Genomic DNA, 144,179 nt, shown 5'->3' with positions numbered 1-144,179 from the left:
CACTTCCATGAATTCCCTGATGCTCCATTTAAATTGAAAAGAACAAACAGCCCGAGTTAGGAAATACGCATTGAGCGCTACAAGCTGTGTAGTTGTGCAAGTCTGCTGTGGTAGCACCGCTGCCCGCCAGCTTCCAAAATTAAACAGCAGGAAAAAGCAGTCCCTGTAACGTCGCATGAGTGGCACTGATGCATCCTGTACTTTCTACCAAAGGCTTTCTCATCATACATTTAGAGCAGGGACCTCCGAAGGTGAAATCTTTTCTCCTTGCCTGCATCATCTGGTCAGGAAGCTGTGAGGTTATTTCTGGCAGAGCGCGGTTTTCCTTGAGAGCTCTCCTGTCACTTCTAAGTGACCTCAAGTCCTACTGCAAAAATTGTGGAATAATCCAAGTCTTGAGCAGGCTTTAATCTTGCTCAGTTCTGTCTTAAACAAGTGTGACATTTTGAGGGCATACGGTATTTTTCTGATGCGGCTACATGCGCTACTACATTTGGTTTCTAGAGCGTGTGCTATGGAGAAAGCTTAAAACCTTTAGCAGAAAGAGAACGTTCTATTCTAAGAAAATTCCTCGTGTTCTGCTGCCGAACCAGGTCTGCACCACACAAGCGTCTGCTCTTACGCGCAATGAAACCCAGTGCAAGAAGCCGAATCGGTTGCCCGGCGAAGGCAACGCGCGACGTCCTCCTTCGCAATCTCTCGCAAACGATTTTCTGCGTGCGATCGGCAGCGGTGCCTCCGCGGGCAGCGCAGCCGGGGACTTCAGTCCCTTGCCAAAGTCTGTGGATGTGATCCAAGATGCCATTTAAAAGGGAGATCTGTTGTCTTGATTCTAAAAATGGCCTGTGTTATCTGCCCTGCCAGAGGGATTTAGGGAGGGATTTTTCTTGCTTGGGTTCAGATCTGAAGACAATAACCAAGCCCCCTACCCCACCATCTGATTTTTAGCACGTAGGAAAGAAGGATCTTTGGGTTTTTACCGGTCAGACTAAAAGATTTCTGTGCCAAGCGACTGATGTTTCTGATGTTCTCTTAAAGCCTGGATTCCACCGTAAATCAAATCTAGCCAACCCTAAAGCACAAACCAGCCCGTTTGTTACTATTTCCTCCTCTCACCATTTCTATCCTGAAGCGTTAGCTCTCAGGTGAGCCTCTTCCTGCGGAGGCAGTCGAACAGGGCTACAGCCGTCTCGCTCTGGATCAATGGATGGGCAGCTGCTGCATCTGCCAAGAACACCGATGTGTGTATCGGCTCATGGCCATTATTTGCCTAAAACAGTTAGAAATGGCAAGTGTAGGTGTAAAAGTTATGAAACTTTTTTTTTTACCAGAATATACTCTGTGCACTGGTTTCTTCCCTTCCTCTTTTGGTCTCTCTTCCCCGGTCGGTCCGGCTGCTGACCACGTGGAGGGGTTGTGTGTGTATGTTTGAGCAGACGTGAACGGGGAACAGACCCGGCGTTCGTCAGGAGAGGGTTTCTGTCATAGCAGGGAAGGGAGCAGCTGCCCGCCTCCTTGCAGACGCCGCTCTTCCCTTATGGGGGTTTATACAAAAAAAATGATGTAGTAAAGGTAGGTCTGGTACTTACACTTCCTTCATCAAGTCTCGATGCTGGTGCACCGCTGTTTGGAAACTCCAGGATAATAATAAATAAGATCACAGGGTTTAAAATAGCATAACTTTCATTTGGCTTGGCTCGAAGCTTGTTGCTATGACGCTGCAAGTATTTCAGTATTTTGTGGTTTGGGGAAACCATGAAGACTGTCTTTTATTCCCTGCTTTTTGTTCAGGTGACGATACTGTATTAACTGATTTCTGGCTCTCTGTTGACCTCTGAAGTTGTCTGTGAGAACCTTAAAAACAAAAATAAAAACCCCACGGTCAGTGGAAGGCGTAACTCCTCTGAGAAGCTGCATCTCCTACAGGAGCTGATACGGGTGTGCCCAGGCTGTTCTCTGGGGGCTTTACCGGCCGGATTCTGTGTGTGGCGCAATTCCACAAATACGTTGTCACCAGAGATCTACAGGAACACCAGGCTGCTCATGGTGGCTCGTCACCCAGGCGCTCAAGCAACCAGCAATCCCAAACCCCTGCTACGTTCGTTACGTTTCGGTTGCACTAATTTTTAGTGTTTCGTGCGCTTTGTGTCTCTGGGGCATTTATCTACGTAGGAATTGGTTGGGTGATATTTTCCCCATTCTTAGAGGGGAGCAGACAGGCGGAGGAGGATTGCCAGGAGCCGCGCAGCCGGCAGGTTAGCGTGGGACTCCTACTCAGCCTCCCGGATCACGCTGTCTAGCTAGCTCTTGTTTTTTGACTTTTAGTTTATCAATTTGGATTTTAAGTGCTCCCTCAGAGCTGTTACATACCAGATTGGACTTTTTTAGAGGTAAACAGAGAGACTGGGGAGAAAAGAGATGAAAAGCAAGATGGTTATGAGTGCATGAGAACTCCCACAGGACATGTGATTGCATTTTAGCAGCTTGAAAATAGGCTTATGTGGGACAAATCCTCCTTCCGCAGGCAGCCTATGGCACCTGTTTGTGGCAAAGCCGATCTCAGCAGCGATTGCTTCTGATGTCCCTTTTTCGTTCCTCCTTCGGGGTTTGCTTATGTCAGAGTTCTGGCTGGAGTAAACAGGCTGCCGGTGACTCTGGCCAGCAAACACGCCTGCTACAGGTTGGTCTGCATTTTTGCTCCAGAAGACGAGTGCGTGCGGCTTTGCTCGGGTGGGCCCAAAGGCAAACCACAAGTATGTTTTGAGCGTCCAGATTGCTATGTAAATACACGCTAATTAATGCCAACTGACGTGGGCCGACAAAGGGATATCTTCTCCTTCCTTACTACTGCCTTATGCTACAGTGGCTTCTCTTGCGGCTGTTTCTCCGACACCCATGTCTTTTCTGAGACGGCGGTTCCGCCCGCCCAACTCCTCTAGCTCTACCACTGATCGCGCCTTCACCTGCTGATCCTTTTGCAACAACGCCAAGTGTAGATGTCTCTACTTGAGCAGGAAAATGCTTTTCCTGCTCAGTGCCGATACGACACCTGCGATGCGAGTACCTCTCATCTGTCATTCTCGCTGCTGGGCGGTGATTTTGCGGGTGTGTCGGTGGTGTCTCTTTGACCCGGGTGTTCCTGCAGGTCCCTTGTACCTCTGCGGAGACCCCAACTGATGTAAAGCTGCTTCAGTTTCTTTTCTTTGTAGTCCTGGAACTGCATCTGGGTTTTCTGAAGGACAGCATAATTGCTTTAAAGAACAAAAAACAAAACAAAACAAAACAAAAAAACATTTATATGAGCAAACACCACACTGACTCATGCTTGGGCAATAACTCTTGCTTAACCGTGGCCCTGTTGGGTGGCAGCAGCAACGAGCTGTGAAAAGCCTGTATCGTCTGCGCAAATCCTGCCCTGCGAAGCGCTTGTTCCTCGCAGCTGAGCTCCGAGGCTCCATCCCACCCAGCAGCGAGTCCTGCTGACCTGCGCAAAGCCCCGTTTTCTGCACAGCCTCAGTTTCCCTGTGTGGACGCCCAGCCCGGTTATTTGCACAGCCTGGCTCACCCAGCCCAGTCTACCCAAGCCCTAAAATCTGTGTTTTAAAGCAGCTGAGGGGACTGGGGTGGTTTAGTCTGGAGAAGAGGAGGCTGAGGGGAGACCTTATCGCTCCCTACAACTACCTGAAAGGAGGGGGTAGTGAGGTGGGTGTTGGTCTCTTCTCACAAGTAACCAGCGATAGGACGAGAGGAAATGGGCTCAAGCTGCGCCAGGGGAGGTTTAGATTGGATATTAGGAAAAATTTCTTCACGGAAAGGGTAGTCAAGCATTGGAACAGGCTGCCCAGAGAGGTGGGGGAGTCGCCATCCCTGGAAGTGTTCAGAAAACGGGCAGAGGTGGCACTTGGGGACATGGTTTAGTGGCACGGGGGTGTTGGGTTGATGGTTGGACTGATGATCTTAGAGCTCCTCTCCAACCTTAATGATCCCTAGTTTTTACTTTCATTATAAATAATCCAGCCAGCAAGCCAGGAAACATGAAATTATTCCTCTTCCCTTAATTGGTTTAGTGGTGGAGTTGGTAATGTTAGGTTAATGGTTGGACTGGGTGATCTTAAAGGTCTTTTCCAACCTAAACGATTCGATGATTCTATTCTATGATTCTAAGAACCCTTCTCAGGACACTAGTGAGAGGACTGTGGTTTTTCAGGCGCTTTGGGGAGATGGCTGGTTGCTGCTGGTGCCGTTTGGCTGCGTTTGAACACGAGCGTGTGCAGTGGGACGTGGGTGCTGCTCAGCCCCACTGCCACGGGCGGGGGGTGCTGCGGAGGGGTGCGTGCTGCCACTGGATGTCACTGTCGCTTTACGGCTCCCTGCGCACCGGGAGGGTGGCGATGGGTCCCTGCGCTGAGCATCCCAAGGGTGGTGGGATGCTACCACGGAGCCGGATGGGCTGCGCACCCTGCTAAGCAATCCCAGAGAAAATAATTTTCACGTTGCCAGTGGTCACGCTGCTTGACTACTCTTTTTTTTTTTAAAAAAAAAAAAAAAAAAAATCTTCCAGAGCCTCAGATAGCCCAGAAGATTTATTTCTTTACTCTCTGAGTGAGACGTGGGGCTGATTTCTACAGCTTTCGGCAGCATACGGGAGCCAGCAGATTGCAAAGGAAAATGATGCTCTGTTCTAGCTCTAAGCTGAGAAGTGGGTCTGCTCTGGTATTTTCAGTAAGTCTAAAACCAGAGAATTGGGACTAGTATTTAAATTCAAATGTGGTTGTGGGCTTTTTAAATAATAATAAAAGCCTAAAAGCCCAAATGTAAGGGATGGGGACATAGATCCCCAATTTTAAGACGACTGGTAAACAGGGCTAGCAGGCGGCTGCTCGCTAGTCTCTCTCCTTTAACAAAGCTCACAAAATTATCAGATTACCATGCTGATAACCTCAGCCGCTTACTAAGTACGTATCGATTCTGTATTTTTATGCTCACTCATCTAAATAATGAGGCATTTCCAAATAATCTATTTCTGTTGCGAGGAGCGTGCCGATCCCCCGCCGGATCCGCAGCCTGTTGTTTATGCTCTAGCAGGGAGCCGACTGCCGTTCCCTTCCCACAAAGGGCAAAGATGCTTATTTTTCTCCCACTTGTCTTGCATAACAAAAGGCATTTATCAACCGTTACATAACGGCGGGATTTGTCGCCGGAGCTGTCGGCCTTTTCGGAGGCAGCCTCGTCCCCGGCGCAGCCGTAGCCGGCAGGCTCTTGCTGGCTGCAGGCTGGTGCACGCTCCTCGGCACGCGCTGGTGCATCCTCATAGCGCACGATGCAGCGTGATTAATGCTCGTCACCCACCGTTTGGGTTTGGTTTTTTTTTTTTTTTTTTTCTTTCATCCCCCCTCCTCCTTGGAAAGGAAGATGTGGAATTGTGCCTTTTGGCTGTGGTTTTCATTTCAGGGAGCAAGAGGGTGGGAAGGCATTTGGGGGGGCTGTTTGCTTTTTAATACTTGTTCCGAGGTGGCAATGGGAGCTGCCCTCAGCCACGCGCCCTGCGGGAGCAGCGGGGCTTGTCCTTAGCCGAGGTCGTGTCCTGGGCTTGGCCGAGCCTCTGAGAAGGGCCGTGCTGGAAATGGAGCTCAATTCACCCTCCGCAGCGCTCGCAAGTTTAAGGGAGCAAGAACGCCCATCACCACCTGCCTCCCAGAGCTGCCAGTTGCTTTCTTTAATATCTCCCAATTAATCTCGGGTGTCTCATGCTAGCAACGGGAATTTGTGTTTGGGTGGTTTTTCTTTACGATAGGTTTAGTTTCCTCATTGTTGGAATACCTTTTTAGAGCCTTAAAAATAAATAAATGGGTTTGCTTCCCCGTAAGCTAAAAGCAAAAACTGCGTGGCCAGCTCCCCCCTTTCTCTCTAACTGGAGGGGGCAGCTGTTTACCTGCGGCCTCAAACTTATTTATGGCCCCATCGCTGCCAGCTATCAGGTGACCACAGCTCCCTTTTTAGCGCGAAGCGAGCAGTGCTCCGGTAACCCGACGAGGTCTCTCACCTGCCGCCGTTTTCCAATTTACTCAAAAGAATTTCCTAGTTGACTCCCCCCTTTTTTTTTTTTAATTGTAGATCTGTTTTTAATTTCTTTTTAATAAAATGATCTCTCAAGGTCCCTTCCAACCCAAAGCATTCTATGATTCTATGAAACTTCTTACAGTATGTGTTTCTTGTGGACTTTTGAACTTCCTGGTGTACTCAGCCTTTGCTCAGGAGATGTGTTTGTGGTTGGCTATGAGTTGTGCTTAAATGGGTTAACCCTTTGGAGCTGGTGTTTTTGGGAAACTCTTCGTTACCATTTCCATGTGTAGCTGATGCTCAGGCACAGAAATGAGTTTTAGCAAGCACAGGCTTTACCTGAACTAGTTGCTTGTTTCAAGGTTTAACTTTTCTATCCTCAGATAAAACTACGGATCAGATTTGGTCTGTAAAGCGTGACTGGAAACATGAGATCAGTGAAGAACTCTGAAAATTGTAAACTGCAGCGCTGGGGATACAGCTCAGCTTCCCAGAGGCAGCCAGGGAAAGCTCCTGGCTGTTGCGATAGCTCAGTGCCTGCCTTATGCTGGCAATATCTGCAGGATTCGTGGCCTTTTGATGAACGGGCCTCTCAGTAGCAGATTTCTCCTTTGACATGGATCAACCCACGGAAGCTGCATGGTAGAGTTATCCCCTTAAGGTTAGCACAGCAGGAACACCTGGTGAGGTATTAACTTCCCTGTTTGCTTACCAGAAACTTAGCCATTTGATTGTTCTTGATGTACTTATACAGCTTCTGCAGCTGCTTTGCATCCATCTCTGAGAAGAGGGAGACGAACTGCCAGAACATCCTTGGGAAAAGAGAGACACGTGGATCGTGCGTGAGTACAAACTTCATCATCTTCCTCATTCTGCTCCCTAGTTCTGTTGTGGTGAGTGTAACCACAGACAAATCCTTTGCACAGCTTTTTCTGCCCCCCCTCCTTTTTTTTTCTCCCCAAAGCTTATAAACTTTTAAAGAATTATTCTTCCCCAAGCATGGGAAGGATTATCTGTTAACTCAGGTGGCCACGTAGGAGCCCCTTTACTCGCAAAGGGATGTTGTTGGTGGACAGCAGATCAAAATTGGCTGTGCGCTGGGGCAGCACTAAGTGCCACGTGGCCTCTGCTAAAATTACCTGCAAAATCTGTGAGCGTTCAGCAGTCAGAGCAAGCCTGTTTACGCCCTATCTCATTGCCCATGCTTGGAAATGCAGGGCCAAAGTAGGCGTCTAAATGCCCGCGGGGAGCAGGCGGGGCAGGATCCCATCTCGCTGGGAGCATCGCCAGCGTGCTACCAGCGGTGCCAGGTAAGAGGAAACCCTTACTTCTGCCAGTGCTTGACTTCTGAGGCTCTGCAGTACCGCTGGAGAAACAGATCGATGCGGTCCCCGATTACGGTCAAACTTTCCTTCGTGTACTTCAATTTTTTCTCTGTGGGGAGATGCTGGGGCAAATGCAGTTTCCTAAGTGACTTCTTAAAGGGTCTCAAAAGTTCCTTGCACTGTAAAGAAAAAGCGTTGGCCAAGGTGTTCAGCACTTTAAATCCAGGTCTCAGGCATCCCTTTTCACTAAATAAACTGGTTAAAAAGCTGGCTGGGAAAGCACTGAGGGAGCGTTGTGTTTTGGGGAGTGTCTGTGTGTGGACATGGGGGACCTGACGGGGTCTTCAGCAGGACCCCTGTCAGGCGCTCCCGGCGCGCTGCAGGAGTCGCTCCTGTATGTCCCAAGGTTGGTGACAACCTGGGTGAAGCATGTCCAAGGTGACATGAAAAGGGAATTGAGGGATTTCCAAGACTGGGAATTCCTTTTTACCATTGTAGGGCAAGAGAGACATTTCAGGCTACAAAAGAGCTGTTGTTTTGCAGGGAGGGGGAAAGGGAACTACTTCACTGCTTTTCTCATGCTGCTTCTTCCTGTGGCCAAACCTGGGATGTGTTGCAAATGTTCGCACGTGACGCAGGAGCAAACGCCGCATCTGGAGCAAACACTGCGCCTGGATGCCCTCCCTTTGGTCCATCTTTTTTTTTTTTTTTTTTTTTTTTTGTCTGCTACATGCGCTGGGCCATGACTGGGGTGGGCTGTGTGTGGTTGCGCCATGATGCATGAGGAACGGGGAAGGTCATACCCCACGGTGGGGGAGGCTGGTATGAGATGGAGCTTTGTGGCTGTGGTGTAAGTGATGCAGAGGAACCAAACCACTGCAGCCAGGGAGCACATGGCATCATGTGAAATGATAATGTAGCAGTACTTGTTTCAAAAAAATGAACAGTGTATGTGAAATGTGATTACTTTGCTGTTGTTGTTTTGGGGGTTTTTGTGGTTTTTTGTTTTGTGAGGCTTTTTTTAAACTAGAAGTGTGATGGCCAGATGACTGGAAACCAATGATGAGGTAAAAACTTTCAGACATGGACGAAAGCTACAGAATGAAGTCTCTTGTCCTGCCTTTTTGCGCCCTCTGCCAAACTCCTGGGTTTTATTTGCTCCCTCACTCTCAAGAACCTGAGATGCCACTGACTTTTTTTCTATTTCTAAATTCTATTTAGTATCTTACGATTTTAAAGGTGTCCTGATCGAGGCCGTCTGCGCAGCGGATGAGCGGGGTCTTGCATGGCAGAGCACTCTCACTGCCCGTTACAAAGGCTGCCTCCTTCGCTGGGCCAGCCCGATCCTTCTCGGTGGTCTGCAAATTGTCAAAGCCATAGGTTAGCCTTCCAGTTCATGCAAATCTTGCATCCTCTCTTTAAAAAAAAGGGCCAAGGACAAACTCTGTCCTGAGGCTCAGAAGCATTTCTCTTCCTGCCAAAGCATTTCAGATAGGGTTTGCAGAGGTGCCTAATGAAGCCAGGTATTCAATTATAATTAAAAGTCCCTAAGAATTAGGTGCCTACTTGAAGTCCCGTTTGGAAAGCCTCCCTCTAATAAATTACCAGGTAAACAATGGCCACTCATTCCTAATGGCATTAATCAAACACGGGCTGGCAGTCACTTGTTAAGTGGAAATATGTGGTTACAGTGGGCTCGTCGTAACGCCGCGCTGCTCCATCTGCAGCTCTTATTGATAGCAAAGGTACCATGGCTGACCTGCTGCAAAGCCAGACTGAAAACAACACAAAGTCCTCAGCCACTGCACTTGCATCTCCCTGGTCTGGGGAGGGGGATATTTTCTCTTGCAAAGGGCAATGGCTGGTTTTCCTGTGTCAACATTTCTGTAGGTAACTCCTCCACTCATCTTTTGGAAAGTAACACTTACATAACTGACTTAAAAGGCGACATAAGCTTGTGTTTAAAACATGCTGAAGTGCGTAGGAAGAGAAGTCCTTTCCTCTCTGACATGCTCTGCTCCCTCAGAAGATTACTTCTCTGCAAATTTGATTCCAAACCACATTTCAGAGGTGAAATTGAAGCTGGGCTCTGCTTTGCTCTCGCTATGTGCCCATCTCCCTGCCCGTGCTCACCTGGCCGTCCGTGCCATCCCTGCTGCCATCCCTTGCCCTGGCTCTGTCCACTTCATCTTTAAAGCCCGTCTCCTCCATGGCACACAGACCTCCTCTCCCCGGGGCCTCACTCGCACCAGGTAGGGAGGGAAAACTGCCACGGAGCCGTGCTGGGACCCAAACGTGCTGGGGTGACCAAGGTGACCACAGTGCCTGGACACCGGTTCTGAGTTCCGCCAACCATGGAGACTGCTGGAGCCCTCCAGCCCCACAACACCGCGGCCCTCTGCGGCAGTCTCGCCTCTCCCCATCAGTTTTGCCATTGATTTGTGGTCCTGAAGAAATAGGCAGAAACCTCCGGATTTTCCCCTTGCTGTATTGGTCAGGATGTTCAATGCTGTCAGTGGCCCCTGTGGACAATGGCAGGGGAAGGTCCCTTGCTTTGCTTTGTTTGCACCTGTGGGAGCTTGGTGGAGTCTCTAGGGTTCTTGGTTGGTGCTGGGTTTATACCCGCAGCGAGTCCAGCACCTGTAACTGTGCGTCAGCCTGGATTATTTTGGCCTCTGAAAGCAGTGTGAAGCACAGCTCTGTGTCAGATGCGTGGCTCTGTGTGCCGCCTTGATTATCTGTGAGTGTGGGTGCAGCTCCCAGCATGAGCAATCACAGTTTTCCTCCACGGCTTGGGCACCAGCAAGTTCAAGATGGGCCTTTCTCCAGCTCTCCCACTGCGGCTGCTGAGCCGTGCTGCGCGGAAGCACCAGCCCCGAGGCAGGGGCCGGAGAGCCTGGCTCACATGGGGCCAGGGATGAGCTCTGTAATGGAGTCAGTCCCATTTGATGAAGAACAGAGGTGCAACCAGGAAAAAGGGACCTTGAGCTGCACCCTCGGTGTTTTTCAGGGAGCTGGTTGGAGTCGAGACCTCAGTTCCCATCACAGTGTAATGGAAATTCAGGGTTACCTCCTTCACAGATGGCGGTGAAAGCCAACAGCAGTGAGATCTCGCTCTCCTGGGTAACATCTCTTTTAATGCTCTCCTTTTTAGAAAGAATAAATTGCACCTGCCAGGAAGAAGTCTGGACAGGCTTGGAGTTAAAGGGACTTTGTTTTGGAAATTTTCTTCAAGGCAAAATGCTTTCACAAAGAAAAATGTGTCGGGCTCCCGTCATGCCCTGACCAGTCAGACAAGTGCAATTGTTTTGTCCCTTGGACAATTACTGTAATTGCTGCAGCTGTGATTCAGCTGTGCTCCTGTGCCAGGTCACTTCTGGTACCAGGAGTCATCTCGAGGGCTGCACAAAGGCCCCCTCTCTCTGAGGTCCCCCCGGCCACCGCTGCGCAGAGGGACCGGCGCTGCTCTCGGCAGAAGTTCAGACGCTTTCGGTCAAGCGTTACTCTGTGCATCTAGTGATGCCGAGCACCTGCCGAGCCAAATGCCTGGTGCACGTAGTGGCCTTGGGAAAGTATCTATGGATGGGTCTTGAAACAGAGACAGGTTCTTATTTTCAGGCTGTCTTAGGGAAGTTTGGCCTTTACCCATGACTGAATTCAATAATGACAAACATCCATTAAGCCAAGCCCTCCCCTTAAGATGTTTGCGGCATTTCTCCCTCCTGTGTCTGCTTTCTGCCTCCCCCAGGTCTGAAATTTTGCTGTCAGCTCTCTGACGCAGGAGCCTTGCACAGGCTGGTGCTGAGCAGACGCAAAGACGATTACCTTCTAACGCTCTGCACTTAGGTTTGCTTATCACCACCAGAGGTATGTTACAACTTGTTTAGCCTGTACTAGGATTTCACAGTGTTATATATTACTTCACGCAAGATAAGCTATGCAGTGAAGCAGTGGTGATAACACAGATAAGTATACCTATGCTAGCTTCAGCCTGGGTTTTGTGAGGACTCTGTTGGAGGTGGTTTGGTTGAAGGAGATGTTGAAAATGTAGCTGGTTTCTCAATGCCTGTTACCAACTGCCCTCCTGCTGTGTTGGCTGCCTGCAATCGTGACATCTGTCCCCGGTGTGGCAGGCAGCTCCTCTCCTTTTGACCCCCAGAGGTTTAAACCAAGAAGTTGCCAGCTTATGCCCTCACCTCTCAAGTCAGGATATCGAAGGGTAGCATGTTCCTGGCTAACAGGAGCACAAGAGAAATGAAGCTGGTTCAGAACAAGCTTTCACACATGTTGGCAGCTAGATTAAAAGCCATTTAGGAGCTCTAGGGACATACGCCGGTTGTTGGCATAGGCATAATCCATATTTGCGTGGCCATATCTGTGTCCTTGTGAGATTACAGCTTCCACGGAGCATGTGACTACAGCATGGAGTGGCCCTCTTGGCTTATCATGTGTACACTTCACTGTTTCAGAGGATGGAGAAGGCCTTGAGTTCCCCTTGAAAATCCCAGTCTTTGTTCTTCTACCTTTGTGTACGCTGCGTCCAGAGCTCAGCCAAAGCCATAAATATACAAGCAGGAGGTATAGATGGACTTCACTGGCCTGTCTTCATCTGAGGATCTTGCTGTATTTAGGTGTCCATTAACCTGGTTTGCCGCAGAGCAGTGATCTTAGCAGTCTTCGCTGGCATTACTCAGTACAGTAGCAGAGCAGAAGACTGGACAGCCGAGGTTGCAAAATGCCTTTTTTCACTCTTGAGCCATATAATAATGTTCAAAGCTGTGCTTTGACCACTGAAGTTATAAACCTTCCCTGTCTCTTCAGTTTTTTTGGTAGCACTGAGTCAGACTTCAGTACATTTTGTTCATTGTCTAAGGTCTTGTGAATGAGTCCGCTCCTGCGAGATCAGGCATGAGATGTGCTTTTGAGTCCTCAGAAGTCTGTGGTTGTACCCCTTCCCCCTGCCCCTCTGGAAGACAACATGACTTTCTACTTTGAAGCCTGTCATGTGGGAAGATGGCATAACCCAGACCACATCTATGTAAACCTGTCAGATGATATTGCCTACTTAAGGGCAGGAGTCCTTTGAAACAATGTTCTAATTGGATGGGGAAAAGTCAGGAGTACAAACAGATTATGCATCTCGTATTTCTCCCCGGAAAGGAAAGGGAGCCGAAGCGCCAGTCAAACACACTGTACTGTAACAGTGCACCTCAGGGAAAACTTTTCCTTTTCCCTTGACAGCTCTTTTGTGAATATTAATTTCTACTCTTTGAGTGTCTTAGTCTTCCAGGAGCTGTGGAAGTGCAAACACTACCCAACTTCTCTAGTACAGCATCTCTTCCAGTGCAAGAGTAAGCATGTAGCCAAAAAGGAAACAGTTGTGAAGACGCTCTGTTGATGCTGCTGCGTTGTTATTTGCTGTTTTAGGCAGATTTAGCACGAATACCACGTGTGATGTGATGAGTCAGGTCGCGTATAATATACACAGGCATCTGATGCAATATTTATTTACTGGTAGGTCACAGGGAAGGAGAGCTGATAAATGCAGATAAATATACTGGTGTGTTATGTTCTACTTAAACCAACTGCGTGTACACATGGTTTAGTTAAACGTAAAAGCCGAACATCACTGCCAGATGTATTGCAATGTAATACTAAGTAGGAATTGTAACGAGGAATGTTTTTCAGTAACTTGTTCCTACCAGGAGGGTGGTGAAGGCTTCATTTGATAGAGTGATTAAAGATACTCAGCACAACTGCTCAGACTGTAGGGGCGGAGGCTTTGCTGATTGGATCTGGAAATTCCTTTCCTGGTGCTTAAGGATGATGCAAACTTTCACAGCCAACTGCAGACCTGTCTTCTCCCTGTAGCTGGATGCCAATAAATACATCTCAAATTAATAAATCTTGTATCAGGGGAAGAGATCTGAAAGAGAATTTGGACCTCATTGTGTGGCATTATTAGAGGCATCTTAATATACCATAGGAGTCCCTTTTTGCTAAGTGTTGGCAGTTGCTTGTTTAATCACTCGTTTGAACTCATGTGGTAAAGAACACAAACACAATTTGTGACCAGTGGTGTGTAGAAGCCACAGATACATCTGCATCAATTTTATCCCCTTAATCTCTTCTTGCAAAATCTGATCAGGTGTGGTCCAAGTATTCCCATACTGGAAGACACAGCTAGCCAAACCCTCCATGGTGCCCAAAGCTACCGGTGACTGACCTGACGTGCTGGACGCCTCCTTGTCAATAGATGTATTTTCAGGTGTTTCTACATTATGCTACACTTCCACAGTTTTGTAGATGTTTGTCTTTAGCTTTTCAGCCAGCTGTTAGTGAGTTTATTAACAATGTTTGCTAATGTCATATAACTATTTTTTAAGTCGCTTGAAGTCTTCAGGAATGGAAAGAGCGTTATCAGCTTCCTCCATACTTTGCAACTTGCAGCCTGTGAGAAACAGGATAGTTAAAGGCTTTCCTTTTTATTGTGCTTCAGAAGTTTTCAGGTTTTTATGTAAACTGAAATAGGCATTGTTAATGAGACGTTAATAAGCCCATCCCTTTGCTGCTGCTGATATAAAATCTATAACAAGTTGGGTATCTCTTAATATTGAAAATAATTTAACTTATTTTGTTAATCTTTTGGATCATGTAATACAAACTGTAGTAGGTGATACCTGCCTTGTTCGCTTCCCCGCCCCCTAACAAATTTACCCACCATCTTAGTAACTAATAGAAGAAGCCTGGAAAATGATGAGACTGGTACACCTGTGCCAAAAGGTCAGCTCTGCCTGGGGGATGTGGCAGGGGTTTGCACGGGATTAGCAACATGTGCAGACAGGCGCCGAATGCATAAGCCAAACAGGAGCCACAATGCAGAGGTAGGGAGCAAAAAAAAAAGAAGAAATGAGGGAGAGGTGGGAGAATTAAGCATTGCTTGGGAGGGAAGAGAGGCCTTGAAATCGACAGCAAGGGAGAAAAGTGGGCATAACCAGGTGGGAAACCCACTTGCTCCAGGAGCCAGGGAAAGAGCTCTGCTAGTCTCAAAATGGAAGAAGAAATCCTGAAGTAGAGAGAGGGGGACACAACCTGCTAGAGGAATGCCCATCAAGACAAGGATGCCTTCAGGGAGGCTGTGCAGAACTTGGTGATGCTTTTTTTTTTTTTTTTTTTTTTTTTTTTCAGTTAGATATAAAGAAAATTAACTCCTGGGAAAAACCCTGCTGGTTCAGAGAGCAAAGTGCCAGCCCCCTTGCGCACAGCTCTGTGCTGGGGAGACGAAGCGAGGAGCTTGCAGATCTCCTCCTGTGCGTGCCCCATGCCCTGTGTTCATGGCCATGCTGCGAGCCCTCCTCAGCAAGCAGCTGCTCTCCCATGAGACTTTTCCTCTTTGCAATGGAGAGGAATAAAACAATAAAATAAATCATAAAATAATAAAAACTGGAGAGGAATAAAAAGGGATTTTCCTCTCTTTGCAACAGAGAAATAAAATGTCAGGCCACCAGAAGGGGTTCTCCTGTCCTGTTTTTTGTTCCCAGTCTTGAGGCTTTTCTCTGAACAGCTCGATGGGGAAAAACTTTTGCCATGTTGCATCTGTGCATACGAAGAGGATGGAAAATAACAACTGGTTGGAGCAATTTGGGCTCAGAGCCAGGACACTGTCTGCATCAGGTCTCTCCCCTCTCCGAGGCACGGCACCCTCAATTTCAAAGCCTCCGTTTACGGCAGAGGCTCTCAAATCTGTATCTTCTTTCCCTGCTCCTTTAGAAGATTTTTGATATCTGCCTCCGGTGATCCTGTTCTTTGCACAGGAGTGTCAGACTGGCTATGATTCCCAGGGCAATCGGTGCTGCTGCGCTGGCTGCCTGCTGGCACGCAGCGCGATGAGGCTTCTGGGCATGCGATGTGCGCCAGGATTGCAAGGGGGAATGAAGTTCCGTCTCCCGGTAGTATTCCTGTCTCATCCCTCTTGTCACTGATGGCCTTTTCGTGCGCGTCCCGCCTTGCGTTTCACGTCTTTCTCCTGCTCCCATACCTGTGCCTCGCATCACGCTGCCCCGTGCCTGACCCTGTATGCAAGAAGGGAGGCCACTGCTTGGAGTATTTTTAAATTTCCACTTAAAACTTACTTCAGCTCAAACATTTTCCAGAGGAAGTCAGGTTTGGGGGGTATTTTTTTTTTATTTTGGTTTTATTTAAAAAAAAACCCAAAACCCAAACGAGGAAATTCCCCTCCAGCCTACAGAATGTAGCTATCAAGAGAAGTGGCTTCATTTCTCTCTCTTAAAGCATTGAACACCCTGTTATGCTTAAAATAATAAAGCCAAAACAGGCCAGCCTACTTTATGTGATGGGTTTCAGTCTCTTGTACTGATAGTGCAGCGGGGTAGCTGTAGTGAAACAGGCTCTGCTGAGATAGGCAGAAGGAAAAAAAAAAAAAAAAGCAGCATGTGCCATTTAATTTCTGCAATGTTCTGATTCCCTCCTACCAGCCTGAAAATGCTAAACGTGATCCTTTGTTTGGCATATGGGGATTTGGAGAATTGTTGCTAATTACTGCAGTTGTGCTATCTAGCTTAACTGGCTTAAATAATATATTAAGTGCTTTTATGATCTTCCACAACATGCTAGAATGCAAAGAGGTGCATTTTATGCTGTTTATACTTTATGGCAGGCATAACTTATATAACATTAATCTGCAGGAAAAAAAAAAACAAAACAAAAGATGTTTTGATGATTTATTGCTTGTATAATTCACAGCCCAGGCTCTAGATGATACCATCCTGTTGTGCTAGGCGCTATGCAGATGCAGGGTGCGCATCTCTGTCTTAAGAGGGTGGAGTCAGGTCGCAGGGAAAGGGGCCGTGGGTGGCCTCGGGGAACGGTGGGGCGGAATGACTCGGGATGCAAGGATCGCAGGACACCGCTGGTCAAAGCACTGCTGAGTTAATGTAGGTCTGATGGCAAAAGCAAAAAGTGGGGGATCTGGAAGAGGATCACAGGATGCCACGATCCAACTTATTTAGGGAACATTCCCATTATTTTAATTAAAATTTAATATGAAATTAGGAATGGGTTACTAAGCATCGTATCTAGAAGCAGGAGCATTCTAGGGTCTAGGTTAGTGCTTATCCAGGAAAAGAAGAAAGGCGCTACATCTGCTCAAGAATCTTTTTTACCCCCCCCCCTTTTTTTTTATCAATAATTGTTAGTCACCTGATTCCACCCAAATTCCAGTGCCTCTTGCCTAAAAATCTAGATTTTCTATTATCTGCTACTGTACCTAAAGTTTAAACAAAATGTGAGAAGATCATGCTGTGACTGTCTTGTTGCTGGATCTAGTGTGATGAATAATTATGGAGTGGCTGAGCAATGCTAGCCAGAGGCTCAAAGAACCTGGTAAGACACATGTTGGGAGGGGGCTGCATAAACCACAAAGGAAATTAGTGATAATGATGAAAAGATTGGCACATTCTGACCTATAATTTGGTTTAGTTTGACATAGCTCTCTGTAAAATCGCAAGGACTGTTAGAATATGCTAGTAATTAGCAGTATTTCACCTATTTGAAATTAAAGCATTGTGCAGGCTCTGCAGATTAGAAAAAAAAAGTAGGTTTTTGTCTGGTTTTGCTTACTAGTAGCTTGAAAATAGGGAGGCGAGAGACTTGTGTCAAATCTTGAAGTATAATTTTGCAATTAAAAGACTGAGGAGAAAGTGTGATCTGAAGACCTTCGGTTTCCTAGCTGTGACATAAAATTAACAGCTATCTTCATTCTCATTCTGTTTTAATATTCCTGCAGAGGAGCAAGCAAAAAGAACTCCCTAGGCTGACTTCAGTGAAATGGAGGAACTGTTACTTAGACAATAACAGGCTATGGGCTGGGAGAGGAGTGATTTTTTTGTTGGTATTAGCGAGCTTAAGGTTTGCACAACGCTTTGGATGTTATAAAGTGATATATATCTAATGCTAAACATTGAGAGATGTTCTTTGGGAGATAGGAAACGCTGTTTAAAGGCATTTTCTGATTGGCTACACGGAAAATTTCAAGGTCATACATGCACCAGCTTGCAGGGATGCACAGCTGGTACCTCATCATAAAGCCAGCAGAATCTCAACTAGAAGGCTGTTAGTTAACTGTGCGGGTAAAAATGGAAGGATAAATTGAAACTACCTGAAAGTGGAAGAAACAGCCGGGAAGTGATACGAGAAAGAGAAATGAGAAACTCTTGCCCATCATCGTGGTGTCCAAGCGCTTTAGAACAACTTCACATTGCTCCCTTCCTTGAATGTACCAATTTTCTTTTTCAAGCTGCAACAATTTGGCAACCTCCAGCTACTCTGAACTTGTCTTCTATTGCTAAGAATCTGCTCAAGAGCCTACTCAATATTCCAGGCCTAATTTTTATTATAGCAGCTGAAAGGAGCTGCTAGGCCAAAAGCTCTTCTAGGAGTAGCTGGGCTTCTAACCAAAGGGAGAGTGAGTGCCAAAGGCTTTTATGGATCATTTAACATTATGTTTTATATAATAAAAACACATGCAAATACTTAATATAGTAGGCAAAATTTTGATTAACTCCTAATGCTTTACCTTGCTGCCTGGGTACAATCAATCCACAAAAATGGCAAGGCATAACATTGAAGGAGCTATTTGTCCAGCAGCAATACGTCGTGTTTGGTTTTGAGAGTCCACTGTAATACATCAAGAGCCGCTGCGTGTTCAGTTGGAATGACAGCTAAACAATCTGGTCATCTGCATCCTGTTATGGCCTATTGCTGTATTTTGGGGAATGAGGTGTGAGGTAGTGGTTTGAGCAGATGGCAAGCCATCGGACTTTTTTTTTGTTGTATTGTTGGCTTGATCAGCAGTTCTTCATTGACTCTGGACAGATTACAGGCGTGATGCTATCTTAGATAATGCCACTTGGTAAAGAACTTTAAAATCCTTAATTACTATCATTAGCTGTTTCACACCATAAAATAGAGGTCTGTTATTTTAATGTGTTTTGTTGGGGTGTTTTTTTTTTTAATCCCTGTCTGTAGGGTGTCTGGAGTGTCCTTAAACAGGGAGGTGTAACTTTTGGATCACGATCAGTGGTAGTGTATGTGTACCAGCATAAAAATGTGTGTGTGCATACACATTTGTGTATGCAGTTGTCCAGACTTATTTTACTCCCTGTGTTGTGAAAGCACTGAGCTGAGACATCAGTCTGTTGGCAAGGTTATAAAGGCTCGCAGGTTTCTCTATTTGGGGATGTCCTTTGTTTGTTCAGTGTTTGAATCGTGTGAACCCTTAATTAGCAAATAAGATGCTTTGGCCTTCCCTTCCAAGATCTGAAACGGAATTAAGGGAAGTGCAAGGATGTGCCAAATGACATGACGGTACTGGCTCCATGGTTTTTGTTTCACTCCGCTGCCCTGCTGTTTTGAGATGCGCTTTCCATTGTATCAGCTGCTGGCAAAACATTCATGAAGTTGTTACATGTTTTATGCTTTGGTATTGCTTTTTCTATATAGAGCAATCAAAACGCTAAGATGTTGGAGACCCTGCGTGCAGCAGCTGTTTAGCTGAGAAGAAAGCAGCTCGCTCTTTGAAAGGGAAAGTTGCCCTGTTGTGCCACAGTGGTAAGCCACTGCCTGCTGTGCACTGGGTTTGCTGCCGCACTCTGGGGGCGATGCAAGCATCCTCTATCTACAATGCAACTTGGACTTTTCTGAAACGGAGTAAACGCTAGTCACTTCTTGCCAAGCCACTCCTTTCATGTGATCTTCTGTTATCAATTATTTGCACTTCCTCTTGTTACAACACTTTTTTTTGCTGCTGAGGATGGAACTGCAGAGAAATCCTTTACTTCCATTCCAGCGACACAGTGGCTTTCTGTCGACAAGAGAGTACAGAATTGCTTTTATCAAACATATTTCTTTTCCCATTGTTTCCTGATGACAGATACTACTCTTAATCTACACAGAGACAACACTTTGAAATGAGAGATCTACGTTCCCATCAATTTTTGTTATGTTGATAAATCATAGCATGTCTCGCTTTCTGAATGACATGCTTCTGGATTTAGGTCTGCTTTTTTTTTTGTCACAGTTTTTCTTTTTTGATGCTAGCAACAGCCTTGCCAAAGCTCATCTGTTCCTTTAGCATACACTCCAGCAGCAGGCTGATTAATTCTATCACACTTTTCCTCGTATACGGCATAATCAAACAGGTTGATAGAAAATCGGGAAGGCTGTGATATTTATAAAAATTTCTAATGCATTACACTTACCCTGTGACTTTCATTGGTTGTGGCACCTTGTTTCTTCTGGGTTGGAGGAATGTCAGCAAAGTCTGCCAGGAAAAAAGAAGTGGGTTTTACTGTTCTTTGTGGGCCTCAAGTATGATTGTGTCACCCTTCCACACACAGGGAAGGCTTACTTAAGACAACATCAAGAGCGGAGGGTGCCTTATGGTGTTTTCTTCTGTGTGTTCCAAAGGCAACTGCAGTAAAAGTAAGGGAACACTTACCCACAAATCTTAAAATAGCTAAGAATGCATGTGACGTATCTCATTTTCTTTGGTTGTGTAGATAACGCTATTAATAACGTGAGCTGAAATTAGGTATTGAGTAGTAATATGAGCAGTGATTCTGAGTGGCTTTAAACCTGTCATGAACTCCCTGAACAAAAACATCCAGAGGGAAGTGGCTCAGCAAAAATATTAATGAATTCTTTTATAAAGGAGTAGCAAAATTAAACAGAGGTAGTCCGCAGCCCAAAGAAGGCCTGTGGGATGCTTCTACTTCGCTCTCTTTTCCTATAGAATCATAGAATCATGGAATCGTTTAGGTTGGAAAAGACCTTTAAGATCACCCAGTCCAACCATTAACCTAACATTACCAACTCCACCACTAAACCAATTAAGGGAAGAGTAGTAATTTCATGTTTCCTGGCTTGGTGGCTGGATTATTTTTTAATGAAAGTAAAAACTAGGGATCATTAAGGTTGGAAAGGAGCTCTAAGATCATCAGTCCAACCATCAACCCAACACCCCCATGCCCACTAAGCCATGTCCCCAAGTGCCACCTCTGCCCGTTTTTTGAATTCCTCCAGGGATGGTGACTCCCCCACCTCTCTGGGCAGCCTGTTCCAATGCTTGACCACCCTTTCCGTGAAGGAATTTTTCCTAATTTCCAATCTAAACCTCCCCTGGCGCAGCTTGAGCCCATTTCCTCTCGTCCTTTTGCTAACTACTTGGGAGAAGAGTTAGAGGACTGCCAACTGCTGTCCAAACCCCTCTTCCCACATCCGCTGCAACCCGGTATACAGGTATGGTTTTTGCTACACGCGGGCGTGCATAGCGGGTCTCCTGCCACTGCTGCCTGCGTGGCAGCAGTGGTCACCCCCACGCCGTACTGTCACTAGAGCTCAGCCCTTTGGGGCTGAGGGGCATGCTGTTCTCTCCTGTCTCCCCACCCAGCTCATATGGCATCGCCTCATCAGGAGAGAGGAAGGCATGAAGTGTCTGCTGCTGCTGGGAAGTAGCAGGGGACGACTGCCAGCCCAGGGGTAAAGGGCCTGGCTGTTACCGCAGAGGCAGCAGCGTCGGGGGGGTGGGGAAGGGCAACTGCTTGAAGGAGTCACGAGAGTGCTGGCAAGTGGGGATCTAGAGAGCAGGTGTAAAAAGAGAAGCGCCCTCGCACTGGAAATAAGGGGGGAAAAATCCAAAGCATCTCACTCTAAGTCCCCTGGCTACACCAGGCTGCAACCCTGGTGAGCGCTGCATTCGTTTACACGTCCCTTCAACACGGGGGAGGATTACCGGGTTTGCAGGAATCCTGTTGGAGTATTTGTGGTTTAAAAAATAAACACAAAATTTATTAAAAATAAGGTGGGGCTTCCTGAGAAAGAAGATAAAGTTAAGACTTCATTTTCTCATCTGCTGCTGCTAGTTACAGTGAGCTTATTAAAACTCAATTCAGTAAGTATTACATCTGTTTTTGTTTTTTTTTTTTTCTTTTTGTTTTTAATTCGGCTTTGGCCGTAAAAGCCATGGCCTTTTCCCCTGCAGTGTTGTGCTACAAAGTTCATGCTGGCAATAGTGTGGGAGTACAGCTTATGTGATAACAATGTGACATAGGAGGGTCCTTTCAAGAATCTGGTCCTTTCCCCCCGCCCCAGCTCATATAAATCTGTAGCAAATGTCACCCTCTGACTACTGTTCTAAACCACTTGTTTCCTAGAAAATGTGGGATGTGATAAAAGTTGCAATTTGCGTATGTAGTTCCGTTGTTCTGTTGAGGAAGCCTTTTGTATTTTCCCCTCTCCCTCTGATAACATCAGAATTAGATTGGCAGATAACGATTCGAGGTATTTTTCTCACTCATCAGTTCATCATAATTAGAAAAATATGAAACCATTTAGCTATGAACACTGCGGTTCTACAGTGAACGAGTACTCTTATTGCACCTTGATCTCTCTCCCACCTTCTGCTCTTTTCAAATATTTGAGATGTGCTCTGCCGCACTCCATTCAGGACTGTCGGTGAGGCAGCAAGGGGTAAAAGTTGTCTCATGTTTGTACAGCGTGTCTCCAATCCTCACTGGTGACAATAAATGCAAATCACAGATGATAATCGGCTCTTGCAGTCCTTTACCAAGTTTCCTTCCAGACTGAGGGGTGAAGATAGTTCCGTTAGCCGGGTCTGTGTTGGAGATTTGGGATCTACATTTCAAAAGCACATAAATGTCTCAAAAGAATAAATCCTAGTGCAGTGAGCAGGACTTCTGACCAGAATTCATTAAACGCAACTACAGATTCTACTCTTATGTTTCTGCTCTGTGACCATTTGAGAAAACAAAGTTTTCTACATGCTTCTAGTGTGGGACTGTGGTTTTGTTCAGGTTTAGGTTTTTTCCTTAACTTTTTTTTTTTTTTAATCAAGTTTAAGTGCCTGGGGTGGACTTCCCCTCCCTGCCTCCAGTTGCTTGGAGCAGATCAGAACAGACAAGGAATGGTTTCTTAAATAGAAGACAGACTGAAATGCTAACCTTTGACATGTAAAAATTTAAGCCCTAAATGATTGTTCAAGCATTCACACACTCATGTATTTTCCTAGTCGCAGATTTGATTTTGATGACCAGAAGTTCACTTGCTGGACTAATAAAAGCCCAGAAAACTCCCTTACTGCGTTCCTAATATACAAATTCCTGAAGATGACCCACAGCATGTTTTAGCAGAATTCTGCTTTTTCTAACTAATTCGTAATAATAATATGAAGCTACTTTACCAGAAAAATTACAACTAAGTACTAATTAGAGGGAAATATTTATGAGATATGGAGAGTCAGAGAATCTTTGGTGCTATGGGCTACTATTCTGTGGAAGTACAAAATTTGAGACGCCTTCTGCTCTATTTGACCTAGGCCTTTGACATGAGTTTTCCTATTGATCTATCAATTCCTCGTCCCCTCATGCTATTTTGTATTTTTTGTCTGTTGGGCCATCAGCTTTTATACAACACTTCTGGCAGTTTCAGCTTTAGTTTTAGCTCTCTGGCTGCTTTTTTGTTTTTGTCCTGAAAAGCCCTTTGGCCCTACTTCCTAATCTCATATTAAGTACAAATACTAAAGAGTAACCTAACGTTGTGTTTTGTTTTTTTTTTTAATATCATCCTCAACATAAAGATTGCAACTGTTCTGGAGAATAGAGTGCAGCATTTACATAGAATAGCATAATACATTTTTTTGAAGTATTTGCAAAAATCAAGGATCAGTTGATCCTTAAAAAAATTAATAATATCCCAGGATGGGGGAAAAACAGATATTGGGGAAAGAGAGGCAGAGATTTAGAGGAGAAAAATAGAGCAGGGCCCAGAACTTGTATTTTTGGTTCCTGTTTTAAGTGGGTTTGAAATCAGGAAATCCTAGGGTCTTATACCGCTCTTCTCAGAACTGTTTTTGATTCACCGCAGCAGTTCCACAATTACTCGGCTTGTCTCTTTTGAGTTCAGGCCTCCTCAATGCAACTCAGAACACCTTCTCCTTAGCAGATGCCCACTTCAGCCTCAGCTGAAGTCTGTGTGACTACTTTTTTTTTTTTTTTTTTTTTTCTTCTTCCCTGTTCCTGGTAGCCGTGTGGACTGCCAGCCACCCTCCTGGTGACCCAGAGCTGCTCTGCTGAGAAGGCAACGTCGCTGCAAGCCCCCCTGCAGCGTCTGTGCAGCAGTCAGTGTCTTGTTTTTCCACAGACACTCGACAATGATGCAAAGACACTTAAAGATATTTCCTAAGTGCTTCTGGATTAATTTGTGATTAGAGAATAATGAAATAAATCACAGTAATCAAAAGGACACGTGGCCAGTTACTGTTAGATTTGCATATAGAGCACTTTTCCATCAGAAGAGAGGAGCTCGATTCGTCTAATACAAGTCGAAATTTGCTGTATCTTAATTTGATTTACCTTTGACATTACATTTAAATAGCAGCAACGTCTATAATCTTACGCTCCCCAATAAGGCTTCATTAAAAACTTACTGCCAGATCTAATCCACGGTTAGCATACAAAGTCTTATCTCTAGGTTCCTGCTTCAATGCCTTTGAGAACATGCTTAATTTAATCTGAACAAAGACACTGCCATCATAAGCTTCCAGTCTGATTTTCCAATCTAGAATATCTTTGTTATTAAATTTGGTGCAAGCCATGGTGCATACAATGGATCAAGTAAATTATTTTAAAGCACTCTTCAAATAAAATTCTACTGCTTGTTTACCCATCATTTGGATCTCTGGGACATAAGAGAGAAGTCGCTTTAGTTTGGATTTTTTTAAAATGTCATACAAAAATGCAGTATAAGTCTAAACAATTTAGCTGTGAAAAGCAGCAAGCTTTAACATATTTTTAACCAGTTTTGGAAAGAGCTTTTTTTTAAAAAATATGAATTGTTAACCATCGTTAGTAACCATCATTCCGACCCATTTTCCTTCTAGAGGAAGGACCTCATCACTAGAGGTTTCTGCTTCCTCATTTGCGTCAATACCAAGTCAGCTGTTTGTGACTATACTTTAAGCTGGGATGGTGGCAGGCTCTGAGTTGTAATTACAATTTTACACACTATTTTTTTTTTTATGATTTAGCAAGTAAACCAGTTGTCCTCAAAAACCCTGTACGGCCTAATAATCTCTGCTGCCTGAGAACGAGGTTTGTTTATGCTACAAGTAGAGGTTCTGTCAAGACATAACAGATAAAAACGGAATAGTTTTGCAAAGTGCTGGTGAGGCCTCAGCTGAAAATGGAATAAAAGTCTGGTAATCCACACTGGAAAAAGTGATCTGAAACTGGCATAGAGGGAGTCTGCTAAGAATTGGTGGAATGATGTACTTCAACTTTAGAGAGGGGCAACTGGAAGAGCTTAATTTGTCGCGTTTTCTTCAAAAGCTGAAAAGAGATAGATGGGTTTCTGTAAATATACAGAAAGGGATGTCGGTAATTCATCCACGTTGCGACACGGCATTGAGTAGGTGCAGGACCGCGGTTATAAACTGTGGTGGCTGCAATCGCATGGGATGGGAATCGCTCTTCTGGCATGTTCCTTCACTCCATATGTCTGGATGAAACAGGCCGGGGAGTGTAATGTCAGTTCTGGGGCGTGCCTCGTTACCCGGGGTCGTCTTGTTGCTGTTTAATAATATAAATTACTGAAATGAAGAGGCTTAAGGGAGGTGAGGCAAGGATGAATAGTCATGGAGAAATCAGTGTGAAAACTAGAAGAAATTGGCGTGAAGCTGTCTTGCAACACCACTGCAGTTGTTTCCTGCTCTCACTGCTTTCTGCAACTGCTCTGCCAGTTTGGCTCTGGCTGCGTCCCAGCGCAGCTTGTTCCAAGCAAAACGGGACTCTCCATGTATCGTTATCTTCGTAATTCAGCGGAGCAACCAAAACGTTAAGAGATTATTACTAGACGTAAGGTCACGCAGGAATACCAGAGTGAAGTCGGAAATTAAATCCTCAGCTGCGAGTTAATACTTTAAAAAAAGTGATCCACTGCCAACAGAGCATGGCACAAGGAATGCCATCGTTAGGGGTTGGAATACTTGATTTAATCACAAGATAAACCGACTTCTCCAGCTGTTTCTAATATTGCCAACTTATGCTTTTGATTGACACGTTGCCATGTTTGTTGAATTCATTCTCTCAAGTATTTTAGAGTTTATATTGTATCTAAATTGAAAGCTGCTTGGGGGAGGGCCTGTATTGAGAAGAGATATGTAAAGGTAGCATAGGAATGAGAGGATATAAGGGAGCTTATATCCTCTCTAAAATGTAAGTGTGCAAGAAGTGGCTGGTGGGTGAAGTATGTTCCCAACAATTTCATTTATATTTTTAAAAAGCACTTAAGCACCCCCTCCTGCCCCCGCAGTCTATATTCCAGAGAGGCAAAAGGTCTTTGTGGTAGACTTTATGCTTGAGTGTAATAATTATATTGTCACAAAGAAGATAATAAACAGTTCAGATGATGGCAGAAAAAAAAAAAAGTAAGGAGGCTTTATGAAGCTTAATTCATTTGTAGTGTCTTTGCACCTGAGTCACGTTGCATGAGGAGAAATTTGGCCTTCAAGATAACTTCTCTGTAAGCAGCATTCCTGGCTTTGTGTACCAGAGATGAAATTTGTCTGGAATGTTTGCTATAAAAATACCTATGTGTTAACTTACATCAGTGAGAAAGTAACTTCGGCTTGACCTTTCTCCAGCGCTGATGTGGTAAGATCATTCAGTATGGAAACCGTAACTTAGGGAATGACTTGCAACTGGTGTTTTCCACAGGCTTTGTTTCTGTGCAGGAACAATCCTTGGAGCGAGGTGCCCTTGGAAATCAATGTTTTTTCTTTCAAACTCCTTATTTTCTGCTCGGGAGTGACCCAGGGTATGCTACCAGGCTTAATGTTGTAACAGAGCCATTTGGGAAATCCTCCCATTCTGTCTAAGTATTGGACTGAATACTAAAAGCAAACACGCTGAAGAACAGCAAAGGACAGAGGTATTTTCGATCCTTTTACCATTCAGTCCGTGTTTCTGTGTCAGGCACTGAAAGGACGTTGGGATGGAACACAACTTCCTCCTATCGCCCCATGCTTGCAGTACTTCTCCTTAGAGGACTTTCTGAGGAGAGCCGCCGTCCCCTCCGAGGTACGGGGGGGCCTGAAGGGCCGAGGCACCGGCTGCGGCCCCAGGGCGAGAGGCTGTTTTGCCGGGGGCCCCGCCGCACCGCGGCCTTGCGCCTCTCCCTCGGCGGATGTGTGCGCACCCACGGCAAGCGCCGGCCGTTCCGCCGCATTTCGAAGCGTGCGTGCGGAGGGAGAGCTCTCCCTCACAGGCCCTTCCTCTCCCCACCCTGTGCGGCACGGCTGGGCGCGTAACGGCCCCGCGGGCAGGGCCCGAGACGCCGGCCTCTCTGGCCGTGCCCGGGGCAGGGCCGCGGTTTGCCGGGGCCAGCGGCAGGCCCGCTCGGCCGCGCTCCCCGTCAGCCACCCCCGTTCCCGCCGCGACGCCTGAAGGAGGGCGGCCGCCGCCCGCCGGTGCCTTTGGCGGGCCGCAAGGGGGAGGCGGCTGCTGCCGGCCTCACGTGACGCGGGGCGCTCCCCTGTGGCGGGAGCGGCGCGCGCGCGCCACCCGTTAGGAGGCGCCACGGCGGGGCGGGGCGCTAACGGCCCTCCCCCCGTCACGTGACGCGGGGCGGGCTCCTCACGTGACCCGCCATGGAGGCGGTGGCGGGGAGGGCGCGCGGCCGCCTCCTCCCCCCGGCCGGCCCGACCCGCCCCGCCCCCCCCCGCCCTGCGCTCCCGAGTCGCCAGCGGCGCAGCCCGGGCTCCGCGGCGCCCAGCCGGCCGGCGGGGGAGGCCATGGACTGAGGGGCACCATGGGCGCCAAGGAGTCCCGCATCGGCTTCCTCAGCTACGACGAGGCCCTGCGAAGGGGTGAGGGCGGCGGGGGGGCAGGGTGCGGGGAGCGGCGCGGCGGGCCTGCGGGGCGGCGGGAGGGAGGGAGGGAGGGGGCCCCGCTCGGCCCCTGTCAGCGCGGCGAGGCGGCGTCTGGTGGCTCCTCGCACCACCATGACAGACCCCGGCGCGGAGGCACTTGCGCCGTTCCTCTCCCTCAGGCTCCTTCCCCGCCCCCTTCCCCCCCCCCCCCCCCATTTATTTATTTCTTTACCTCCCTTATCTTCATAATGGGGCCTGGGCAGCAGCCGCGGGGAGGATCCCCTCCCCTGGCCGCCTCCGCGCCTTGGCAGCGGTCGCCGGTGCCGTCCCGCTGCCGCCGCTCGGGCAGAGGCAGCCGGCGGGGCCGGGGCCGCCAGACGCTGCCTCGCAGCCCTCCAGGCCCGGCTTTTGCCTGTCAGTGCCGGCTGCCCTGGCCGCCCCGGCAAACGGCGTGGGGAAAGCCTGCCATCCCGGTGGGACGGGGCTCGCCGGCTGCTGCCCGCGCCGCCTGTCAGCTCCCGGCCGCCTCGTACCGCCTGGGCTCCTCATGTTTACTGGCTGCCCTCCCTGCTAGGGAGCACGCATCTGCATCTCTGGGCTGAAGGAGGGATGCTGCTGGTGCGGCTCGTTCTCTGTGTTGCTGTTTTAGTCCGTTTCTAGATTCCTCCCGGCGAATTTAAAGAGGAAGGGAAAAAACATAAACAAGCTAAACGCTGAATGCTTGCAGCTGCAGGGCTCCAGGGCGACAGGCAAGCTACACCCTGTCAGCTATCTCGCTCTAGAACTGATATCCAAGTCCAAGGACAAAGAGGGACAGTAATTTTCAGCGGTAAATGGTTTGCAGGGAGGATAGTTTTTTGTAATTGTTATTCCCTTGTGGATTCACGTGATGTAGTACAGACAGTTAAGGCAGTTCACCTGTTTGATATTTAAAGCGTTGATAAAATTCATAAGCTCAAACTGGTACACGGCTGCCCTTTTTATTTCTACTTACATCTGAGAAGCGTATAGTGATTGATCGGGGAAAACTGGGAAGAAACATTGGGTGTTAACTGAAGGAGGAACAAATTAATGTGAAATGGGATTTTTATTAAATATTTTAATTTTTTTTTTTGTGGCGGAGCCTCTGAGGGATGCCATGTCAAATAGGAAATGGAGCAACATACTGTCAAGCAGAAGAAAGAAATATGTGATTCAAACTCACTTTCGTTACAGATTTTAAGCATAACAGCCTTGAAGAATTTCACTTCTAGTGAAAGTATAGGAAGCCTTTAAAAGCTTTGGTATATGTTTAGAGGAGCCAGAGTCGTAAACATAGCTTGGTAGAGGTATGAAGTTGAATATAACAGGAAACGTTTGAAATACGTTCTTTGGTGGCAAATAGATTTATTTAGTCAAGATGTGTATTCCAAAGTTCATAAGTAAGAAAAAAACAAATGTTTTGAATTTTAAAGTTAGATTTAAACTCAGATACCGCTTCAAAATCTAGGAAGTTGATCTGGATGTTTCGTAATTAAAAGTTTACTTGACATAAAAATAAGGTTGAATTTTTTTTTTTTTTGAAGTTATTTAAAGTTATCTCTTGCACAGTGAATGTAATATTTTTCTTTGATGTTATTCTATCCGTATGAGGCATTTCATACTGTTTTTCTGTAGGAGAACAGAAAGGTTGTTTTAGGCTCTCTAATATAAATTGATGTTTTGCTAAATAACTATGTTGTTTACTTAACCAGTGAATCATTGTATGTATAAAACGGACTGGTTATCAAAACATTATTTGTTAGGCCATTCTTACTTGAACAGAACCATGCTGGTACTTGTGGCATTTCTGTGGACACAAGCAGCAAACAGCGATGATGGATAAACATCAATGTTAAAAAAAGAAAGCCAAATATATTTATGTCCAATTAGATCTACCTTCCCTAACGTTGTGTCCTGATCATTAAACGCCAAGGAAGTTTTATGTTAGGTGATATTGTGCAAATTCTTCAGCTGTGAATTCTTCATATGCAATCAATAGTGGTTAACTATACTTGTAGAAGTAGTAATCATTCAGAATGTTGTGATCGTATTTTTAAGACGCTAGTTTTAATTTCAGTTGTTCAGAATATCTGGAAAAATGCAATGAGTCCTGCTGGTTTTGTAAGCTTCAGAAAATAAGGCTGACTTTTAAGTTGTGAATGGCCGCAATTTTATTTATTGCAATTCCATTTTGGGAGTAACCAAAGGTTGTGAAGGCAAGGAGAGTTTTTGTGGTTAAACGCTCACAATATAAATAACTAGCTAAAATGTAACTTCTATTCAAAGAGATGAAAACGTGAGAACAGTCTAGTGTTAATCGCCTTTTTCACCCTTGAGCATGAGATTGTACTGCAATTTTTTTTTTTTTTTTTCCCTGCTAGTTGGCACAGACAGCTGACTGCGCTGTGGATGACGTGGCCATGTAGATGGGCATGATGAGGTTGTCTTGTGTCCACCAGTGCCGGTCACACTGAGTCTTGTTAGTCTCCCTGTTTACCCTCACGCCCTGTAAAATCTGTGCCCGGTTGCGTAGTTCGGGAGCGAAAGGTAAGGGATGCTATTTTAGACATCTCTTCCCTTGTTATGAATATTGCCAAATTATGGTCATCTTATTTATAGTAGCCAGAGGTACCACTTTGCTGTGGAAAAGGTGTGGGTTCGGAACTTGTGGTGAGAGCTCTTCCTGACCCTGTAGACCTCCTTCTGAGGATGACGTCTTTGTAGGGAGGTGAAATTTATTGGCAGGTCATTAGAGGTGAAGTAAAAGAAGTGCTTCATTCCAAACTCTGCATAAGATTATTGGTTATTTTATCAAACTAAGTTTGTGATGGCATAAACTGGCAATGTGCCTCTTGGGTTTGTTGCCTTTTTTTTTTTTTCTTAGCCCTAAGCTCCAACAGCAGTTTTCTTCCTAGGGCAGTGCCGCAAGTCAGGCAAGCTTCCCTAGCTCCGTTTGTGTCCCTTTTTGGATTTGGTGCCTTTTCCAACGTGTGCCTCTGATTTCTGACTCCTTTACTACCATTCTGTTCATCAGGCTGGCTGGCTGCTCGCTCACTCTGAGAATTGCCCCGTGTTAGGCCTTGCATTATGCCAAGGAGGTAGCGTTATCTTTTACTTGTTCTGCTGGCAGCCTTGGTACCCGATTCCTTAAAGGGCTGTCTTTGGGCCAATAAAACTTAACAAAAGGAAGAACTTTCTATTACTATTGTGTGAGCTCCAGCACAGCAGCTCCTGCACTATGCTCTGTTGTGTGTAGAATATTTTAATAAGGACTCCCCAGGAAAGAGATGGCTATGCAGTATTGATGGCCAATTTATTTCAGATCCCTAAGGACTGTATTTTGCAGTGACCGTTAATGTATTCTGCTTAAGTTACTTTCAGAATATAATCACAGACTGAGCATAAATTTATGAAGGTACTTGAAAATCATGAGATTATAGAATCCATAGTCTTAAGTTTCTGTGAACATTACTTAGAGCAGGTCATGCTAACTCAGGCAATTTTCAGCTTATATATGCTAAATATTGTCAGGTAACCACTTAAACAAAAGAAATGTCAGTGAATAATCACGGATCTGTCAAATTTGTGCCAGAGAGGAAGGCGGGGTTTTCTTTCTGCTTCAAGCAAGGTAAAATTTCTGTGGCGTGTATGCTGGGATGGAAGAAGGGGGAACTGCCACAACGTCAGTGTGGTCAGTGAGTATGCTGTTTGGAGAACCGAGTGGCTTCTGATAGATCCGTTTCATTGTGTTTTGTTTTGTGCACAATGATCTCGGAGAAAAAGAGCAAAAAGAAGGAACAAAAATAGTGCTGTCTTTCAAAAATGTGTGTGCAATTAAAATGCCAGCTAATACTGAGGCAAAACTTGGAGGTGTATCAATTTCACAGGATTTGCCTACAGAGAGGTCATGAAATGGTAGTTTTTGAAGACAGTTTTCTTTCGTGTTTGTGTATGTCAAAAACTGGAGAACAACAAGGCTGTCAAAGCAATGAGAACCTGCTTTAATCCACAAAACGGTTAGTTAGTATGCTTACCAATAATGACTACTGTCATGGGATGGGCAGAGGGTAAATCTTGCTAATGACCTTTTATGTCTTGATTGAATTCGAAAAATAGCTACATTTGTTTTATTTAAATCAAGGCATATATATCTGGTGCCTGATTGTTAACATCATCAAGCGGACAGATGTAATAAATCTGACAAAAGGATGATGGAAAACTTGTGCAAATACATAATCATCTATTTGAGGTTGTCTTCATTTCAGCCTGGTGACAAAATCCATGGACTCAGCCCTTGAGCCCGTAGAAGACTACTTCTTATTACTTCAGACTATGAAATTAACTTTTTAAATCCCAGATGCATTTTTAGGAAAAATGATCAGGGAACCATTTTAGTGGTTTATTCTCTTCTTTCTATATCCCATCATTGTTCTACTTTCTTTTCTCTCGTATCTGAAAAACAGTGCTTGAACACCATAGGTAGGTGAACGTTCTTCAGGATCTGTTGTTTTCTAGGGATATGAATCTGTGTCCTTCTGTTCAAGGAGCTTTGAGTTTTCAGATGCATGTGATGAAAATGCCTAGATCTCTCAGCCGCCTCTTTTTTTTTTTTTTTTTTTGGCTATCAGAATGAATAGGATCCACTGTTGAGACAGCCTAGATTATACAGTGAGACTTGTTATGTCAGCCAGTATTTGATGGCTTTAGGGCTCTGTCATATGATTAAAGCAGGTATGAATGCATAGCTTCACACTTCCTGTTTATAAATCTGTAGAGCTGCAAGTAGCCACTCAAATTCACAGAGCAGTAATTATTTCACAACTTTGGCATTCAGTTCTGATGCTTGTTTTGGGAGGATACCTCAGTAGTCTCTGCTGAACGTGTACTACAATGCACAAGTGACTTGGGGAATTCTACGTAAACTTCCACGAACTGGTGACAAGAGGTTACTATTAGAAGAGAGGTTATTTATCTGTAATTCTTCATCTGCTAAGTTGCAGTGAGCACTTTCTCTTCTTCAGGTTCCAAGTTTAGAGAAGTGTACTCAGTGGTTTTCAACCTCTTCTTACTTAAAACTGCCCAAGTTATTTCCTATTGGAAATGAGGAACATTTGTATAGTGAACTTAAGTCAACTAACAGTAAGTTTCCTTTCTTGAGATGCCTTCTGTGGCCTTTAGAAGTTCTTTATGAAATACCAGTTGAAAACTTACGAATCAGAGGAAAACATTGCCTTCTGCTTAGGCTTCTGTAAGTGCTGTGGTTCTGAGGGAGCTGATCGCGTATCTTTTAGTAGGTTTTTAGTAGTTCTTAGATGGTTCCCAAGTCCTGCTGTACCAAGCATGGCAGCAAATTGGTGAGTAAGTGCTCAGATGTTGGATGTGCACACAGCGTTTTAAGTCTGATAAAAGAGGATTTAAGAATGTAGGCATTACATAAACAAGAAACAGTTGAACATCTTAAAGCAAAAAGCCCTCAAAACCTTGAAATATGATTCAGTAAATGTTGGGAGCCCTCTGGTTTCTCACTTCAAGTGGTGAATCGTGTCTCTAAATAATAGTAGTCTCATAATATTAGTTGCATTTTTGTCCTGTCAGCATGTTATGAGAGATTCAAATCAAAGCGGTCAGGAAAGCTGCCAATGAGCATAAATACATAATATCATTCTAGCCCTGGTGGCTGGAAGTTGAAGAATAAGCTGAACAAATCCTCATTTTGAGTGTTAAACATCTTGATATCAGCTAAAAGTACGCTATTAGGCTGTTATATACGTAATATATTTTCTTATATTGATGTAGACTAAAATTGAGTACTCAAAACATTTATTTGTTTTATAGATTATATGCCTATATATCTCATAGCTCATCTAACTATTGCTTGTTCTGCTTTATTTCTTATATTTTAATCAATGAAATCAGTTATTTTCATGGTCACCTCTTTCTAATCAGTTTCTAGTTTTTACTCCTGTAACAATAGGCTTTTTTTTTTTTTTTTTTTTTTGTATACATGTCCAGAGAAAGTTGTTGAACTTTCGTCCTTAGAGGTTTTCAAGACCTGCCTGGACAAAGCCGTCTTCAATCTGGTCTGAGTTCAGTGTTGACCCAGTTTCAAGCACAAGGTTGAACTAGTTGACCTCCTGAGATACTTTCCAACCTGATAGAGTCTATGAAATATTTCTGTTCATCTTGAATTTTGTAAAGCCTTGTTTTTATGAAGTATAACATCAGGGTTCTAAATCTACCTGACAGTGTCCTACAGAGAAAATAAGACAAAAATAGAAACTAGGAAGCTTTTCAAAATGATACGAAGCATCTCTAATGAAATGTGAAAGGAAAAAAAAAGAAAGAGGGGGCTACTTCAGTCCCGTTGTACTTGACCTGTAACAGTATCAGGCTTCCTGGCTGCTGGCACTAGGGGAGAAATGAGTAAAACAACCCTCACCCCCTTTCTTTTGCTCAAAGGGAAGCCAGCTTACTGTCTCATTTCATAAAATAAGTAAGGCATTCAGTTCTTTTGTACTCAAAAAAATGAAGTTGCATTCAAAAAAATGGGCCTGTGAAGGGATGACAAGCTTTGCGAGAATAAAAAAGAACATAGCATTAGCAAGTTGTGTGATTAGGTGAGGCATGATATGTCTATTTAATTCTATAAATTAAGATTACTGTACAACTGCTGCTTTGTGATGGAACTGATTATGATTTTTCTGTATTTGAAAAAACCCAGATGTTACTAATGTCTATCATTTTAAAAATGCCAGAATATCTTCTGAAAATTGAGTATATTTTTGGTTATGTTGCGAATTCATACATTCATTCTAAAATAATTTGGTATATGGGGAGTGCCAGGTAGGTCGCATGAGTTGTATGTCGTCCTTGAGCTCTTATCATGGCATTTATGACTGAGCTACTAGTTATTTTTAAAATAATCCTGCTCTTTTTTGGTCCAAGAAGAAATTCAAAATACAGGGAGCATTCAGAAAAGAAATGGAGGAGGGGTAGAGTAAGTGTTGCATTTTCAAATACCAGAATTGTTTCTGTCTGCTGACTAAGTTGTTTCAAGGACTGTTGTAAACCAGAGCTACCCAGTTGGGTTTTTGAGGGCCTCCTGGGTTATTTAGCAGTGGTCTGTTAATTGTAAAGATTTGCTTAGCGGGGAGCTGTGCATCCCCGTGAGTCCTACTGGGCCAGGTAGGTGCTATGTTCCTCCTTGGGTTGGGAGCTGCAGTGGCGTTTGACTGCTGCTGACTGAGGGACTGGGAGTGCACCGAGAAACGTTTGGTGTCTTACCGTGGAACCTTACAGAGTAAGGTACTTGCGGACACCTATGAAGTGAAGTGGTGTTCTTCACGAGTAGAAGAAGCGTGAGAGTTTTCCTGCCTGTCCTTGACTGATAAGTCTTTGCCTTTGTGATGAGTGTCATGTTTGCTATCCACTTTGTTACTGCATCCTAGGCAGCTAGCAGGACTAAACTATTGGTGGTAACTTACAGAATTACTTTGAATAACATGTGGGACTTGGTGTTCAGTGGAGGCTACTCAGGAGCACACAGCGTTTGATTTGAACGGCCCAACCTCTCCTTCTGTGAGCTCCAGTTGCGTGTTGACTGCTAGCCGGGTTCTACAAGGAACATCCAGTGAGGTGGAAAGTGTGCTGAAGGTAGGTATGCAGGTCTTCAAGTTCTGCATACGTGTTTTCAGAACTGCATTTTACAATCTAGTCTTCCGTATTGTTCATAATACAACTGATGATTTCCTAGTTTAAGTTTCTGTCTAGGAATGAAAGTTCTGGAGGTTAATTCTAAATAAGACTTTCAGTTTTTAAGTATTTTAAAACCGAGTTATTTCTTGATTTGTTATATTGCTTGAAGCAGTTGCTTTTTCTTTAAGTTATACTTAGTCTGAATTACTGTGAATGTCCATGTGATATTTGCAGTATTGAAGAACTACCAAAAGCATCTTTAACATTTAATTTTCATATGAAAAGGTCATTTACATAATGAGACAATGAAACCTTTGGGCGAAGATGAATGTAGAAGAAAAATCCATTAATGTAGATTCTGCCTAAGAGTTTGAAAGGGTCTAATTCACAAAACTTTGAATACTATATTATTGCTAGCACTTACTGGAATAAAAATACCCTGCTTGTCTAAAGAGTGGCAAAATCCTAATGCACATTCTCTTTTGTGATTTCTTCAGGGACATCTTACTTTTGTTAGTGAGGACTGTGTCTGTATAGCTTTAGTGTTTTCAGCTTAGCTGTGTAATAATATTTAGCATTTCTTTTTTATGTAATGAATTTTAACACCTCTGAGAAGTGGCTTTTTTGTGAGGTTGTGTTTACCGTTGAGCAGGGTTGGAGTAGTCCTTATAGGTGGGGACATATTTGGAAAGAATGCATCTCTCTTAACTGCAGATTTCTTAAACTGGTGTAAAAGCTCATCTGGATTTCTGATTCTTAATGGATATAAGCTGGGTTCAGATCTTGGTTTGAAACAAAATGTGTCTGCATATAGTTTTTGTAGTGGTTCACCAAATCTGTTTAAAAACTGATGCAAGTTATAATCAATCACAGCGTTTTTCTGTGTAGACCATTAAGTCATTCATCATAACGACAATACCAAAAAAAATTCCTTCATTATTTTAGTGTAATACTGACATACAGCTGAGTTCTTGGAGAGAGAGATGTGTGTTTCTTGGTTAAATAACCTAACAGTTTAACAAAATTGCTTTCTTTTAAAAATATGCTAACATTTGCAACAAGGCCTTTATTTGGTTTTGAGGCAAAGTAGGATATGCCTGAGAGAGGTTTGGACAGATGATAATCAAGGCAGTTTGTAATGACCAGGGTTTATTTCCCATTATATACATTACTTAATGTAAAACCAGCGAAAGCACTGAAATTGTTGCTTACCTGAATCATTACCTCTGGTGGGGTGACTTGGCATATCGAGTGACATGCCATGATCTCTAAGGTGTTTAAATCCTCCCCTCCCTTCTCCGTTTAGCCTATCACAACACCTAACAAGCCTCTCCTGTCCCATGCAAATGTGCTGATGAGGCTAACGACTCATTGCGCTCACCGTGTGGTGTGTCGGGGGCAAAATACCGATCTCTTTTCTGGAATGGTGTTCGTAAGCTGCATAGGTTAATGTGTTCACCAATGCATTAAGGTGGAACGCACTGCGAACCAGAGGTTCTGAGACAAGGATGCCTCTGAAACAGGACAGCCCCTTGCTCGCAATGGGTAACTTTGGACAAACTGAGAAGATGGGCAGAGAAATATCTGGCTTTACCCATTGCCATACACTTTAATTTTGACTTTTAGAATGATTTTAAACAGTCAGTGAGACATTCTGTACGTCAAAAAGGGATTTGACTTCTCTTCTGGTCAGGTTTGCTGCAGGTGCATGTCATGAGCCGCAGAGAAGGGCAGTGTAGAACTGGTCTGGAGTGAGGCAGCCACATCAGTCAGCAGAGTGCCATGCATGCTGCTAACCATCCACTACAAAGGGAAAACAAAGCTATACTTTCCAGTGTCTTGCATAACATTTATTTTGATGATTTTTTTTTTTTTTAATGTCTAAACCCTTTGAAGCTGTTTCTCTTAGTTTAGAATCTGAATTGGACACAGAAGTTATGAGAGGCAATGTCACCAGGCCAAAATAAGAGATAATTGCATTCTGCATAAAAATGTATTCTTTGTCCTTTAAAAATAAAACCTATTACAAGCCTGTTTGAATTCTTCCTCACAAGCTGGGGTTTTTTTATTCACATCGTATCTGTCTTTTTGTTAGCTGGTTTTTCAGTTGTCATTCACTCATACAATTTAATTTCATGTTAAGTATTTAATATAGGATGTATGCTTACATTTCTTTTGTGTTTTGAATTGATATTCCTTATCTTAATTTATAGTGATAATGGAAACGCTCAGGTTTTGTCCTGTGGCAGACTGCCTTGGCAGCAAGTCATGAACTGGAATACTTTACCAGGTATATGCTACTGTCTCAGTGGAACTCTACAAATGATCATACGACTGATTTAGTTGGATTTTTTGACAGTTGTTTTACATGATCAATTTTACTGCATTAGTTTGGAAAATTGTTCTTTTAAAATTCTGAAACCTTGAATGAAACAAATGTGGAAGCAACTCAGAAACCTAAGCAGAACAGGAAATGCCAGATTTAATAAGTGGACATAGAGAAAAAGAACTGAAAGTATTGGGATAGTAATTATGAGAACTTCAGTTTTGCAGATTAAATTTGTTCTAAAAATGAGCTTGAATATGGCATCATGAATCTATTTTGGGCTGAAGAAGCACTTCTTTCAATCCATGTTTCTAGTTGTTAGGTGTTAGCCAGAAACAAAATCTTGCTCTGCACTGGAAATTTCCTAGTCTTGTAAAGAACATTTTTTACCACGTTTTCCCTTACAAAGTGATAGAGTTAAATCCTGGATTTTAGTTTAAAAATTAGAAAAGTGGATTTGTGCTTTTCATAGCTGAAGCAGCATTGCTTTAAGAAAAATCAACAGCAGCTAGTGCAGTCAGCGTAGCCTGCTCTGTATTCTGTTTCCAGCCCTGCAGCTAACAACATGATTTTTCTTTTCCTAAAGAATTATAATCGATCTTTTTGCCACTAACAAATTCCCCAGTTTTTTGTGTTACCTGCAATTTAGTGTTGTCTGCTAATCACCTTGCTTAAAGAATAGTTGTGTAAATGTCTTGTGCGAACTGATGTTATTACTTAAATAATGAGTAGATTGCAATGTAGATGGGTTCAAGGAGGAAGGAGCCATAATATACACTAATTCTAATATAGAACACTGGCTAAATAGCTGCAGGAGTATTACAAGAATAGAGGTTAAAAAGCAGAGTATAAAATATTTGATAAACATCTCTTCAGATGAAGCATTTGTAATTTATTATGTAAACGTACTCTTCTAATAGAGACAGGAATGTCCTTGGGGATATCTTGTGAGTCTCTTCAGGGGTTCAGGAGAGATTCCAACTCCTGACGCTATTCAGGGCATTGTAGCTCTTTGGTGTTAAGTCATTCTAATACCTTTTCTGTTTCTGTACTTCTTGTCTGTGGAACAATGGACAGTGTGTTTATATGAAACTCTGAAATTTGAGTCATCACATCAATCTAAGCTGGTCAGCGAAAGTAAAATTACTGGAAGAGGGTTTCCCGTACAGCTGTTACATGGTTATCGCAATACGCTGTTTCCTTCTTCTGAATGTAGGACCTTAGGAATAGTATACATACAATGATGAATATTTCTAGAGATAAATTTTGTGATAGAGCACACGTATACTTAAAACTAGTATGGTGTCTTTCAGGATAGTTTTTCGAAATACTAGTCCTCGGATGTTTATGGAGAATTCTCTTAACAGGAGATGCAGCAGTGGAAATGGAGTTTGGAAATAGTGACGCTCATTGTTTGCTATTGTCAAAAACCGTCTCTGATTCAGTTCTTGGTGTGCTACCAAACATGTAATAGGGTCCCAGAACTAACCATGTGTTAGTTTTTATTTTATTTCTTGACTATATAGACTAGTGTCTCTGTTTGTGATTCTGCTTTTATTTTTCAGCCATTCACAGATTGCATAGCAAACTTGTTATCATGTGTTTATAACAGTGTAACAGAAGATGTAAATTTGTGACCTGACACTAAAATAGTTCACTCTGCATCTGAGTTTGAGATTATATTTTAGACAGATGTATCCCGCGGAGCTGAGAACAGGTAGGCTCAAAATACAGAACCTTTTTATTGTCCATCAGCTGTATGTATACATACATGTGTGTAATGTGTTTGTGCCAAAACACTTGACTTCTGAGTAATATTTTTCTTCTAACTTTAGAAATTAAGCTTTAGCAGTGTATAAATATTGTCTGAATCTTTTGTTATTCTTTACTTGTCATAGTATTTAAGTACTACGCTTAACTAGAGTTTGCTCTTTTAGCTGCCAGAGACTGACACTTGAGTAAATACTTGATCAGAACTGTAGAGGCAGTGGCAAACTAGAACTCCTCGCCTTTAGTCCTCACTAAAGGCTATAGGAAACACTGCCTTCCTGTGCAGAACTTGCAGATTGTTTAACTTTCAGGCTTAGACTATATTTTTTTAAGTTAAAGAACAATTCATAGTATAGCTGCATTTAGTATCTTTGACACTGTTGGAAGAGAGGATATGAAATATTTGTTATATTACAATTTATTTTGTAGCAAGGTCCTTATGTGGTGTTTGCATTTACATAGTTGGCGTTTGCCTTTGCCTTTCATTTTAATAGGCTGTTTATTTCTTGGAAATGGGTTATATAATGTAATTTTTGTGTATCCTAACAAGCATAAATGTCTAGATGATTTTCATGGTGGTAATAAAGTGGAAGCAGCTTTTCCGAATTGTGACAGAAGCTGTTCTGCTCACCTGTGACAGTACAAACCTTCGGTGTATTTGCCAGGAAAACTGATGAAGGGACAGCTCAGGAGAGCAGAGTTTTGTTTCTGATCTAAATCGGACTAAATAACCATTCCAAATACCGAAAAGATTGAGAGCTGAAACCATCATTCTAGGAAATCATGTACAAACTACATAAACTATGAAGAAACATCTGAAGAAAGTAGTAGTGGAAAAGGAAAGAAAAATGAGGAATGGAGAGGTTAGAAACTGGGCAGTGAGCGATGACTATGCTCAGGTGAATCTAGGCATCCCAGACAGGGTTGCTTACTTTTAGGGCTTCCCTAACTCCTGATTCATTTTTGTCCATGCTTCTGTCTTTTGGAGGGGAGTTCAGGGTTCTTGTCGCTGTTGCTGCAAGATGGCTTATGCTCTGTGTTTAAAACCACTTCAAACTTGTACTTCTGCCTCCTTTCCTTTTACTTTTCTGTACTGTTTCCATGCCTGGCTGTGCTGGTCGGCTAGCTGAATGTGTTTTCTCTTCTCCAGGGTCAGCAATAATTTATTCAGAGCATCTAGAGCAGTAACAGCACCCCATCTTGGAGGAAGCAATAAGTGCTCCCTGTGGCCGGGAAAGGTGGCATCCTGTGATTAATCAGGGCTAGAAATCGCTTCTTCAGTCACTGAGAATGAGTTTACCAGTTCTTGAATTGATAACAGTAATCACCTGCCCCTAATATTGCGGTCTATTGCACTTGAATTTGCGGTCGTACGTATGGTAAAAGTTATTTTAATGATCTGCAGAGGTTTCTGAATTTTCAGGTTCTTTCAGGTTTCTTCTGTGGCTTGCAGGGTTGGACTGGTAAGCATATAAAACTAGGCTCCTTTAATTCCTGAGGATATAAAATATAGCCAATAAGATTTAAGTGCTCAGATGGTGGGAGGATTATTTCACTGTTGGGGCTATTATGTAGCAATTCCTATCCACACTAGTCTTATGGGGAGGGTTGTCGCAGAACCTGTGCTGATTACCTTTGCTTGAAGCAAACATAATCCAAATAGCAACGTGACAGTGTGTGCCCTGACGGAGATACTTTACAGATGGATAAAACAGGCTAATAATACTTAATGGCATTCTTTTTGAGGATGGTAACTGAGAAGTAAGCTCTTTGAAGATTAAAAGCGTCACATAAATGCTAAGTCGTCATGTTACAGAAAATTGGCAAATCCTATTGTAATAACTAAATCTTCTTCCGCTTTCCGCACATAAGATGTTAAACCTTTGATATGTATTATGGCTAGGTCTAATAGAACCAAGAAAAGCTTTATCCCCAGGATGAGCCACTACTATCAAAAACCAAAGAATAGGTATGAGGCAAAAAATACAAATAGATTGAATAATTTGTTTTTTTTTTTTTTTAAATACCAAAACTGTGTTGCTGTTATCCTTAAATTCCTGTTATTGGTAGATGTCATGTTAAGACTGTTAAGTCTTTAGTGAGATGCACTGTGTAGTTTGGTGCCATTTTTGATGCTCTGTTTATGAAAGATTCCTTAAGAGTGGATTAATTTTTTCATTAGAGGAGGTAGGATTTTTTTGTCTGTGTTTTTGCCCAAAATACTGTCAAGTGGATTCCTTTTTGGCAGGGATGGGCAGGTGTGGAGGTTATCTTTTTAGTTCTGGCTGGATCATTTATCTCAGTTGTATTTTGCAGGTTGTTCTTCCTGTTTGGGGTTGTTCCCAAACATGCTTTACGTTTACTTGCACATTTTACCTCTTTGAAGCTTTTTAGGAGTTGCTTTGCTTCTTGACAACTTCATAACTGCAGCCATTAAGTCACAATAAAGACTAATGAAAAAAGTAATAAAATTTCCATGTATAACTAGGATGAAGATTCCAGGGGGAAATATTGAGCAAGTGATTACAGGGAAGATAATTGTCTGGTTAGAGAATTATATGTCCTGTGAGTTTGATATCGAACCTGTAAAATTGTCACTTAAAAATCAAAACACTAGAATTATTAAAACCCGAGCTGGAAGTCAGGAAGAGCTTGGGGTAGGTGAATTTTGCTTGCTTTCTAAAGGATGATCAAGTTGTCTGTTTTATTAAAACTCAGGTTTGGTTCTTTTTAGTAAAGAATAAATGCAATGTTATGCTGATGGTTGCAAATTATTGCTTGCTCCGTATACTTGAGATCTGCAGGGCTGTTTTGGTTGGGGTTTTTTTGTTTGTTTGGGGTTTTTTTAAGGCACGGACATAGCAAGCTGTTTTTCATCCAGTAGTGACATTGGAAATTCAGTTTTTTTGTGTGTGTGTGTAGAGTATTGTGGGCATTTTGATGCTTACAGTTCTGGGGAAAAAGTGCCAACTCTTCTAGATATATTGTAAGTTACTTTAGACAGATGAGCTCAAAGTTTCTTGACCCTTCACCTTAACTGAAATTTGTATTCTCTCCGTTTTTTTCTTCCTGCTTGTGCAGTAATTTGTTTCCTGTTTTGATTTTCAGCATTGTCAATGCATTGTGGTCTTCTGCCTTGATTTGGCACTTTTTTTTTTTTTTTTTTTTTTTTTTTGCTGGTCACATGTAAAATAGAATAAATAATTTCTTTTCATGTAGCCAAATGAAATATTTTAGGCTTTTCAGACATAAAGATTTTACAGCTTTTTGGTTCCGTTACGGCTACTCTGCTAATGGCAGTGATGATTTGCATGTTACTTCTGTGATTCTGGTGTAAACAGAGGTTACCTCATCGCTGATTTGTTTTCAACAGACACTATTTTTCTCTAATAAGATGAAAGGAAAGAAACCAGATACGTGCGTTGTTTCTGTGTCCAGTTAGTTATAGATTATGTTAATTGGCTGTCAGTTTATAGTAGCCATGGCAGATTTAACTCCACCTACCCTCAGTTAAACTATTGGGATTCTGTCCTTTTCACTGATTAAAGCAACTCCTTAGTAGTAGCTTATAGTACTTCTACAGAGTATCTTAGATCATTTATCAAACATCTGTCTGATGTAGACTAGTGTTGAGACAATTAAGACATGGAGAGGTTAAGTGTCTTTTGCCTGAATGTCTTAGGCAGTATTAAGAGTTCAAATGCTACGCTTTTATTCTTACCCTTTACTACAACAGACAGCTGTATGCTTTTGAAAGCTGTGTTTTGTATCTCATTCTGTATCACTGCAGCATTTTACATAATCGTGCTTGGGTTTTGAAGGGTAGAGGAAGAAGCATTGTAAAGGAAGGTATTTTTTGTGGCTGCTCTGACTTGCCTAATAAATATTAAATAGGAATTTAAAATGCATTTATTATGCTCACTCTCATTGCACATGTCGCAGGCAAGGTATATAGTATTTATGTTATATAAGCTGTAATAAATCCATTAAACCTGACTAACCACTTCTTTTAACCTTTAGACAAGCTCCCTTCAGAACGAGTATTTGTTTCTTACAATGCTTAACATTCATGTGTGAGCTCTTGCATCTTAAACAGCAGTGATTGCTCGTAGATTTTTGGTGTTGCCTCTCTTCAGTGCATCTGTAAATCTTTAAACTTCTTTGCAAGAGTGTTGGAGAGCAGCCATATGCTGGAAGATGGGAGGCTAAGTTACTCTGCTTCTTGCTTTAGGTGCACTTTAGTTACCGGTGCCAAGCAGAGACTGTGGTGCATGGCAGTTCTTATATTCTTGACCTCAGTAGTGTTCCTAGTGTTGCGCATATATGTATCTCAACAAATTGCAAAATTATATATAAAATTAAAGTGGATTTTAACTGCTTTCTTACGGTATTTGAATAAAACATACTATTGAGATAGTTTGTACAAACCTTAGCTTAGGTTCATTAGTCTCTAAGGAAGCATGATAGAGCATGCACTGTAGGTACTTCTATAGTGAGGAATTGGCTGTGATGTAACCATTTTTTTCTATCTCTTTCTCCACAACAGGAAGTGAACAAGCAAAAGTATCAATATTAGGTGTATTTAGTTATGTAGTCGTATTTTTACGATGACTCTTAATAAATGTCACTAGCAGTCTTGTAACAGCAGAGTAACTTCTGCTAAGACAGGTCTTTGCTTCGCAGCTTGCTGAGTTTTGCGCAGGTGCTTGTTGTATAAAGTTGTGCTGTGCTTTTCAGTAGGACCTTTGTCTTGAAGTGACAGAGGTTGTGCTGTACGTTGAACTATACGTTACTCACAATGTATTTTAAAACTTTCCAAGATAAAGACAAGAAGGTGGGGGTGGGATTAGTGCCACAGGATGTGGAAAGAAAAAAGGTTCTAAAATGAATAGAGAATGTGTCTGCAAAACTTGCCAAATCTCCACTGTAAGGGTTGATGTCCTCCACCCTAGTTTAAACAGAATTTAAGGTACATCTAAAGATGCATTTTAACATTACAGAATGAGTAAGCAAAAAGAATAGTATCTGCTGCCTGAATAGAAACTGTGATATATAAATTATTGTTTTATATATACTATTTAGACTACAATTTTTATACAAAACAGCCATTTGAGAGTAGTTGATTGAGCACATGTAAATGTTACAGAATTTTATTATTAGACAGTAAATACTTCAGATAAACAACCTTGTTTTTACACACCCCTGTGAGTTTTAAGTAGGATGAGGAGGAGGGGAGTAAGTTCAGCTGTTTTCTGCCTTTTTCAAATTACATGTTATGTGTAATGTACAGAATGTGGGTATCTAACCTTAGGCTTCTACATAAATGTAGCATGTTGTTTTCTGAGACAGATTCCGTGCAGCTCCTGTTTATATCAGTGACGCAGGCGGTGGGGATCCCTTCTGAAATTAAGGTCAGTTTTATGTGGGTGGCAAAATACAGTTTAAGTCTGGAGTTGGGCATCTAGGCTTGCATAGTTTGAGCTTCAGATACAGTTTTACTCTAAAAGGAAAACTCCAGGATGACTTGGTGATAAATACGTGGAGTGAAAGCAGTGGAAAGAGGGTGATTTCCAGCACAGGATTGTTTTGGAAGGCACTACACAAATCATTACCTGGACAGACGTGAGTTTAAAAAAATAGTAGCGTCGTAAATCCATATAAACAGCATTAAGTTTAAGTAACGCTATTAAACTAAAAATATCCTTGGCAGTTGAATGAGCTGAAGGTTTGTTACAATTACTGTAAGTTGCGGTGACATTTTTAGCTGAGGTTGCGTGGTTTCATTTAAACTTTATTAAACAAACTGGAGCTTGAGTATTCCCTGGAGAGTTGGAAGCAGTACTAATCTTCTGTTAAACTGTCTTAACTTTATCGGAAACCATCCAGCCAAGGTGGCATTGAGGAGGTTTGTATTAGTAAAAGCTGCCTAGACAGGATGACATAATCTGTGACTTTTCCTTTTGTGGAAAAGACCATTTGTTTCAGTGGTGGGTTTTGGAAGTAGGCAGATATAATTTTAAGAATTAGAATACGGTATCTAACTACTGAAAATTGTTTGTATTATTTTGAATTGGAACCTCACAATAAAAAGTTAGCTTCTGTAGTCTTGAGGTGTAAAGAATTAGGCGTGCAGTTCCGATTGCATTGCTTTCTCTGCCATAATACTGAGGTTGTGCCACTTGTTATTGGCAGGAGCAATGTGGAGATGGTTTTTGCTGTGCTGGCTACCATAAACTTATTTTGGGAAGCCTTACGTGTTCTGTTTTTCGCTGATGGTTATGAATGCAGCAATAGTGTATCCCATAGTGTAGTGTCTGTCTTGTATGTCTAACGACAGCAGCTTGTGAATGGTCTTTTCTTAGGTGTTTGTAGACAGCTGTCTCCTGAAACTGTTTGGTAAGGCTGTGCCTTTGGAAAAAGTGAATATAGTTAATGAAGGGACTTAAGTCAGTGTAGGAAACAGGGTTGTTAACTACATTCACGTCTAAAGGTGGGATTAAAAATATCTCCATGGTCCACGATGCTTGCTGCATAGGACTTGTGGAATTGAGAGAGAAAAGGTAGCTTGTGGGTGTGTAAGTGTTCTAATTTTCACTATTATTATAGTAATAGATGTATTGCTTCTGGAAATATTACTTTCATAATTTAAGACTTAGTTTTATTTCCTCTCAACATGCCACCATGTTCTATATCTGTGTTGAATAATTGGAACTTTGGTGTTGGGGTTTTGTCTTAAAATATTTTATCTGTCTTCCAGACTCATAGTAAACATCGGTGGTAGTATCTTTGATTTATACTCTACTCATTTTAGTAGTACTTTCATGTGCCTGGATCTAAATGTGTAATAACCTTATTTTCACAAAGCTTTGCAGATGATTTTAAATGGCCGGCATCTGTCATTTTAATGTGTCCTGGGGAAGGAATAGAAGTAATTACCTTTTCTGTAATTCCATGACCTGTTATGTAGTTTCTGCGTGTAACACAGACTAGCAGTATCAACTTATCTACTATTAAAGGATATACTGACAGTTCTTTTTGAAGGTGTTAGTAGTATTGGTTGACTAGTTTTCTTCCCAATCTTCTCCTCGCCAACCCATCCTTCAGTAGGACCCCAGTCACTTCTGTGTTTCGTGGTAGATATGTACGTATGGGATTTTCCTATTCCTGAACACTGCCTGAAATATGCTCTTGGCAGTCGTACGTGCTCAAGGGAGTACCAATAACTGCTGCGTGCAGTGCTCTTGGGTGTATCTCTAAGATGTAGTTGGCCTAAGTTTCATCGCTGTGCCTGTTGTCTTAACTTGTGATACAGTGAGACCTGTTCGCTTAGGGTAGAGGCCTTCTCTGTCCTGTGAAACTGCAAAACAGCAACTCGACCAAGGTTGAATTAATTCACTGCTCGCTCTGTTACATTGTAGATTAGCACAAGAAATACTGCTTATGCAGTTCTGTCACCAGAGAGGTGGTTGCGTTTTGGTGACTCCTAGAAACACGTAACTTGTTTTGTGCACTTAGGGATGTAAGGTGATACATAAAATATCTCTGGAGTACTAATATGGTCTGCAGTTACAGTTGTCAGGTTAAAAATTGCTTTAATTTCTGTTAATACAGGTAAATCTCATAAAGGAATGGCCAGTAAATTTTATGATTATGAAAGTACTTGACTGACTAAAATAACTTTATATTCTAGCCTATTACATATAGTCAGTTCACATTTATTGGATTAATAAAATTTTCTATTAAAACAGTAATTGGAAGCTTTACATGGCTATGGGCTGTTGTATTTCTTTTAATTAATCCTAGCAAGAAAATAGTGCACAGGTATAACTTGGCAAGATTGTGCTTGTGTTCCCATTGAGAAGCGCTTCTGCAGTAAGCGGGCTCAGCAGTGACAGCCGCTGGAAGGTGACTGGAGTTGTGTGAAACCGCTGTGCCCAGAAGTTGCAGGGGTTGTCAGTGCAGCAGGAACGCGGCGCTGCGCCGGCGCGTGGCTGACTTCAGACGGAGCCTCCTTCGCTCCTCCCCACCGTGCTGCCATGCTGGGGAGAAACTTTAACAAACTGGACCGGGGGACACAAAATCAGTAGTTACAAATGAATGCTGCTAAAAAAAAAATATTTCACTCGTAATTTCTTCTGAAAACTATTTGAATTTTCTACGCAGCCAGGAAACTAAACCTGAAAACATCGATAATGACGCAATGATATATTAAGTGGCTGCAGATGTGTATCTTTCAACCTTATTTTTGCTGTAAGCAATAATTACGTTACTTGGAAGTCCATTATAATATGTGTAAAGCTGTAAGCATCTCATTAGTTAACGCTTTGCTTGTATGTAAACTTTTTTTGCCAAATGACCACAAACCAGATTGGATTAACTGGTGAGGAGTTAAAAAAAAATTAACAGAGGGGGAGAAAAAAACAGAATGCAGAGTCTGTTTTTATTAATAGTGTGTGTCTGTGCATGCATATTAAAAAAACACAATAAATTAAAACATTTTCATCAAGAACTGTCGCTAGATTTTGTCTAGGTTCTAGGTGGTTTGTTTTAACTTGCAGAAACAATGAAGCCGGTAGCTTCCCCTTTTTACGTCCCCTTAGCAATCCCAAGCGTTTACTTGTAAAACATGTGGTGGGGAGTTGTCCCTGTTGGCTGAAAATTTGCTGTAGTTCCGTTATGCGTAAGAGCTGTGGAGGAGCCGAGGTGAAGCATCCCTCTGATGCGAAGCACTTCTGTTAATTTCTTGCACATGTTTGGAGGAAAGGCTGCGGTGCGAGGGTTGGTTTCTTTGCAGAATCTTTATTTTGCTTCCTGTTTCCGTAATTCAGAAGAGCTGGGGAGTGTGGAGAATGTTGCTTCAAGTTGTAAATATCGTATCTGAGAGTCTGTTTCCGGTTAGGTAGGGAAATCTTGGGAGAAAACTTTTAACTGGTGTGCCTAACGGTGTTTGAGCATTTGCTAAAGCATCACATGTAAGGACACAAAGGAAGAAAATGACTCTGTGGACAGATGTTAATATAAAATAGTGAAATTTAAACACCATATAGGGCGGGTAGCAGTATTATACCAACATTCTTCTGCCATATAATTAAAGTACGCTTGTTTTGTTAAAACAAGTTATATATAATATCGTGGTTTAACCCCAGCCAGCAACCAAGCCCCACACAGCTGCTCCCTCACTCCCCCCCGGTGGGATGGGGGAGAGAATCGGAAGAGTAAAAGTGAGAAAACTCAGGGGTTGAGATAAAGACGCTTTAATAAGTAAAACAAAAGCCACGGACGCAAGCAAAGGAAACCAAGGAATTAATTCCCTGCTTCCCGTGGGCAGGCAGGTGTTCAGCCATCTCCGGGAAAGCAGGGCTCCAGCACGCGTAACGGTTACTTGGGAAGACAAACGGCATCACTCCGAACGTGCCCCCCTTCCTCCTTTCCCCCCAGCTCTATGTGCTGAGCGTGATGCCGTACGGTGCGGGACATCCCTTGGGTCAGCTGGGGTCGGCTGTCCCGGCTGTGTCCCCTGTGAGAGGCAGAAAAGGCCTTGACTGTGTGTCAGCACTGCTCAGCAATAGCGAAACCATCCCTGGGTTATCAGCGCTGTTCCCAGCACACATCCAAACCACAGCCCCATCCTAGCGACTGGGAAGAGAATTAACTCTGCCCCAGCCAAAACCAGCACAATGATGATGATCACTTGAGTATGTCTTTTGCAAATCCATGTTAATTGATAGCCCCAGTGCTGTGTGTGTCACACTTTAGGTTTATTTCTTAGATCCTTTGATTTTTCTTTTTTTTCTGGTCAAAAGTACCCAGAATCTGTAATAAAATTTGAAAAGAAACATAACCCAATTTCTGTTTTCACACACAATTGTTAAGTGAAGTCACTAGGCTGTTTCAATGTTGACTAGGTTTAAAATTAGGGAGGAATGTTTCAATGTGATTTAGGGAGTGATTTTTCTTTTGACAAATGAATTAATTGAAATGTAATGAAAAGTTTTAAAGAGAGTGCTGGATTAAGCTCTCAAGTGTTCTGTTTTATTTTGGCTGACAAAAAGCGTGACAAGCTTTTGGCCATGTCAGTGCTGTTTCTCTCTGGCGTGTTATATCAGGGGAAGGAAAATGCCTTACTATAAATACAGTGAAACAGCTATCATGTACAGCGTCATTTCTTTTGGCTTCTAGATGGTAAATAGCTCTTTCTGCACTATATGGTAACTTCCATGGGATCCAGGTCATGGCGTGTTATTCTCTGCAGCTTGATTTTTGACAAAGGACTTGTTCGGCGAGCTACTTCACTTCTTAAACACTTTGTTAGAAAGTTGCTTTATGCTGAAAATATAAAATCTGAAAGCAGGGACTGCTTTTCAGGAAGCTCATGTGCAAGTATAAATGGAATGTCATCAAACTTTTCACATTTATAGATTGTGAACATGTTTGAGCAGGTTTTATCTGGCAATCAGATTTTGACTGTGCAAGAACATCTTAGGTGAAGAATTATACTTAGTCCAGAGTTTAACTGTAGTATTCCTGTTAAATTCATGCTTCACCATACTGTCTTACGAGCATGTCAGTGGTGATGAATTTTTTTTTTTTTTTTCTAAATACAGAAAAGTAGACTGGTTGCTAGATGAAACTGCTTGAAGCATGCTGCTGGAGCTGCTCTTAAAAATATTCACCACTGTTGGTTCCAGATCATTTCTCTGGCTTACATGCAATATAAAATTGATCATAAAGCTAGCTTATTTTCCTTTTGTGTGACAATAATGGTGCTTAATTTGGAACAAGTTATAATACGCTATTGTAGTCAGAGAAAATTTAGGCAGTGAACTGTTGTAATCATCGATGTTAACTTTAGGTCTGCTTCACTTTTTTTGGGAAGATTAGATTATTAGAACTCCTTTTCTAGTAGTCAGATTTTCCCACTATTTAGGTGAAATCATGCATTTAATTTCTTCCTATCTTTTTAATGTAAAGGTAAATGTAAGGTGTATAGGATTTTGAGAGCCCTTAAGCTATTACATTTCTACGACACCTTTATTGACCAGATCTTCTTTTTCTTCTCTCTTCTCACTCAACACAGTTACAGACATAGAGCTAAAGCGACTGAAAGATGCTTTCAAGAGAACTTGTGGACTCTCCTATTATATGTCTCAACAGTGCTTCATCAGGGAAGTTCTTGGTGATGGAGTCCCTCCAAAAGTTGCTGAGGTAATCTATGAACTTGCTGTTTTTCTGGGGAGCCATATGCGGTTGCTAATGGACACCTATAGGTGTGCACACACAAATACACCTCTACAGATACACGAGCTAATTTAATTTCTTTCCATTTTTCGTACAATATCACAATGTATGTTCTCTATCTGAAGGTAATGTTCCAGACTTGGATCACGGGTTGTCACTGATGTGTGCTTGACTGAGCTACTGATTCCAACCCAGCTAATAGGTGGTAGATGACTTGGAAGTAAACCTAATGTCCAGTTGTAGATTTGGGGAAATAAAAGGTTGGGAAGTTTTAACACTATATGTAGCCATTGTAACAGAGGATTTTACTTGCTCTGGAGATGCACTTGCTGTTGGTTTCTCTGAGATTCCCTTGGCTTTTGCTTTGTTTTCTAAAGTGCAGATTAATCTTTACAAGCTCTTAAAAATAATTTTATGTATAATAAATGTGTAATGAACTGACAACCAGCCAGAATCAAAATATGCTACATGGATATAAATACTGTGTGTGTACATTTCTAAAATAGTAACATCATCCTGCACATTTGCATGTTTTAAAAAAAATTATTTTCTTTCATAGTGTTGCCCCTGTCTTGAGAGAGAAATTAAAATATTGTTGGTAGAGAAGAAAAAGATTAGTCAGACCTTTCAAATGATCCCTTGCTCCATGTTGTTTCTAATCACAGTTTCTATTTCTGGTATCTTCAGTGTTACTGACCTTACAGGCAGCATGCAAGTCTTCCAGTTTTATTTAGGTAAATGAGTAGTGAAGTGTGCATTGCAAAAGGTTTAACACTGTGGTAGAGTTACTTTTTTCCTAAGCTTAATCTTTTCTCCTTTCTTTTTTCTATTTTTTCTAAGTGTTGACAAAGAGGATGATACTACTCGCTTCTGTAATACTACTCGCTACTGTAATATAGTTACCAGTTTGATTTTTATGTGGGTATTCAAGCAGTTAACAGGAAAAACTGCAATGTGTGTTAGCACTATCAAATTAAAAGAAAGTATATAATTTGCCCATAGCTTAAAGCATGTCTTCAGTATTAATTTCTGTACGTGTTGTCTGGGTGCTTTGACTGTTAGTAGCGCATACGATTGAACAGAAAATGTATCCTACGCTGTATATGATTGGTTTGAAATAATATAAAATGTTGAAATAATATAAAATTTTACATTATGAGTTAACTTGTACTTTTTTATCCCTTTTATGCCAGTATTAAGCATTAAATTACTGATTTGGATGAAGTAAACTTTTGGTCACAAATAGAGACTCTGGGTTTTCAAATGTCTGCTGGCTACCTTCTACTTTATTTTTTTAAAATCTGTCCTTAAAGACACCGTTTTGGTGATGATTATCTCTTTTAACACTCATTAAGGTTATACTGCAGTTCTTGGTTTCCAGTTGGTGAAATAAAATTAATGGAAGAACCATAACTGTTTTTTTTATGTCATCTCATCAAAACCGACACATCGACATCTCAAAGTACTAGTACAAATTACGGTGTACTTCTGGCATCCATATTCAGGCAATGCAGTAGTCATACCTGTGAGCTTGAATACTGTAAATTTGGACAAAATTTGGATTTGATTCTGCTTGTACTGTAAGGGGATGCTTTGTAATTCCTGGCTTCAGGATGTGGAAAGGCAGGCAAAGTCATTAGGCAGCTTAAAGCCTTGTTCTGAGTTTTCAGCCTTTCAATGACTAAAATTGATCATTTTGGGCCTCAGATTGCTGGGCTGTGTTCTCTGCATGTTTTGAATAATAGTTTTTCATATCTGAGTAGTGATAGGCCTTCAGGAATTCATTAAATTAAAACCACAGAGTTTTACAGCAGGGACATAAAACAGAACTGAAGCCAGTGGAACTTTGGTCAAACAATTTGCATGATTGTTGTGCACATTTTTTTAAATGTTCAGGACAGTAATGTTCTGAAAGGATCTCTTGGAAAAATGGAGTTGAAGATACTAATAAAATGAAATTAAGACTTTTGCTGTCTCTGCCTGGTTTTAACTGCAGGAAAGCTGGTCCAGTGGTGAGATGCATGAACACAGCATTTATTTTTAAATACAAGGAAATAATGCAATTACTGTATGCAGTTGTGGGCACCTTGATAGAAAAAGTATTGCTCAGAGGAGGTGGAAGGACAGAATGCTGGTAATATTTCAAGAAAGCATTTTTAGTAGCGTTGTATTTTAGACCAAGGAGGGGAAGAATGTTGAGAAAGGACCTCCAGACTTTGGCCCGTGTGGTCATTTCAATGACTAATTAGATTATACCTTTTATATATACCTAGATATGTTATGATTGTGAGACAGTTTATACACAGCATTCTGTGATACTTCCTAAGTAGTTAAGTGTCAGTGCATCTCTTTCTCCAAGTGTGACTAATTGGTTAACAAGCTGCAGTCCAAGTAACGCAAAGAGAAGAGGGATGACGCTAACAGCGACATAAAGGACACATTGAGGGGGCTGCCAAAAGAACAAGAACACAGACTTCTCAAGGACTGAGAGAGAAGAGGGGGTCATAAGGATAAAATCAGGAAAGAATCCAGGACGTTTTACACTCTCTAGAGAAAGGGGCCAGAAGAATGCCTTGAGCATCCTCTCCTACTCTTCCAGCAGGCTCACTAGAGCATATGGGTACAGGGCCAGGGATTTGGACCTGAAGGGAACTCTTTGTATAGACTGAGACTTTCTCTAACAGAAAAGGAACCATGCTGTTATATTCTTCAGTTATCCATGAAACATAACATGTTAGACTTAAATTTTATTTAAAAAAAAAAAAAAAAAAAAGACTATGTACCATATAATTATACTAAATTTTACATTCTGAAGTGTAAACTGCTATGATACTGTCTGGGTGTGGCTAGTTTAAGTAAAGCTGCAACAGTATTAAGTAATTTTGGAAAATCCAAAATTGCATCATATTTTGATGGTGCATCTTATTAGAAGAAGTTTTCCAAATAGCACATTCATGTGAAAAATTGTGGAGCTCCTTGCTTAGAAATGCAAACTAATCTCTGTTGTATGTTGTTCTATAACTATTCAGTGTTTATAAACTCTTCCCAAAGAATGATTAAACAGCTAAACTCAACATAATGCCAGCTGCCAATGGTTGTAATTACATATGTTAAATACTAATACATCGGACATTATCCACAGAATTCCTTTTCTGTGTTTAAATCGTGAACAATCAATGTGTTATGTTGGAATCATATGTAAATGTAGTATTTGGCATTCAACGGATACCATAACTGAGATGTACAAAGTTCAACAGAAGTGAGTGGAAAAACTCAGAAATGGGTATGAATTAGAAATACGCTTTCAGATGGATGAAGAGAGGAGACAGCTTCATTTGAGGTAATTTATAAAATAGCTGTTCTTAAAAAGTCTAAAAGCACAGAAAGGTTAAATTTGAGTGATGGAAAATAAAGTGTAAAGAAAAGATCGTATTTTATTAAAATTTGTGGAAAAAAACCCCCAGTAATTTCTCATTCATTTATTCATATATATATTTTTTGTGTTGGAAGCCCAGTTAGTCTGAAGTGTAAGCATTCTTTTTTTGTGCTCTTTGTGGGTTTTTTTTGATCAGAAATAGTTAAACTTAAACTATAGTTAGACTTAAACTATAGTGTTCAGCAGAGCTAACTGCATATTTTAAAGCGAGTAATGATTCCAATGTAATACGAAGGTAAATTGCTTACATGTGCAGTGTAGCCTTGAAGGCATCTTGTGACATCAGAATGATTAGAAGTAGAAAGTGTGGAATTCAGATCTCTGCCATGACATTGTCCATGAAGCATATACAATCATTGTGTCCAAACAGCACAAATTTAGTTTTAAAAATTTAGCCCTTTAAGCATTTTGTAAATGGATTATACTTTAGCAATAGAAGAGGATGATCTGAGCACCCTATGGGAAATTAATGTATTTAGGTAGCGCTGTGTCTTACAGTAGAATGAAACTGCAGGTTCTACATAATGTTTTGTGTAGAATTAGATCCTTCTATGTTATCAGCCTCATTTACATTGACTTGCCTTCAGACATCTTTTAATAGTCCTAAGTGGATAGCAATGAAAGTGGTAGCTTGATGGGCGGACAAGGAGAAGATTTACCGCAGGTAACACACAGAACTATGTCGAGGTAAGCGTCTTCAGAGAATCTGCCTGCTTCAGCATTATGTCTGCTAATAACTGTGATGGTAGAGAGATGAACCAAAATTTAGAATTTTTTACTACCTTGTTGCCCCATACTACTTTGGAGGTGGTCTAGAACACATTCTGCAAATGAGTTCTGCCAGTCGGGTGCCTGTTGCTGGAAAGGCAACAGTGGTAGATTTTCCACACCTTGTTATACACAAAGCATAAAGGGCAGGTAGTTACTGTTGTAAATCTAATGTAGCTGGTCTGTCTTAGGCGTTTCCTTTTCTTCTTTTTGCCACTACAGCACTATGTGGCTTTGCCAGATCTATCCAGTGCCCTTGACAAGGCACATGGCTGGTTTTGTTTAGTCACTCCCAGTCCTGGCTTAATTTTGACTTGAGATGGAAACCACACCTGAGAGAGCGCGCGCCGTGACTCGTTCACATGGCTCTGCTGTTCAGCTCTCTCCTTGTACCCTTTACTTGTGCTTGGGGATTCTGGCTGCAGCACAGTGATTGCTGTTACCGGAGGGGAAAGAGGGGATAGAAAAAGGGATTTTGGTTCCAGTAACTTTCTTCTTGTTCCACTTAACCTTGTGAACCTCCTGTAGAATCCCAACTCATTTAGGCTGAGGTGCTTGGGGAAAGACAGATCTGAGCTTTGTCATGAGATGTTTCTGAAGCTCTTTTTTGAGCCCCACACCATTATCCTCGAGAGACTCAAAGGAGAGATTTGCCAGCCTCTGCAGATGTGGAAATTAGGAGGCATATAATATATTCTTTGGGCATTTTCAGCTCATTTCTTCTGCCTTTTATTAGGAAGAACTGCAGGTTCAAAGCCTGGCGGTGATCTTACTGCACCTGTTTACAGAGGTTTCCTCTAACTGCTGTCAGTTAGTTTCCATCTTTACTCAGAACTGTCTCTGAAAAGTGTCAGATTACTGTCACTTTGTGATTTACAAGTAATTTATTATGAGACATTATTGTTAAGTGATTAAACTACTAAGGAAGCTAAATTTTCTTTTATTACTAACAAGTAGGGGTCAGGAGATGCCCTCCAAAGCTGTTCTTTTTAACAATGCAGGAAGATTTGATTTTCTCTCATGTCTGTTTCCAGGTAAATAAGGTAGATAAGCCTTTTGGGAACAAATTTTGTTACATTTTGCTTTGTCAGGGTAAAAGGTGCAAATTCTTTTGAAGTACTTCCCTGATTTCATAGCTTACAGTCAGAGTAACAAATACTGACGGCTGTCAGTTTCTTGGTAAACCATTTCCTGACATATAGACCTGCGTCAGTGAGACGGTAACTTTTTTCAGTCTTACTTTGGGGGATGTGGCACTCACATTTTGTAAAGGGATTTCAGCCTGTTGAGAATTGGTTTCCTCCTTATTACACGTCATTGCAGTGTTGCGCTGTCTGACTCTTTGAAGGGCACAACGGATAATAGACTGCACTTGATTACACAGAACGTCCTACATGGTTATGGCAGCATATAGAAGTTCTCTTCTAATAGTTGAAATGTCATTTATGTAGTTATTTTGTACCAGTTTCACAGTCAGCTTAATCCTGGCTACTTATTCTCACCCTGAGGTCACCCACTTTGAGGTGGATTAGTGAAACCTGGTAACAAAAACGGTTCATTCAAATCCAAGTTGGTTTCCTGATTTCATTCATAGTCCTGCTACATGAATGCTTGTTTTGGCATTGATGTAGGAAGTGGAGTGTGGGTGGGAATGAGTTGTTGGGAGCAGGGGAACGGCTAGCCCTGGTTTAAACCAGCAATGAAGCCACAGTGTTAAGAGAGGTAGAAGATGGAAAGTACTTTAAAAAAAAAAAACAAAACTGTAGGCTGTATGTGTCTGCAAAGAGACAGGCAAAATTCTAATCGTACTTAAATGTAGTTTTGATTTTTTTTTTTTTAATCTGGTTTAGAATTATTCCCGTCTTTTTTCAAAGAGAAATCTATTATACTAGAGTGTTCACTGGATGCATCTAGTAGGTTTATGATCCTAATTCTGCTATTTGTGGGAGGTCGTCGTACAGTGGTAGATTTTGTGCTGTAACAACTTTTATACTTCAAAACTGAAGTCCTAATTAATATGAGAATTTGTACACCCCGTAGTGATTTTGTTTTACGATGGTTTAAAAGTAGATTGTTTTGGTGTGTTTAAAACTGTTAACTTGTTGGGTAGATTCACAGGATGTCACACACTTAAGATAATGTTAGTGACATGCATTTTTTGCAGAACAGCTGATAGCCGAGAAGACAAGTGTCACTCCAGTTGCACATACCATCTCTTGCTGTTGTTTTCTAATCATCTGTGAGTGTAAATGTTCCCTGATGGTTATGGTGGAAGTTTTAAAAAATTTAAAAGTGTTTTAATTCTGTAGATTGGTGGATTTTTGTCTGTGGGCCCCAAGGTGTCATGGCTTCTTTGGTAGGCTTGCAAAAAAGGCTAAAATTCGTTGTGCAAGCATTTGTAGTTTCAAAGGGGGAAAAAAAAACCAAAACCAAACAGAGCTTGGGAGGTCAAACAAAAGTTAAAAATGTTGCTTTAGCTGTTTAGAATTGTGCCTGGTTGTAGTTCATATGTTTAAAAACAAAAGGCAGAGGGAAGTGATACAGGTGTTGCAGCTAAGATCTGTGGGTTTCATCCCATGATTTACTAACGATTCACTCTGCTTTGTGGGTAGTACACAAAATAGTGAATCTGTCCACAACAATTCTGAAGCTCTGCTGAACTCTGAAGTCTACTATTGCTATTTGGCAAAATCCTCATATAAAGAATATACTCAAGGCGTTACTGGAGAAAAATGAAAAAGCGGTACATAACTGCGTGTACACGTCCTGGTTTTAATATTGTTTGTTTAGAATGGAAATCAGATGCAAGCAAATAAAATACTATTTTAAATGTGCACAGCACTTTTCTTAATAGAAGTTGATCTCTGTTCCTTTATCTTTCCCTCTGAAAAAGTTATATTTAAAAAACAAGTTCAGCAAATAAGTCTGCTATCTAAACCATGATCAGTGACAAAACACTTTGTTCTGGGCTTTCACAGTAATAGTTCCCCATCAGCCAGACCGAATACTTTCTCTCTATGGTTAGATGCTCAGTGTGATACCTATAAGAAAATAAAATTAAAAGACATAGACACTGAAATAATTCTTCTATGTAAGACTAGTTTATAAGTTCTGACTGCTTTAAATTCTACTACCTAATGCACATTTCTGTCCTGTGATACTGATAAAGTACTGGTGCTTGTAGGAATAGATTTGGGATTACAGGGAGAGCCCATGTTTGAAGAGCACAGCATGCCTATTTTAATTCGTGCTCTGTAGTGTTAGAGGCAAAGTGAAGTAATATATTGCAATAAGTGAGTTGGTAATTCTTGTTTACTAGAAGTAGTTGCTGTTTGTCCTAAGATGACTGACTTCCTTCCTATCTCATATATCAGTGCTGAATCACTGTTAAGTTGCTGATGAGTAAGTTAAGCTGCAGTGTACAGACTTTTCATGCGAAAGGTAAATGCTTCAGCCCTTCCGTTGACTGCGTTGTTCCTGGTGGCTGCTCTGCGGATCTTCGAGTAACTTCTGAATAGAAGTCTTGATTTCTGTTCCTTTCTGTTGGAAGAAAGATTTAAATACTGTTGTTAGAGCAGGGTACTAAACTGGAACAGTCATTCTGGCAACAGTTGCAGTGTTAAGATAGCTCAGGTATAGTTGATGGAAGGTTTTTTTGTGTGTGTGTATCACCTCTTTTCAAAGCAGTAGTTTTTGATGATTTACTGGAAGTGCATCTCCTGTGATTGGTGAAACACTTGATGCTCCAACAACCTCTTGATGGCTTTGAGGCTATCAAAGCCTAGTCTGGAGGAGATTTCATCTTCATTACCTTGATAAAGAAGTCTGGGGAAATAGCACCAGTGAGTAAGCAAGAATCTGTCTTCATTGGAGGATTCTAACTTTTTTTTTATTTTGCTGTTCATGAAAAGTACCTGCGTTTCACTAAATAAAAGACCCTGGAAAGGCTATTTTGTAGGTACTGGAAGAGCTACGGAAGCGTAACAGAATTAATATTAGAAATGTGTTTAGCTGAATGAGAGGTGACTAGCCTGAAAACCGGAGCCTCAGTATAAGTTGTTGCTTTTAGTTCTGACATCTCTGTTCTCCCTGTTACTTTTTTGGTTAACTTCTCTGGTTTATTCTTCTAGGTTATCTACTGTTCATTTGGAGGAATATCCAAAGGGCTGCACTTCAATAACTTGATAGTCGGATTAGTTTTACTTACAAGAGGCAGAGAGGAAGAGAAAGCAAAATGTAAGTAATGTAACTTAAAACGCTACCAGCAGGGTAGTGGACAGTGAGTGTAAAATACACTTCAGTAAAGCAAATATAAGCTGTGTTATACTAAGTCCCTATTTTTTATGTAACCAGGGCATACATTTGTCAATGAAGATAGTATTTTTTAGACATTTTTAGCTGTATATTTTGAAATTCAGTGCCTTTTAGTTTTTTCTATACTCGCCAAAATGAAATATTTGATAAGGCATCATGAATGTCAATGTTGGGATCCTACAGAAAGATTGTTGATTGCTGTATGTGGGCAGAGGAAGGAGGACACCATTGATATTTTTCAAAACAAATGAAAGCATCTGTACTGTCTTCTGTTGTTTTGTCTTCTGTGTTAATCTGACGTGATAGTATTTATTTTCCTTTTGATTAGTGGACAATGGTAAAAGAAAAAGGAGATACTTCTTGTCCTAAACCTTGTTGAACTATACTGAAATGGAATCAATCTAAGTTTTTAGTCCTTTAGTTGTTGCACAGCTTTTGGCGTTCTCAGCCCATTGTAAACTTAATATTTGAAAAATGTACCTACCATAGTTGCTTAAACATACCTCTACTTCCTCAGACATTTTCAGTCTCTTTTCTAATGAATCTGGGAGTTATGTTGTCCGTGAAGAGATGGAGAAGATGCTGCATGTGGTTGATGGGAAAGTCCCAGAGTCACTCAAGAAATGTTTCTCTGAGGTATTTCATACAGGTTTTATCCTATAGCATTTACAAAAAAAGTGAAAATTACATTGTGCAGTTCGTTTTTCTTTGGCAGGTACATGCTCATGTGTGTACGGGAACAAACTGACCTTGTTTAAATTGGGTAAAAGCTCATAGTTTTTTTATGTTATAATATTACATGTAATTTGTATTGATGTAAATAGCAGCTTGGTATATAAATGTAGGCATTCTTCATGCTGCTTTACATACTGTGCTAGTTTGAAGGATATAATTTCCCAGGGGTAATCATGTTATCAAGTAAATTTAAATACTAATATTGCTAGTGGAATTTTATTCAGTAGTGTGGACATTTTATTGCAATTGGGGACGAAATCTAGAACACAGAGCTGAGGGGGGAAAGAAAATCTGCATCCTGGATTTAAAATGCCTGCCAGCAGTGGTTGCTTAAAAAGAATAGTTTTATAGTATTACTTTTGTCTCACTGTGCCTGCCAGGAGCTACAACATTTATTTATGCTTTAGGTTGTTTGAGAGATGTAATCTTTATGAAGCTTGCTGAAGTCCTCCTCTAAAACAAGCTATTGTTACTTTTAAATATTCATGGATACTTCTTTGGCACTAGCGATCCTGATGAATTATCAGGTTTTTTGTGCTTTGGTTGCTTCATTTGTTATCAGAGGACTATAGATCAGCAAAATCTAGTCATCCTTATACATTCCACTGAAAAACTGATTGACTAGAAGCTTTATTTGTGGATATCAGATTACTTAATTACTTTAAATTTAATTGTACTGTATTGAAGGTAACTTTGGTTATGGGTGTTGGCTGAGGCAGACTCATTTAATCTGGCGGTGGTATCATGTTGGCTTTGTAGGCAATGATTACATTCTTGGTTCTTGGCTGGAATCATATGTACACTGCAGTCCAGTTTCTCGAGCTGACCCACTTCAGTATTTCCTATTTATAATTTCCCATCAATATGGTGTGATGAATTATACCCTAAAGTTAATTGCACACTGTCCAAGAAATCCAGAAATACTTTATGAAGACTTGCAGGAAGAGAAGTATCAATCTGGCTTCATACCATTTCCATGTTCAAGAAAATGCTGTATATTGATTTTTCTTTTAAAATGAAAATAGCGTAATAACCCACTCAGCAGGATTTACTGGCCTGTTAATCATACTAGGTCATTGCTGGAGAGTGAGAAAGTTTAATGTTCCTGCTGTGGGCCTTCCTTCCTGCCGTATGGTGGATGAGTTTATGCTTTCAAGGATGATGTTTATAGGTACTTCTATTCTTTCCTTCAGAATTATTGCATGTACTCATCTAGAAATATGAGCTTTAAAATATATCTGAGCTTTCCTCACTCTTGTTTCTGAAACACAGGAAACAAAATTCAGTGATACCTGTATTGCTCTAGTTGCTCAAGTTCCATCATGGCTCAGCTGTAAACATTACTTGCTTCAAATGCCTTTTTTCCCCCCCTTGTCTGAAGCTTTCATGTCCCTCTTCTTCCTTGTCCTTCCTCTAATCAGTTGGAACAATGCAGAGTCTTAGTGAAATACGACATGGCTCTTGCTGCATTTACAGAAAGCAGTGCAAAAGGTAGAGGGAAAGAAGAGTGGAACAGGTAGCAAGAAAATGATCTTGTCTCTGATCCAAACTGTTAGAGAAATTAAAAAAAAAAAAAAGTGGGCTGCTTTTTTCTTCTCTGTTAATTTGGCAGTAGGGGCTTTTTTCCTTAAGCAAGTGGTTCCATAATGGGTTAAATTCTGCAAAGTCCACATTGTTGAGTTACCCTTTTCCTGACTGTCATTCATTCTCCTGCCTTTGTGCTGGCTCAAGTATTTATATGATGTCTTGATGAACTGGATTGGGAAACTGATCTGGCTGAGAAGTAACCCCCTCTTCTGTAGCTCCTAATCCGGTAGGTTCTTTTTCAGCTCGATCTGTTTTGCCACATGACTGCACTAACGTGATTGCTGTCACAAAAGAGAAGGGATGAAGGATCAGAAACAGTGTTGGTAAGAGGAAGGTTAGGTAGTCAGTAGTGTGGATATATACAAATTAAACTGGTGATGGACCAGCAATGTTGCATCTTGACTTCCTTGAGTTATAACCGTGTGGAAGTCTATGATAGTAGCCAAACGTATTGGGGTATTTCTGCATGTATTTGTTGGAGAAAAATGTAACACTCTTTAGTCTAGGAAAAAGAGGCATAAAAAGAGTGAGTATCTGGAACCTGAAATAATCCATTACAACTGGAATATGAAGCAAATGTTTTAGCAGCAGTGGTGATTAACAATTTGAGCAACCTGGCAAAGAAAGTAGTGGATTTTCAGTTTTGTGCAGTTGGCAGTTGCAGGTAGTCCGTGGCCAAATGCAAATTGCTGGATTCTGTAGAGGTGTAATTCAGTGAAGTTTAATGGTCTGTGATAGTCGGGAAGTTTAAATAATCAATGACTTGAAACCTCTTTCACTTTTCAGACCCCTGTTTATTTCCCATGGAGATTAGGATCTCCACATAATGAGTTTGTCTACTGATAATAGGTTTGCTTTTATTTTAGCTAGTTTTGTAGGTCCTGCAGAAATTAGTCTGCTGATCCCTATGGTTTCGTGGCCACAGCTTGGAAACCATTCAACTAAATGGTTTAAACAGCCTCTCCAGCATTTAAACTCTGTGAATCTGTATTTTTTTATGTATTCCTGAACAGGCAGTTCCATGAGACATCCAGCAAGGCAGACTGAGTTAGGAGATACAGTGGATGTCATGTTACATGTATGCTCCAAAGTGGGTTTTGGTCAACAGAGGCAAAAAAAAACAACAAAAAAAAAAAAGACTTGCTACTGCAGTGACTGATCATCAGTTATTCACAAATCTAATTTTTCTATGTTAAGTGTTTGTATACTTGCACGGATATAACAGAATGTTTATGATTTTATAGCACCTGTTATTTGGCACATGAGAGCTTTTATCTATCATAATACATTTAAATTCATAAAAATAACCTCTGTTATTTTGAGTTGTAAGTAACCATTTTTATTCTAATCCCCTTAACCTGAGGTTCAGAGTAAATGACTTTCCAAAGGCCACATTGAGTAGGTGGTTGAAATGCAGAGGGAGCTGAGGCGTCTTAATTTCCCTCTCAGTGCTGTATTTTGGAATGAAATGGAAAAACAGGCATGGCTCCAAAGAAAAAATTATTTCAGTACTTATCTTTTTAGGAGATTGTCCCAATTCTTGTTCATACAGCTAGATGGTTCCTGTTTACTGGTACTGAGAAAGAAAAACAGCTCACATTTTCTTATATTTCTTACAGGGTGAAAAGGTAAACTATGAGAAGTTCAGGGTTTGGCTACTGCACAACAAAGATGCTTTCACGTTTTCCCGTTGGCTGCTGTCCGGAGGTGTGTATGTGACACTCACTGATGATAGTGATACCCCTACCTTCTATCAAACCCTGGCTGGAGTCACACACTGTGAGTAAACAATGCTCGTTATTATATGCATTTTTAAAACTTCGAGACTTCACAGACATAAACTGTTGCCTTGCTGTAGTTGTTCATTAAATCTCACTACTCTGAGATACACGCAGCTCTGTTCAGTGAGATAAATTTCTTCTCCGTGCTAATTTCTTCTCTGCTTTTTGTGCTGTGACATGTAAATCATTTTTATGTACAAGGACACAGTGGGTTATTATTTTTAAGAGATAACAATAGTGAGATTACAACACTTCTTATAGCAGAAGTTTGTTACCAAGCAAATTTAAAAAAAAATAAAAAGGAAAATGTCTTCTCTTTGACAAATACATTTATCTGAAGTGACTTAACATTAATACTGGTTTTATATTTGGTCTTTCAGATACAGTGGATTGTAAAACTATTGAGACACTTGTGACAATAATGCTCATTTCAAAAATAAGTATTACCTCTTAATTTGCTTTCTGCAGTGAAATAAGTAATATTCCTGGCATGTGATACAGTCAGGGAGCTAAATTAACTAGAGAGAAGCCTCCTCAGGATTTGCATTTAGGAATAATCTCCAAAGAACAAATGCTTCCTTATATCTATGTTAATGTAAAAGAAGGAGCAGCTGTTTTTTAAATTAAATGTAAAAACAAAAGACTGATAAATTATACTTGATGTGCAAGTATAATGTAAGGATACATTACAGTAAAGCATCTAAGGGACTGTGGTATCCCTAGGAGGAGGGTGTTTGCTGTTGAGATGTCAGTGATTCGGGAAATCTGGTTGTGTTTTACATACTCTCACAGATTTTTTTGTTGTTGTTGTTGATGTGAGCATGTCATTTAATCTCTTTAATGGGTGGGTTACTTGAATAAAGCAACATACAGTTTTTTTCTCTTGGTTTTAAATACGAGCATTGAAATTTTGTTCTGATTATCTGAAATGAAAATGCATGATAAAATTAGAAGTTTATAGACAGGTAATTTATTTGCATTACAAAAGAAACTGCAGTAGACATTGAGGTTACAGGAGACCACCAAATACTCTGAAGTCTTAATAGACAAGGTAGAGAAAGAGGCGTGCTAAAAAAGAAAAGCCTATTAGAATTTGCTAGTCTTCAGCCCTGGAAAAAAATCTCTCAAGCTGTATCAAACTGAGATCTGCCATGCATCCGACATTATCAGGTCTCCTTTGCCCTAAGCGTAGTTTAACCCCAGCTGGCAACCAATCCCCACACAGCCGCTCGCTCACTCCCCCCCGGTGGGATGGCGAAGAGAATCGGAAGAGTAAAAGTGAGAAAACTCAGGGGTTGAGATAAAGACGCTTTAATAAGTAAAACAAAAGCCACGGACGCAAGCAAAGGAAACCAAGGAATTAATTCCCTGCTTCCCGTGGGCAGGCAGGTGTTCAGCCATCTCCGGGAAAGCAGGGCTCCAGCACGCGTAATGGTTGCTTGGGAAGACAAACGGCATCACTCCGAACGTGCCCCCCTTCCTCCTTTCCCCCCAGCTCTATGTGCTGAGCGTGATGCCGTACGGTGCGGGACATCCCTTGGGTCAGCTGGGGTCGGCTGTCCCGGCTGTGTCCCCTGTGAGAGGCAGAAAAGGCCTTGACTGTGTGTCAGCACTGCTCAGCAATAGCGAAACCATCCCTGGGTTATCAGCGCTGTTCCCAGCACACATCCAAACCACAGCCCCATCCTAGCGACTGGGAAGAGAATTAACTCTGCCCCAGCCAAAACCAGCACAACAGCTTTACCCCAGGCCTCTGGATGTTACCTCAGAGCTTACTTTGATTTTTTTTTTTTTTTTTCCCATGGTTTGAAATTGAAATTTTCTCCAAACAATTTTTACTGTGCTTTTTGTGGAAAGTTTATTTATACTGAAACTGAGGTTTATAATAAAAAAACCCTAGTGTTTTAATTGATTTTATTTCATATTTTATATTGTTCTCACTTCTTCTGTTTTTGATATACCTGTTACTGTTTACCATCTGCAGCCAGGCCCTCAAATGTATTCCCAGCTATTTCAGATGTGCAAAATCAATGATTCAAGAAAGAAATGGGCTTTAGACTGAAGAACATAATATTCTACTTTAGCCAGCCCACACCTATGTTCTTGTATCAAGAAGAAAGTCTTCTTTTCTTCAGCTTACAGACCAAGAGATTTTTTTGTTTTTTTTAAACAAAAAATTAGAGAATTTAAGACTGAAGTGCTGTAATTAAAAACAAAATTAAGGAGACTGGATGAGAAGCATATTAGAAAAAAATGAATGGGGACAAAATTTGTTTTGATTGTTGGAGAAGATTTGTTCAGGTGATTCCATGTTATATTTGTTTCTACTGTAGTAGTTACCTTTTTTTTCCTTTTCATTTTGTAGAGAGAATATCATCTTCTCAAATTTTTCAACTTTTGGCTTAACAGAATCCCCATTACTTAATCAGGCTCTGTCAAATCAAATTGCCTCAAGTACCTCAGTTTACATTTGAGCCTTTTTGATTGCAAGGACCTATCAACTAATCACGGTGCCTCTGCTACCGTTGCAGCCCTATAATCCTTTCCTGAGCATGCCTTCTGCAGGAGCATAGTCTGTTTTCTATTTAATGACTATTGTCCCCTCTAACGTCCAGTTACCTCTTCGACATCTTCAGCTCTACAGTCTCAAATCTTGGCTTAATTGCTACTGTGTATATTGACTCCTTCATGAAGCAACTGTCTTGCTTTCTTGTTTAAATTTACATATCATAGACTCAGTGATCCTACCTCAGCATAGCCATCACCTTCGTTGAAATTTCAGTCTTGAAATCAGCTCAGTCTGCCTCTTAGAAAGGTGTCTCTTGTAATTCCTTATATTTTAAGGTTAGAACTTCAAGTAATATTCCTGTATTTGGTTTTAATCTCTGTGTGATCAAGTTGGTTTATAATAATTTCAAAACACTCCTGTGCATTGCGGCATCTGATACTGTAAAACAAATTACAGAAGGAAGTGTTTAGTGTTCTTTCTTTCCTAGGAAACATGCATGCGTGGTTGCTCTTTTACGTGTGCTAGTTTGTACGGCTACATGTTTTGTTGGAGAAGTTAACTGGATTTTTTTAAGCCTCGTGAAATAATGTTTGCAGAGTTTTGGGTCTTTAAACACAACCTATGTTCTCAGGGGCAAAAAAAATAACTTCTGAAAAAAATTTAATTTCTGTTGCTATATATTGCATCAGAGTACTGAGAAATCCAGTGTTTTCTAGCAGTTGGTGGTGGTCTCCGTTTCTTTTCTGACAGCTTACTTTTAGAAGCCGTTGGCTGAGTGTAAGGTAGAACTGAGTGAAAAATTAATTTTCCATTGTTAGGATTAAAAAGCTGAAATAAAATATTTGAGAGTGTTTGAAGTTATTATTGAATCTTCAAGTACGTGTCGGATCTGGGGTCAAGCTTTTCGTTGTATTCCAGGAAACTGTAGCTTACATGTATTTCTGAATCAGTAAAATGTTTCAAACTGCATACTGGCCACAGGCTCAGTATGCTTAACTAAATTTGGAAAGCTCATATGACAGTTATGTTTGGACCTCTAGATAAAATGAAATTTTACTGTATTTTTGGTATTTTCCAGTTAAATGTTGTAATAAGAAAAAACAGAAAATAGTTGTGGCATGTTACGATGTCTGCAGCCCGGTATCTTTCACTTGACAGAAGTGGAAAACTGGCAGGAATTTAAGATAGTAGGAAGATGAACGGGTGAACTAACGTGCTGGTGAACTAACCAGCCTCCCCCAGGTCTGGGCAAATACTTTATAATGTATCCAATTATTTCCCTTGTGATTTGAGACAGTATAGGAATCTCATACAACAGACGCAAAAGTAAGGAAAATATGAGTGCTTGAGCACTTGGAATTAGTTGCAGTAAAGTATGAATACTTGGGGCTTGGCTGTTTGGGTTTTTAAGTTTAATAATTGCGGTCTAATCGGGTCAATCTAAAGAATAGAAAATTTAGTACAGAAGCATTCCTAACACAGCTGAATGTGTAAAACAGTAAGAGCTGTTATGACAGTTCCTTTTCTCTTTCTCTTGTTTTTAATACTTTTATCTAGGATAATGGTGGCCTTTTGGGAGAACAAGTAACTGAAATAATGTTTAGTAAACCTGGGCAAACACTGTTGGCAGAATACCACAAAAGAGGGAAAGGTTTTAAAATTTCTTCTGCTGAAGAATGAAAACTAATTTGTGAAACTTGCTAGTGCAATTACAAATTTCTCACCTGGCTGCTGGACTCTGGCTGGGTTGCAGCGCACCCTCTCCTGGCTCAAGCTTCAGAACCTCCTACCAAGCCTCACCTTCTCTCACAGTGTGCTTCCCATTAAACATCTTGAATAATATGTCAGAGACATGAAAAATTGCAGTGATAAAAATAGTGAAAGTTATTAACATTGATTTAGAAACAGACAGCGAACATTTTATTGCAAAGCATCGGTGACTCCATTTAAATTTGCTTAATGAGCCAAGCTATCAGGGAAACAAAGGAATTCTAATTTTTCATTTGTAAATAACATTTATTTTGGTATGCAGATGACTTTAATTATATTTCTCAACACATAATTAGAAATGAAATTTTAAAGTTACAGGAAGTTGAACACACTCACTGCTTTTAATCAAATTTTGTTCCATTTCACTTAAATCATAAATGTGAATCACTTCATTTGAAAGCTACCAAAATAACTTAAGTTTCTCTTGGACCTTTGTTCCCAAAAACCGGTTTCGGGGATACCCGAGTACTGACCTACCAGCAGTAGTTTGGATTTTCTCAGTTTTGTAGTACGATTGGGTACCGTTTGTTTGTTTTAAACGCTCATACTGAATAGGACTGCAGTGGAGCATGTAAATCAAAGATAAATCCTGTCAGGGACTACTACTAGCACTAAAATTCTCTGTAGGGGAATGTTCCCCTAAATCATTGTACGTCCTTAGTAATTACAAATTAAACACCTAATCTTCTCTGGTACTCTAAGTCCAAATGCCGTATTTCAATAATACCACAGTTCTCGGCTGCTGGAGGATGTCATTTTGCTGCCTGCCCTGGCTGGTTTGCACTCCTGTAAAGATCAGAACGGAACTGCCTCCATCCTACCTGCAAAGTACAGCTTTCCGTGGCTTAGTCTGGCAGGCAGACGTACGGGAGCGTGAGACACGTGGAAGGGTCTCCTGTCGCACCAAGTGCGGACCCTGGGGCTCACTGTATCATTCCTTTCATAAGATACTGAGGCTTATTGGGTTTATTTTTTTTAACTCTCCAGTTGGGGAAAATTATTCCAGTACATCATCTACATGTATTTGTGAGCAGTTTATGTCTTAATTTTCTGTCAACATTGCCCTTGGTTTCAGCCAGTCTCTGCTCTCCTTCCTTTTTACCATCCGGTATAAATGCAAGTGACACTGATGTTTCTTCTTGACCTTTTTGTCAAAGTAAAGTGAGCTCAGTTCAGGTCCGTGTCAGACCAGGTGCCTCCATCCCCTGTTCCGTCTCAGACTTGGGTGACACATTGCTGTCACACTGACTCCAGGTGAGACCTCGCTGGTTTCCTTCATTTGGCTGGAAATATTTCTTCTGCAGTATAGGTGGTGGTTGCCTTTTTTGTGACTGTGTCATTTTGGTGTATCTTAGTGTCATGTGATGGGCTTGCATACCCAGGTTTTCAGTCCTTTTCCACGGGGAGAACACTGCCATTTATCAGAGGGGTTACTGGTTTCAAACTGACAGACCATGTAATTTGTACTACTTTGTTAGCCAGTTCTTGTGTCACTGAGTTCTTATTAAATAGCATCCTAATTCTACTTCGAATTGAAGAGTCTCTTTTCTGTCATCAGAAGAATTTATTGAAATGCTCCTGCTTTTTCTGACAGCTCTTACGTCCTGAGATGCAATAAGACAGTGTGTAATCAGTATAATAATTATATTTTAACACGTACAGTTATTGCTAATTTTACATAATGAATGAGAGAAGCCCTGGATAACCAGACAGCGCGGTTGAAATGGAAGAGTGAGTTTTTGAAACAGCAAAAAATTGAAACTGAATGTTGTGGAATTAACCTCTTGTGTCAGAGATGGTTTTGTAAACTTGTAGGGCTTTATGGTAAGATGAAGATGTGAGTCTATAAAAGGAAAGTGAAATGAAGTGATCACTTAACTTTGCTCACATTAAAAGGCTGTCTGGATCTTAAATACGTGTTCTGTAGCTTGCCCACTTCACTTATGGTACCTGCTTTTGAACCACTATCTCCTAATGATGTATGGAAGGCCACTAGATGACAGTTCTGAAGGTTTTGGATTTATTAAAGGTGCCTTTAAGAGCATATGTCATTCTGTGCTATTTTCTTCCAAGTGTGTGAACGCTGGTGCTTTGAGAGGAATTGTAGTGTTTAGTATCTCTTCTGTATGGGTTCCAATCTGAAGGCAGTGATACACTATATTCTGCTAGATAAACGCCTGGATAGTCGCATCTGACACGCACAAGGATATTGGTTCAAGCCATAATATTCCCTTCTCTGTGTGTCCATTTTTCAATTAGGGAAAAAAAAAAATGAAAGTATTACAGCAGACTAGGCCAATAAGAAAAAGCCTCAGTGTCACGTAATCTGCATCTTGCCACTTTGTGATCCTCTTAGTTCCCAGGCTATTTTATGCCTTGCGAAGCAGCGCTCTGTGCCCAGGTCCCAGAGCCTTCTCTGTGTTAATTTGAAAGCAACAAACAAGTGTGTTTAGTCAGAAATAGTTTGGTGTTCGGTCATTTGGTGCCTGGTTCTGACTCGGACGTGCGATGAAGAGCTCGCTCTGCGACTGGGGACTGGGTTTTGCATGGAGGATATCATGGTAAACACTAAACCAAACCAAGTTTCAGTTAAAATGTTGGGAATATGGTATGCTTCTACTGCTGTGAACCAGAGAGGATTGTACCAATAGGTGGGTAAAAATTAAAGTTTTAAAATGTATTGAAATACTTAGTTAATTCTGGTTGTATAAAGGATTGTAACAAATAGTGCCTGAAATGAAAATATGTTTTTAAATTTTTTCTAAGACAAAACATTATTCATGGCTTGCTACCTATGTAATATTTAAGAAGGGCATACATTTCATGGAAATGGCACTAAAATGGAAGATGCTTTTTTTAGTGTTTATCACTGTCATGCAACCTGACTGTCAATCGCAGCGTGGCAGCTCGTTTTAAATTAACTCATTTTTAGTAGATTTACAGCTTCTCAGATGCATATTTTTGCTGAAATTGTTTACCTGTTCTTCCCTTACAATATGAAGACTGGAGCTTGAGGTGTACTTGGCATTATCATTCCTCTGATTATACTTGTCTAATTCTTAGAGAATTGAACTAAGAAACACTTTTCATAATTTTACAGATCTGAAAGTTTTTCATATTTTTAATGGACAAGTGTGATGAGGGAGACATACAATGGTAGTAAACTGGTAGCATATGGTTAAATTTCACAGATGCATAATATCTCCATGTGATCTCAAATAATTGTATCATGAATTAAATAGACAAAAATGAATACTTACTTGGCCTAGAAAGCCAGTCTGTTCTGGTGTTTTGGACTATATTATATATATAAGATACATTTTTAAAAATAATCATAAGTTATTTAAAATTTGAACTACTGAATGAAAGCCCAGTTCACGCTTCCTGATGTGATTTGAACAGGCATTAGGAAAAAAATTTTATACTTTGAAAAGGTAAAATCCTTTATCTATATAAAACCTTTTTAGAATGTGGCATTTTTTTTCATACACATTAGTATGTTTGATAGTAAGTGCAGTCTGCTTTTATCATGCTTCATTTAAACTTCAATAACAAGTATGATTATATGTATATATCACAAATTGCAAGAGATTTCTTTTAGTTTACATAAGGAATGTATGAGGAATAGATGGTGCACTACGTATCCTGAGACTGATTTACAAGATTATCTGCAAAAAAAAATCACTCTGGAGAAATCAAATTATGTAACAGCTGGCTTCTCAACTGCAGAGTTAAACTTTCACATGTGCTGTAATCCAATAAATCCTGCTGTGTTTTATGTAAGTGAAACTACTGCAGTGGGCTACAATTCATTGTTACTGTGAAAGAAAAATACTCTTTTGTCATGTTTTTACTTGTATTCAACCTCAGTTGTGTAGGTCTAAGCAGTACAAACAATGTTATTTACTACTTTGTCGGTTTTACTTTCTAAAATGTTTGGATCTTCTGAGGGAAGTCAATACACTGGACCTGCCTTGGCTATAATATCAGTGTAGCACTTAGCTAATACTTGTCAGCTATTCTTTTGAAGATGATTATTTGAAAATTCTTTGTCTTTTAAATAACCACGTAATTTTAACCACTGCTTGACAGAAATGCGGGTAAGGTGCTTTCTGATAACTTTTCTGAGGTTAAAATAATAAAGCAATAAAGTTAGCACTGTAGAAACTATGTGTGAAGTAGAATTTAAAACATGGAGTACAACTACCTTCTGCAATAGGTATTTGAGAGTGTTTTATTTCTCCAAAGAACCTATCTTTCAGTTCTTAATTACTAAAGATAAGTAATGCACCTGCCAGTGAAAGCAGGTTTCTGCAGATTTACTCTTCATTAAAGACAATGTGAGCTTCCGCATGTTTTTTGAATATTCTTCGTGTTGCATCATTTCAAGAATGAAGTGCAGCTAGCACATTTGTTATTCTTCCTAGTCACAAAGGTAGATTAAAAGGAAACAAAGTGATTTACATGCTCATGCTGGAGAGAGTTAACATAATGCTTTTGTATTTGCTAATGAGAGCAATAATCTGTATGTGCAGTTCTTCTAAATGACAGTACAAACTTGCCCTTTATGTGCAGTATAATAGTACTGTGATTCTCTTCATGTACTTAAGGTTCTGTCTCATAAAGTGGCTTATACCTTTCATTTGTTGTTTTGCTTTTTGTTTATTTCTGTTCTTGAAACTCCGCGAATATACTTTTTCTTGTATTTCCTGCAGAATACTGGTACTCTGGTCCTAACGTCATGTCATGCGAGCTCTTTCTTATCGGTACTGTAGCACTGTGATGCCTGTAGAGGCAACAAGATTGAGGGAAAGTGTATTTTATGTGGTAGATTTTCTCTCATCTGTTGATACGCTGACCGTTGTGGGGCAGGTATGTTGTTAAATCATGAAGACATCCCTGTATTTCTTGGAACATACCAGATGCAGTTCTACATCACTTGACTGGTCTGCTTAGGATCATGAAGCTGCTTACATCTGTGGCAGTCCTAAGCACCTGTGATATTTCTGTAGGCTGATCTTCAAAGAAATAACTACTCTGTTTCTCTTTCTTGATTTCTACTGGAATAACATTCCTTTATATCTTTAGATTACTGCTTCCTCATGTGTTGGGGACAGACTTTTTAGTAGGGCCTGTAGCGATAGGACAAGGGGTAATGGTTTTAAACTAAAAGAGAGTCGATTCAGACTAGATGTAAGGAAGAAATCTTTTATGACGAGGGTTGCCCAGAGAGGTGGTGGATGCCCCATCCCTAGAAACATTCAAGGTCAGGTTGGACGGGGCTCTGAGCAACCTGATCTGGTTGAAGATGCCCCTGCTCACTGCAGGGGGGTTGGGCTGGATGATCTCTAAAGGTCAAATGATTCTATGATTACAACACAACTAGGAGCCAGGAGATGGTGAGCCAGAGAAGGGAATTGATCCATCCAGGAAGGAGGGGGAGAGGAGAAAGGAAGTCGGGTTAGTTTTTCTTCTGGGTGGGTTCTCCTGTCTCACTTACTGTGTAAATGCACAATAGCTGATAGCAATGCAAGTGAGGAGCTGCAGCACCGCCTGGGCTTAAGGGGGAAGGTAAACTTTGTTCAGCCTGAAGTTACGGTAGCTGAATGGGACCCTGGAGCTGCAGCTTCGGTGCGGGTGTTCTGCGTGCTAGTACATGCTCTGTCTAGTGACTGTGCTGGATGTGCAGGGGAAAAGGAGGACATGTTTCCACTGATGTTACTTTTCTAGTTTGACTGTCTAAAAATATTTTACGGGAAAATGGAAAGCCCTTCCACTCCTCCAACTCTACTTTAGATATTAATCTTTTGTTAAAATTTTTCCAAACTTTCTGCTGATGAGGGTAAGGTATTGTGTAGTTTTCGGTGCGTTATATGATGTGCCTGCTGGGTAGTTACAACTAGTTCATGCTTATTGGAGGTTACCTAAGTTACTATTCTGATTCAATTACTGCTCCTAATTACAGAAATAGGAAAAGAAATCAGTAAAATTTCAATTTGACTTACAACTGTTTTTAGGTCTCTTCTGTTCTTAAGCCTTGCAGGATTATTATTGTTTCTGTAGACTAAACCAGGCCAAATAGCTCAAGTTAAACCTATTAGAAAGCTGGCGTGGATTTAAAGACTCAGAACCATCTGGGAATGGGATCACACGTAGTGGTTCTTAATATAGACAGCTTTGTCATTACATATCTATTTGAGAACCAATTAATTTGCACTGACCTAAAGCAGTGTTGTGACACACTTGCATATGTAAAAAGGTTAAAAGTATTGTTGAGCAGAAACTTAATATTTTATAGATATATTTAATTTCAGGGATAAAACATAAGGAGACCAGCGTTTGTATATAATGTCTTGAAAGAAAACACAAGTTCTTCCTCAACTATTTTTATTCACCTTTTCCTAGCACCTTGTTTTACTCATTATTGGTTTGGAAGTTTGGGATTTTTTCCCCTTCTTTAAATTAGCTTGTAAGTTCATCCATATAAAGTGTCTTCTAGGTTTGTATAATCACTCCCCAGTGTTGACTGGGTTTCTAAGTGCATCTATAGTATAAGTAGTAAATTGAAACAAACTGGTTTATATTTGGAAAAAATTAATGCTGGGATACAGTGTTTAAATGTTACATTAAAATTTAGCTTTATTACTGTTTAAGAAGGCTAAAAATTTCAAATAGGAATTTTTGAAGAGCAGCCAAATACTAAAATTTTCTTTTCCTATAAAAATTCTGGGATTTTTTTTTTTTTAAATGCTACTTTGCATCCTTTTAGAGGATTTAAATAGTGGGTACCTTGGGAAGATAAGATATTGCACATATAATCTACGTGTTCAACTCGCCAAGAAGAAATATGTGAAAATGAAGAGACTGCTGGAGCCTTTAGCAGTGGGAAAAATGCATTTCTGTATTTCTAAACACTTGTGATGATGTGTTATTGATGTTGAACTCCTAGATGGTGAATAGGTAAGATGATTCTGTAGATGAAGAAGGTAAAATAAGACCTTTATTTCTCTACTGCTCGTATTTTTTATATGCAGAAGTCAGGCATAAAAAAACTAACATAATTTCTCTTTGTGAAAAAATAATGCTGCATTTTTATTTGGTGCTGAAATCTAACATTGTCTAGATATTACCGAAAATTTCTTCTGTTTTTTTGTTGGTTATGCAGTGGAAGAGTCTGACATCATCGATCTCGAAAAACGATACTGGCTGCTAAAAGCTCAATCAAGAACTGGACGTTTTGATTTAGAAACATTTGCCCCCTTAGTTTCCCCTCCTATTCATCCATCTCTGAGTGAAGGTATGGAACTTTGATCAAACGTGTGAGGAAGTGATGTGCTGTGGTGTTCAGTACTTGATGGTCTACTGACATACAAATTTTATGGCTTTACAAGCGGGCCTATTTTAAAATGTATTTTAGGCTTAAATTACAGAGATTCATTCCACTGAGTTCAGAGTGTTTGAAAATGAGAAAAGATGCCTGAGAAATACCTATTTGTTGGGAAATCCAGAATGATGAAGGAAGTGGTGCTTCTGCGTGTTGCATTCTTATTAGATGTCAGGAAATATGTCAGACTTTATGTGTAATGCGCCCTGTAGTTGCTTAAAATTTTTCCTTGGGTTCCTTAAGATTCTGTAATGGCAAAACATAGTGCTGTCCCTGAATGAGATAAAATAGAAGACCATTTTTAAACTGACAAATGTGAGTTTCATCTATTAAATGACAATTCAGCATGCAAGTCAGAAGTTGTATCATGCATTCAATGAAACAGTCTTCCCTAATAGTGTAAGTTAAGGAAGATTTTCTTCAGAAGACTTGGTCAGAAGATTTGTGTGTTGCAATGCAGATGTTAATAACCAAGCTGGTCTTTCAAGTTGAAGCCTCTCTGGTAATAACTGGAGGTTGCAATTATCTAATTGTCATTTACTGCACAACATAAGGACATTAAGTAACATTCTACTTACATGCTAGTTTTTGTCTAGAGTCCTCGAGTGACAATTTTTTATCACCAAATGGTCGGCTTTACTGACAAGTGGCAGCTGTAAACAGAAAATGGGAAATTCATCTGCAGTGGTTGTAAGCTGTTAAAACACCAGAACTTATGTTCAATTCAGTAGGGATGAATCCCCACATCCTTTTGCTCGTAAGGGTGTTTTATCTACTTAGTGATATAAATTTACACAGCTGCTATGGGGAAACTTGAATGGTTTCTGGTCATTCTATATGTCTTCTGTGGATAGTGCAACTGAGATAAAACACTGGGATAAAAAAAGTTATACGTGCTGAATGAATAGAACTCTTAAATCCTCTGAAGGCCAGTGACTAAAACTCTTAACTCGCTTAGGGCCAAATTTGCAATGGTATTCAGTGATTTTCATAGGAGTTTCTGTCAGGCACTTCGGAAAAGCCAAAGCATTTGGTGTCTGAGTACCTTTACTATTTTGGTCCTGTAGCTTTTGTGAAAATGCTTGTCCTGACCGTACTGGTTTAGATGCACACTCTATAAATCAGTCATTACACGGAAGGCATGAGAATAAGGCTACTGTTCAGAATTCTTGATTTGCTCCCCACTGTGCCCCTGGCTTTGTCTAGCCATACATGAGTGATCTAATTCACCTCTAAAATGGTCTTAGTAGTGCTTAATTATCTTTATTACACTTAGTAAGAATTAGTTATAATCATAAGCGTTTGTACTTCTCCTTGCAAATGTTAACCATTAACCCTTCATGTAAATGCTAAGTATGATTGTCAGCTGTTTCAGCCAGATGCTGTAACAGGAGATGCTTTTGTGGTTTGCAGGTTTGTTTAATGCTTTTGACGAAAACCGAGACAATCACATAGATTTTAAAGAAATTTCCTGTGGGCTCTCAGCATGTTGCAGGGGACCCTTGGCAGAAAGACAGAAGTGTAAGTATGCAAAATGTTAACTATGAATTTTAGAGAAGTTTTTCAGTTTGAGCAATGAAGCGTTGTTGTTTCCACCTTTTTAGAAATTCTTTCCACTGAACAAGTGTGTGTCTGTGAAAGGTGACGACTTTAGAAGTTAAAAAATTAAAGCAATTTTAAATAGCAAGGCTTCCTTTTATAAATGGTGATTAAACCTAATGCTGTATATTTTGTAGCTTATCCATAGCTTCATACAGATTTTCAGCCTGTTTGGGGGGAAAAAAAAATATATTTCAGAAGTTATTTTGCAGTGTTCTGCATTATGATGCAGAAGTGTGTATCTCCATATAGAAAGTGCAAACACCTACTTATTATGTATCATATAAAATGAATGTCCTATTTGATGGTCTTGTGGTAAATAGCATGTTCTGGCTTGTTTACTGTCCAGTTTTCAGCTGGCTCCCTGCAAGGTTCTTGTGTTTTGAAATACCTTTGTTCCATACTTTTCCAAAGCCATATTGCTGCAACTTAAAAGCTATCATTCACTGGAAATTTCTGGATGCACATATGTTCCCTGCTATGTCACATCAGAAAACACAGCACAGAATTGCAGGAATCTCGATTTCAGTTTATTAAACACAGCTGCTCCATTTCCTCACTACCACACATGCATCCTGCCTCATCAAAACTGTCAGCACTAAATCATGTTCTTGTGACTCTGCAGACTTACATTCTGCAAGAAAAAAAAAAATAGTTGTTGAGTAGTTCTAACATAGAAAAGTAATTTCCTTTTTTCTCAGTTTGCTTCAAGGTTTTTGACATTGACCGGGATGGTGTGCTGTCTCGCACTGAACTTAAAGAAATGGTGGTTGCACTTTTAGAGGTCTGGAAAGATAACCGTACTGATAAAATACCTGTAAGTTATATTGGGTTTTTATGCATTTGCTTCTGTTTCTTAAAGTCAACCTTCAAAAGCAGGAATGTGAATGTCGTGTGAACATGGTTTCAGTGAAGTACAGGCTTACTTGAACTACCTTAGCTGAGGGGTATTGATAACTGGATGTAACTTACCTTGCATAACTTTGACCTGCCCTTAACCAAAGCAGAATGATTTGGCTATGATGTATGCTGTTTCATGTAAAGAAACCTTAGGTACAGAAGTACAGCTGTCTGGAAGCACTCAGTTGCGAATTACATAGAGGTATCATCGATATTTCTTACAGTTATATTTTTATTCTGAATGCAAGCAGCCCCAGAGAGTGCTGTGAGAATTTAACTCTGTTTTCTAATCTTTTTGTTTGTTAAGGAATTGGACATGGATTTGTCTGAAATTGTAGAAGATATTTTGAATATGCATGATACCACAAAGGTAGGAATTTGCTGTTCTTTCCTTATCATTTTTATACCCTAGTATCTTCAGTTTGTTTATAAGAAAGAAAGTAAAATCTTGTGCTTTCTTTAAAGCAGAGATGTGTCAAATCACCTCTTTCAAGAAATGCCAGTTTTCCATTAAAATTTTCCACGTTGTTCTGTGAGAGAAGGAACATGTTTGAATTTTATAAGCCATTTTTATACATGAAACTAAACCAAAAATACATAACCAGATGAAATTAATTTGAAGCGTATACAGTTTGCAAGGCTTTGCTATGCATAATTAATACCAGTTTTAAATCTGATCCTTGACTTATGTTCTGGAGAAATTGTTCTTTTGTTTCATGTTAAAAATGATCTAATGAAAAAGGGGTAGTGCGTTAGTGTATCTCATATTTTATGCTATGTAATGACACATCCTCCTCCTATGCTGGAACAGAACTGTATTAATTCACTAGAATAGTAACTTACTCATTATCATTATCAAACTACTTTGTTTGCAATAGCATTATGTACAAGTGAACTATATATGACGATATTGTTTCAGAGCTGAGTATCCACGAAACTATGGAGGCATCTGTCATGACCATCGTGACACATAGCAAAAAGTCTTAGTAGTTTATGTTGTGCTTTATAGTTAGCTGTGTGTAAACCTTTAATTATGTTCTTGCTTTTTTGAGATAGGCACTATCATCTGCAAACAACATAGGGGAAGTTGTTTCCATTATTTCATCCGTTGCTTCACTAATTAGGAGTTGTCTCTGGAAACTATAAATAATTAAAAAACCATCCCTATAAAGAATGTCTAGAAATGCTTAATTACTTGTTTGAATAGTTGTCTTGCCTGCTTGTACTCCAACAAAGCGGTGGGCAAATATTTTATTGTAATTCTTTCGTTACCAAAACAGTAAAAAATACAGATTCAGTGAGGTCTTTCTTTCATCCTTCGACATTTTTATTGCTTGCTTTTTTAAAAAGGGTGGTTTATAAGCAAGTGTATAGCAGTCTTGTTTCCACAAAGAGTTAAAAAAGAAGACTAAGTCTTCAGAATATCTTTCGTCGTTGCATCATGAGTGTAGTGCTGGAAAGAGCCGATGGTGCAGTAATTACATAAATCACTTAACCTCTCTTCGTATGTTAGCTTTGACCTGTGTGAACTCTGGAGAAAATGGTCTGTAAGAAGAGGTGGAGTAACTGCCACTGCTGTAAAAATGGCTATGAATTATATTACAATATAAAAAATTCAGATTGATCCTATCACTGAATTGTTGAAAATCAGAAGGTCCTCTGACATTGGTCAGTGTTATGCTACTGTGACTTTGCAAGTGATTAAGAATTAATAGGACTTGTGTTGTAAGGGAAGATCATAAGGACTTGATGATGCAAAATAGTTTTTCCCAACCCACAGAGGAAGATGGTAGGTTTCTGAATGGATGCAAGTATCTATATGTGCAGAGCTTATTTGGACAATCAGTCTCAGATCGTCTTAGGCTTGTTTGGTTTCCTACAAAGTGATTGCCCTGACCAGTCACATACCGCTTCTGCTGGTTTCACACTTTGAGAAAGTATGACTACTGCAGTTGAGCATGAATATGAAATCTGAATGACAGAGAGCAGGAGCAAAGGTTACATGCTGTGCATGGTTTGTCCTCTGTACTCTCAAAGCTTTTTGGTTCTCTAGGTTGCATATGTTATGCTAAAACTAGATTTTTCTTCTTTCATTGGATCAAATTTTAGTATCAGAGTGGTAGATGCTAATTTTTATCAAATCACTGGCTTTGTTAATGCCTGGTATGACACATTTAATGAGCATTTTAATAGAAATAGGTTAATGGTTTGATGTTTTTTCCTTCCACTTCCCTTCTCCTCCCTTTAACTAAGCTTGGACACCTCACTCTGGAGGACTACCAGATATGGAGCGTGAAGAGCGCACTTGCCAATGAATTTTTAAATCTACTCTTTCAGGTATGTTTAGAGGAAATTTAAACTTGAAAATGATAGTAATTAACTCACGAGCTTTTTGCGTGGCCACAAAGTGCAGCATCAGCATTTGTGTCAACATGCTTACAGTTTTGTCTATTGCAGTAAGTTATGTGTCTTTGTAGTTTGCATTACCTTGACAGAATGATTCTCTATTTGGTTATTATTCTTTTCAGTGTATGGAGATGCCTAAAGCATAATTTGTTAAAATGAATGTAGTGTACTGTTTATAAAATGAAAAGAAATTTCAAGTGTATCAGCAGTTATATTTTCCATTAGAAAAAGTCTGTGTTCTTAAACAGTTCTTCTTGCAAATCTCTGCCAAGAAAGTGACACAGGAAATGAGAAAAGGTATTGCTAACTCTTTACAACCACTTTCCCTTTACATTTTCTGTTAAGGCTGTCTAAGGAACCTTTCATTGCTTTCTTAATGGAGCAGTCCTTGAAAGCTGTGATATCATATCACTATTGTGTTGCAGAAGCTGAGGATTAAGCATGTACTGAATTTGTTTTTAATTGAGCTTGAACTAGGTTTTTATAAATCCTTAAAACGGTCATATTTTAGCGCTGGCTCACTTTGTGCGAAAATAACCCCCTAAGAGTATTTTCGTTCACTGCAGTTTGTTCCTTACCCATTTTCTGTAGAGGTTGATACTTTGAATTTAAATAATAATAATAATCCTAATGGAGCCTTGAAGATTTGCCCTAATTTAGTATTCACCTCCAGCACTGTATGACAGTCTCAGCTCTTCCAGGGAGGGCTGGGGAGAGTCAGTGGACTCCATTCTCATCTTACGAGTGAAGCTTAATCAGTTACCGGGTCAGATTGTAGCAGAAAAATATTTCATCAGAAAGAAGCAGTGTGGTTTTTAAAAAAAATATTTGTTGTGAGAGGCTACCTGAATAGCATACTACTGATTCTCCTGTTTGTGACCCTAGACAACTCTATAAATTGCATTTTGAACTATACTTTTCCAAGAACTTCATGGGGACTGAGTGAGGGTATTCTGAGGCCATCAGCTACACCACAGCTGAAAAGCATAAAGTCAGAAAGTTCTGCAAATTCTTTTTATCTTGAATTGCATCAGGTTTTGCTTACATTGCAACCTTCTCAGGAAGGGCTGTCTTTATTCTTGGACCGTATAGCATCAAATATCCTATCATAACTTAATATTGATTAACTAACAAATACCTATGCAATATTGAGGTAGAATGAATGAACAATTAATAAATTTGTCTTGATTACACATCACAGTTGTTACATATTGCTTGTTGGAGGTCTCATTTACAATATTTTTACTCCTGACAAAGTTGCTACATTCGCATTTTAGTTTTTTATTTTGATTTCCTTTGGTAACTTTGTCATATGAGGCACCCTCGCCTCATGCTGCAGGCTCAACAACATACTTGCGCAGGACAGAGTCTGCCATTGATTTGCCTGGGCATTTATTTGAACTGTCATGAGCTTGTGTGTCTCATCTGCAGACAGAAAAGCTAAGTAGTCTGAGTGGAGCGCCTTGGAAAACTTCACAACAAATCGGTTTGTTTGCAGCGGGGTTAGTTTATATGAAGAATCTGATACTAGCACAGCGTTACATGAGTTTAAAAAGAAACATCAGAGCCAGCTGTGTTGCGAGTGCTGGAAAATCTGTTGCTTCCCGGCAGCTAATGGTCTTTGTTTTATTCAGAATGTGAAATGGTCTCTCATGCTGCAATATAAATTTAAATAAGATATCTCACCAGTCATTAGAAATCTCCAGCTGAGATGCAAATTGATAGCCTCAAAAGAGACATAAGGAAAAGGCTATAAATCATGTTATGAGTAGCAAGCAATTTGAAAACCGTCTTGGAGAAGAGACAGCTGACCCTCCTCCCTGCAATGGGAAACAAAGACTCCTGCAGAGTCTGTTTCCCTCCGCTCATCACTCCCTGCCGCATGCCCTGTGGCTGGAGAGCTGCTGCGAGGAACCAGCCAGAGATGTCACTGCAGCCAAGGCCGGGGTGGTTTTACTAGGAAGCGAGGAGTACAATATTAGCCGTCTGCGACTGCTGTCTTGTACTCGGAATAAAACCCCACCCAAACCCAGTAGCCATCTAGGGGATGGTGCCTTTTTCGTCTGTGTTTGTTTCCAAAAAAAGAGGAAAAAAAGGGGGGCAAAAGAAAAAAAAAAAAAAATCAGACATTCAGAGGATGCTCTACAATTTTGCGAGCGTTTTCAGTGGTGACTGGTTGGTTGGACTGCTTTAAACTTCTCCCTCGGTCTCTCCTGTGCTCATTTCTTTTCAGTCCCCTATATAACCACTTCTCCCATTTTTCTCCTTCCTTTTTTTTTTTTTTTAAACCTTTGGCTTATGCTCTTCCGACAGCTTGCATTCTCCCAGTTCCTCATTCCCTCTCTCCAGTACCTATAGACATCTTAACTTCTTGTATATCCAGTCCATGTGAGTTACTGTGATCTTTCATAGCATGTGCTTCAGACATGAAAACAATGAAAATTTATTTTCTGGTCACCTTAAATTGTCTTGGGGCATTTGACGTTCTTGGGTTTTGTCTTAACAGTGGGAAAAGGTTGTGAATCTCATAGCTCAAAATACTTCTTTTTTTAGTGATGTGTTCAATTCTAGGTAATCTTGCTACATAATTAAAAAGAATTTTCTGAAGAGTCCCATTAGAGTTGTTCTTTTCTTTCATTTACCTAATGCTTGTTTCATAGTGGTGTAGTACTTAATAAGAATTACTTTCTTTTTCCAGGTGTGTCATATAGTTTTGGGGCTACGACCTGCCACTCCAGAAGAGGAAGGACAGATTATTAGGTACGTGTTTTGCTCGGAATCTTAAATGGGTTTCCAAATCACTTTTCAGTATTTTCAAAAGAAGGGCTTTAATTTCCCTGTTTCAACTAATACTTCACGTTGTTCATTCTTTATGTGCAGAGGCTGGTTAGAAAGAGAAAGCAGGTATGGCCTTCAGCCAGGGCACAACTGGTTCCTTATTGCAATGCCGTGGTGGCACCAGTGGAAAGAATATGTCAAATACGTAAGTGTAATAATAATGTATACCGAGTAAGTGATTTCTGTGTATTCGTGAATGTGTTGACAAAAAAAGAGTGGGGAGCAAATGACTGCTTAACCAATAATACTTGAAATTAAGCATCTCCTGTCTCTTAGTGGAAAATAAGTCACATGGTGAGCTTTTCACTATAATTTCATTAAACTGTCACTTCTTTCTGTACTTTGTTTCATCATGATTCCTGCGTGTCAAAATACTTTTCTGAATAAAAACATACTCTCACAATAGTACTTCTCTTAAGTCTTTTGATCCATTTGATAATAAAGCTACCTGGTTTGGTTTTGACTTTGCTTGGGCCACAAATACAATACACACTGTGCATTTTCCGGACAAATAGAGGAGGGAATTGGTATAATTTGAGTTAAAGGCAATGATGAAGAGTATTCCAGTACTTGATGGTGATCAAAGGAGTCTTGCTAAAACCTTATAGTTGCAGGGTGCTCTTTAATACCCTCCAACTAAAATATTCAAGTTAAACGATCACTATGAATTTTACAAAAGAAAGCATATTTCATAAAATTAAATTTAATAAAATTTAATTGAGGCGGAGACAAATATTCTTTGCTGGTTGCACAACCAAGAATGTAAAATAAGTGAAATAAACCATTTCTTAAAAGAGTTTCATATACTGATAAGTAATCATATTAGTATTTGAGTTGTTTTAGGAATACAAATAGGTAAAATATTCAGAAAACTGCAATGTATGCATTAACTAACCATGTAATTACAGTTACTCTTTGTGCACAATGAATTGGACAAATGATGGCTTAAATGCCTGAAATACTAGGTAATTTGATCCTTCTCATAGTATAAGTACTCAGATGTGCACAAGATTTCATACCTAATCCTTTGCATAATAGCACAATGCCATTAGTCACTCTGTCTACCTCTTGAGCGAAGAGAACACTCAGAATTTCCGTGAAACTCTATAAATGGTTATGGTAATTCCAACGTACGTTTTAGTCTTACTTTTATACTTTTAGCTTTACTGCACAGTTTTGTTACTTGACAAGATATTATGCTTAGTGATGTGATAAATAGGGGACAACATAAAACACTTTTTCCAGTGTTGTTACAATGATGTTCATTGCATGGATTTTCCTTTTTCCTCTCTAAGGCTCAGTTAATTCCCTTTTTCTTCTGTTTTCTCATTTATTGATGTTTCTTGTTGTGACTGGTGCTCTAAATTGCATAGGATTCTTCTTACATCTTGCTGTAGTGGATTGGCAAGTTGAGCTTTTGGGAGATGCAGGTTTTTTTCCCCATCTTTATGTTGCCTAAGAGTGAGCCAGATTGCCTTTGCAGTGCTGTTTCTCCAAAGGAAACAAAGGAACTTTGTTTCAAAACAAAGTTAGGGAAGACTAAAATGTTGCAGGTTTGAGGAAAGAACATTTTTTTGTTCTTATGCTTGCTGTTCTTATTTAACCATATGAAATTCAACAAGGACAAATCTTCAAATATTTATAGTCTGTAATTATAGCTATCGAAAATGGTTGTCTTTTCATATATCTAGATAGAGGAAATAATTCTGATATTTCACAATTTTTATATTGTGCCAAAGAGTTTATTCGATTGGTTTAACAATTTTGGCTGTTTCTGCAGATTTTTCATCAGTAGATCCAGAAAGTATTTTTTTTTCTGTAAAGCTCATTGTGATATGCAGAAGTCACACAGCTGTGAATGTTGGTGATTGATTTGGCTGATGCTAAATGTCTTTGATATTGGCTTATAATTAACTTTTCTACTTGCCTACCAATTTTAGGATGCAAACCCTGTTGTGATAGAGCCTTCATCTGTCTTGAGTGGAGGTAAGAATTCACTCATAGCTGCTGCAACCAATACTTCAGAACAGGGAGAAGACAAAATGGGAGGTCTTAATTACTTCAGTGCAACAGAAGAAAAGTTTTCAGATAATATTTCTACTGCATCAGAAGCCTCAGAGACTACTAGCAGCAGTAAGCATAACATCTTATTTCCTTGGAGGTTTAATGTAGAACAGGTTTTGAGAAAACTAGATTCTGCATGGATTCCTCCAGGCGAAGAGATAACATAGTTTAGATTGCAGAAGTGGCCTACATGTGGACGTCGGTGAATTACTGGGAACTACTACTTGGTAGTCTGTGGTGGATAAACAAGAAACAATCTTGTTTAAACAGCAATTAATCTTTTATGCTATGATTAGTTTCCAAGATATTTTTTGTCCTGTCATTTATTTTCTGAGTGGGTTCCCCCCCCCGCTTCACATTAAGTTGTTTCTAGCTCATGCCTAGTTGGTATTGTACTGTGTCTTGCCGTCAGATGACCTCAGATACTACAAAGAGGAAAGAAGCAGGAAAAAAAAAATGAGAAAAATGTACTTACAGTTTTACAGAGCATGTCATTTATGTGAGTTTGTGCAGACTCGAGGAGACATCTTTGCGATAGAAGAGGAGAGATTTTTAGCTCAGTCAGTTCTTGTGAGAATTTGAGATGATGGTTTTTTGATTACAAGACAGCTGAATGTTGCATCTGGTATTTTAAAACTTGTATCTTAAAATTGTAACTTCAATTTAAAGTAGACAAAATACTGTGATCATTTTTGGGGTGAGGGTTGGGGAATAGAGGAAGGGCAGGAAGGGAGTCAAGTTTTCGATTAAAGGTTCTTTCTCTTTATTTTTTCTAACCTGAAATTTAGATTTAATGTTCTGTACAACAAAAGGAAGTTCTATAAGCATAAAATTACTTGCTGTTTCAAGAGGGAAAAATAAAAATAAGGGATTATTGCATATATATTCAGTTTTGTATATAAGATTTTTCACAAGTTTGATATTCAAACATCCAGACAACAAGCAAATGCCAAACACATTTGCTCACGCAAACCTGGTTAGGCTGTTTTTAAACCAGTATTTGTGTAAGTATCTGCTTTGGTATCTGGATCTCGTATATCCACTTCTTCACCTTTTCTGAGAGTACTAGTATATTTGTCACTCTGTAGTTTGGAAGAGTTGCATGTTTTCCTGAAGTATGAAGGATAGCAAACTTCTTCAACAGCCTTTTTTAACCCCCACCCCAAAAACGGATGCAACAGTTTAACTGATTTATTTATGTTATGGACTCATGAACTGAAAGATTCCCCCCCCCCCCCCCCCCCTTGTATTCTGTTACAGATACTCTTTACCCTGGCACACCTGGGACTGATGTATGTTTTGCTAGGCAGCACAATACTTCGGACAATAATAACCAGTGTTTCCTTGGAACCAATGGGAATAATTTGCTACAGCTTAATCCTCAGAAACCAGGAGCTATTGATAACCAACCCCTAGTAACGCAAGAACCAGTGAAGGTAAATGCATCTGAGTCACGTGAATATAGGAAAAGTATCTTTCAGCAGCTTTTGATGTGGGTTTTTTTTCAGCTAGTGGCTTAATTCTACATTAACACTGCTTTGTCATATAACAAAGTTTGGGTTTTTTACTCTTATTTTAAGAAGAAAAACTTGTGTTCTGTTTCTGAGGCTACTATTGCGTGTTTTGTGAGAAGAGAAACAATCAAAAGGTCCTTAAACAGCTTCACAAAACTTATGAATGAAAAAGGTATTTATGAAGACACAACTTCTGCCATTAACTGTAAAATATTTTAATAATTAAACACTTTTCTTCAGTGTTTTCAATCTAAATGTAACAGTTTATTGCTATTGCATAAAACCAGAAAATAGTTAATTAAGTAGTAAAACAAAACTGGCAGGTTTTCCAGTATTCATGCAGACAAAACACAGACTAGCACCATCAATGATGAGTACAGATTGGATTTCTCTATGCAGTGTCTGAAGTTGTCAGAGTAGGTGACACAAGAGAGAAAGGTAATACAAATTTTATATTGGACAGTCTTTTAAAGAAATAGTAAGTAGTGAAACTTGAGCGTTAATTATTGTTACATTTAAATATCATCTTTAAGTATGAAAAGCAGTTGCTAATTACTACTTAAAAGTTTTTTAATAATTCAAAAGTGTTCTGTGTTCATGAACTAAAATCGTTGTAGCTGTATAGTATTTTTTGCACTTGAGATCTGACAAAATCCCTTTTTGTTTAAAGGCTGCCTCACTAACAATGGAGGGTGGAAGATTAAAGCGATCTCCACAGCTGATCGAAGGAAAGGACTACATAATGGTACCAGAACCAGTTTGGAGAGCACTTTACCATTGGTACGGAGCAAATCTGTCCTTGCCCAGGCCGGTAAGTTGTGTTTATGGACGCTGTTTACTTGCCATAGCCACTGAGATAGTATAAACAACCTAAAGTGTCCAAGCTTCTGCCAGTTGCACAAGGTAATCTTTTATGGTCATCTCCCACTTCATCCACAATGGATAGTCTAAATGAAAAGCCTTGAAGAGCAAGCTGGGAGAAAGCAGTCTCAGACATGGACATGGATATGGATAGAAAGTTGTGGATATTTACCAGGAGGTTTGCAGCACAAACCCCAGGAGATACTGTAACAGGGCAGCAGTGCTGCTCAACTGATCATGATTGCTAAAGCAGACAAAAGTAAACTTGAAATCAGTTTAAAAGAGTCGTCATTAAAGCACTTGTCTTTAAAAACTAAGGTAAATTTTCAACTGGTCTGCAAAACCAATAAAATTAAAACTGGGACATCTGCAGCTTTGAATATGTATTTTTTTTCCCCTCACAATTTCATCAAAGTGGGGGGAAGGTAACAATTGCTGTCCTTCAAGTTCAACGTCATAGAAAACACAAAGCACAAGATTTGGTGAAGATCTAAAAAGCAGCAGGAGTAGGTATTCCTAAAAAGAATTTGTGTATGAGCGTATCAGCTTTTGAGTACTGCACAGACTGGTTAAGTTGTTCAGCTTCTAGTCAAAGGTTTTGCAGTAAAGCATTTATCGTAAGCAATTCCTCAAGATACAGATGATAAAGCTGAGTTGGCATCTACTATCTAAGGCTGAATCAGCATGATTCCAGTTAACCATGTTGAGTGTTAAAAGCAAAGACCAGTAATCTCACCTGATACACTCATCCAGCCAGGGTCGTCCTCTTGTTTTTATTCTTCTATTTTGACTTTTGTTGGAAGTATTATGTATCGTGGCCTTGTGAATACCAATTGTTATTTTGAGCTGATCACATATTTAAAATAAGTAGTTCCTTTGTGTCATTCTTCTTCTAGTATTACAGTAATTGCATTTATTTTTTCTAATGAGTAACTAAAAATCTTACTGGTGAGGCAAGTGATGCCCATTCTCATTCTTCAGCATAAAATCAGTAACGCTCCTCCAAACTTACGGAATACTCATTTGTCAGCAATTAATTCATAGGTAGTGAATTTTTCCATTTCTTACACTTTTCAGTAAGCAGAAAAGCCAGTGAATCACAACGAAGTTGTGAAATAGTTTTACAAACAATTAACATGTTTCCATTGTGTAATAAAAAATGTATTTGCAAATTGGTAATGCTGTGGGTTTATATCAACAATTATCTAGTTGCCTGTAGTCATTTAAAACCTTGCAATGAAATTAACTAATTAGAAAGAGCCTATCAAAGGTGAGGTGATATTTGTCCTTGTTTGCAGAAAAGTTTTGTTAAAAGAAAAAAAACTTGAGGAACTGAAATTCACTTTGTGTAACTAACACTACTATTTTCTATATTAGAGCTGTAATATCTTTAATTAAAAATTAATTTGGGACACGATGCAGAATGTATTGCAGAATATAATTTTGAAATGTGAAAGTGCTATATATTAAATGGAATTGACTTAGTGGACTAATAATTAGTCTGCGTTATCCCAGTGAGTTTTTTTGGTTGCAGTTAAAACAGCAACAGTATTTCTGAAAGAGAAGCAGTAATTATGTAGCAGTAGTCATTGTTAAATCATATAATTTACTCACAATTTATTGAGTTACCTCTCTGTTTCTCTGTGTGTAATATTGCAAAACGATGAACAGGTCATAATCGTTTGAAGCTAAAGCTGGCATGCCTTGAATTATTAATTTTGAATTTATAAAAAAGTAGGCTGATGTTAGAGGCAAGAAAAATTGAAGTAATTTGCTCTGTTCACTTAGAGGCATTGGAAACTCTATTTAATTTCTGTTGAGTATATTTATTCCATATAATAGTTGGTTTATTCTGTGTCAGGTAGTCTCTTACAGGAGCTACACTTCAAAAAAGGAAGTAAGGGGAATTTTTTTTTTTCATGGTAGCAAGAGATTGTGTGGTTGGTGTCACAAATACTCGGTGTCACAAATGGGAGAAATTAGCTGTATGATTTTTGACGATTTGGTCTGTTAGCCATAGTACTGGCAATTATTTTACAGTGAAAAATCACTGGCTTCTGTTACCCTCCTCCCACATATTCTCCATGGAAACAAACACCTTTCGTGATCCAGAAAAGGCCACATCTCTTTATACGCAGCACAAACTAATGTGCTTGAGATTTTTGCAATAGGGTCATTAGAAAAGAGACTTCTGTACAGAGAGAGAGAATTTTAGTTTGGGTATCCTGTCTACAAAAAAAAGATAAATAAGGTATGTATAAACTTTAGCTTTTCAGTCCATAATTAAGGAATATTTTGACACTTAGTTATCTGAACACTTCCATTCTTGAAGACCATTTGATTGCTTGCAACCATGTATACAGGGACTTCCAGTCCCCGTCTCCCACCGCGCAGTAGGGACTGTTGTGTTGTTTCTTTCCAGAAAATGTCATCGCTATTGTTTTTGTTGTCACTTCAGTGCATTGTATTGCTTCTCACAGCTTCAGCTGAGTGTTTTCTTCTGCTTCACATGGTCACAAAAATAGCGAACATTCCTGCTGTTTATGTATATCTATGTTTGGGCGGATCTAGATAGCGAAGTCTTTGTAGAAATGGTGACTGAAAAGCTGCAAGTCATGTTCTGGGGTGATTTCGGCTTTTTCTGTCAACATATCAAAATGCAACAAAAGTAAGTTTCAGCCTGTTCTTACAATATGAAGGTTTTAATTCAATCCTGTAGTTCAAAAAGCTCAGAGCAAATGTCTTATTCAGCATGTGTGAGGTTTTTTCCAACAGTTGTGAAACTTTTCTGTTGACATATACACTGAGTAGAATTAATGAGGTTCATTGTAAATTCGCACGTATTTCAGGAATTATAAAAATGTTCTTTCCATGGTGTTGTACAGGAAGCTATGCTCCACTAAGGTGTTTGCTTTTGACAGTCTGCAACTAATAAGCTTCAAAAAGTGCTTAGAAATCAGTAAATTGTTATTCCTACGGATATTTGACTAAGACCCCATAAGAAGTTCCCAGGATTTTTCATCTCCTAGTAAAACATAATTTATTTTTTTAACCACCTACTTTAATCATTACTTCCTGTTCCTATTGGGATTTCCTACATGTTTGGAAGAGCAGTCTCTAAAATGTGTTTTAAACGTCTTCACTAGGTGATCAAAAACAGCAAAACAAATGTGCCTGAACTAGAGTTATTTCCTCGCTATCTGCTCTTCCTGAGACAGCAGCCTGCCACTCGAACGCAGCAGTCAAACATCTGGGTGAATATGGGTATGATGAGCCTGAGAATGTCTCCTCAGCATTTACCTAGAGGTAACTTAAGAATGCAGCAAGAATACAAGTGCGCAGTTTCTAAGAAAGCGAGACCCGCAGCTGTAGAAGCTTGCTGCCACTGTGCTTGTACACCAGCTAATCAACTGTAACTGTAAGGCACAATCAGCATTCGGTAAAGATTTAAAGGCTTTCCTCCTATCTTCTCTTGAAAAAAAGATGCATGAGGGAGCATTTTCAGTTAAGTCGCATAGTTACTGCAAATAGATTGGTGAGCTGAAAGTGAGAAATGAGCACTGCATAAGCTAAACAGCTGAGAAGGGCAGATCTGATTAATCCTGTTGGTAGTTAATTTTGTAGCCGTAGACTAGATGCATCTGTGTGTATCTGATAGTACGGTGGTATAATAAATTAGATCATTGTTCAGCCAGCTGGTTCTGAGTTACTTGGGCAGCTAAGCTTTAATGCCCAAAATTATTTAATGCTCTTTAGAAAGGGATGGAATTAATGGAATAGGAAGACTATTATTTGATGCGGTTTGGAACAGCCATACAGTAGAAAGTGTAAACATCCAACTAAAATATATGTGCCATAATTGTGGTGGTAATGCTCACCAAAAGATTGTACAAGTAGTGGCTAAAAGAATAATCTTTAGATTGCAGCTTCACATTTCAGCTGAAAAATTTTACAGGATTTGTTTTCAGTTACCAGTTTATAGGCACACTTGCGTACTTGCCTTGCACAGTAGGTTTGAAGAAATACCTGATGATCGCATGCATGTGCGTTTGGATACACACAGATACACATATGCATCCACAGTAACGTATGTCCAGAAATGGGCTCACCTGACTACTGAAAATTAAATCCTTCAGCCTTGCTAGTGTTAGCCTGTGTTTAAAAATGTCATGCAGATGCTCAATTTTTCACTGCTTTGGTAGAATCACAATCTTAACGTGTAGATGGTGGCTGCCTGCTTGATCAAGTTCCGCTACAGAAACTGCCTGCTACCCAAATTTTATTTTTCCTACTAGACCTAATAAAATGGAAACTGCTTTGTTTGGACATCCTAAAATACCCAAATTCAAATAAAGAGAATCTTCTGATGTACCAAATTTGATCTTGATTTGGAATTATTTTGCTCTGCACTAATTTATTTGTCCAATCAGGTATTAATCTTTTTGAGTTTTCAAATATGCTTTCTTGCTGTAATCTTACAACTAATCCTCTGATCCCTAATCTCAGAAAATGCTTTTTTGTGTTCTTTAAAAAAAAATGAGTACTTTGCTTGGTATACTGAAGCAAAACTGATGCTTTGCTGACTTATAAGATGATTACAGTGTAGTTTTACTCCCTTGTCAAATTGCATGTAATACGGCATCTTTTCATACGGTACTATCTGTTTTATTTTAATCTTTTGACAGTGAAAGCAGAACGATGTCACTTCTCTGGCTATTTAAGTAATGCAGTTGTCCAGTTGGGTTTGGCTGTATAATAAAAGCTTTTCATGAATATGTTACAGACCTGTCTCTGTGAGGAGTGGGGAACTTCCTAAGTTTAAACTAAAGCAGCTCAAAAAGTAAAGCATGTAAAGTTGTTCTCATCTCTTTCAAACTGAGCTTGTGCAAATGTTTTATTTAAAGATGAGCTCATACTATAGAAAATAGCAACAATCTCGACTGATGGAATTAGTTTGTGTTACAAACATGAGATCGTTGGGAAATTCTGGTGAAAATCCTAGGCATCTTCACAGAATACGTTTTGAGCAATTCAGTTATTAAGAATACTTTTATTGTGAAACTGCCAGGCTGATTTCATCTTCACAGATCAGCATTCATCTCCATAGAAGAGCTGGAGCAAAGTTATGCTACTTCCAAGAACAGTCAGACTGATTTTTTGGACCTTATTTTTTACTTACAATGTGCTCTCAAAAAGAAAATTCTCAAAGTCCTTTGTTTTGAAAATTACCATTATCTCTGGTACCCTGTCTTAAAAGATGGGACTATTCTTTTTTTCTCTTAAAAACTACTTTAAAATTATTTATTTCCTATGAGAATCTTAGGAGAGCAGTTTTCTGATAGGTTTTGGTAAGAAGGGAGGTAAATTTATCTGCTTTTTGATAGCATGTTTGTTGTCCCAAAGGGTTAGTAACAACTAGCTTTCAGTCAAACTCATTATTTCATCCATGAACAAAAGGAGTAGAACTGTGTACTTCCTTTTCACAAAAAGTACTTACAGTATATGTAGTGTATAAGTTGTTATTGATCTGATTTCAGTTGGCCTATGGGTATATACATTATCTTTTACCCTTTTCTTATGATTGTGAAACCAGGGAACGTACCTTCACCGAATGCTCCGTTAAAAAGAGTGTTGGCTTACACCGGCTGCTTTAGTCGAATGCAAACAGTTAAAGAGATACATGAATATCTCTCCCAGAGGCTACGTATAAAAGAAGAAGATATGCGCCTCTGGTTATACAATAGTGAGGTAATGTAGATCTTTTTTTTTAATCAGCTATTAGAGATTGTATATCTTACTCTTTTCTAGAAACTATTAAATACATGTGCACAGAAAAAAAAAATATGGTGGACATAAGCTTCCTTTGCAATTTAACCGCCCAGGTTGGAAAACTCTTGCTGCTTGTTTTCTGGAGTTTTTTGTGCACTCCAAGCAGTGAAATTTAGATTTAATGACCCAGAAAATTTATCTTTTGTTTTCCTAGTAGCCTGATAAACATTAAATTATCCTGTGATGTATTTAAACATTGACAGTTGGTTGAGCTATTAAAAGGCTTGATACAAAGTTGCATTGAAACTGTTTTAAATGGAAATAAAAATACAGTCTTTCATTGACATGCATGATGCTGTAGGCTTCTGTTGGCACAGAAGCAACAGACATCCAGGATCTTTTTCAAACGTGTATGTGAACAAATCACAATGAACAAGCAGAATATATTCCTCCAAATCATTAAGTGCACGTAATTCTCTCATTCTAAAGAAATACCACATAAAATTAAAGCATTGAACTAGATGCTTCTGGAGATCAGTGAACTACTATATTTAATTAAATTAGGTAGGAAACTGGTGCTCTCATTTTTGTGAAGAAATTAATAGTTTAATTTCATTGCTTTGAGATTAAAATATCCTCAGAGAATTTTAAATCTAGCAGTAATAACTATATGAAGTTTTTTTTTTTTTTTTCCTGCAGAACTATCTTACTTTGCTGGATGATGAAGATCACAGGCTGGAGTATCTTAAAATCCAAGACGAGCAGCATTTAGTAATAGAAGGTATAAAAAGGGCCTATAATTGGTTTACACACTAAAACCAAATAGTTTTATATGAGTATATATATGGTTAGTAAATTGTGTGTAGTACCCATTTCTGTAATTGCCCAAACTACACAGATATGTAGGCCTACTGCCCAAATATTTTTGGAAATGTTTTGAGAAGGAAGAGTATGTGTAAGTAGATATCTGTCTCTATATATGTATGTATTGAAAGAAATACAGGAAGAAATACCAAAGCTTCAAATAATCCCTACAGTAATAACTAAAATACCAGAGATTTAACAAAAGCAGTGTGAGGCATCTGAGGTTTTTTCATTATCTGATTTTTCGTTCACTAATTTTACAAGAGTTCAGACTGTGATATTTTCATGAACACGTTCTTATTCACAAAGCAAAAGGCGAAGAAAGCTGCATGTTTCAGTCTGTCAGGTTCATTTCTAAGATTTTCCTTAGAAGCTGTTTTTATTTTCACATCCAGAGAGAACCTGATGCATTTGGATTTGGCCGCTCGACTGACTCATGGTGAAAAGGCATCATAAACAATCTCAGCCTTTCTTCTTTCAATTTATGTCCGTTGTGTCTCATCCTCCTGCCGTGCGCTACTACGCTAGGCAGTGCTATCAGTCACAAATACTGATAAAGTATTTGTGACTGATAAAAGCCTTTGTCAAAGGTATCAGGGTGCATGGCTCAGCTGATTTTTCAGCTAGTTTGACCTGACATTTTGTCTAATCTTTTAATGTGAGAAGCAGAAGCGTACATACTTAATCCACTCTACTGTTGTCCTTAGATCTCAGAGGCTATATAGAAAACTGGGCCTTGCATTGCTTCTGTACAAGTTTCGCTTAGCGTAGCTTTATATTACACCTCAGGTTGGTGTGCTAGATGGACTCATCCTTTTTGCCACTTGGCTCAGCTCATATTTAATCAATTTAAAACTGACAGAGTGGCTGATGCAGTTCACTGTGTATCTGCATGAATCACTAGACACAAGAGAAGAAATGGGAATTTTTATGTAGAGAGAGGGGAGAGGGACTGCACCTTGCCGTATCAGGTGAAACAGAACCCCGAGGTTGTAGTTCGGTAAACAAACCGGCATTAAGCCAACGCTGCCAAGGAGCGGTCCGCCCTTCCTCTGTACATCATGCCACCTGCCTTACCTGTGGACAACTACATGACACCTGTCTGATGAACTGGCTGTCACAAGTGATCTACTGAAAATTAACTCCCTCTTTGCAGCTAGCTCAGTTCCTTAAACCAGTTTGCTGTATGGCTTGGGTCAATGCAAGGCAGAGGTTTACAGTGGGATCCTGTGGGGAAGTGGTGGTAAAGCTAGTTTAGGAAAGCTTGCATTTTTTTGTCCCGCTTTATCTTGAAATTTGTCACTTTGTCCCTGTTTTGAAATACACTTGAATCTTTTGTTGGTTTGTAACAACAACAAATATTAGTGATCGCTCACAAAGCGAACAGATTTGTTCAAATCTGGGGGATTCTTATTAAGTATTAGAAGAAGTACTGTAAAATTTGTTAACCAACAGGAAACAAATCTCAAACCTGCTTTCTAAAGGTGTTACCGGCATGGTTGGAATGACGCCGGTATTAGAATGATTTCCAATAATGATTGGAAACGTTGAAATGAAAACTAGCAAAAATAATAACTAAACATAAGCAAATTTCTAATCTCAATTAAATACTAGAAAATTTTAATTAAACCTCTTCAGCCGTGTTAGCTCTCTGCAGTAAGTAACAAACAATTTTAAAAAAATCCTTATACCATATCTCTTTCTAGTTCGAAACAAAGACATGAGCTGGCCAGAAGAGATGTCTTTTATAGCAAACAGCAGTAAAATAGACAGACATAAAGGTAAGTGTTTCAGCATAGTAATTGAATTATGATGAGAAGAAAAATCCAAGAGGCTGTATTATGTTGAAACGGTTCTTTTTAATATAAGTGCTCTTAACATTGGAAGAGGTCTTTTATGGCTGTGCTGCTTTGCTTGTTCTTTCTGTTTTATTAACTTAGATGCTGGAAATGTGGGAGGGTTGGATGTTTAGATAGATACATTTGTAGATGTTCAGATGCAGCAGTAACAAATGGTACATAGTGAATTCTGGATTTTGTGTTTATTATTTTGGATTTTTTTAAGGTAAGGAATGGTTAAGCTTTTAACAAATTAATCCAGAAATTACAGTACCATAATTATTAACCTGAAAACAGTTTGTATGGATTGTACTGATGTCTGTGGTAGATCAGATCCAACAAAATACCTCAATTTCTGTTAAGTAGAGTTGAGAGGGCAGATATTTTGAACAGAGGCTGGTGCTCTGTTGCATTTGTGCTAGCTGTAGTCTCGTAATTGGGAGCAGGTTAAATTCAATTGGTTACTGTGAAGACGTCATATTCTTTACTGATACACCATTCTGAATTTTTCACATCTGCACAATTGGTATAATTATGTTTTCTTTTTCTCAGTTCCTACTGAAAAGGGTGCTACTGGATTAAGCAATCTGGGTAACACATGTTTCATGAACTCCAGTATCCAGTGTGTCAGTAATACACAACCTCTAACACGGTATTTCATCTCAGGAAGACATCTTTATGAACTTAACAGGTAATTTTCTATTTGAGACCATTGGCATTTTAGGTGCTGTAACATTTCTTTAAAATGAGTTTCAGCTTTCAGCAGTAGACAGTATGAATAAATCATTTTAGGTTCAGTGTTATCAACTATCAGCTGTACAGCAGATACCGGATTAGATATGTGAAAGTATAACCTCTTTTTGTTTCTGTGAGAATTGAACAGTTCAGCAAGAAGCCTTTGCACTTTCTTGTTTATCCCCATGCTTGAACTTTGTTTAAATTCTAGTATGGTATTAATTACTTTTTGATTTCTAGGACAAATCCAATAGGAATGAAAGGACACATGGCCAAGTGCTATGGGGATTTGGTTCAGGAGTTGTGGAGTGGAACTCAGAAGAATATAGCACCGTTAAAGCTGCGGGTAAGTCTGTGATGTGTGTTATTTAAAGGTGGAAAGCAAGAATTTCTTTGGATAGCAGAAATCTTTTAATGCACTTTTTCCTGGTGCTACCTGTATTGTAATGGTTCTGGGCCTCAAATCAGTATCTGCCCTAGAGAAAGGGAAGGAAACTTGGACACATATTTCAAGCGTTAGGAGTTGGCTGTGAAGCCAGTGACCGTGTCCTGGGCAGTTGGTCATCATGTACGTTACTCCAGACTGGTCACAGAATGTGCTTTCTTGCCTGTAAGGAGTGTAGGGGAGGTGTTCAGGAAGGGGCTGTGCCGGGGCAAGGTGCACATCTGGAGGAGGCCAGGGCTCATCAGTCCTGGTGCTCAGGACTGGAGCAGCTTTCTGTGGAATATAATCATGCTTCAGTGGTTGTGAGGTCAAAGGAGTTACCTGATATGAATCAGAGGTTGTGGCACAAGATGTGGCTTTAATAGCCCTTGTTAGGGATAAAAGATTATGCATTTGTCTGTAAATGGTCTTTTGTTCTGAAAGTGTAGGGGCTTACCTTTAATGCTTGGCAATTGAATTTGTGCTCGTTGACAGCGTGCATCTTGTCTGCAATATTTTGATTTATTGTTACAACTTCTGTTACATGATATTAAATAAGTTTCTGGCATTCTTTATAGTGGACAATAGCAAAATATGCTCCAAGATTTAATGGCTTTCAACAGCAAGACTCACAGGAGCTTCTGGCTTTTCTTTTGGATGGTCTTCATGAGGATTTGAACAGAGTTCATGATAAGCCATATGTTGAACTGAAAGACAGTGATGGTCGACCAGACTGGGAAGTAGCAGCAGAGGTATGGATTAAAGTTTTTGGGTTTGGGGTTTGTTTGTTTGCTGGGTTGTTTTTTTTCCCTTATAGTGCTAAGCTGCTAAGTTGTTGATGAGACTGTCTGTGGCAATACTCTTTCAGGATTGTACCGTCTTTTGGAACTTGTTAGATCTGTGATTTAAGGAGTCAGTTTCACCTTTGAACTGAAAATGAGTTTTAAGTGTTATAATAAAGGTATAAAGATGATACTTCACAATAATTTTGAGCAACTCCTCAAAATTATGGAGTATGAAATCTTTTCAAGATACCTGATGATCCTTTCAGAAATACATTAAATTATGTCATACCTTGATTATTGTGTTAATTAAAACAACTTTTCTTTACTCATGTTGAAACTAAATACTTCCTATTTATTAGAAATTGGTAAACAACTTCTATGAAAATAATTTGACTTCCATAAGCCAGTGAAACTTTGGAGGTCTTGCAGCATATGCTCCTTCCTGTAGTTCAGGCAAGTAGTCTTCAGTTTCTAACTTTGTATTGTTTTTTTGTACGTCATTTTAGGCCTGGGAAAACCATCTGAGAAGAAATAGATCCATTGTTGTAGATTTATTTCATGGGCAGCTGAAGTCACAAGTAAAATGTAAAACTTGCGGACATATAAGCGTTAGATTTGACCCTTTTAATTTTTTATCCTTGCCTCTGCCAATGGATAGCTACATGCACCTAGAAATTACAGGTGAGTAGTAGTGTTTAACTCCCTATGAACTTGTCATAAATAAAAATTGTATATGTAGAACAGGTATAAAACATCCAAATTCTGTTTGTGTTACCACTTACGCTTAAAAATAGTATAACCATTTTAATGTAATAGAGCACAAGATTTTTTTATTGGAATACAGTTAAACTAAAGTAAAACCTTTAAAAACAGAACATAGATGGCCCATTTTCAGTCTTGACTGAAGGACTTAATACGGAAACATGTAAAATGGAGATTTTGAGAACTTTCCTTCTGTTCCCTGTGTTGTGGAGGTTGTCCTAAATCTGCCTAGAGCGAAAAAGAAGGGCTGGGGGGAGTGTGCAAATATGGGTCATGAACTGTACTGTGAAGAACACAGGTATTGTTGGAAAAGATGGTAAAAAAGTGAAACAAATTTTGAAACCATTTTCTACTGCCTATGCAGCAAGGGATTTTCTGGTATTTGTCTACAGACCTTGAAAATTGGCTGATAAGAAAAAAAAAAACAATTGTATCTTAAAGTTGGGAAAAAAATACTTTCTAATAAGTAAGTAGCTGTAATGTATTATTCTCATTAAAACTTTTCCTGGTTTGCTGACCAGTGTGTTTCTTTTCCCCTTTATAAAGTAATTAAATTAGATGGTACTACCCCAGTTCGATATGGCCTGAGATTGAACATGGATGAAAAGTATACAGGTTTGAAAAAACAGTTAAGTGAACTCTGCGGGCTGAAACCAGAACAGATTCTACTTGCAGAAGTGCATAGCTCCAATATAAAGGTAAGAAGAAGAAGAAAAAAAAGAAATCATTGGTATTTTTGTTTGTTATTTGTGTACATACTTCTTCATTCTTTCTGACATAAAGCTTTGCTTACAAGAACTGTGAAAGAATTTAACTAAAAGTGTGATAAAAAGTCAGCTTATATCTGTGTATGAACTTTTACTTCGTTCTTAAATGGTAGTTTGGCTTGCTTTAAATAGATTTAAAATTAAAGTAAACTGAACCAAAATAAACCACTTGTAAACAAAATTAATAGTGATGTAGAAGCTTGCAGAAGTTTAATTGAATTGATTACTAATGGTATTTTTAGGAGAAAAAGTATAAAATCATCTTGAGGCAATAAATCTCAAGTTAGAGTGCTGTGATGAGTTTAAACACTGTCAAGACGTTGGAGGCATAAGTAATGACTGGCTTAGTTCTATGTAGTGTGTATGTATATGTGTATATATGTAATTTTTTTTGCTGTCATTGAATAGGATTAAAACTGCTTGAAACTAGGTGCTCTCAGTCTGTTTAGAGAACCATTAATAACTCCCTCAGGTCTTGCTGCAGGGATCGGCAAAGGGGTGTGCTTATTGGCTTCTATTTTCCTTCTGGAAAGGTGTAAGAAAGCAGATGGGAGGGGAGAGATGAGCTGATAGATACGCTGTTTTCAAAAAAACAAAACCTGTTCAGAGTCACAGATGGAAGTATATACATGTCTGACTAACTTTCCCTTTTTTACTGAAGAACTTTCCTCAAGACAACCAGAAGGTCCGGTTATCAGTGAGTGGGTTTTTGTGTGCGTTTGAAATACCAATTCCAGGATCCCCTACATCAGCGTCAAGTCCTGTGCAGACAGGTAAAAGAAAACATACTTATTTTCCTGTTCATTTAAAATGCACAGTGCTTAGGTACTGGAGAAATTCAGGAGAAAACCTGACTTAGTAATTAGTAGACGGTGAGGATTAAAGAGGAGACTAATAAATTGGAGTTCTGATCCACAAAGAAGCTGTGAGCAGTCTCGGTATCTACTGATGGTCTCCGATCCTTTTTAGGATCGTGCCCAGGATAGCAGTCTGAAGATGGGTATATACTTATTTTAGTTAAAGACACAAGAAACAAGCAAAATATTTTATTAATTTTGGATCGGCATTAAGGCGGGACATGTAAAAAAACTGGAAGCATGGTGTGCGGTTTGGGTTTTATTGTTTGTGGTTTCGTGTATGGGTTATAAACACCTCTGTTATTCTTTGCTCTTGCATGCTCCGATTTTGCAAAGTTGTAGGCAAATAGAAGGTTAGATGTTGGTCTTAAGAGTAGAATATATTTCATGAAATGCATTGAACAGAATGGGAAGGATAAAAATCTTGTGATCAGTTCTGATTACTGTGGATAATTGAGAATGTAATTGTCTGTCTACAGATATCTCAACTGGGCCATCAGCTAATGGAGCACCCAACATAATGATGAATGGGGACCTTCCTAAACCAACCCTAATTCCAAACGGAATGCCAAATACTGTAGTGCCATGTGGAACAGAGCGTAACCTTGCCAACTGGACTCTCAACGGTCATGTACCCTTGCTTTCTGATAGTCCATGTACAGGGTATATAATTGCAGTCCACAGAAAAATGGTTAGTAGATTTTGCATTTGTTATAAATCATTTGCATAACACACTTTGAGAGAAAGACAGCGAGGATTTTTTTAATGGCCATATGATAAATTAATCTTTGTTTCTTAAGAAGGAGCATGAATGCCTTTCCCTCTTAAGTGAGTGCCAAGTTCTACAGAAACAGAACTCCTGTAAATTTAAATTGTAATGTCTAATGTTGGTGTATTTTTCTTTCCTTAGTACTGGCATGCTTCCCAGTTCTTTAGTGCTGAGATGCATACTTGAGCGTTTGCTAACTCCCTGATTAAATGTTCCAGATTCTTTGAGCAGAAAAAAAATCTAATTAGAGGAGCTACTAGAAATGCATTTCTTTCCCATTATGTGGAAAAGCCTTATTTCTCATATGGAAACAGAGTGAAGATATATAGAACGTTGCTGGGTCATTCTGTTAGCATGACTACTCTTTGTAAAAGCATCTGTAGTGAAGTTGAACTGTAAATGTCCAAGCTGGATGAATGAACACCTCAAATAGCCACACGCTCTGTGCGCGCTGTGTCCAGACTTTGGAGTCTGTTAATGTTGAGAGCCTGGTGGATGTGGGCCAGGAGGCCATTTAACTTTCCTCTTTACTGTGTGTTTGTATGAAGCTTTCTTGCTTTATTCTCTCAAGTAGTGGCCACTAACCACTGTTATCTCGATCCAAATTTTGCAGAATCTCTTAGGTGATTGGTATAATGCTTTTGAGCCTTTACAAGCTGCTAGTTACATAGCTTAAAAACCAGTAAAAGTTGTTTGTGGAAGCTATTTGAGGAATCCACGCTTGTCATTGTCAAAAGTCTTAACGATGGAAAGGGTGAATTGTATAAAACTTACGCAAGATGGTAGCAGTTTGCTGTACCTCAGTGTCGTTAAGTCAGCATTTTAAATCTTTCTTATAAATGGGAGGTGTAGTATGAGGGTTAGTTGGACTGCTTGGAATAAGTTGTGTACAAGACTGTAGTGCCTCCTTTAGATGTAAAGGTTTTCTTTCTCCTGCAAACTTAAGCCTGCCTAGTGTAGAGGTCATTTTGGGACAGGTATTAGCATCATTACGTGCATGTCTGCATTGCAATATTACCATGTGGTGGGAAAAGTAAGAAATACGCATCGTATGAAACATAAAATATTGTGCATGGTTGAAATACAGATTTATGATGATGTGGGCTAATGCCTAAATAACCTTGCACAAAATACAAAAATGTTCTCAGGCAGTTTCAAGTCAATGATCAAAATTTACAGTATTTAATATTGGAAAAAAGTGCTGAAGTGGAGTACTTTTAATAGAATTAATGGTTTATTTTAATTGCCAAAGCCTGAAATATATAACAAGGTCAGCATCCTAGTAATTATGGTAATGCGAGTTAATGCATACTTATATGAGTCATTCTTTTATTTCACATACGCAGATGCGGACAGAATTGTATTTTCTTTCATCTCAGAAGAATCGTCCTAGTCTCTTTGGAATGCCACTCATCGTTCCTTGTACAGTTCATACACGGAAAAAAGACCTGTATGATGCAGTGTGGATTCAGGTTTCCAGGCTTGCTAGCCCTCTCCCGCCTCAGGAAGCTAGTAATCATGCACAAGACTGGTGAGTTTGGCTTCTCAGTCTTTGGCTTGAACGACGTAATGCAGTGGCGTAGAGTTGCTTGCAAGATTTAAAACTATATTCATTCTTCATCTTTATCAATTTTGACTTCTCATAATAGCTCTGTTGAATGAACGCGCTTTTTTTTAATGTATAATTAAGCTTTAAATGTGAACAACTTTAGGAACAATCATGTGCTCTTTTTACCCCAGATGCTTTCTGCCTGCACATTCCATTTATTGGGTTATTTTTGTTAGAAGCCATTTTGGGGTCCTGCAATTTAATAATGGCAATAATTAAAACTAAATTTTAATCCTTTTTCAGACAGTTAAATGTAGTATACCTTCTAGCTGCACTTAAAGGTTGACTTCACACAAATTGGTTGTTTTGTTCTCATCCAGTGATTGATAATTCATTATATCTGACAAATTTAGGCAATATAAAGGCCAGTCTTATTTTAGTAGCTTAATCTAATCAAAATTAAAATTTTGGGGTGGGGGTGGATTTTTTTAAAGTAAATGTAGGAAGCACAGTGAAGGAAGGTAATTGGCAGTCTGAACGAGTGCTCATGTTTCATATTGCGTTCTCTTCCGTTTCAGCGATGATAGCATGGGATATCAGTATCCATTCACCCTAAGGGTAGTTCAGAAGGATGGAAATTCTTGTGCTTGGTGTCCATGGTACAGGTAAATTGTCCTTTTTAGATTTACGGAAGGGAATCGCTCCAGCAGAAATTTAATTTATGGTAATGGGTTTTTGATACATTTCAGACTTCAGAGGTAATAGCAGACTATAAGAATCTAGGATCTAATTTAACCAAAACCCTCACATGGCAGACTTTCACTGTAGAATAGCTTTTATGACTTGGAGAGCTGAAAGCTCTGCTGACACAGAAACTTTAAATTAGGAGACAGACATAAGGTTATTGAGAACCTCTTAACCCCTTACACTATTCTGTGTGCATGTGTGTATATATGCAGGCACATATGTGTGCATATGTGGATGATTTGTGGGGGTTTCATACAAACCCAAACTTCTAGGTGTATATCATTTACCCTTGCTAGTTCCTGTGCCATTTGAAGAGTAAGAACTAAAATGGACAATAAGAAATTTACCCTGGAAGCATGCTTGGAATTTTCCCTAAACAAAGACATGCTAATGAAAATTTCAGACTTTTGCTGGAAGGTATTCAGACCATATATTCATTTAAAAAAAAAAAAAGTCTGTTACAGTTAGATAAATAAAGTACATCAGCTATCATGTTGTAAAATATTTATGGAGACAAAGCATTGTCGTTTTTTGGTATCGTAGGTAGGCTTGGTCAGCATTATACACAAGTAGATGGTTGAGCTCACCCAACTGCTTCAATTTCTCATCTCTATTAAAGTTTTTTAGTAAAATAGCAAACTGACACTGATGATGGTTTTATAAAAATGCCTCTTTTACACTGAAGGCAAGGCCTGAAACTTTGGGGGTGCATATGTTACAAAATAAGGAGCAGAACTGGGGTGTGAAGTAATGTAAAACTTAGTTATTAGACAGTTTACTTACCACATCTAACTTTTTGATTTAGATTTTGCCGTGGCTGTAAAATTGAGTGCACAGAAGATAGAGCTTGTGTTGGGAATGCTTACATTGCTGTAGACTGGGATCCAACAGCACTCCACCTGCGCTATCAGACGTCACAAGAACGGGTAAAATTTCAACGCAAACCCTTTGTTGTTTCACCAATTTTTTTTTCCTTATTTTTTCTTTTTCTTTTTTTTTTTTTTTTTTGCAATTGGTGTTTCTTTTGTCCATTTAATGTTAAAATAAAGTCAATAATCATTGAACGGTATATTCGATAAATTAATGTCTTCATCTTAGAACATTTACGTGACCATAACGTGGAAGGGAAGCTTTTAAGAAACCACAGCAGTGTATTTTCTGTCTGTTGTGAGTTGCTTTTTGATCTAGCCTCCAGAATATATTACAAAATACGTTAATTTGGTACATTTTCGAAGCACACCAGTGCTATAAACAGTTATGCATGTGAGTATATCCATTTCCTCATTGAGTCAACAAAACATATCTAAAGGTAAGCCTGTAGCTGAGTTCATGTAGCATAGCTGTTCCAACTTGTGAGTTGAATCTATAAACTTGTGCTTTATGGATAATTTTCTAAGCAGAACCCAAGAATAAGAACAGTGCATTAGTTGTATGTCTGCCTCTTCATAATTGAAATAAAGTTTCTGCTAAAACTTGGTGGACCTAGATTTTATCTTTAATCCTAAGTAACTATATGATACTATTTGTATGATACTGTGATTAGAGCCTTACTCTGAGCAGTTTGTGTATGTTTCCAAGTCAGATACAGTTTTATCTCACTTCAGATTGTAGAGGAACATGAAAGTGTTGAACAAAGCCGACGAGCTCAAGCAGAGCCCATCAATCTGGATAGTTGTCTTAGAGCCTTCACCAGTGAGGAAGAACTGGGGGAGGATGAGATGTACTACTGTTCCAAATGCAAGACCCACTGTTTGGCCACCAAAAAACTGGATCTTTGGAGACTTCCCCCTATTTTGGTATGATCTTGTGTAATTTTCCTCTACAGCAACAAAACAAAAGTACATTGATCACAAATTTTAATTGCTAGATATGTCTCCTTGTCCTGAATAAGATGATTTGCTTCTGTTCGCAGTATGAGGAGGGGCATTGACTTTGTTTCATGCATTTCTGTAATGCAGGCAAATAAAACAAACCCCAAATCCTTTTTTGAATCTTTTTAGCTGACACATTGCAGGAAAAGGTGGCATTTTGCATTCAGTGTCATCTGTTCTGACATAGAGTTCACGCTTAGGCAGTCTTTCCAGAAACATGATCTTTTGTCTAGTTGTGTAACACCTGCATTTGTTGCTTTCCCAGTTTGGTAGGTTATTCAAAACACACAGTGCTGATGACTGAATTGAAGCAACCTTTTCCATCATTTCCCCATGAAAATATTAGTTCCATATTTTACCAGTTTGATCCTAAATTCCAAATTGTCACACTGCAGCATTGTTACTGTTTTTTATTAGCATATGATAAAATGTGTATGTTTCAGGGAAAATTATTTTTAAACAGTGAAATACTCACTGTGTTGTGATTGTCCTCCTTTAATTTTCTCTAACATGTTTCTCCTTAGATCATTCACCTGAAAAGATTTCAGTTCGTAAATGGCCGCTGGATAAAATCTCAGAAAATTGTTAAATTTCCCCGAGAAAATTTTGACCCAAGTGCCTTTTTGGTACAAAGGGATCCAAGCAATTTTCAAAGAAAGCAGCTAACGTTCCAGGTTGACAGCCTTCCTGAACCGCGGACTCTCCAAGGGGAGTCTAGAAAAATAGATCTGCAGATCACTTACACGCCAGGAGAAGGAGAGATACTGAACAGAAGTCCATCCTCCCTTAACACTACTGTCTTGAATAATATCAAGGGTAGGTAATAACCAGGGAAAATTCCAGTCAATACTGATGTTTGGAGGGGGGAAAAGAAATTATATTGTAAATGAAATTTTAACGTTTCTTTAGCCAAAGCACTACACTTATTTTGAAACACTCATTTCTGTTGTTGTTTGCCCTGGAAAGCTTAGTGAAGCTTTACCTTTTTTTTTTTTTTAAAAAAAAAAAAAAGGAAAGAAAAAATTACTCATTGACCACAGATATTGGCACGGTCTGCTTGTGTAAGTGGGCTGGATTAAGTGTGAGGAATGTGCTCCTGCAAAGTTCAGTTTATAGGTGCGCGTATGTATGCGTGTGTGCAAAGGTAGACTGTTTGTTTACTTATCTTAGTAGTCCACATGTTTTCTGTTTTAGCATCTCCATCTTTGGGGAGGAAAAGCGGAACCAGCTGTCCTTCAAGTAAAAACAGTAGCCCAAATAATAGCCCAAGGACTTTAGGAAGAGGTAAAGGGCGTCTGCGGCTACCTCAACTGGGTAAAAACAAACTGTCAAGTAGCAAAGAAAATTTGGATGCAAGTAAAGAGAATGGTACTGACCAGGAACAGAGATTTACCTCTGATCAAGGTGATGCTCTTACTAGGGGGCAGCTTTTGGGTGGTAGCCAGAGTGAACTATATACTGCTCAGGACAGTGAGATGACTCTAGCCAACGGATACATCTGTGAGCAGAATGCATATAGTAATGGCAGTATCAACGGTCAAATTGATAACCACAGCGAGGATGATATTGCAGATGACCAAAGAGAAGAAGTGTGTGTTAACCCTATTTACAATCTATATGCAATTTCGGTAAGTTGACTTTTTTTTATGCAAGTAAACTACTTTTATGTGACATTGTTTTAACCAAATGCATTTACTCTGTTGTTTTCATTACAAAAAGTAGGGATCTGTTGAGAAGGAGAACAAAGTAGAACCATTGTCAGCAAAATAAATTTGCCATAAAACTGCATACAACTGAAAAGTATGTCTCTGCATAATGTTTTTTCTGCTTGAGTCTGTAAGCTTAGTCAGCTCCACATGTATAGACTGTCATGAACCATTGTCACTCACTTAAAGATCATGAATTTGTGAATCATTTATTCTGTGAATTCTGAGTTTTGATGTTTGATCCAGAATTTATTTTCTTCTTCGTTTTCTTCAGTGCCATTCAGGAATTATGGGAGGGGGTCATTATGTCACTTATGCCAAAAACCCGAACAACAAGTGGTACTGCTACAACGACAGTAGCTGTAAGGTAAATCATTTATTTTTGTAGCAAATAATTTTTGTCTTGGTTACCTACAGCCCAAGAAATTTACATCTTGTGAGAACTGTTCTTTGAAATCATGAGCATCTCAAAAGTTGCATTGGATAAATATTAAAATTGTTAACTGAAATTGTACCAGAGATTATTTTTTTTTCAATTTAACATCTGTTCATCAGCTGCTACCATGGTTAAGGAAAAATGCTTATTTTGTACAAAGATGGAAAGATCACTAAAAATGGAAACCCCAGATTATTTATTCATGATGCTAGCAGTTTTGTGTTCAATTACTGGATAATTTAAGTTCTGACATTTCTAAGTGTTTGCATTTATCACTACAAAATTTGTCATACTTTGCAAGTAAATAATGGAGCCTTATAACTATAATAAGGGAGGCAGAAAATGGGATTCTTCTTGTTGTAAACAGCCAGTTAAAAATACTGTTTCTAGGGCAGTGGCGTGGATTTTAAGTTCAGTGACCATAACGTGATTGTCCTGTTGCATATCTCGGAACGTGTTTTTCTCTCTCGCAGGAATTGCATCCCGATGAAATTGACACCGACTCTGCCTACATTCTTTTCTATGAGCAGCAGGGGGTAGACTATGCACAATTTCTGCCAAAGATAGACGGCAAAAAGATGGCAGACACAAGCAGCATGGATGAAGATTTTGAGTCAGATTATAAGAAGTACTGTGTTTTACAGTAAGCAGGTGATCTTCCATGGACTGTTTTGAGAATGTGAGGGGTAACAGCCTGAAACTTACACTGAAACAGATAACCTAAGTGTAGTTATTGTACCCTGTGATCTGAAAGCACAAAAAGAAAACCCTAACTAAATAACAGTTAATATAAAGATAGTATTGTTTTGTTCTGTTATCTCACTACATGCTCTAAACATTTCTGATGTTAGACATCAGGCTGAGACTGCCATTGGCCTTTAAATAAAATGGTTTGAGAAAAGCCGACTAGGACCAAATAAGAGCTAAATTAAATAGTCCAAATAAGAGCTAAACAAAGTAGTGTAGAGTTTACCAACTGTTCTAACAAACCCCGAAGGCTCTCTCTAGGTTTAAGGTAATGGGGAAAAAAAAAAATCGTAGTGTTGTCTTTGGACAACATGATATTGCTACCTCCTTTTTCCTGCAGTTTTATTGCATTTTATTGGCAAAACAGGGAAAGCAAGAGAATGAAAAGTGCACAAATTCAGAGAATGAACATCAAGAGTAGGAGACGTTTCCAGTTTTGCCACCACTAGTGTGTGTCAGTTGCTTTCTTTCTGTATGTTGGGAGCACAACCAAATCATAATTTCAGAAGAGATTAATTTCTACATTTGAATGATTTATTATAATTGTGTTTCTCCATGTGTTGGCTGTGCAGATCAATGTGTTTCAGGAATGGCTTTTCTGCCTGAAGAGTGCTATCTCAAACTTTGAGATGCCTCAAGAAGAAACTTCAGGTTGAAGAGAGTAGTTGTGATTACACGCATGGTGTCTTAAAATGTGCACATTGCACAAAATGTTCCCAGCTTTTGGAAGGAAAGATGCTTGAGCTTATGTTTCATGACTGGTGTTGCTTTTAAATTTGCACTTTTAAAAAGTCATATAATTAAATTCAAAAACATAGTTTGTTTTTGTTGTTGTAAGGGCTCTGGAGTGAATGGCTGTGAATTATCCACTGTGTATTTCAAACAAATAAGAAGCTGTGGCTGTCAGGTAGCTATCGTAGCATTCATGGATGTTTTTTTTTTAATTGGTTTCATAACTTTATGGAGTTTTTTTTTTTGCAAAATTCGGTTGCCTTTTCAAATTTTCTTTTTTGCAACAGGTTATGCATATACTTGCAGTTAAAGCAGAATTGCTTTCCGCGCCCTTGCAACATGCTCTTTTAAGTCAGTGGGCTTATTGCATGAAGGAAAGCATGACTGAGTCTTAGCAGAGACTGGAAAAAAGATGGTTGTTTTTTGAGTAGGCATTTCTTTAAACATTTTCAGTGTTAAATTGTTTGCATAGCTGAATGAAGATAAAAGTTTCACTCTTTCGGCCTTTTGTTCTTCAGCTGTTCTTCAGCTTACTAATTTTGTCATACGTCATCTTCCAAATTCTTTAGATTTTGTATCTTCACTAACAAAATTGATACTTACACGGTCAATCTCTGAAATAAATGTTCAGATTAATTTTAATGTGTTTTACAAGAATGCCAAACCTACCAGTAAGTTTATAATTTCCAGAAAGATCTGAGTTTTATCCATTTAAGGAATTGTATCAGCTGATCTTGCTGTCTTTACTCAGGCAAAAACCTCCCTGCCTTTGTCGGAGGTCGTGCCTCTTTGAGGACAGCAGATCAGTTCCAAAATAAGTATTGTCTTACTTGTAAAGTGTTGCTCCCTATCCTATATGCCCTTTTATCTTTAAAGTGATCTAAACGTTGAGACTGAAGAAAAGCAAACATGACTTGTGAATTTCTAGGTTAGAAGCTTTTTCCATACCCATTTGTCTACTCTTCCCTACGCAAACTCCATGAAAAGTGAAAGATTTTCAACTGATTTACTTTAAACTGTTTTATTTAAGCAGGTAGCACAATCTACTAATGTTATTTGATCTTCTGTGTTTGTTACATTGGTTGTAATTAATTTTTTAAATTAAATTAATTCATGAATTAGTAGTAAATTTATTAAGTTAACTATTAACTACATTCACTTTGTAAATTATTGTATAAAACTTATTGATAATGCACTGACTTTAGAAAGATGTTAATGTACATAAATACCTTGTAAATAAAATAGTGTTGATGTACTGGAATATGAGCTGTATTAAAAAAAGTATCGGTAATTGTATATGGAGTGAACCTGTTTATCTGTAACTATATTCAAACAAATTAAATACTGTGGATGCAGATGAAGTGTCACTTCTTGTCAGATAATTTTTAAGAGCTGTTGTCCTGCTTTTGATGTTTCCGTAGTTTTCATTAAGCTTGAACGGATTTGTCAATCCAAAAGATTGGAATGTGCGAGTAAGCGTACAGCAATTCTTTGCAGTTTGTCCAGTGTAGCACTTCGTTTAAGTACCAAGATATTTCAGCTCTTCTAAGGTTTGTTTTTAAGTTATTTTAGTTTTCCTTTTAAGAACGTGCTGTTCAGTTTTTTAGAACTAGTCTATTTAATCCTATTTAAAATGTGTACATGAGAGAGAGGGGGACTTTTTCCTTCTTGCAAGTAAGTCTGAAGAACTAGTGCACTGAACGGTTCTCATATTTTTCTGTGGTGTAATTTTGATGGATCTGAAGTGAGATCGGTGATGACAGAAGCACAGTGGCTGCACGTGGGATCCCTTCTTACCTACCCTTGAGAACCCTTCCGCAGATTATTGAAGTGGGAAAAAATGTCTTATGAAATATTTAATTGCATAATTTTGTATGTGTACTTGGACAATTAAAATTTGAGCTGTAATAATTTTATTCCAGGTTCTCATGCTGTGGTGAATAAGGCTCCTTTTGAGTTTAACAGAAAAGTAGGTAAAAAAGGGCTTTGCTTCAAAATGTCCCAGAAATAATGGGATTATAAGAAAATCATGCAAAGATTCCGTCATTGGAGGGTTTGATAGGAAGTTACAAGACAAATCTTTTAATGGTGTGTGCTGAATTTTTGCTTTCGGCTGGACCTGGGGCAGTGCAACAGTGCACACAGCCACGCGGCGGCAGCGCTGCCCGCCTTACCCGCTCTGCGCGCCGAAGCCTGCAGTCGCGTTTCGTAACGTGCTCTCATGAAAAAAGCTTTTTCTTAACCTTTTAAAATGAGAAAATAAATCGATGTTGATCTGCAGTAGGAATCATCTGTGTATTGCTTATTAGCGCAGGGTTTTGTCTCCCCGGGAGGAACTATTTCTGAAGTTAAAATTTTTCACATTACAATAGAATCTGAAGTAAATGGCACTTAGTAATTCTGTGCATAAGCATTTGTTTAATTGTTCTTGTATAGTTAATCAACAGGCATCTTGGGTCAAGCGGAGTATCAGTTTCCATCAGAAAGAAACAGCTCTCAACATATGATTCATACAAAAGACACAGAAGCAGAAGGAAGTAGGCAAGTTAAAAAATATATAGTTCATAATAACAGGCCAAGAAATAATGTGTCCGTACTGCTGCAGTGGAGGTGCCTGGTCTTCTCCAGAGAGTAGTTTGCAGAGGTGGGGCGTGAAACCGCCACGTTTGTCAGCAAAGGAAATTCTTTCCTGTAGCTGAAGGAAGAGTTACATGCTGTAGCACAGGCGGTCATCGTTTCCTCTGACGTTGTTTTGTAACCCGTTAAGTCTGTAAAAACCATAGAATAACTTGGGCTGGAAAAAAGGAGGGCATCTGCTCCATCTAAAGGTTGAAAGTACGCCTCGGTTCACGCATTGTAACAGCTCCTTGTATTGTGGCCGTGGTCAATACAGAGGGTGATGTGTTCGGTTACATTTTATTTTTCTTTACAAGTTGTGGCCAATGTGCCACTAGGTTTCTTTTCCTTAAGAAGGGAAAAAAACTTGAAGCCATCCTGAAGCCCACTTTCTGGTACTACCTGCAGAAATAAGGTGTGGTTTTATATAAACAGAGACCAAGAATGCTTTCTAGGAAGACATACTTCATCATGAATCCAAATAACTGTGAGGTTAATGCTAATGGCCAAAAGTCCTTGGGAAATTTTTGCACAGGATACAAACTGAGTTTAGCAAGATAAATTCTACTGGAGTTGTGGTTCATTTGATACGTTACTGCTAGAGGAAGCACCCCTGCAAGTGTCAGATCATAACACCGAGATCTGAAAAGGGAAGGAAGGAAGAGAATAGTTGAGAAAATACTTGGGCTTTTTACTCAGAGTTGAATATGAGATTTCTTCTAGACTTTTCCATTCGTGATGCACATGCTTGTTGATATTATTTTAATGTATGCCAGTGTGGTTTAGATGTATCCTACTGCTAGGTTTTAGTTGATAACAAGACTTAAGGCTAACAAAGTGGAAAGTCAAAGGCGAAAATCACTTAGTCACTGGAGGGGTGCCAACTCTGAGAGAAACATACAGGAGTAGGAGGTCAAAATTGATTGTGCTATTGCTTGGATGTGTGCCTTTGCAAATGGATTGCAATTTGGAAGTGAAATAAAACTTCAGAAGATGAATCCAGCTGATGGTTCATGGAATTTCTGAAAAGAAAGGAAATCGTAACTCCATAACCGATAAGCAAGGCTCTACCTGAACTATATTTTCATCTGAAACTCCTCCATTGTTTGCAAAAGGTAAGTTTGAGATTTTCTCAGTTGAATCCCTTGTTCAGTGCTGCTGTTAATAGTAATGACACTTATTCTTGGAAAACAATCCATTTCAGCAGTAAGTGAAACGGTCCCTTACGTACATGAAGGTTTCGCTCTTGGAAGCGATGCCTTCGGAACAAGGGTCTGAAGGCACTTCATGTACAGTCTTGGTGTACTGATATGTTCCTGCTGCTGCTCCTACATCTACGAGTGTTTGCTCACGTATTTTCTTCTTGATCGTATATAGTTTTGAGACACTTCCTCTGAGCAGATACTGACTGTATGAGACTACAATTACAACCACTCTTTTCCAAAAAGGAAGTAGATCTGGTTGAGTTGGCAACTGGACCAAAGTCCACAGTAAGCTAGTCTATCAGGAGTCACATATCGCTTGCAGTTGTTTGTTTTTTGGACATTTCCAAAAACAGTGTGGTTATGTTTAGCTGGAAATGAACTGTTGTTCTTATTTTATGGCCCTTGAAGATGCTAAATGAGTATTTAACCAAGGATTAGCATGCATCAGTATCACCAAGGATGATGCCAGAGAAGCTGGTGTCTCTGGAAATGAAGCCATCTCTTGCTCTATTTATCAGTTGCAATTGGAGCATTTGTGCAGCATTAAATGATGCTGCTTGCTCAATGCAGTCGTCTTTACTGCCTAGTGATACATTTTCAGAGCGTTCACAGTGGTGGTTCTTCACAAGAGTGATAATTCTACAGGTCGTTTGCATCATTTGTGCATTTTCAATATTGAAAATTTAATTTGAGTCAAGGAATATGACCTACAGTTCCTCCTATCATGAATTTCCTCTGTTAAGGCTTTTAGGTATTGAAAGGACAATTTTAAAAAATTAAAAATTCTAATTAGCAAAGATGTTCGTAGTAGTGTTTTCAGTAGTAAAGCTTAATCAATTCGGCTGCGTACCGAAAGCCATTAAATAGATGAAGGGATCGTATCACTGCCAAAAAACTGCAGCCTCCTGCTCTTGAATGCCTTTTACTTCCCTCATCAAAAGTGTACAGGTTTCAGATGAGGATCGTCTTGAAATTAGCAGAGCCCATTTTGTCAGGAGCAATTCTGAAATGGGCTGTGCTGGAATTTTACCCACATACCTGTATGTGTGTCCGAAGTGCTGAAAATCCGTGGCCTACACTTGAAAGTAGGTAGGTAGCCTTCCTTTAAACCTTGAGTAAAGTCCATCAACTTAATGGCTTTTGGTCTTTCTCCTGGGAGGGGAAAGGATACAGCAGGGAAAGTACCTTCATATGCAATAACCCTCTTATTTCCCCCAGCGTGACAGGAAGCATGGATGCACCAACTCCTGCCAATGCCCTGCTAGCAAAAGGAGTTGACCACTGTCACTTCCCCTTAAAAGCCCAACTCCAAAAGTATTTTTCATCTTTATCCTATTGTTTGTATCTGTTCTGGAGTTGCTGGTCATGGCCTGAGTGTATCGTCCTGTTCCCTGCCCTCCCTGCTGTTGGCACAGGAGATTGCATCGCTGCTTTTCTCTATGGCGTAGATTTGTCCGTTATCTACAGATCAGGGCCATTAAGCATCCTGAGAAAGCGCACGGACCGCGGGCACAGCTGCCCCAGCTGGCCGAGGGCCCATATGATCAGCCTATGTATTAATTGCAGCTTTTGTTACGCTTTTTCCCTTAGGTCCAGTAAATGGAAGCAAGAAGTTAGTAAAATGCAGTCATCCATGCTTGCTGATTTATCGTTTCAGGAAAACAAAAACCTGACAGAAGCTTGGAAGATTGTGCCTTTTGTTTGGGACAAGCCTCCAACTTCCTTGTTCATGGGTAAAAGATTTCCCGTCTGTGAAAATTAAAAGCAATGTTTGACAAGGTCCCTTTAGCAAAACCAGCCACAAACTAGAAAATACATTAAGGATGGTTCTGGTTTTAATATAAATCAAAATTTTCTGAGTGTGTTTGTAGAATCTAGAAATGCTGCTCTCGCTGACAGCTGTTTGCTTCACGAGTCTCAGTAGCTCACAAAGAAACAAACAGATGGGTGACTTCCCAGCTTTTTTTATCATATAAACACACAAACTCAAGATTCTTGGTTTTTCGGGATTAAGTAATGTTCATGATTGAGATAGACATTATCGGGTTTCCTAGTTTTTTGCAGTTTAGTCCTTTTGTCTGTGCAAACAAAACCAGTAGGCTCTGAGGAAAGAAAATGGAGCAGGACATCGGGGTGTCCGTAGGACATGTCACAGGCTCATGTAATTGTTCATCTAAAGGCATAGTTGAAAGATACTGGAAAATCAAGTTTAGTCTTTTATTTAGATTTCATGAAAAGTGACTTCGAGACTGAGAATCACAGGGGAAAATTCTATGAATTTGTTAAACCGCAGTTAATCATTGTGCTTTAATGCAACTGGTTGCTGGCAGCGTTTGCATCTTGCATGGCGGTGTGGCGGTGATGCCCCTGAAACAGGCACTGGGGATAAAACCAACCCAAGCTGCTTTCCTGTGTTTATTCATGTCCATGAGAAGCGCAGAGACAACAAAAGCATGTATGGATGCTCATTTTAAGACTAAAAGATGATAAATAAACAAGCACAAAAAGAACATCCATTTGTACAAGAGCACATCCAGCAGGCTTTCTCTGTTGTTAGAGTAGAAAACAAATGAGGAAAAATAATGGCGAAATACAACTTTCATTTGTATTCAGGATCATTCCAGACAGATCTCAAAACAGTTAAATGCTGCCTTTGGATGGATTTGAAGCTGCCATCCTACTGCGTGTTTCCAGTCTGGTTGCCACTGTGTAGGCTTCCGTCAAAGTCGTCATTTACTTTCCTGTCAGCGTCTGGGGCCAGGCGAAGGGATCACACGGTTTCGAGGAACAGCGTGTGGTTTTTTCAGCTAGTAGCACTGTGTGCGATCCTCGAAAACTCTCGGACTCTGATGTTCTCCTTGGTCTTTAGATAGAAACCGTCACCTCAGGGCTGGTTCCAGCCGTTCATGTCTCTTGTCAATACAAAATTGTAAAAACAGAGCTCAGGCAGCTGAATCTCCTGTCCCATGTTACCCCATTTACTGAACCTCGCCTTCTAACTTCTAACACTGTGTTTAAAAATCATGACTGCAGAGCAAACAGATGTCCTCAGGTGGGTTGCATGCTGCTTTTGTTTATCAGCGTTCGTGTAGTTCCATCCCCTGCGAAATAAAATAAATATAGCAGCAGATGCTTCACAGCCTCTGTTAAAGTGTTTGCCTGACCTCTGAAAATATAGGACTCCTTGTACTCGGTTAAGCAATATTATTTATCTTAAGTGCTGCTGAAATTTTTTTCAGCATTAGATTTTTATTGGGTGCAAAGTACAAATGAGTTAGCTTATAGAGCTCTTGCATACGATGACTGTGCTTCCTGGATTTTGGAAATAGTCTATCCAAACTGCTCTCTATATTTCTCAGTAGGTTGTTTCTCAGTTCCGTGTAACATGCTAAAATAACGCGCTGCTCCCTTTTCCAGAAAGCGGGAAGCACGGGGGTTCTTGGGAGCCTTACCAAGGCAGATTTCATTTTCTCTTGTGAAAGAAACAGATGCATTTCCTTTTTACGCAAACTGAAGGGATCAGGGTTGGTTTATACCATCTGTCTTTTCCACAGATTTGATACAAATTAAATAATAGCATGGTGTATAATTTTGCATAGAACTATTGAATCCTAAAATAATTCAGGTTGGAAGGAACTTCAAGGGTTGATCCAGCCCAGCCTTCTGCTCAAAGCAGTGTTGTCACTGAATTGGGGCATGCCCTAATGCTTGCAGATACAGTTGAGTCTAAAAAAATAAAATAAATTAAAAAAAAAAAAAGTTAAATGAAGATATTTTCTTTTCTGAAATACCTTTTTCTTACTTTGATTTGTCGGTATTCTGTAACAGCCAGGTCATCTTATCTAGACTTTCAGATTTTGTCTGCAAATACAGATCTTCTTCTTACTGACTCTTCCATAGCTTTTTATTTCCCCAAATTCTCTTGCAGCTTATATTGTCTTTACACCATCCATTTGAGGGTTTTTTGGTCAAACTGAGGTAGAAGAAAGGAACTAAACCGACAAATAAATTGGAAAGGCGGTGGATTATGTGCTGGCTATGTTTGGAGTCAAAGAAATAGTTTGAGGCAACAGGCTTAACTCAATCTTAACATCAGAGGGTTTGGCCAGGTATTTTGGTTGCTCTGGGTACACAGCTAATCTTGTTTAAAATTTGCTGAAATATGATACGGAAAGCACAGTATTTGTCTAAACCTTCTTTATGTTTAGCATACAATGGCTGAGGTGGTTTGCAGATTAAAAACTGTCTCTTGACTTAATGCAGCATTTTGATGGGGAAAATATTTATATGTTTTATAAACAAACCTTGGCCTCCCAATGACAAACCGCAGGAAAACTGAAGAGTGCACGTTAGTTAAGAACTGGACGACAACAAAGGAAAGCTGCTGCTTCAGAGCCAGGAACAGGATCCAACACCACCAGTGGCAAATTAAGAAAGCCTTACAAATGATGTTTGTCCTGCCATGTTTGGAATAACGAGACAATGCAAGGAACAATGTGATTACAGAGATCTGGCCCCGATGTTGTTAGGCAGATCCCTCCTCCATCGTGCTCCACGGACCTTTCGACAGCTGCCCCCGTGTACCGCTCTCGGTGCCAGTGCCGCGCAGGAGCGTGCCGTGGGGAGAAAAAAGCGTACGGGCTTTGTGCGTGAAGGCTGGCCCCGGGTAGGGGAGGAAGAGTAGGGAGGAAGAGCTCAGCAGTGGGGATTGAATGACCACATCCTGGTGCGATGCAGCCTCCAAGGAACCTGCAGATTAGGACAGCGAGCTCGACAGGAGCCAGCAGGGTGTCCTGCCAGTAAGGAAGGCAAGGAGCACCCGGAGCCTCCTTAGCAGGAGCCGAGCCAGCAGATTGAGGGAAGCCATTTGCCCCTCTGCTCAGCGCTCGGCAGGCCGCACCTAGAGCACAGCGTCTGCTCCCCCGAGCTTCCTCTGGTTCCAGGCTGGCAAGGAGGGAATCGCAAAGATGCCGCCAGCCTCTTCGGCGGTGCAAGGCAGGAGGATGGAGGCAACAGACAGAAATTTAAGTGAGCGCGGCTCTGACCTGATGTAAGAGGAACAGGTTGCCCAGGAGGGCAGTGCAGCAGCGGGACAGGCTGACACAGCAGCTCTGAGTTTCTGTCCCTGGAGGTTTCCAAGCACCACCCGGATAAAAACCCAGCTGCTGGGCCTGACTGCGCAGCCACCCCGCTCGGAGCAGGAGCCCGGACTGGAGGCCCTGGAGGGCCCTTCCAGCCTGAACTCTCCTAGGGCTTGAACTCGTTTCCAAAGTCGCAAGGGTGGAACTGGCTGATTATTTTTAATCTCTGATGTTCAGCCGTTCATACAGCAACTTAAATCACGGCTCAATGCTTCATCCAGATGCTGGAGGTTTTATTTGCGATCCACCAGCAAACAGAACAGAAAGTTAGATTAATTTTTGTTGGATTATGTTTTCCTTTTGATACAGAATAAAGCCCCTTTGGAGACTTTTTAATGGAAACCACTCAGATAGGATCAGCACGCTTCTTCAAGGGACAGGAAAGGACTCTACACAGGAAGATCCAAATGACGGACGTTGGCCATTAGCGCACGCTCATGCTTATGACCTTTCTCGCAAGCACGTGAATTGTGAATGCACTTTGTTTGCTTGCCATGTGGTCTTGCCTTTTTATAAAAAAGTTCCTGTTTAAAAGACGTACGCAAGGGAATAAATCTTTGGGCCCACAGCCTCTTTGAGCATAGGCAGCCCCAGTATTTAACTTGTATCAAAGAGAATTTTAGTGGAAGCTTTTTGATAAAAAGTTGGCAGCATATCAGAGGAGCAATCTGACCGTGAGATGTGAACAAAGATGTCACACTGGGTGTTTAAATTTCTTACCTTTCCCTCTAATTGTATTTCTTTAAATTATTCTGAACAAAATACAAGCTAGAATACGATTGCCTTTAGAGTGTATGATATTTTCAAATAGTGACTCAGTTAAAGAAGTCATTAAATGTTACTTTTAGCATAATCCACCGATTTGACTGCTTAACGAGGCACAAGGCAAACTAGCAGCGGTTTAAAGTAGTAAGAATTAAGAGTGACCTGAAGAATGATTAGCTTTTAGCACAAAATCAGTAGGGATTAGAAGCTTGGACTGTTGCTTGACCTGTTTGATTTAACTGGGACAAAACCGCTTAGCTATATTTTAAAGTTGCCTTCTCTTTCGTGCGAGTGGCAAGCAGTCTAATACGGCAAAAGACAGGTTGAGTGTGAAAAAGGTAGAGTTCGAATAAATAAATACAAAATATTAAAGAGTTGATTAAAGGAAGGTGAGGGACAGAAGACAGATGTGAATATTCCCTCCTAATACATTTCACTCTCAGCTGGGTTTGGTCTTGCTTCCTTTAACTGCTGGGCTTTGATGTTTCAGGGTAGAAAGCAGACGCCTACTTTACCCAGGCTTTTGTGCTCCAGGCAGCATCGACCCTTTGTCTCGCAAGTGCTCGGGCAGGTTATAAATCTGTAACGTTGCACTTCACCTTTTGTGTCTTGCTTAATGACCTTTTAAAAATCAAGGCAGAATAGCTGAAGAAAACAGTATCAGCGATGGAAAAGCCGACACGTACGCAACCTGAGCTCTGATTTTTCAGATCGCTCCAGTCTGTTGAACAAAACTTCTTTTTCTTTGCTCTGTGGTTAAAAAAAAAAAAAAAAAAAAAGGAAAAAGGGGGACAGGAGAGTTTTTTCTTAGCCAGGTTCTCCGTCTTATAATTCAGTTGTAAAGTGCTTACTGGAAAAACAGTGCACAGAGTTATTAGCCTATGGAAAAAGGCTACAGTCATTCAAATATGAAAATAGATTCTCTGCACAAATATCTGCTATCTTGTTTTCAGAAGTCTGCGGAAAGCTGTTGTTTTAAGGGGCTCTTGCAAAAGCCATTGGAAATGGCATTGTTTGGTTCTCTTGCATAAAAACGATCGTTGAAGATTCTCATCAGACTCTTTTTCTGTTTCCCACAGTACTAAATTTAATGTGCGTAGCCTTCATATGAAGAAATATATATGATAACTTTTATCTGAATCCATGAAATTATATACTATTCCAGAGGAATGTCTTACGATAAAATGTTCTCCATCTGAATGAAAGGAAAACTGAATTTTCCCACCGTTTCCAATTTATTTTGGTGATGATTATCACGAGTACTTTGCATTCATGTGTACAATAGAAAAACATGGACGCTATTTTCTTCTGTTTATGTATTTTGCTTAAAATAAAAGATTACTGCAAAGGAAGGTATTTGAGGAAGAATACTTGCAGAGAGAGGCCAGATTTATTTTGGCTGGCTGTTCCTGCCTATCAGCAAGAGAACAACCTGCACAATTTACAGAGACCTTCAGCCTGCTTACAGCTGCCTTTACCACAATTACTTTTAATGTAGAATACCTGCCCTAGCTGAACTGACTTACGCTGACAATCCCTTGCAAGCTGTACCAAATATTTTCCAGTAGTTTTACTACTTAGATACCCCAAATAATTGGAATACCAAAAATAGAGCGTGTTATAGGCAGGCCACTTGTAATATTTGTAGTTTTTCCACGTCCGCAGTTGTACGCCCTGGCTCAGAGTGAATAGATTCCGAGTGAACCAGTTTTCAAGTGTCCTCACAGCCTTTATTGCTGCCACGGTTCTTTGGTTGGTCTTATCTATTCTCACAGTTTAACTGAAAGCCTTGTGTTCGCGTGTGTTTTTCCTCAAAGCTGCAGCACTCGGATAAATGTTATAAGGTCAGTCTGAAAAATGTATTAGATACTTTTAACGTCACAGCACGTGATGTAATTGCTAGCAGGGTGGCTGTAAAGCTCTGCCCTCTGCTTTGCAGGAGTTCATACCCTTCGTACGCTACGCGGCTGTGTTAACTTCTGGGTGCTGTGCTGTACCCTATACGGGACTTCATTTCCTTTGTTAGGGCTCTAATTGAATTCTTATTTCAGAATATTAGAATTTTCATCTAGTCTTTGCAGTTATCTGCTGGAGAGACCCTCATGTGGCAGGTTCTTCCCTGGCTGTGCGCTTCAGTCTATGAGCTTTGGACCTTTGGCCTTTGCGTAGATGACCCTGCCAGGGCTACAGATCCACACCATAAATCACTCTGATTCAATTTGTAAAAAACAGCCTGCTTTAACAAATAGTGTTCCAGATAGATTTGGGTTAAAGTGGCAGTGCTGCCTTGAGCCCAAATGCCTGGGTCTGGAAACATGGAGAGCAGAGAGCAGCTTTCTAGAAAAGAGGTGGTTGCGGGGAGCCGTGCCATTCGGTGTGATTTGCGAAGCTGTCGTTGAATTCCTTGATTATCTGTTAGTCTCTGGTAGAGGTGCTAGGAACCCATCTTCACAGTCCGGTAGGCATTACTGCATACTGGTAAAAAACTCAGACTGCCATCATAATAGTAAGTCTCATTAGCTGTGAGTGTTTGGATTCCCTGCCTTCTGCCCCAATGAAGACTGAAACTTAAATATTAACTTAAAATAATTTCTAATGGAAATAGTTACAGATCAGTTAAAAAAAAAAATTGCTATTATAGTAGTTTGTGTAGAGGACAATTTATTCCAGGCTGGCTTGCTATTTATCTTCATCTTTTTGAACAAAAATTTGATTTGGGTCAATTTTTGCCCCACTTCTCCAACTCCCTGTCCCAGAACATCTTGCAAAGAGCCAACAGCCTGATAATTGATGAAGCCACGTTACTGTATCATGGCATGATGCCCAGGAGCAGCAGGCTCGGTTTGTGGAATGCTGCTAGCATTCCGATTTACAATTTGCATCTGGTAAATGTTATTATAAAAAGCTTGTTTATATGTGATTGAGTCTTTCAGCTATAGGTGAAGGTAGCTACCTACTCCTAAAACTCAACCTTTCCTTCTTGTGTACAATGTAGCTGTATATTACAATATCCCCCCTGTATCTTGTAGTCGTCTATGTTTTAGAATTGTACTTTCCTTTTATTTCGTGTGTTACTGCTTCCACTGATGTGTATATATGTGTGTGTGTGTGTGTATGCCTATATATAGGTACATACAGAAGTCTGGAGTCTTACAGTTGTCCTCTGTCCATTTAATCTGAGTTCCCATAACTTCTCCAATCTGTCAGGAAAGGCGTAATTCTAAGAGTCAAGGGTTGCATTGCATAGCTGGTTTGCTCGTATGAAAGACTGGTAACGGTGCATTTTGCTGTCTGCCGTTTATAATACTGGGATGTTTTTTAAAAAAAGGGAGAAAAGGAGCAAGGGGTGGGAGGAGAGGGAACTACTGTCCTTCTGCTATTAGAAATAACGTTACTGCTGGTAGAGGACTCTCAGAAGTCATCAGTGACAATCAAATTCCTCTTAATAAGAACAAACGGCGCTGCTGATCGAGAACGTGCTGCAGGGAGCTTCTTATAAAAATTACTAAATACAAATTCTAACCCAGGAGTGTTAAGAGCATTGGTATCACAGCACTGCCTTTGCTTAAATTCCCTTCCAGGTAAATCTGAAGACAAGAAAAACAAACAAAACCCCAGGCTTAGGATCAGGCGCCGAAAAGCAGACCGCTGCTGGCCAAGCTTTTAGGGAGTGTGTGGTGCGGGGAGCGTGGTACGGTGTTGTATTGAAAATGATCTATTTGCCATGGAGTATCCTGGGATAATTGAATGCTCTATAATGAGGGCGCAGGATGTGTTAATCATTCCGTTTCAGCTTTCTTGACGGGAACTTGGCAGCAAGTTACAGCGAAACAGGCACTGATACTGAAGTTTTTATTACTGCTGCCCATGCGACCGGCAGATTTTATTATTGTATTGTTCTTCCTGATTTTCTAAATGGAGAAGCAAGTTACGCTATTGCTTCTATAGGCTCTGCTGGGGGCAAATTTTGCAAAATAACTTTCATAAAGTAAACTTTTACTTTCTCATGCATTAAGGTTTTTTTTTTTACCCTTATCTCAGTCTTTACTATTTTGGTTTTTAAGCTTCTATTTAGTCTGTTTAGCCAGAAAGTTGAAAACTCTAGGCAGCTCAATCTTCTGGAGAAGTTCAGACTTACTTAGGCATATATGTCTTAGTCAAAGGGGGTGGGGGAACAAGCTATTGGAAGAGTTAATTCTGTTTTATATCGCTTACTGTGCACACTCTTTTTGTTTTGTAAATGCATTTTATCTGTCAGAGGTGCTTCTGTGTATAAACTTCCAATATGTGTTGCCTCGCGTTAGCAAAACAAGCCCCTGGGCTTCAGCAGGCTGACGCCTCTTTCTTCAGGCTGAATCTGCTACTGAGCTCATTCGGTACTTGCTGAGAGACGATCAGGCATGATTCTTCTTTTTAATAAGCTTTATATGAGGCATTTGTAAATCATAAACAGGTGGATTGCCTGTTGTCCTACCAACTCGTCTCTGTCACGATCTCAAAACATTGCTATGGTTGCAGTAGAAATTGTGCTGACTTTTAAAATGTATTTCCATGTAATCTGAATGTTTGTGTTTTATGAGCTTTAATAGCTGGTTTTTAAAACAAATCAATCTTGTCCCATAACATGTGCGTTCATACCTGTGGGATGATAAACCCGAACTTCCCATTTATGCTCAAGCACTGCAGTATTGACAACCAGGACAATAGAAACCCATTTCAGGTTTTTTTTATATGAGTGACACTGGAGTCCTTTTTGCAGTGCTTGATAAGACACTGCGTTCTCTGCCAATCAAACTGTCATAAAACCACTGAAGTAAATGCACCTTTGGCATTTTTTCTGCTTACAACTTGCTTCGTAGACATCATCTGAGCTCTCTATACACAGAGACACTCCTTGGACTAGGACTGTCCCAACATCTAGTTCCCAAAATGTTTGAGCTGTATCAATGATTTGGAGCACTGAAATTCTCTGAGGACATGGAAATTAGTGCTGAATCCTCCTCCCTTGTATTTATGTGTTTGGAATGAAGTGCTGCACAGAAAGCCAAGTAGCCATCAGTTGCAGAGAATTTCAGCGGAAGGGGCTGGAGGAAGACTTCAGCACCTCGGTGGTTGACTTTGTGTCTTTATCCTGCTCTTTTAAGCAGCAGCTTTCCTTCACCTTAGGGAGCTTACTGTTCTTCTCCCAGGATTATTCATAGGTACAGCAGTGACTGTTGGGTTCCAGGATGTAAAACATTATGCTTTACTGCATGTAAGAAAGCATTTTGTGTAATGCTGAGAGTTTCATGTACAACAAACTCAAATGATTCTAGGTTTTCGAAGATATAACATTCTTGATAGAAAATGACTATGATTTATTTAGGGCTTAATCTCAACATCAACACAATCAGCAAAATGTAAAATTTCTGCCTTCCTTTCTCTCTCATAAATTCTTCATAACCACACGTATCTGGAAACTAATCAATCAAGATCTTTCTCCTACGTGCTGGGAACAATGAGTAGCCTTAGTAATGTGGGAAATGAATGGGTGTTGACATTATGAAGCTAATTTCAGTGGACGGAAACTAATAGATGTTTGTGAGGTTCTCTTCATATGATAAAAAGAAAGGGCATGGAAAAGTTTAGCTAGGAGGAGATGGGTTATAAGAAGACAAACCCCGTAGTTATTAAAATAGTGTCAGCTGTTTGGACTTTTTTTAATCAGAACTGTGTTTGAGTACTAGATGTCTAAATCATTTCAGAAGATATTAATAGGTAAAAGATAATAAAATAACCCAAATTTATTGCAATCTTATACCTTTTATAATATAACTTTAAATGCAAATTGCATTCAACTGCAAGAAGGGAAATAATGTCCCAAAGGCATTTCAATTAATAGCTGTAGTTAATTACACTCATAATTTTACTTGTGTGACTAATTATAATCAGGTTTTATGGGTGTATATGGATTTATTTCTGATACTAAAAGCCCCAAACAGCGGGTTATTTTTAGGAAATATATTTAAACTTCATAATGAAAACTGCATGTTCCCATTCTCGACAGTTGGCTTGAATGAGTTGTGTCTGCGTTCAGAAAGAGTTTGGAGGGCATCAAGAAGACGAACTCTCCTGGCTTTATCCAGCCTGGCTGGGGAGGCCACTGTGGCCCTGATGATACTCCTCCATTGCTCATGCTCCCAAATTCTTCGATTGCTTTTTATCCTGCGATGGGCACCGCGTCCACGTCAGCGGCCCCGAGGTGTTGGCCAGCTCAGTGTCTGGAAACACACTGGGAATGTTTCCTCTATTCCCTGCAGCCGCCGGTCCGGCACTTTGCAGCAGGCTCCTCCACCAGCCCCAAGCCACGCTACTTTTGGGGGATTTTTCTTGCGGTGTGAGGTTTGCTGCCACGTCTCTGCCACCCCAGGGCTACCTGAAACATGGTGGGGAAGGCAGTCCTGGCTGGTTTATTCTCTGAGACGAGCCCCCGGCAGATGCCCGCGGCGAGGGGGTTGCCGAGCTTGTTGGGCTCCCCTCAGCCTGACTGAAAGGGACCCTCAGAAGATGGCGGCCAGCAGCAGGTGAGGCCTGTGGGTGCCCAACCCCTAGCCTGCCACACCTGCGGTGCCAAGAGGACCTTTTCCTCTTTTTTTCCCCTTTCTTTTCTTTTTTTTTTCCCCCCTTTTTTCCTTTCAGCTCACTTTTTAAGTGGCAGGACTGCCCTGCCTGGCATTTGAACCCGACTTTTGTGCCGGTGGGTGCTGCAGCCTGCCCGCCCGCCATGCTGCCATGCCCGCCTCAGAGAGGCCCCAGCCCGGCCGCGCTGCCGCTTCCCACAGCCCGCGAACGGCAAAGCGGTCGGTCCTGCCTGCAAAGGACATTACAGGTGGGGAAATAACGCTGAGAAAGACAAGGTGCACAAAGACTTGCCATGCTGAGCACTGCCCCCGGGGTACGGGACGCCTCAGGCGGGCATCCTGGGTGCCTCGGCTGCTTCCTTATGGGTGCATCTCCTCAGGCTGAAACAGATGCTTTCGCAAGGCTCTGTAAGCAGCAAGGGAGAGAGGCAGCGTCCAAGCAAGGTGGGTTTCGGGTGCTTCTCGTGGTGTATTTCCACAGGCGATGCTGCTGCCCACAGGATCGTGGTCGGCCGCCATCCCCTGTGTCCGTGGGGAGCCGCCCCTCAGGGTGGGCAGCGTGGCAGGAAGCTACCCGGCTCGGTTTCCTCACGTGTATTGATTCAGTGCATCTCAGCTAGCATTTTCTGGGCTTTTCCACAGGTACACATTAATTTACTAGTAAATCCTGCATTTCCTTTTTATTTTTTAAAATTTAGATATGATTTTCTCCTATATGAAATGTTTTCAACAGCCGCCTCTGGCTGCACAGAGCTATCACGACATTTTTTTCTCTGTCACTGAAACTTCTCTAAATCCCATGTCATTTGTAGTGCTTATTGGAAGAAAATCACTGCGTTGACTTTTAACTCTGCTGAAAAGAGCCTCAAATATCCAAGCGTAATCATTTTTGTGGTGGAGCGTTACCTCCTGTGCAAGGTAAAGCGATAGGCAATGGGCCTCCCTGTCTCTGGATCAGAGGTGGTTGACGTTACACCTGGTGCTAACACATTTATTAGATTTCAAGACCAGGCTGGGAAGCTAGGTAGGTTTCTCTGTATCCTTTTTTGACTACGGGTGGGTGGAGGATATTTTACATGGCTTTGCTACGTGACATCTATTTAACAGGAAGGCTGCTGGCTGTGCCGGCAAATGCTGTCTTCCCTGTGAAATCCACATGGGCAAGGGAGGAAAGGAAAAAGCAAAAAGCTTTATCCTTTTCTCCAAGCGGTCATGGAAAAATAATTCTCTACAGAAGAAAAGTGTATTTTGAGCTCGTGTTTGTCAGCAGAAGGAGCTGACCATACAATGAAGCTGGCAAGTTCATTAAAATTCTTTGTGGATAATATATTTCTTGTGCGTAGTGGCTAGGTTTCCTTGACTTTTTCTGCTTCCTCAGAAAATGCTTTGCTGAAAACATATTGGATTAGGAATTTTTTTTTTTTTGTGCCTACCTCCTCCTGTCATCCAGCCCGCTCCCCGCTGATTGTCAGGTGGTTGTGATAGGAGTTAATCTGGGCCTGTTTTCATACGGCAGATCTGCTCATTCACCTCTCAGACCTCTGAAGGCTTGCACTCAGATCAAGGTCTGATCCAAAACTGGAAAAGGATTGCTTTTTGGGTGCTTTGTACAGCACCATGTAATCTCAGCTTGGTATATTTTTAGAGATGGGCAGGACCTACTGAAGTGTGGTGAATCTCCAGTTGCTGTTCAACCTTACGGTGAATGGACTTCACCACGCAGCCCTTTACAGGCAAACCATAAACCAAACTGCAAGCTGCCTCCAAAGGACAGCAAAGCTCATCCTCATGAGCAAAGCTACATCCAGACTTGGATAATCTCCCAGAATGTTTTGGTCTTTGCACTCTTGAACACGATTACTTCATGCGTCTGGTTTTCTGCAATTCAAATGCTAGTCTACCTCCGACTTGATTCAGACTGACAAAGCCCCTGCTGGTCTTTTTTGTTTTAAACCCAAAACATACATTTCTAGTGAATTTTAGTTTCCAGTATTGTTTCATTTTCTGTTGTACTCCAGTTGTCAGTCACAGAAGCTAAGCAGTCTCCAATATATGTGAAATGTATTAGCAAAGTTCTGCATTAACTTCGCTGTACGTGGGAAAACACTGTTCTTTCTGGGTCTTTCTAAATACCGCCGTTCCTCCCCCCACCCTTTCCTGTCTTGTCACAGCTTGGCAATTAGTTCTTCAGGAGTTACTGTTGTTTCCTAATGTCTTCGCAATAGAAGAAGTTTCATGCCAAATGTAGCGTAGACACAGTTCTTGAAAATCTGCGCCTGAAGCTACCTGTGGAACAGCAGATTACTTTTCCATAACTACCTTCGCAAAAGAAAACCAAATGTCCCACTTCAAGCCTTCCTGTCTTTTACTGGTTTTTTAATTGAATAGATTTTGCTGTAGATTTGTATTGATTTACTGCTTTAATACTAGTCCTGTTAATGTCACATCCTGCACCAGAACAGAATGTGTCTGCCTGGTTGCAAAGAGGTGCCGCTGACAAAGAACAAATTGAACTAGATCGTTGACACAGATGCAGATTATAGTGTTTCCCTTTTCCTCATTGGCAAAAAATTCAGATTCACTCAGTAAAAATGGTCGTACTTGTCTATCCAGATTTTATTCATGCTGAGGTTTGTGCAGAAGAATACTTACAGAGGACAAACCATCTTTTTCAGCAGATTTTTTGTTTCTTTCTCTTAGTTACGTTTTACTATATTTCATAGTAAATAAGATCCTCCCTCATCGTAACTAATTGCTGTAAATGCTCCTCTCTATCCACATGGTAAACTGAGGCACAACCTCGTGAAAAGTTGCCCCCGTGAATCATTAGCAGTAAGTGACAGTAGACCCAGATCCTCCATACTTTCTTCCAGTCATCCTTGAGAGCTGCCTATGAAATGAGAATCGCTTCATGAATTCAGTAAATGAACTGAACAGAGAGGGATGGTGGGCTCTTACACGTACTCCTGCAGATGCAGGGAGGTTTTTTAGTGCAAAAGGCATTGTTCTCAGCAGAGGCATGCTGAGGAGTATTCACATCGCTGGTCTTTAAAACAGGAGCTCCCAGGCCTAAAGGCCTTTTGTATGTGATTGTGCTGTTTACCAAGTTGCTTGTAAATCTTGAAAGAGAGATAAAACATGAGCCTTTCAGAATACTTCCATTCATTACATCATGTAAAGCAGCCTGAAAACAAAGAATCTTTTAATTTCTTGATGCATTCTCTACTTGTGGGGTGTTGAGGGATGCAATGGACATAGCTAAGACAGAGCTGTCCAACAGATGGGTAAGTAGGCAGCAGTTTATCCTGGTTAACTAACGAGCCAAGTGTTTGTACAGAGGCGACGTTAGACTGGGTAAATCCGTGGTGCCCTTTCCTTCACTGTAAGAAATCTGCCTGTCCTCTGCCTGATGGGCTGGGCCTAGTGCCGTACTTAAAGCAATTTTGCCCCGTGCAGAAAATACCCAGATGACCCATGTGAAGCAAAATCACCAGCAGCCTGTTGACATCAGAAGTGTCCCAATGTCCTGCAAATCCCTCTCTTCCCCCTGCCCCCCAAATGCAAACCCAACCATAAACATTGTGAAGAAAATAGGGAAAAAAAGCCACATTCCTTTTCTGAATGAGTGTTGTGAGGATTCCCCTTCAGCAAGGACGAAAGAAATAAAAACTCAAGGCAATGAAAATGTAGGTCTCTGTTCAACTTTAATCTTGCATTTATGCTTGCTTCTCAAAAGTTTTTCAGTTAGCTAAAAATACAGTTAAAGTCTTAATCATTCCTCTAAACTTAAGAAGGTCGATTTGCTTTCTCAAGTGTTTGTTTAAGCTTATATTATTGATTGTTAAATATGAAAATAATTTTTCACCCTGCTTTTTCTCCTTTGGTGAGCTGTGCTTAGTCTCACTGCCATGACTTTTCTGAAAATGGCTGTATAGCTGTAGCAAAGTCACCTCTGCAAACATTGCCCTAAAGAAAAAATACAAGTCTGCTAATATGAAATCCTATTTTGGTGTAGCCAAAATCTAAAATTCTAAAGGAAGCTGTAACATGTTACACGGCAATAGCCAAAGAAAACAGTTATGTCTGTCTTCAGAGAAAGGACTGGAATAATATAAGGAAATCCCATTTCCCAATATATTGAGCTTTTCTGTAAGTAATTGGGTAAGATCTGAAGAAATCAGTTCAAATCAAAATCTTCTTGGAAAAACTATGAATCTTAACCATATGTGAATATTTTGCAGATAGGTTATTATAAAAAAAAAAAAGGGAAAAAAAGAAAAAAAGAATAATCATACAGAAATGTTCATACTGAAATGTTCAAACTGAAATTTAAAACCTTCTAAGATGTGATGCGGGAAAAAGCCATTTCTTGAGCCATCCCATTGTATTATGCAAAGTCTCATGCTTCAAATGCAGCCCTCCAAAGTGAGGGAATTTCCACAGATGTGCAACTGGTTTACGTGGTTGAGCTTCCCTTTTTCTTGCTGGCACATCATATCAGCCATGGGCATCCCAGTGCAGGATGCTGTTCTAGGCTGAATAAATAGGCTTAATAGAGAAACCTGAAATCCAGAATCGTTAGATTAGATTAAAGGAATCCACTACCCTTACCTAAAAATTAACTTTAGATATTCTGAAGGAAGAAGGGGGGAAAACTGTGTTAGTACAGAAGAAATTTGTCACGTATCCTTCACTAGCCAGGATGACCTAGATGTTGCTCAATTATGTGTGAGCATTTTTTCTTTGCTCTGTATTGTACCTTCATGTAGGACAATGTAGGACGGTAAGAATTACTCCATGTGTTACCATCTTCCTGATTTGCAGCGTTGAATGTAAACATACTCCAAACAAAACCCTCCAGAGGCACTTAGGGACAGACTCCTCTTGAAGGTCCTCCGTATAGCTTGTAAAGTGTCCTTCCAGTGTTGTGTTAAAACTACAGGCTTGCAGAGAATCCATCTTAATGTTTTCTTTAAGTGGTTTTTTTAGATTAGAATCTTCATAGCTTTATCTCACAGTTCCTTCGAATGATTTAGTGCAATGAATTTCATTTTATATAAGAGCAGCAACAGAAGTCCTTGGTTAGTGTCTGGAGGAGGAAAAGGTTAAATTCTGTATTCAGATATGATTCGTGAGTTGGTAGTTAGAGAGAATACTCAATACAAAAAGCCAACAACAGCAACAACAACAAAAAAACCCTCCAAAAAGGCCAGAACCTTGAATGAGGTGAGAAGCGTTCATTGGAAAAGAGAACTCAGGATGTACGTAAGGATCAGGACCATCATTAAAACCTTAGTGGTAGGCAGGAGGATGCTGGCACTGGACCAGTACACCTTTCGTTCGTTCAGAAACTGAACAGGCCGGAAATTTTCAGCCATGTACGTTGTTGAGTTCTTCCCATCAAAGTAAACTGTTGAGAATTGAGAAATCTGCAGACATTGAAGAAAGAATAGATCATTAAATTGTTTTTCCACAGAACACTGGAAATTGTGATATTACAAATCTGCAGCGCCTTACTCTGCGGCATTGTTTTGAACTGTATGGATGCGTTAAACCTTGCAGGAAACAATGTGATGGAGGCTACTGCCAGAGGTCACCAACAGGAGGAAATCGTGGGGACTTCCTTTCTGTGGGAGCCAAATGCTTTGTCCAGCTCAAGGACCTGGTTACACCAGTCCTCTTGACGCACACGCTCCTGTCCTTGTCCATCACGTCACAGTGACACACAGTAAGAGGACTAGCAGTTCTTTCTTCACTTCAGATTTCTAACTGCTTCAGCAAGAAGCTGGCCCAGAGCAAGCAGGTGCTCGCTCTTGCGTACTGTGCTATGTTCGGCTGAGCATTGCCCTGTGACTGAAGTGGAGCGTGTTCAGAGAAGGGCAACAAAGCTGGGGAAGGGTCTGGAGCACAGGGCTGATGGGGAGCGGCTGAGGGAACTGAGGGTGTTCAGCCTGGAGAAGAGGAGGCTGAGGGGAGACCTGATCGCTCCCTACAACTGCCTGACAGGAGGGGGTAGTGAGGTGGGGGCTGGTCTCTTCTCCCATGTAGTTAGCGATAGGACGAGAGGAAATGGGCTCAAGCTGCGCCAGGGGAGGTTTAGATTGGACATTAGGAAAAATTTCTTCATGGAAAGGGTAGTCAAGCATTGGAACAGGCTGCCCAGAGAGGTGGTGGAGTCACCATCCCTGGAGGTGTTCAAAAAACGGGCAGACGTGGCACTTGGGGACATGGTTCAGTGGGCATGGGGGTGTTGGGTTAATGATTGGACTGATGATCTTAGAGCTCCTTTCCAACCTTAATGATTCCCAGTTTTTACTTTCATTATAAATAATCCAGCCAGCAAGCCAGGAAACATGAAATTGCTACTCTCCCCTTAACTGGTTTAGTGGTGGACTTGGTAATGTTAGGTTAATGGTTGGACTGGGTGATCTTAAAGGTCTTTTCCAACCTAAACGATTCTATGATTCTATGATTATGAGTACACTGCAGGTAAGGAACAAAAACACAGACACTGGCTGTCGGCCAGGCCGTGCTGGCTAGTAGTGTTGCTGAGATTCCACTCCAGGACATCTGCATTTTAAGCGTGTAGTCTGTCAGCTGAACAATCTGCATTTTAGAGGCACTCATGATTCAGTCTCCTGTTCCTCCCTGTAGGACAAAAATGGGTTGCTTAAAGCTGATGCTGATAGACTCAAAGTTTGGATTTTCAAGCATTCTGGTCTGGTATCCTAATACTGAGACAACAGGAGAAAAGCGGTGAAATCTGGGGATGAGCAGATGACTACAGTGGAAGTGCTGCTGACGAAGCGCTGAGCTAGGTGTTTACCTGTGTGGGTTTTTTGGCTTTCTTTTCACATTGTCGTATTTCCCCTTTCTTCTGTTTTCCTGCCATTTTTTGAGAGATGATTTAATAGGGTCAGAAACCCGGCACTAGGGACTACGTTTAGGCTAATGCCAAGCAAGTGTGTGTGTCACAGGAATAAAGCAGCGGAGCAGCTAACACGTTTGTGCTCAGTTGTGAGTGAGCAGGCTGCTGAAGGGGCAAAATATCCGTAAGCGGACCTGCCAGGCTATCCCTCTGCGACTTACCTGAGACATACTGAGTTCAATTGGCTTCTCAAATACTGTCCAGATGACACCCTCGTGGCAGTCGGGCGTGGTGAGGGAGCCCTCATACCGATAATAACTTTCAAGGTCTTCCTCAGGTGGGAGCAGAGAACTCAGCGGCAAAGGCTGCATCTGTGCTTTTTGCCCTAGACAAACCATGCAGAAAATAGCGCTCGTCACAAGCACGGCAGCAGGTATTGGTCACATTTGTCTTCAAATGTGGCTGCTGCCGGTGGCTATGGAAAGCCTCACCCCCACGCGCGCTTCCTGTGCCGCCCGGGGCGGCCGCACTGCGCTGCTCCTGAAATCCCTGACTGCCAGCTGCAGGATCCCACAGAGCACAAGTTACGCACCCCTCCTGCGTTAACGCTCTGCATGTTTTTCTTCTCGCTTCCCTTCCTCCTGCAGAAGCAGGAATGCTCATTCTGGGGCTGGGGGGTTTCTTCACTGCAAATGCGGAGAACTAGGTTTTCTCCCACCTGTGATGCTCAGAGTGCTGGACAAACTAACCTTTTGGCTTGCACTTTCAAGTAACAATCTCCACTGCAATTAGAACAGGATTGGACCATGAACCACCTGGTAGTATATGTGCTTGAAATACATATATGTCACATTTTGACCAACACAAGTCTCTTACCTTTGTATTTAATATTGTCCAATTCATTTATTAGACTTGCATAGTTTTTATTTTCTTCTTCAACCTGAAATGGAAATATTTTGATTCCAAATCATACATTTCTCAACAACTGGTTGCTTTAAATTCATTGTGAATAAACCAGAAAAGAACCACAAGACTAAAAGATAACAGCAAGCAGAATATAGGAAAGGGTAAAGTAACTAAGTGCTGGCACTGAATGCCTGCAGAAGATAGGGAGGCTTGGGCTACTGTAACGTTAACCCAATCGATCACTCAGCCAAATTGCTGATAGGTTTGAGATGGGCAATGAAAAATTTGGCTACCTACCTTTATAAAGAATGCTAACACAGCCACACCATCCGCACTTTTCTTTGCTTCTGTTATATCTGAAACGTCTTCTCTTATGTGGACAATATGAAGCTGTAACACAATAGTCAAGGCCAATTATTTGTTCATTTTCCGGAGTTCTTGAGTAAAAGCCGTGATCCACAAACTGTCTCACCTACCTCCATGGCCTGTTTTTCTCCATCTATGCTGTGCTCTGACCCAGGAAGGTATTGCTGCACACCTTGGACTCCCCAGTGCAAATGAAATTCTATCGCCTTGTATTTTCTTCCCAGACCACCACCTCCAATTTTAGGGGATGTGCTGAATGTTACTTTAACTGGGGAAAACAAATAAGTAGTTTAAAAATAAAAAAAAAACCAGACTATACATTAATAGTGTTTGAGAGTAGAGATGCATGTTCTTCAGATTCGAATTTATCCTAAAGTTCTGGCTTGGTTTTTCATACTGAGGGTTCCAGAAGTTCAACTCTGCAGAAGCTGAACTCTTACAAAATGCTAGCGGAGATTGATTTGAGGTGAAAGGGAGAAATATCATAGCCCACTTCCCAGCAATACGCAAGAGCATTTGGGCATCCCTCTATGGCACAGCACTTGGAGCTTCTGTTCCTGTTCCTACCTAGGATTTGCTCTGTGAACTTGAATGACTTGTGTACAGCCTGACTTGCTGGAGACCTGAGTTACCCATTACTTCAGCTGAATAAATAAAATAAATTTGATGACACTTGTTTCCCTTGTAAAATGGGGGAAAAGGACTGAGCACTACTTTGGATTGTTCTGGGGTAAGGGTTTTATAGACTTTTATGGCATCCATTGAAATATCCTTTGGAGTGTCATCAGTTAATTGCTTTTTGAAGAAAACAGGGTAATAGGCTGTCTTTCCTTGATTGCACTGCGGGCATTTGTAGGCATTTGTTCACTGCCATTATAACCCCAGGAGCCAGAGCTATTTCTACCTTTCAGAAGGCCCTATATTCCTTCCTTTTTTGGCTAGGACACCCTCAATCAAAGTATTCTTAAAAGTAAACTTGATCACAGTTTATTTGTTTTTTAAGCATCGTTTTCAGCTCCTATCGTCCGCACTGTAACGTTTGCTTTAGGCAGGGTTTAAAGATACTCTGTTGTAATTTAGAGTAGTGTTGCAACTTAAGCCTAAGCGTGTAAGTCATTATATCTATTTAGTGTGACACTTGATCTGTTGTTAACAGCAAAACAAAATTTTCTTAGGAGATATTTTTCTAGCTTTTCTATATTTCTAGATATTTTTCTGGAATCACCACCAATTCCCATGCGTGAGACATTTGGGATATATTTTTGAAATTTAATTATTAAGACCTCTACATGAAGCACAGTACTATTCTTTCCATAGGAAAGACTGTTTTGACCTGGATTATACTCCCTGAGATTTTATTTCTGTTCTGAATTCCAAATGAACTGGAAGCTTAAGTTGGTTTTGTTTATTTAGATCGTAGGAACTTTGAGACCCTGACCTTTGCTATCTGCACATCATGGAACATAATGACAGTATAATGTCATGTAGAGCTTCTAATTGCAGCTGTAATTTAAGCAATAACTGTTCCAGTGTTGAACTCACTGTAGCACACGAATTGGTTGCCCTCAGAAGGAAGAAATTTTTAAAGTTCAGATTAAAAACCTAATCCTTTGGCATGTCTGGGAAAGATGAAAATTCTGACCAATCCTTATGAATATTAATTTTTCTGTAAAAGATATTTCTATGCAGAGAGACTGTAATATGGACACTCTAGAATATCATTCTGTAATGAGAACGTCATTAACCCATATACCAGTGAAAAGGCAAAACATGTCTTTTTCTTATGGTCTCTCAAAATACTGATATTTTAAACTAGAATCTCTGGCTGTGAAAATCGACCCAGCTGCCTACCTTCATACCTTTCCATTTTAAGTTAGGAAAATATTTGCCACTTCCAACTTTCCATTTTAGGGATTTGGCAGCTAAAACAATCCAACTAAGATTTTAAGAACACCTATAGATAATTTAAAAATTAAAAAAGGACAACAGATTTATTTTTAAAGTTAATTTAGCGTAATATTGTTGAAGCATCATCATTAGGATTGCTTTTAGTGAAGCAAATGGAGGAAGTGAAACAGTGCTCAATTACTATTCACTGATTTACTGTGTACTGATTTGCTCTTCACTGATTCACTGTTTACTGAATCACTAAGTAGCTGATGAACAAGCTTACATTAGATTACTTCTGTGTGCAGAGAAAATAAGTTGAAATCTGAGATTTCAGCCCACGATTTAAAGAACTAGTAAGTCTGCAAGCCACTGGTTGAATGACTTTCCCAGATTATGTTCTTCTTCAGCAGAATTCTTCTTTGTGCAGAAGCGAGAGTCAGAAAGGGCAAGCCCAGAAATGAAGGGTATAGGAGCATTCAGCAGAAGTTATATACCTCTGCCAAAACTGTTGTCTTAAACCCCTATACTCGCCTGCCTCCTAGTCCTAGAGGTTCCCTGGACATCTCGAGTTCTGTTTCTGCATATGCACAGAACCAATTTCTGCTGAGACACTCAAGAACCATGTCCAGGATCCAAAACCCAGATAATTCCCACAAACTTCCCAGAAGACTTTGGTTCAGACAGTTTCGCTTCTGAAATATCAGGGTGCTATCTTATTTTTGCTTGCTTGCTTTTAAGTAGCAGTAGTGATATCTAACACCTTGCCTAGGACATGGAAGAAGTGAAGGGGTGGTTCCAAGTGAAAGCACAAGTAAATCCCATAATAACAGCAATAATTAGGCAGTACTTGCCTGTATGTCCATTATTTTCTATGTTCCATTTTGAAGATCCCTTCACATCATATCCTTCAAAACTCAGTGGCTTAAGGTTCTTGTCATAAACGACATTTTTGGTGACAATATTGATAGGTGACTGTTTGTTTCCTTTGCAGGTGACATCTATTAGATACCATCGTCGAGGATCTGTTTGAGGATGAAGAAAAGAATTTGTTTCTGTAGACCGCAAATCCTTGATAAAGCCAAACCACCAAGCAGTCAATAGATTTTTGCTTGTGAAATTGGAGACATCTTTGAAGAGAAGGTCTTTGGATGTTGGAATTTAATACAGGAACTTTCTTAGCATATTTTTTTGTAGTTTTAAAAATATTAATATGTGTCAAGAATGTTCTGTTAAGCTTAATAGGAAAATATGCGCGTGTAAATGGGTGTAAAATAGAAAGTGAACTACCACTGAGGCTGGCTGAACTATAGAAAATACAGAAGCTTGGAAACTATAACAAAAACCCCAAAGGAAGTGGTGGTGGTGCTGGTGGCAGTGCTGGGTGTGACATGCTGTTCCTGGCACAGGCAGTTCCAGGGAGGGCTGGGCGGGAGCCGGGGATGGGCAAGGGTGCAGGCAGCCTGGGATGATACTGCTGATAAAACTTTAAAAGGTGCACTTGTAGGTAGAACATTAGGATTTTTGATAACTGTCCTGAAGAATTTAAACAGCTGTCTATACCCAGCTTGCTGGGATGATTACCTCTGGGGCACATGTAGAGTTATTTTTATATTTGTAGCATTATCCTTGGTTGAAACAGAATGAAGAGTTAGAACAAACACTGGTATCTTCAAAATACCCTTCTTTAGGTATCGTGTTTAGCGCTTACGTTTGCATTTAACATGACCATGCAGCATTAAATGCTGAGTTATGTGAATTTTTGCATTATTTCTATAAAAAGGACCTTTACAAAACAGAAGAATCCAAACACTAATGTGACTGGAAAAATAAATTAGTTAGCGGTACCTTCACAGTGTGACTGTTCATACTTCTGTGACTGATAGCACCAATGGCCTCCAACTAAAAGGAAAAAAAAAAAATCAGATATTGAAAATCAGATGAATGAAAAGCTATACAAATTGTCCCCCCAAAAAGCAGGTGTGAAATGGATTCGCAACTTGTGATCCTCAGCGAGTGATAACTGGGCACACAGTTTTGTCAACTTCTTGGTTTTGTCTGCCTGATTTCATTGGAGTAAGATGTTTCATTTCTGAAATATATAAACAACAGAGGCTGCTAAGAGGTGAGTGCTGTGGCTGTGAGGTGTGGAGCACACCAGCCAACAAGTCTAGCTGGGTTCCAATATCAAATAATTCAGAAGAGAGCATAAAAATCCTGCAGTAGGCGGCTCTGTCTCTCTCTAGATCTCTTCCTGGTCCTGAATGAATCAGTTTACACCAGTTCATCTTCCTTCCAAAAGCTGCGCTAACATGAAATAGAAGAACTCTGGATGGGTTGCACTTCTAAATAATTCAGTTTTGAAACTTTGGCTTCAGCAACTTCTTGAGGCAAAAGTTCCACATCTGAATATATGTAGTGTTAAAATAAATTTCCTTTCATCAGTTCTGTACTTGCCATCCTTTCATATACTTGTAAATTCACTGCAAGATGACTTACCTCACTCCGTTCCAGGAACTAGTTTAAAGATTACTTGGTGCAATAAGGAATTTTAAGAAATGAAGGATCTCATTTACCAAAAGACATGAAGAATTTTTATTCTAACTCAGCTGTGATCCCACAATTTTCAATAGAACATCTTAATCTTACTTTTTCATTGTCAGAAGAAATGTGAAATTCAGAGGAAGAGAGCTGATTTAATTTAAGTACGTATTGATCTAGTCGGGAAAGCGCTGTTCTGTTTATCGCAGCATGCTTCAGTGGCTGTTTATGATGGTTATAAAGCTTTAACAGCAATAGTTCTCTTTGGTTTTTTAACTTTAATCAAAACCAATTCAAAACCTCTTATAATCATGATTAATACTACAGTTTCTGTTTGCCTATGATTATAGACATATATTAAATTATAGACATTTGAATAAATGGCTAATCAAGTTTTAGGGATTATTATGGAGAAGTCCTGTCATTAGATTGTTAATTACCCTAATTTGTGGTCTTTTATAACACATCTGCTGGAAGGCTCATAACTGCTTTTAACACCTTTACCTTTGTATCAGTAGCAGACCAATACCGTCCGCCTATTAAGTATTTAGAATAAGTTATAAATAGAACCTTGATATAAAATGTGGCTAGCTATAACTACAGAGGGAGACTTGGATGAGCTTGTGGCAATTAATATAGTCTTGAAAAAATTATACCGTCTTTGTTCATCCCTCACAAATTTAAATTAATGCTGAAAACTATAAATAATGTTGACTCACTTTCTAGTTTAGCAAATGGTTAGTAATATTGAGAAGAGAAGTAAACAACATTGCTACATTTCTATTCTAAGAACCGTAGTGATTCCTACATTGTTGTTCCACTGATATTTTGTAATTATAAGAAAATCAGTTTCAACAACGTTTTATTTTGACACACTTCTAAACATTCACAGACCATAGCTTTAGGACTTGCCATTTCTAAAATTGATTGTTGCACTTTTTTCAGGCCTGTGTACACAAGACAGCGGCCAGACCTCCATCAGCAGCGCTGAGCAATTTCCCATCTCCACCGGGAAACCGCAGAATCAGAAGTTCCAAGCACAGAATGTCACCAAGTGCCTTAATCAATATTTTAATCAATAAATGCCTAGCAAACACCAGGTAAGCCAATCTTCACAATGCTTGATCATGTTTCATATGTGTTAGTGTTTGCATGGATGAATGACTGCAGACATATTTTTGGCAACTACTCTAGCTCAGTGGTCAGTACATGCTTTAACAGTGGCTGCACCAGCACCCTGGGATTGGGAGTGCTCTTTCTTTGCAAGTTATGTGTGCATGAACCTTCAGGAGAAAAAATGCTGCACTGCGGGAATAACCTGGACACAAGTGTTCCAAGGTGGTAGCGTCTATGCGGCATGAGATGATCGTTACCTGCAAAGATTTGGTCTCAAACTCTTTGGGATGTGAGTTAAACCAGAGAGGAAATTTGTCAGGTGAGAAATCAAGGTCGGTTTAGGTATTCTGGTCTGTTTACTGTAAATTCTTGGAACAAGGTCTACTATTCTGGGTTTGTATAGTACCTTGCACAATGGGAGCGTGATCATGAGTTAGACATAAAAGCGTTACTGTAATGCAAATCAAATTTTACGTGAATCATCAATATGATTCACAATTCCAAGTAAATGCAGTAATTCATTGTTCTTTGGGTACAAGGTTGTGGAGCTTTTAGACCATGACCATAGAACCATGAAAATCAAAGATGACTGCAAAGATGACTGCAGAGAACACTGAGGGAAGGTGAATATCACCAAATCATATTGTGGGTGGTCCTGATACAGCGTCTCTGTATCAGAGGAGTGAAATGGAAGGGGGCTTTTTTTTATGGAGCCTTTTATTGCTGAGTCAGAGTCCAACCCTTCTCAAACAAAGCAACCACTGACTTTTTACCAGCTGAGAGGTGTTTGGCAAGTTCTCTCAAATAAGCTTGTGGGTTTCAATCACGTCTTATTAGATTGACACATGAGCACGCTAAAAATCTTTCAGCCTGCACATCAAGATGATGGGGAGAAAAAGTTTAAAGAATTAAACTTAAAAAATATCCAGCCTTCAGGTGGCTACTGCTGCCTCACATCCAGCACTCATGAGTATTCTTCCCTCCTTCTGTTGAATGCAACGTACACCAAATAATTAGCGTCTAATTTTTGCAGGCTTTCTGCAAAATTCCTCATGTCTACAAACTAACAAAGGATTAGTGTTTTTCTCTCAAGTACTTATCACAGTTGTGGTTTACAAAGTTGGATGGCATCAGTGAAGTAAAACAGGATATACATTCAGCAATTCATAAGAAAATGTCCTTAAAGCTGTTAAACCTTAAACAATGAGCTAATTAAACATTGCAGAATGCCTAAGCAAACAATGAATTAATGTTTATTGTGAATTAGATTTTTTTTTTTTGTTGTTGGCGGTAATGTAACATTAGAGAACAGGCTCTTTTGTGTAGATACTGCTCAGGAGGAACAAAACTGCCATACCCTGGCTCACTTACAAGGAAAATTTGCATTTGGATTTTATCTGAGTTAGGTGTGATTCCTCCCTACGTATAGGGACCTTGCATTTACAATGGTCCTTTTTTCCTCCTGGGCTTTAGGGCTTTATTTCTGAAGCAAGAAGGAAAGATACTTGTCACATCCAGTCAGTTGTCTGTGGTCTTAGGCATGATTATGCCCTAAGGTATGTTGTCTAGTCTAGTTATAATTGTCTGAGTGGCTCCTGCCACTTCCCTTAGGAGACTTTTCCACAGTCTATTAGCCTTCACTGTCAGGAAATGTTTCCTGTTTAATAGCTTACATTTTCCACTTGCTTATCTGCATCCCATCACTCCTAGAAATATCACTGAACCACCCTAAACAATTCTCTTCCCTCCCTGGTGTTTACAGCATTAAATAGTTCCTTCATAGTCTGCAATTCCTGTTCTTGCTTCATCCATCTTTTGTCCCATCTTTTGACAACGTGCCCTTCACCTTGCCACCATTTCCACTTCAAAGTCTCTCGTCTCTCTTTCTCCGAAGCCCCTTTCTTACAGGGACTCGGTACACAGCGGATCCCATCCTGCAGTCCTCTCACCTGACTGCTCTTTCAATCAAACCTCAGCTCCCCCATTCTCTTTCCTGTTGTTTATTTTATTGCCCAGAAAAAATGCAGCAGAAGATGGCGGAGTTTTTTGGTGTTTTGGGGTCTTTTGTTTGTTTTTGTAGTTGAGGTGCTGAAGCCATTGCTGTGATAGGAGCAGCCCTGGAGGGTTTCATCGCTTACCTTGCTGGTACACATGAGTTAAGCCATGAGCATCCACACTTTGCTCAGGGTAGTATTAGATACTAGCCAGGATTTCCCAAAGCTCCTTGCCTAATTGGCATCAAATAGACACTTTTGCATTGTTGTCACCGTGGGAAGTAATATAATTCAGTATACATATACACCTGGACTTAGAATTGCTATATTATCAACTATATCTGGCTCTTACATTGTATTACAGATTCTTGATTTAAGTGGCGATGCACCATGTCGTAGCTGTCACCTTGACTTTAGTGGGTTTTAATTTAGAGTAGGGCTGAAGTGGGCTGAAGGCCTCCTCTTCCTTCACAAAGTTCAAGACAGTTAAATTTAGGGAGTCTCTCTTGGCAAGTAAGCAGTCCTACTTATCTCTGTTTCTTCCTTGTCAAATTTACAACTGGTTTCCTGACCAAAGCTGTTTCTTGGCACCAGACTAGCTGGAAAACAATACAATTACATATTGTTTTCATTTCATTGTAAATGTTTTCAATTGTTTTAGCTATCAAGCCTAGCTTGGAAACTTGAGGCAAAAAAATTCCTTCAGCTGAGAACTCCCTCCTCTGTTCACTTACGCAGCTGGACGAAGGACAGCGCTTCTGGCTGGAAGCCAGGGTGTTAGCAGTACTATTGTGCGATCTAGGAAAAGACCCTTAAGCTCTTTGGACCATGGTCAGATTGCCTGAATTCCATAGAAGTTCCTAAATCTACTTTGTTCTGCTTGTTCCCTGCTTACTGCCCTACTTGGACCTGCTGAGCTGCTGCTTGGAAGCCCGCATCTCCTCTGACTCAGTGCCGTGAGGCAGGTGGTGTTCAGGCTAGCTGAAAATCGCCCTTTTAATTTGTCCATCTGCACAAAGGAGTTACTAAAACAGGTTTTGTCCTTCTGGGTAAAGTGGTCGGAAATCTGTTAATTTTATGTGTTGATGGTTAGCTGTTTTATTAACTATATTTAATCTCTTGAAGTGTGAATGACCTTTATGCTGCTAACAGCCTGAAGTACTGAGACAGTAAGAATACCCTCTGTTGCTTTTTAGTTAAAATCCCTTCTCTTTCACTGACTGACTCCTTTGTCCCTTTAGATCTCTCGTCGCCCTCTTTCAGCCATGTCCTCGCTAACAATTTGTTGTTTTGAGACACGCAGCTGATAGTACTCCCGCTGCACTGCTGCTTTTCAGAAAGCCCAGGCTGCCCAGAATGTCATAGTTCTCATTACTGCTCTGTTGTCCACCCGTTTCAAATCCAGCCCTAAAAATCTGTTGTAACCGCCAGCTTTGCAGCAGAGTGAAGGCTGGCCTTTTCTATGAAAATGGCAAAAGCCAGTTTTGCATGCGGTATATTTTTAGCTTTGGTTTGTGTTGGGCTCGTTCTATTTTTAGCTTGCTTTGTAAAACTTCTTATCTTCAGTACAAAAGACAAAGCAACTTAAAAGCAAGTGGAATCTAAGTCTGTCTTTCTAATTAATGAGATTGCTGAACACAAACTGCACATACATGAGTCTATTTATACGTTCTTAAGTATTACACATCCTCAGGAAGTCCTGATCAACTGCTTTGACAGGCAAAATCAGTTCCAAATGTTTGCTTCTAGATTTGTGTATCTCTAACCATGTAAAAACAAATGTTTGTGATCGTTCATCTCTCTTCTATTCACTTTTACCTGGAAATTTTATTTTTCATAATGATGTACATCTGTATGTACGTACATTCCAAGATATTATGGGCAGTTAGCCTTGAAAATAAGATTTATTGTAGTAGTGAAGCATTACAAGTAACCACATCTGATCTGAGCACAGTGTTTATAATTTGCACGTGTATACATAAATCACATGCTCAATGAGGTCTCTGTAACACATATAAACTAAAGGAAAAATCTAAAGAGACCAGAGGATTCTAGATATGCCCTATAAACACTTGCAAACTACTTCCTTTGTGTCAGAGAGTGAGGAAACTGGTTTTAGCTGTGACCTGTGATACTGTTGTAGCCTCTGTCATATATATGTGTCCTCTTAAATTTGCTGTACCAAAGGAGGAAGCTGGCCTTTAACAAAAAATGAGTATCCAGGACTAAGGTGATTTGCTTCTGCAGGGTATTTTGCTTTGCTTTGTTTACAACAGAGGCAGTGTCAAATACAATTCAGAAATCCTTTTTTTTTAGTACTTTTAAAATTTAACTCGAACAAATTACTTTGTGGCTTTACTGTCCTTTTGTAATCTTTTGTGCTGGGTTTATGACGACCGATCCTATGGCTAGAAATGTGACTAAAAATCTAATAACAGACCGTTAGATATATTCTGTAGCATAACAAAGCATCCTCTGCAATGCCACAAACAGGGCAAAAAGCCTATTTGCATGGAGACAGACACCTACCTGAGGAACTGGACTTTGCAGCACGTCTTGAAGACCTACAGGTTTGTGCTGGTTGTTTGGACAGCTAAGAGAAAGGCGTTTCGCAGCAGCGCCTGTCTCTGAAACTGCTTTTCTGCTTCCAGGCTTCAAAATCTAATTGTAAGGGCTAGAAGAAATCGTGACTCCGGCTTTCTTAAGTATCACAGTGCACAGCTTGCAGCATATAAGGGACATTGCAATTCTTATGCTGATACCTTTTGCTATAGGAGAAAGGAGAGTAATTCTTAAGCTGAAGTAACATCACTTGTCACCCACATATGGCTCCTATGTATGGCTTCTACCATGCTCCCTTCCTTCCCTCCAAGCTGAGGTGAAGAGCAGCGGGGAAGCACCCTGGCTTGGATGCCGGAGAAGGACGAGGTGATGCAGCACATTGCAGTTCTGCATGAGGTCAGCTAAACAGTGAGTTAAACCAAATTGATGACAAGGTAATGTACTCACGCTAGTCAGGCTGATGCTTAAATGGAGCATTAATAATGTGATTGGGTCCACTGCGTACGTGGAAAATTGCCCACTCATTGCATGTCACCAGAAACAGGCTGCAAACTAGCGAACAATGATTTTTGAGCATGGAGCTGTGATGCCCTTGGATGCATCAGCCTAGTAAAAAATCTGTCTGCTCAAGAACCTCGATGCCTAACAAGGCATCAAATAGATGTATGCTGCCTTAGGTGCAGCACAGGTAAAACAGAGCGGGATTCATCTCATCTGTGATATCAGTCATTCATCACTACCTGCTATATGCAATCACTCTTCAGCAGTTCAGAAGTCATGCATGGGGACCAGGGGCAGTTCTCGGATTCATCTGTGATGGAGACAGCAGAGGTGATCTTATAACGCTTACGTGTGTAATTCTTTAAGAGGAAGTCGGGATCTGCAGATGAATGTAGATTACAGCAAGGTATGACTGCAGAGTACATATCCTTGAATAACTTCACACATAGACTCATGTGAAGGGAATCAAGGCATTCCTGTTCTGACACAAATTTATCTGTTTGTGCAACACAGATGTATCTGGATGCTGCACCTGGCAGGCTACCAAAATGTAAGAAGTTAAAAACATTTCAAAGTTTATTCCATATATGACTCTAATACTGTCTTGTACCTGCCTTTCAGGAGCCTTACAGTGATACACAGTGTTGTTTCTTTGCCTGCTGGCCTTGGTTCTCTGCCCCGCAAAATGAAACAGGCTGATACAGCTAACAGAAGAGCCGCTTTCTGGCTCCACTGTCTCACCTGCTGCTCTGCCACAAGCGCTTTTCTGTCTTTTGCTGAATTTTAGGGTCAAAGAGAGAGTGAGAATGAAGTCGTTACAATGCCTTACCACTTTGTGCCTTTATCATAAGCTGTGGAAGGAAATAAGT

At 40.1% G+C, this 144,179-nt stretch overlaps 3 protein-coding genes across 5 annotated transcripts; 1 reads left to right on the top strand and 2 right to left on the bottom strand.

Moving 5' to 3' along the window:
- Positions 1–3,074: 3,074 nt before the first annotated feature.
- Positions 3,075–9,596, bottom strand: CHCT1 (CHD1 helical C-terminal domain containing 1). Its single transcript, XM_075720096.1, is given in 7 exon segments — positions 3,075–3,121; positions 3,124–3,205; positions 3,207–3,251; positions 6,773–6,872; positions 7,389–7,564; positions 8,615–8,743; positions 9,519–9,596. Coding segments are annotated over 7 exon segments (657 nt in total).
- A 17,659-nt stretch (positions 9,597–27,255) lies between these two features.
- Positions 27,256–109,366, top strand: USP32 (ubiquitin specific peptidase 32). Of its 3 annotated transcripts, none has more exons than XM_075719474.1 (34): positions 27,256–27,345; positions 50,238–50,365; positions 58,733–58,838; positions 59,434–59,552; positions 62,858–63,017; positions 74,464–74,595; positions 76,096–76,203; positions 76,983–77,098; positions 77,489–77,551; positions 79,435–79,518; positions 82,286–82,347; positions 82,468–82,570; positions 84,366–84,411; positions 85,750–85,925; positions 86,674–86,814; positions 90,011–90,128; positions 92,458–92,612; positions 93,333–93,414; positions 95,204–95,278; positions 95,888–96,026; positions 96,311–96,416; positions 97,073–97,246; positions 97,786–97,960; positions 98,588–98,739; positions 99,470–99,581; positions 100,145–100,356; positions 101,781–101,965; positions 102,562–102,648; positions 103,536–103,656; positions 104,335–104,526; positions 105,126–105,417; positions 105,796–106,229; positions 106,582–106,674; positions 107,217–109,366. In XM_075719474.1, the coding sequence occupies exons 1-34, from the start codon at positions 27,288–27,290 to the stop codon at positions 107,388–107,390; spliced, it is 4,680 nt and encodes a 1,559-aa protein (XP_075575589.1). In that variant the 5' UTR covers positions 27,256–27,287; the 3' UTR covers positions 107,391–109,366. The 3 variants fall into 3 exon arrangements, with proteins under 3 accessions (XP_075575589.1, XP_075575588.1, XP_075575587.1); XM_075719473.1 differs by having other exon boundaries at positions 84,366–84,558; XM_075719472.1 differs by having other exon boundaries at positions 84,366–84,558; positions 90,011–90,170.
- Positions 109,367–129,806: 20,440 nt separating this feature from the next.
- Positions 129,807–140,639, bottom strand: CA4 (carbonic anhydrase 4). Its single transcript, XM_009479525.2, has 8 exons — positions 140,600–140,639; positions 136,445–136,498; positions 135,451–135,621; positions 132,820–132,977; positions 132,641–132,733; positions 132,314–132,377; positions 131,659–131,822; positions 129,807–129,998 (listed from the first exon to the last, which is right to left on the bottom strand). Exons 1-8 carry the CDS (start codon positions 140,637–140,639, stop codon positions 129,807–129,809), a joined length of 936 nt encoding a protein of 311 aa, XP_009477800.2.
- Positions 140,640–144,179: the final 3,540 nt, after the last annotated feature.

The sequence above is a fragment of the Pelecanus crispus genome, chromosome 12 (genome assembly GCF_030463565.1).
Source record: "Pelecanus crispus isolate bPelCri1 chromosome 12, bPelCri1.pri, whole genome shotgun sequence".
NCBI classification, from domain to species: domain Eukaryota; kingdom Metazoa; phylum Chordata; class Aves; order Pelecaniformes; family Pelecanidae; genus Pelecanus; species Pelecanus crispus.
This window is presented reverse-complemented; position numbering and strand designations above follow the sequence as displayed.

Bases quoted from the DNA above. Each gene is read 5' to 3' on its own strand.
- USP32 (XM_075719472.1), top strand. From the start codon at position 27,288: ATGGGCGCCAAGGAGTCCCGCATCGGCTTCCTCAGCTACGACGAGGCC. The intron at 82,348-82,467 runs GTACGTGTTTTG...CTTTATGTGCAG, and splicing joins GAGGAAGGACAGATTATTAG to AGGCTGGTTAGAAAGAGAAA. The intron at 85,926-86,673 runs GTAAATGCATCT...TTTTGTTTAAAG, and splicing joins TAACGCAAGAACCAGTGAAG to GCTGCCTCACTAACAATGGA.
- CA4 (XM_009479525.2), bottom strand. From the start codon at position 140,639: ATGGTGCATCGCCACTTAAATCAAGAATCTGTAATACAAT. The intron at 136,499-140,599 runs GTAAGAGCCAGA...TTTTCCTTTTAG, and splicing joins TCAAGAATCTGTAATACAAT to TTGGAGGCCATTGGTGCTAT. The intron at 131,823-132,313 runs GTAAGAGACTTG...TGGTTTGTCTAG, and splicing joins GGACAATATTAAATACAAAG to GGCAAAAAGCACAGATGCAG.